Source organism: Dipteris shenzhenensis, chromosome 12, assembly GCF_047967505.1.
Source record: "Dipteris shenzhenensis isolate YYH24624 ecotype China chromosome 12, Dip_SZ_1.0, whole genome shotgun sequence".
NCBI classification, from domain to species: Eukaryota; Viridiplantae; Streptophyta; class Polypodiopsida; order Gleicheniales; family Dipteridaceae; genus Dipteris; species Dipteris shenzhenensis.
In genome coordinates this window covers 4,956,509-5,060,224 of record NC_141607.1, presented here as the reverse complement: position 1 = coordinate 5,060,224, position 103,716 = coordinate 4,956,509, and the positions used below count along the sequence as shown (strand labels likewise).

General features: G+C 43.0%; 2 protein-coding genes and 1 pseudogene across 5 annotated transcripts; 1 reads left to right on the top strand and 2 right to left on the bottom strand.

The window, feature by feature from the left end:
- The first annotated feature begins 20,786 nt into the window (after window positions 1–20,786).
- On the top strand, window positions 20,787–46,794 carry KEG (protein kinase KEG). 3 transcript variants are annotated; one of them, XM_087383121.1, is made up of 16 exons: window positions 20,787–22,315; window positions 22,841–23,215; window positions 23,431–23,661; window positions 23,916–24,038; window positions 24,148–24,484; window positions 24,596–24,753; window positions 24,864–25,021; window positions 31,082–31,203; window positions 32,206–32,340; window positions 42,727–42,851; window positions 42,979–43,083; window positions 43,285–43,518; window positions 43,610–43,943; window positions 44,136–44,324; window positions 44,586–44,891; window positions 45,045–46,794. In XM_087383121.1, the coding sequence occupies exons 1-16, from the start codon at window positions 21,603–21,605 to the stop codon at window positions 46,281–46,283; spliced, it is 4,884 nt and encodes a 1,627-aa protein (XP_087239247.1). In that variant the 5' UTR covers window positions 20,787–21,602; the 3' UTR covers window positions 46,284–46,794. The 3 variants fall into 3 exon arrangements, with proteins under 3 accessions (XP_087239247.1, XP_087239248.1, XP_087239246.1); XM_087383122.1 differs by having other exon boundaries at window positions 23,913–24,038; window positions 31,085–31,203; XM_087383120.1 differs by having other exon boundaries at window positions 23,913–24,038.
- A 19,988-nt stretch (window positions 46,795–66,782) lies between these two features.
- LOC147895722 (dimethylallyl, adenosine tRNA methylthiotransferase) lies at window positions 66,783–74,328 on the bottom strand. Of its 2 annotated transcripts, XM_087382574.1 has the most exons (7): window positions 73,970–74,328; window positions 73,724–73,812; window positions 73,477–73,621; window positions 68,889–68,996; window positions 68,584–68,676; window positions 67,925–68,187; window positions 66,783–67,127 (listed from the first exon to the last, which is right to left on the bottom strand). In XM_087382574.1, the coding sequence occupies exons 1-7, from the start codon at window positions 74,160–74,162 to the stop codon at window positions 67,017–67,019; spliced, it is 1,002 nt and encodes a 333-aa protein (XP_087238700.1). In that variant the 5' UTR covers window positions 74,163–74,328; the 3' UTR covers window positions 66,783–67,016. The 2 variants fall into 2 exon arrangements, with proteins under 2 accessions (XP_087238700.1, XP_087238702.1); XM_087382576.1 differs by lacking the exon at window positions 68,889–68,996.
- Window positions 74,329–98,783: 24,455 nt separating this feature from the next.
- On the bottom strand, window positions 98,784–100,515 carry LOC147895721 (cytochrome P450 736A117 pseudogene; annotated as a pseudogene).
- Between the last annotated feature and the right edge of the window lie 3,201 nt (window positions 100,516–103,716).

The following is a 103,716-nucleotide window of genomic DNA, read 5'->3' as shown; positions in this document are numbered from 1 at the left end:
AGTCGATTACATTCCCCAAACTTACTTCCAATGCATGGAAGAAATCATCTGAAAGATCGGAGGAGAATCTTTCCCACAAAAGGCCAGGAGACATTGGCTCACAAAAACCCAAAAGTGTGACAAAGAGGTGTCTCAATTGTACACTATTCTGATAAAACACTGCATCTTGCATACACACAAACCATTCATCATCACTTTCCAACAAACCTCTGGCCACGCATGCTGCCTTGAAAGTCAAAAAAACTTGCCCATCAAAAGTGCATAGCTCATCGAAAGACTTGCAACCCTTGCAAACGTTAAGCAACATACGCATGAAGTAGAGCTCTCAAGCAGACAGGGAAATATTATATATTCGACCAATGGTATTGCCCTGCTTTCTTCTAGTCCACTTTTTACCACCTTTGTTCTAGACTAACTCGCTTGGAAAGTCACCATAGAGAATTATTTGAGTCATTGTGTAATTGATTATAAATGAACCATTCTATGAGAGTAGTCTTTCTATTTTGGTCTCTATCCACTATGTTCTGCACATCATCACCATCCCGAAATATAATGTTATTCATTATCGGAAGATGAACCTGCAACCTTTGGACATCTGGTTTTTTATCGTGCATAGCATACTCATAAATCTACTAGCACGCTTCTGATGCTGACACATACCATGCATCTAAGTAGCTACTAATTTCATCAATGCCACCATCGATTAGGTTGTGCATTTGTCCTTGTCCTTCCACACAATTTATATGCATCCTAATGGTTGCTCTATCATGGCCCTTGTATACGTATGTATACAAATACTTGACTACAGTAATTGTTGAGCAAATTTTAACATTAATATGTGCCTTGTATTTCATGGAGAGGAAAGGATTAAAAGGCACAATCCAACGATTATCTATTGTAGCCCCTTTCAACTGAATCTTTCTACCATCATCTCGATGCATATAAATAGGATAACCATCATTGCCCACCACAGTTGATTGAGAGAACACACGTGGGTAACAACGACTACATTTGCCATCAATCATGCAAGCAACAAAGGCATTGAGTGCACCACAGTGTCCATGAACATTACACTGCCTAACAATCTCATGCAGCTTAGGAAAAATTGTACTATCGGGTAGCTCTGCACATACCAATTGATCATAGTGACCAATATCCACAGGTTTGAAGGCACCTTCCAAAATCAAGAGTATATGCGAGTGTGGCAAGCCTCTCTTTTGAAATTCAATCACCCAGCTACTTTTCCAAACAAATCATGCTTTGTAATTGACTGTATTATATCCTTGTGCTTTTGATAAAACATACGGGTTGTCAAATCTGGCCAATCTTGTGCAGTTTGTCCTGGCAGTAATCCTTTAGATATTTCAGGCCGGATGCAATGACCCATTGGATGAAGAAACTTTACAAGAGGTTTAAAATATATTTAATCTACAAGAGGTTTGAAAATTTTTGACTTTTTTTTTACGGGGGGGGGGGGCAAAAAAGAAGTTTATATATTATTTACATAATCCGATACAATCGCTTGAATCAAAAAGAGATTCACTGTAACAACCGAAGTGGTTTGCAGAAAAAAGTAGACATTTGGCACTCAAGCCTCTTCTTCCTTCACCCTATGGTTCAGTCTCTCAGTGGGACTCTTGCTAGAGGTGTCCTTTGTAGGATCCATGCGACCTGGTCCATGAGCAGTAACAATATCTGAAATGTCATGATCCATATGACTTGGTCCGTGTACAGTAAGAAGTGGCATTCTTTTTTTGGCAAGGGAGCTCTAAAAAATGGTCTAGCAGTAGGGGGGAACCAATAGCAAATGTCGAAGGAGGGGTACCAACAGCAGCACCAGAGGGTGGAGGGGAGACAATAGCATGGGTCAAAGGAGAGGTACCAACGGCATGACTAGAGGGACCTCTGGATGTTGTACTATTAATAAGAATTCCCTTTGCAAAGACGTGTCTATCAGCTTCAACAAGAAGCGTTACCACAATGGTGTGAGAGTCCTCGGTGCAATTGCGTGCATGGAGCTCAATTTCCATGTTCAACTGGGTGTGTGCCTTGTTGTAGAGCTCTATGGCTTTGTGCAAGTGCTTTTGTTCCTATCCCACCAATCAACAAACAAAATGTCAATAGAGATAATCATATTGTTAAACTAAAAGCCATTTCTAGCAAATCCATATGAACCCGATAGCCTGTGCCCTTATCAAGTGCCACACATCCTTCTTGGTCTTGGCGGGCTCCCCTAAAAGAATAGCCTTCCAATTTAATGGTTCCCCCGTAGCCATATGAACAAGTTTCCAGACTTTCCTTGCATGGGGACATGCCATAGAGAGATGAAAAACATCTTCTCGAACCCCTAGGCAATGTTTGTAGCACTCGTCACCCTTCCCAATTCTTAAACTTTTGCTATTTGTCCAGACGACCATGTGCATCCAGAGTAGAGTTGAAACTTTCTATGGTGTGTTTTTGTCCCAAATAGCCTCAAATATATTCTTCCAAGCGGCAACACTGTCCCCAAACCTCCACCTTTTGTTTAGTTCCTTATAAACTTTGTCAATAGTGGAAGTTGGCATGGGTATGGGGAAAAAGTGGGAACTACCTACCCAACTAAATTCCTTCGTGTAAACCAGCTGAGAGCCACCCTTCCATTGAGTTTCACCTTGCCATAGTGCAATTCTGTTCATGACTAATGTCTGCTGGTTGTTAGTGAGAGAGAACTCTCTCTGTATTTCCTACTAACACTTCCATTTGAGATTTGCTCAATCCCACAATTGACCCCAGCATTGCAAGCCCTTTTTAAATAACATGCTGGCTCTCACCAAATCCTCATCACATTGACCTATCCTTGAAGATCACCGAAACCCAAATGGAAGCACCCTTTCCTAAAAAGACAGTGAAGCTCTTGATTTTCTCAAAAGCCAACAATAGAGACCTCTATAAGGGGCTCCCTTTTGTGCTACAGGGTTCTGAGGAGCAGAGGGTGGAAAGAAGGGGAAAGTTTTTCCATTTAGGGGCTCTGAGAGGCTAAATGTGAATAATATTTCTAAGCAACAACAAGGACCAATCTTTTGAAGGATTAAGAACAACCTTTACAATCCAAGAGGCAGCCAGTTAATGAGCAGCTTGCTCAATGTTAACTATCCCTAGGCCTCATTCATCAATGCCACTTTGTTGTCGAAGGTGCTCCAGTCTGTGAGCCTTGCTTAAAGCCTTCTATTGTAGATTTGGCCACCTTGGTCATTCTTGTTTGAGTGGCCTTTTGCATTAGAATTTCCATACACCCAATCTTAGAAAGATCAGTGTCAAAGAAATTTGAAATGGTCCTTAACTTCAAAATTGTCTAAAATTATCATAACCCATCCCAGTCTAAAATCACTAGGTTGGGGTGACATGGACTCCGAATTGGAATCGGCCTTGAACACTTCTTCATCACCAAATTTATGCTCTATGAAGTTGGCAAAGCCATCTTCTCATTCTCATTGCCCTTGTTGTTTCATTCAGACATCAGTCCAAAAACACTATCATCGATTTTGGGTTTCCATTTTTTGATGCACCTTGCCCATTCTTATGTGGCTTCCTTGATCTCCAAACTTGATTAGAGCCCTTGAACCCATAGGATTGCCAGTGTTAAGGTTTAAATGGCTTGAAAATCATGCAAGCTTAAAACTAGTTGATTATGCTTGAGCCAAATTTTGGAATGGTAAATGCAAAACTATTGTTCATAGTTGATTGGAAGCAAACACAATCTTCTCTATGACTAATGTAGAAAGAAGCTGGTATACATTCATCTTCAAGATCACTCAATATAACAATGCATCATCAATAATTAAATATGTGAATAGTAGAAAATAGTATTCATTCATTCATCAAAGTCGGGATTTAGAAAGACTGACTATTCACAACATGCACATTGAATTACAAGAGACAATGATGACCTCCAAATGGTTTGGATCTCAAAATCATACAAGTGAGAATACAAATGGTGCACCTCTTGATAGGTGAGTCTTCATATCCCATCGGATATATTTTGAGACTTAATTACATTTTGTGGCTATAATATGGACTAAGTAAATGCCTAGTCATCAACTATAATCTTATTCAAAGCACAGAATATGTGCTAGCATGAGCAACACATTGAATGTGCCTAAGCCCACTATAATGTGCTTCATAGCTTTAATGTATTTAAAAGTATTGAGAAGCACACTGGTTGTGTTACAAAGAATTTGTGCTCAACATGTTCTTCACTTGCTTTTAGCTACTCATAGTATAAAGAGACCCAGAGGCAAAATCCAAAAGTAAGCCATCTGAACAAGAGATTATACAAATGAATTTAAAGAGGCGTAGATCTATCATGCTAGATCAATTTTGTACGTGGTCTCAAAATTATGGAAATTTTAATTTAAACCACACTTAAAGGAAAGGGAGCCAAAGAGTTTTTGAAACCAAACAAGAACAATAATAGGAAAATCTAGTAGTCCTTCAAGTAGAACCAGAGGATCAATTTTGTACGTGGTCTCAAAATTATGGAAATTTTAATTTAAACCACACTTAAAGGAAAGGGAGCCAAAGAGTTTTTGAAACCAAACAAGAACAATAATAGTAAAATCCAGTAGTTCTTCAAGTAGAACCAGAGGACATGGACTTGTATGCAAGGTTCCAACATTGAAGGTACACTACAACAAGCAAGAGTTACCGGGTACCTTACTGGATGTAGGATCAGTGGTGAACATCTTGCCTCAATTCATGTATGACATGATGGGTTTATGGAGTTAGACCCAACACCATTCCAGCTCAAGATGGCATCATCCAAAACTAGTAGATCATGATATAAGGCCTGACCTTTCGAGTGAAATTCATAGTCCTTGCAATGGAAGAAGGGGAATGCCATTCCCAATGCTATTGGGAAGACCTAGTTTAAGACAAACAAAGCTTAGTATGATTGGGAAGTGTCAAAAATCACAGTTCAGAGTGGGAAAGAGAAGCCGAAGTTGGATATGATTTTGAAAGTGGTTTTGAGAAGGAAAATCCTCTGCTCATTGCATAGTGCGTGAATATGTTGTCTGAGCTAGATGATGACAAGGAGCAAGAGTTTTGGATTCCAACCCTTCTATAGTGCCTCTCTAGAGGTAATGTCACCCAAATATATTCGGTCAAAATTATCGATGATTTTAGGGTGCATCACATGGTGGGTGTTAATTTAATTATAATTTTGATATTCACCATTTTGTAGTAGATTGTATGTCTCATATTCCTAACGAAGAGCCAGCAACAACCGGCATTAATGATGATCTTTCTGATGCACCATTATCCCTCATTGATTTAACACCCAAAGCATGCAACACCATACCAATTGATTGCCAGACAGGTTATATTGGATGGGAAAAGATGGTATCATGTGTTGCTCTATCCGGGAGGATGTATTCCTAGATGTGTTAGAGGAATCATACTTTGGGATAGACTTATTGAGCTTGAAAACTCAACGAAACTAGGCTAAGGAGAGCCTATGGCATGAAGGTGGAAAACATATGGTGCAAGTGATGGTTTGACCATAACTTAAAGAATAAAGACTTTAACAAAGGAGACCTTGCACTATTACATAGTGTAAGAAACATTAAGCAAAATTTATAGTATTGTGGTATGGGTCCCTATTAGGTAGTAGAGATTGCTCCACAACGGTCATGTTGAATTGCAACATTAGATAGGGTTGAAATGGATTGATATATTAATGGTAGCAAGCCTAAATGCTACTACGAACCCCTGACCCAACAAACCCTTCAAGCTATCCATAAGGAAAAGGAACAAAAGGAGTGTGCGCTCCTAATAAAATGAGCTCAAGAGGAAGCTAAGGCAAGGAATGCCAAGCTTTGCCACAAAGTCCCCATGACCATCTATAAACCTACATTGGAAGGTGACAACATCCTTTATAAAGTTGCTTATGCAGCTACTATAAGGCTACAATCCATTAATGACCACAACACATGTGTTAATGGATCCAAGTGCTAGTTACACTTTCTTATGCAAGAGGTATGGGAGCATCTTTCTCAGTACCTCTTACACCTAATCCTGCAACCATTAGAAGTATCAGTAGTCAGACTATGTAGGTTTTGGTGTATGTTAGTTGGAAAGTATCAGTGAGTAACCATGTGGCTAATAACAAATTCTTCATCATGCTTTCCGGCACAAGTGAGGAGCAATTCATCTTGGGCAAGGCATGGTGTTGGAGCATCGATTGCCAAATTGGCTGGCAAGAGAAGATGGGTATTTTGACAAGCGGCGGTAGCCGCACATCATAGTATCTCTTTGCCCAAAGTCTAAGAGTGGGAAATTGACTCCAACAGTCGAAGCAATTTCCTTGCCATCCACTCCCACTAATCCAATAAACTTGACTATGCCTCCTCTTCATAAGCCTAACACCAATGGAACTGGCCATGAATGAAACAAGTATGGATGAACAAGGGCATGCTACAAGGTCTGCACATGGTGAATGAAGCATAACCCCTGTTTATTCCATGAGAGTCACCTAGAATTTAGTTTTTGTCCACGCATGGTGAATTAAGCACCACCACTTTTATTCCATGAGAGTCACCCAAAGTGTAGTTTCATCCTCAAGGTACTCACTCTAAGAATTAAGCACAAACTAAGAAACCATGGCAGTCAGACTGGGTTCCAAAGGCGTTATTATGCACGAAGGATACTACGAGGGCAACCCCCAAATTTGGGCTCCAAACCTTTGCCCATGCACTGTACCATTGACCCCCATCTACCTCGATAAATTTCATGTATCTATCCGACCATAGTGGTAGAAATAGAGGCCTACAAGTGAAAAGGGAACAACTAGCCCATTACTAGAGGCACTAATAGTAGACCCACAAAAACCTACTCTTAAAAATGGAGTAGCACCACAAGAAGATGCTGCAAGGTCTGCCTCAACTTGCCATCACTGGCCCCACAAGGTTCCTCTCTCTTGGTCCCAAAATAGACTACTGCACGAGCAACCTCAAAGACATGGCTCCAAAGTGACACTACACCTAATTTGACAATAGATATAAAGAACTTGCTCCCTAAAATAGAGCAAAAACACAAGAACCTACTAAGTTGGACATGTCAATATATCTCGATGTCATATTGTTTCTGCTAGAGAAGAATGCCACACCAACTAAGTCCTTCATCAATAATTTGATGGCACCTCTTCCCATAATTCATGACCATCGCTAACATGCGGCATTACAATAATCTGATCATTTTTTGCATTTTGATCTAAGGGATTCTTAGGCACCCCATATGCAATCCTCACTTTGTCAATCTAGGTGAGTCAAAAAGGTTAGGTGTATCCCATTGAATGCATGCATCAAGTCCCCCATATTGTCTATTTTCCATCACCTTGTATGTCAAGCCCTAGTCACATTACATCTTGCTACATATTGGGTGATAGTGCAAGTTCAAGTCAAGGATCCCCTATGTCAGTCCTTGCATTCTGTATCTACAAGAAAATCCTCCAAAAATGCACAAATCGGTCATAGGTCCAAACTCAAACCCAGAAATATTCATTTACTGAGTCATACAGGAATGGGACAAGTCCATAAAACTTAGGTGATGGAAGAGAGATTCCTCCTTGGAGAAGCACAAAAACATGTACATAAAAGGCCAAAGCATGTACACATTATTCAAAATCTACAAAAGACCATGTTCAATAAAACGCTAAATTAAGGCCTAATTCAGAGTGCTGCTAGATTAGGGGCTAAGTCAGTGCCCACAATATTAGACCACATTTCAGCACCATTAGGTTACACTCTATTTTAGCACACACATTGATACCTAATTCAATGACATTGGTTTACGTAACTAAGCGCACTGAATTGATGTTTAACCTAGTACACTCAATTGCCAAATGTCTATATAAACATGGATGTGGCAACTCCCACATTGAATTAGTAGTTTTAACCAAACTCTATTAAAAATTTTCCAAGACTTTGGCTAGATTCTAGACTCAGTTTCTAGCCTCCCAAATTTCCAAAAATCCTCTCCAATACTCCTCAAATGTCCTTGAATTCTTTTGATTCCATCAACACCCTATTCAAAGAACTCTACTCTATGGATGAGGACTTGTACTTTAGGATCAAAATGGGTCTCTCTGAATCCAATCCCACATCCCATCCCAATATATATGTTACCCCGTCAATACACATCTCATACTCCATCAATGATCCTTCTCAGTTAGATGGATGCAAACAAGTTCCAACAGCAATCGAAACAATGGTAGTGAAACCACATCAACCATAGCAGTAGCAATATGCTCAACAATCAACTACCCAACCTCTCAAGAAGAGAAAGATGGAGGCCCCTATCACCCCTCCACTATATACTGAACACTCCATCCAATGGACCAACCACCCTCCCTTGGGGCAATAGTGGGTCAATTCCTTGGGGGAAGAGGCAATGCAATCAAAGTTTTGGTACAAAGACAACAAAGACTTTAAGCTGGTTTACCACAGTATGGCTTGCTATAGAGCCCTTTAGGATCTAGAAATGCAATCCCACTTGGAATCCATGGGTCTATAGATGGTAGCTGAGAAACTCCCTTGCTACCTGGATATGAAGGTGATGGCACAGCTCGTTGACAATTACAACGTCACTAGAATAACAATTGATAAGGGCCAACAAATCTACTTGCACTTCAACATAGATGCCATATGGTAGGCCTTCACTCTCCTTGTCCTTCATGAACCCTTCTAGAAGTACCGAGGGTTTGAATTAAAGCTATAGCACATCGTGGATTTCTCTGTCCATAAGCAAAAAGGATGAATTCACTTTTGTTAAGCCTACTTGGGTGCACTAATTCCTCACGAGTAGAGCTGGTGGATCATCATAACAGCTTGCTTCTTAATCTTCTACAATCCTCTGCAATACTCCTCAAATTAGGTGGATTACTTCTTCCCTGAACTACAAGTAGCTTATACCCATCATTGCCAAAACATTGACAGCCCAATTCTTTTTATGCGAGTACTTTATCATATGGAAAAATAGCCATTGCCTGCTGATAATTATGGGTTTGTAAGCAAATTTTCCAACAAGACTTCCCTCCAATGAAGTTTTGTTGAGCGCAAGATGTAGCCACCTCCTCAGGGTGCCGATGGCCATGGCAAGTTAAGCCAATTTATGGCCCAACAAATTCTAAAAGAAAAAACCAAAGCTACAATAGCAGCTACCGTATGGGCCACAATCATGGAAGCGCACAATAAGGGAGATTCTGTGTAGTCTGGCAATAACTAACATGTTGGGGGATCTTGAAGGGATGTCGTTGGAGCCTCCTACTCAATGCTACTCATTGTGGGAGCAATGAGGCCATGCACCATCCATAACTGTCACGCAAATGGCTCTCGGAGTTGATGCAATGTGGATCCTCATAAGAAGAAGGGGAAAGGGAGAGGGGAGATGCAAGGGGGTAAGGGAGAAGAAGAGGGAGTGGGAGTGGGAGTGAGAGTGGGAAGCAAGAGGCAAGAGATGGGAAGGAGGATGAGAGGCATTCACGAAGGCAAGAGCAAGAAGAACATAAACAACATTCTTGAAAGAAGAAAGAGCTTGTATTCCTTAAACTTGCATACAACAACTAAAGACTAAAGTTTGACTTTTGGCCTTTTATACAAGCCACCTTTTGAAGGGAGGGCCAACCCTATGCTCTGCCTCCTCTTCCAACCATTCTACATTCCTCTTGGGTGCTACAGCTCCAAGGCATCTTCTAACAAAACTTATAATTGAATTGTGCCAAACCAGTAATGGGCAACCGATACAAAGAGGAGGTTGATCGGCTCCCGGTAGCATCCTCACAATTAGTCACTCATTCTTTACACCCACGCATAGTAGAAGACACCCTATACCCATGCATAGTAAAAGACACCCTACACCACATTCACCGCCGCCTTCATCCAATATCACATTGACCTCACTAACCCACTTCAACCATACCATATCCTCACCCTCCTCCAATGCCATTTAGCATACACTCACCCCATAATAGCCATGGGCTTCTTTAGTGGAAATATCTTTCTCAACAAGATTCAGACATTGCCCTATTCCCTCTACACCCAATCATTTTGAATTTAAGAGTGTGGTGCCGAGTCCTATAAGAATCATCCATTTTTCATACTGATGAAGATAGCTTGGAACTAACTGAGCTAGTGGATACAACTTGCCCTCTTCTCTAGAGATCCACTTCTCATGCCATTGGAAAATCTTCTATCCTAAGACAAAGTATATGACTTTCCACCCAAGGGATGATAAAAAACAAGAGCATCTAGCCACATCTAATCTCAACAACTAACATCAAGCCATTCATTCCTTTCACACATTTGATGATATCACAAGCTTGAGCCAGTGGAAAGGCAAGGTACAAAGTCTAATATTCGCATGACTATTATAATGGAGTTTAAATCTCTCATTGCATTCATCAATGGAGCTTCAAGCAATGGTGAGTATCACACCCATGAGAAACCAAAGGCAGATACAAAGTACCCAATATTCCCAAAGTCCCAGATACAAATACGGATGTTGGTTTGCAGCCTACATGGCATCTTCCTTTTTTTAAGCAACCAGCCTTTTGGAATCTTTATTGCTATGCGAGTCGCAACCACAGAGTCCACTCTAGTTACATTCCAATGCAACGTAGGTGGAAATGGAATGTCTTCAGGGAGTTGCAAGCACGTGACCCAATGTACTATACATTTTTCCTTGTTTTGATTTCTCGAAGGTCACTATCACCCTCAGACTTGTCTATCAACTCAAAAAAATCCAACACCACCTATGCGGAGGTCCCCAGCTCCACTGTGGTTGCCTCGGTTCACTTCTTTTCGCCCATAATAATTTTGCTATGGGACATCCCCAAACTCATCTTCCACTTTGAATTGGTGTTTGGCCACAATAAAGCCCCAACATTCAAACAAATCATTCGCATGTACCTCCACAAAGGTGACGTTTGTGGACGGTTCATTGCTTCCCACCAATAGTAGCTCAGAATGGAGCACTCTAGTGGCATTCCTTCAAGATGCCCATGAAAGATGAGTCACCACCGAGGACTACACACACCATGTTGGATGTTGTTTTAGGCATGAAGTGTATAGCTTTTTGGATGATTTCAGTAGTTATAATCGAATTCAAATGACCGAGGAAGATAAGGAGAAGACAACCTTCATGAATGAATTGGGAGTTTTTGCAAGCAACATAATAACATTCAATCACACTATCTATCTTGGCAAGGAATCTCTCTACAAACAACTTTATCATAGTCGTTCACAATCATAAGCTTTTGGAGTGGAATACTATTGGGAAACACCATTTCCAAGGAAGGCATGGTGACTTGTCCAAAAAAAGGTAGAAGTTATTCAGAGCACTAAGGCGCCTAAAAATATAAAGGAGTTGATAAGGTTCGTTGGTTAGATCAAGTGGCATAATAGATATTTAAGATATTTATCTTATGTCTATCAACCACTTACTATATTAACAAAAAAGGATGCTCATTCCAATTGGGAGGAAAAGTAAAAATGAGTGTTCGACTCGCTAAAAAGGATGCTCGTTGTAGCACCCATCTTGCTACTACTGGACTGGATCTTGGTATTTCATGTCTATGTGAAAGCTTCTAACATTGCAATTGAAGCAGTGTTGACGTAGACAAGGATGAAGGGCTAGTTTCATCCAATTTATTATGCCATCCGGACGCTTTTGCCGATAGAAAAGATTTAATCGGTCATAAAATGAGAGTGTCTAGGCATGATATATTCCATCCAAGAATTTCAACATCAATTTATATTAATGGCATTCAGAATCAACTCAAGACGCATCAATGCCCTAATCATGTTTTGACACGTGATTGATCCAAAAGAGCGAGTGCTCCAAGTGCATGTGGCATCAAGAGCATATCCACATCTATCTGGCTGGGGGCATGGTCACCCAAAAATCTGTTGGGCAATAAAATAGTTTTTCATGTGGATGACCAGGCTCTAATTTACCTCAGCCCATGGGGAGACTAGTGTGTTGGATGCTTTTGTTTCAATAATTTGAATACAAGGCAATCCATATGTTGGAGAAGTAGCACTTGGTTGCAAATTACCTCATTAGATTGGAGTCTCGTGAGATTCTGATGGGTAGCATTCTCGATGATATACCAAATCCAACTTTTTTTTTAATTGAGCCCATCCAAGGAGCTGATTAGTACAGTCAGCTCCAATCAGCTACTACAGTCTGCATCCAACGTAAACATCCTGCCCTTCTTCTTTCCTTTTGCTATCAAGCGACCATTATTTTTCATATCCTCAACAAAGCATCATATGACAACAGACCAAAGAAAAATATTCATAGTAAAAAGCAAACCATTTATGGTAATGGCAAGCATTCTACATAGGCACAATAATGATTAGGTAATTCGACGGTGTGTGCTGGATCATAAACAACATGCAATTTTCCAAGAAGCACATCGAGGAATTTTAAAAGGACATTTTTTATAGAAATTACAAGCAAAAAAAAATTCCAAGCAGGCGTGTGGTGCTCAACAGCAATTAAGGTTGCCCATGAGTTTGCCAAGCAATTGTGGTACTATTAGTGGGATGGACACCCGATCAAAATCTGGTACTTTCATTAGAACCATTCCAAAAATGGGGACTTGATTTTGTTGGCTTGTTTAAACTAGCACTCTAGTACACTGGATATAAATACATCCTAGTGGCTATAGACAACAACAACAACAAGTATTTCTATCGTTTAGTTTGCAGCATACAAAGTATAGCTGCAATTTCTCAAAAATCTACAACCCAATGCAAAAATCTAAATGAGTAGCTATGAAGCTCAATAAAAAAATTGCTACTTATCCATGGGTGAAAGTTAGAAGAAAATTACGTGCTCATCAAAACTCTCATATATCAAAGAAAAGCACATGTAGACATTAGTTGTGCTTTGAAGCACCACAAAATCAATCATCATATGTGATGGATAAAATATTATACGTGTTGGAAGGCCTTATGTGCTCTCTAGCATAGTTTAGTAGAACATCCAGTGTGCTTTGGAGCACCAAAAATTAATCATAAGTGATTGATAAAACATTATATGTGCTACAAGGCACATGACTGTGTGCTTTATAACACATTTCAATATAGACATCCAGTTTGCCTTGAAGCACCACAAATCAATCATAAGTTATGGATAAAACATTATATGTGTTATAAGGAACATCATCCAGGGTGCCTTGAAGCACCACAAATCAATCATAATTGATGGATGAAATCTCTCTCTCTCTCTCTCTCTCTCTCTCTCTCTCTCTCTCTCTCTCTCTCTCTCTTTCTCTCTCTCTCTCTGATCCCTCTTTAAATGGCCGACCCAACTAGTGTAGGTTCTAGCAACCTCAACGAAGTGTGGATATATTTGAACTCCCTCTCGCCAGAGCCAATAATATGATATGCAAATGGCAGAGCCGTTATGCTAAGTGAGGATGACCTCATGATAGGTAAGGGCATTCGTGTGATGGCCATCACACATGTAAATGGCCGCATGCAAACTATGCAAGTGGAAGCCATGCAATCGAGTGGATTGGGGCAGTTGTACATGCTAAACACGGAGTTGTCACATGATTGTGTGCTAGAGAGAGGAAAGAGAGCACCTGCCCACGCTCCACCCACAATAAATATCACCTAAAGCCCAACCAATTTGAGGCAGAGACCATGCGAGTTGGACCCATCATTCCGAGTGCGAGGGAAGGTAGCCATTGCACAGGCTACACCCACAATAGATCTCATGACTAGCCCAAGAAGCTCCGAGCTCGAGGCCGAGTTCAAGCCATGTTGAACAACCATTAGGAGGCCATGGCACGGTACTGATCGATGATGACAATGATATAGTAGCCGCAATGGAGAGTCCTCAAGCAGTCATTAGCATGACATCATACATCATGTCTTCTCGGGTTGAATTGTGCAACAGTTGATGAAGCTCGTGGAATAAATATCACTAAGGATGAGATTAACTCCTTAGAGACAGGAGGATTTGTTCTACACAAGGCACCGATAGAGTGTCATTCAAATGCATCTGCACAAAGATATCAACCGGGAGTCTTGGAAGCTGCAACTACAAGGATCAATTCCGCCCTTGCTCTAGAAGCAACAGTAAAGGACCACACAGTATTGCAAGCGTTGAAACATGAAGTTTTTAAGATAGAACTGAAAACTCTAGAGTGATGGGGGAAAGTTATAATTTTGACGTTGCCAAGAACCTAGCATGTAGTTGTCGAGATTTCATGGATCGAGTGACGGAGGGGAAGGCATTCCTTGCATGCAAGCATTTGTATTTTGTGTACCTTCGTGTGTTTCGGATGGATGCCAATGCAAACATGTTCATTCAACAAACCATGCTTTCAGATGACAATTTGCAAGTCATTTTTGGCACAATAGGAGAACATTTCCCAGAGTCCCAAATATGTAGCAAAACTATTTATTTACTTTTTTCCTTGGAACATAATTCCAGGCACAATAAAATTGTGTGATTAGCATGGACTTGAATGCATTGCTTGTTTTACTTTCATAGAAGTATTGCTATTCTTAATGGTTTCTTTTTCTCACATGAAACTGAAGCACAAACCCTAAACCATCGTTATTAGTTGGCCAATGATTGCAAAACCCATCATGCAAAAATAGAATACAAGGCTTTTGAGTTTACAAACCACATGCTGTCATGTACAATTGCTAAAGAAGAGAGAGAGAGAGAGAGAGAGAGAGAGGGGGGGGGGGGGAGCTATATACGCGTGCACACACACACACACACACATGCGTGCATAGAGAGAGAGAGAGAGAGAGAGAGAGAGAGAGAGAGAGAGAGAGAGAAGAGAGAGAGAGAGAGAGAGAGAGAGAGAGAGAGAGAGAGAGAGAGAGTAGTTTCAATGTGGTAGGAACAATCCCAAGATGCCTCAAAGGCATATCCCATGATCCAAGTGTTGAACCCAGATGGAATCAACCTTGAATAGTTGAGAGAGATGTCACAAAGAGAGAGAGAGAGAGAGAGAGAGAGAGAGAGAGAGAGAGCATTTAAAGGATATAAAGGGGTGGATAAAAGGAGTACCAATTTGGAACAAGTTAAGCTTGTATCAACCTACTTTGCATCAGATGTAGGACCCTAAAAGTCGATTATATTCTTTGGCTAGTATCAAATGTAGGAATGTAACTAAAGCTTTTAGGGACTCAATCTTTGGCAATACAAAGTGAATGCGCTACCAAGGAAATCCAAACATATGTGATTTCATGTGGAAGAGAATTCGAGGGCAAGGTGACCCTTCATTACCACCCCCTTGTGCCCTCCCTTTTCTATTCTCATCTTGTAAGAATGGCAAATGCTTATAGAAGTGAGCCGTAGATTGCAAGGCATTGTAGAGCTTAGAGCCTCAAAATGGGTATATGGTAATTATGCCAACGCAAAGGCCTCACCACGAAGAAAGCACATGACCCACACTAGGGCTTAATTGACCGCATTCAATGCACACATGAATAGCTAATTATGGAGGGAGAACTAGCCATCATCAACAATCCAAGGAAGCTTATGCAAAGGTTCTCGGCAAGAGAGTGACATTATTTCTCACTTAAGTTGACCTGGGTGCATTTTTCCTATAGTTTTAAATTCATTAAGATCACATAAGTTTCTCCTCTTCCTTACACTATTATACTTCTCTATATAGAATTTGCTAGCCATTGGCCTTAAATTCTTCAAGGATGTAGTGTTGTGAATGAAGTCGAGTCCCAACGCTAAACATAAAGTTATAGATATAATATTCTCTCTCTCTCTCTCTCTCTCTCTCGGTTAGTTCAATGATAACCATCTAAAAGAGCATATCAGAAGAGGATACATCAAATACAAAAATAGAAAAATGAAAACAAATCATGCCAATCCCCTCATCAACCTCAACTCCATTTCATGCAAATTACGGATAAGTATTTTTTACCTTAATCACATGCTAATTGTGGATGTCTTTTTTCCAACACCTATTATTACACAAAACTTTAATGACATGAAATAAGTTAATCTTTCTTGGGGTTCTATCAATGATTCCTAATTGAGGTTAATATATTCAACAAAAAATTTAAATGACACTACAACATCACATAGTGTGTCGTAGCCATCACTGCAAGGGAGAGTATGATATGAGGATGAGCCCACACACACACACGTCCACTTTTTCCATTTGATTGTGCATGCCACTATGTTATCATCCAAGAAAGATTATATCTATGCTCTATCTATGTACAAATTATTTCCCACTCTTGATATAACAAGCCTATGACTTGGGTCAAAAACATATTAAGCGTTGGATTAAAATGAAACTACCTTAAAAGAGAGCAATTGTCACATAATGGTACTATGAGCATGTCAAACTAACAATAATTTTTTGCATTGGTTGGTTATAATTTTTGTATAGTATTCATGTGTTCAAATCATTGGTTTGCGTTCAGTTACAAGCTCATCCCTACTTATCAGGCATGATGGATTTTGCTTGTCAGCATTGCTTTTAAATACTTCTCCGGCATTGACAAAATCTACTTCTGTAAATAGCACGCCTTTTGTGACTAGTGATGCAATTTTGAACTAATATTACAAGTTATTTGCTGACAATAACTTTTGTGAGTTTCGAAGAAGGATGCCACATTCTATCACTCTACTATGATGTTTGTATTCATTAATCTATAAATTTGTGGCACCAATAAATTCCAAGTTTGTATGATTTGGAAGAAGGAATAGTATGGTTGTGCAATGATTGGGTAGAATAGACTACCACACTCTAAATTGACATTTTACTCCTTAACAAAGGGACGTGTTGTTTTCTCCCTTTTGTTAGCACTGCTATAGCGACTCTTTGTAATTTTTTTTAAAATAATTAGTTTCAAATTGCCATTTATGGAGAAAATTTGCCTTTCAATAGCCTAACGCCCCCTTTAAAACATCGTTTGCTTTCTCTTTTACATGCAAAAGGTTTGTGCTTTACCACTATACTAGGAGGTAGTGTCCACGTGCACTTGTGCAGATATCAAAGTAAAGAGTGTGTGTGTGTGTGTGTGTGTGAGAGAGAGAGAGAGAGAGAGAGAGAGAGAGAGAGAGAGAGAATGTTTTGGGTGGCCTAGCCATCTTTCCATATAACCTCTAAACTATATACAATGAATTAGGAACATTCTCATTTCCACCTTGAAAAACAATATTTTCTCTATTTTTAAAAATTTTCAAAACTTTAGGTAGTTTAGTTATATCTTACAAAGTGCTTATGAATGAAGAGCTCTCTTTAGATTGAGAGAGTAAGTGGGTGAGATGGAGGAAGACGTGGACTCATGCACACGAGGCCTTGAGAAAGTGAGAATGTCCTTATGTGTGCTCCAAGAAGATTCAGGCTGAGAAAACATGTTGGAGGAGCCGATGACGTTGGATTGTGCGAGATAACCTTTGCAGCGTATAATGTACTTCAAGGAGCAGTTCCTAGTTGCTTCGAATATGGAAAAGTAACTTGGAGAGATTCTCATAAGACTTGTAGACTGTACCTTAGCACCATAAGGAAGCTTCCGTAGACTTCAAGTAGCCATGTGTGTGCATGTTTGAGTTTGTGTAAGAGAGAGCGAGAGGAGGAGAACAAGAAGCACAAGTAGCAGCTATTGCTTTTTGACGTCAAATATGTTTTGAGTTTTGAGACAGACAATGCGTGTCCGTTGTTTTTGTGAGAGAGAACGAAAGGAGGAGAAAAAGAAGCACGAGTAGCAGCAGATGTTGGTTTTTACGTCAGATAACCAAGGCCAAGGGGCCAGGAAGGAAGAGAGAGAGAGAGAGAGAGAGAGAGAGAGAGAGAGGACGGAGAGAGCGAGGCGAGGAGAAATGAGGGGAGAGCGAGCGAGCGAGCGAACTGTGATATCGCACAGTGCACTACTGCCGCCTGGCGTTGAGTGGAGACAACACCCAACGAACGTGTACAGCGAAGGGTGGGCAATGTGTGCCCATAGTGCTGTCTGAGGAGGATATAGATGGGACGCTATTCCTTTCCTGCACGATGGTATAGATAAATTGGTTTGAGTATGCTCAAGGTCAACATGTCTGCAGGCTGCAAAATGTAGAAAAAGGGCTGGGAGAAGCAGTCAGTGCAACGGGGGAATGGCGGTGTATAAAGAAATTGGGGAAATGGGCAATGGGTGTTGAAGCAAATCGCATGGACGGAGGAGCATTGATGAGGCGAGAAGCGTGGTGGTGAGCGGAATGCAAAGGTGAGCGTAAAAGAAAAGATGGGCGATGCTTTGTGTTGGTGTTTGTTTGTTGAGAGATGGAGTGAACAGGAAAAGGGCATGTGTGAGTTAGGTGGAGTGAGGTCGCCGGCCAAGCTGCACGTGCAGAGGGTCCATGGGAACGTGGGAAAAAGCGACGATTTCGTTGGCGAATCTTCTATAATTTGACAGTTTTCTGGGCAGCGCAGAGACCCTCAAATTTGGCTAGAATTCGCTGAGCATTTCAAGCTTATATAGATTGGAATTTCAGGCATCCAGATTTGCAGCTTTGCTGTGAAAAATCTGTTGTTTTCCCATCTATTCAAAATCAAGCAGGACGACATGCCGTTGCTTTATCCTACCTTATTGATCGATCACAAATCAAAAACATGCAGGACGACAGTAATTGCTCGCTCCAGTAGACAGTGGAAGGTACGGGTGTGATGATGCGATTTTGAGGGGTGACCCCAACGCACAGTTAACCCAACTTATGCACTGGTCTTATATTGTTTGCATTCATCGTTGAAAGGTTCTCTTGTTGAGAAGCAAAACTCGGGGCCCAATGTTTTCGGTCAATCCCTTTTGGCTTGGCTCCACACTCTCCTTTAAAAGCACGCAGCTAGTTATTGAAACTTGTTAGAGCAAAACTGAATACTCATATAAGGAATGTAAATCCAAAGCTCTTCAAAACCAACCCCTAATATACTCGGCATGTTTGTTGGAAAAAAAAATTAAAAATCCAAATTTCTTGCACTTTCCCATGAATGCCTTAGAGGAAATTCCCACGACGATCAAACTAGACGCAAGAGATTTTACAAGCTTCAAATTCGGCATATACAAGAGAACATCACACTTATTTCTTCATATTTGCGCGATGTCAACGCAAAACTAAGGGTGATAATGGAAATCGGGAGCAACAAAGGCAAATGGGAAGGCCCTCTTAGCCCTTGAAGTTGTGATACATTGCTCTCTCTCTCTCTCTCTCTCTCTCTCCACGTGTCACCTTCACAAAAGCTCAACAAAAGAAATTTGAAGAAGTGGCGCAATTGAAGTGAAGGTTCTAGGGAAACCTAGGAATCTAGCTCCCTCATTGGCATCTATGGCTTCCCTCCCCATCGCAATCTTCGTCTTCGCTTAGCCTCGCCTGAATCCCTCCTATGGAATCCTCCTCGCAACTTGGATTGGGCATTTGCTCATGGAACCCAATAGAGAAGGTCATAAAGACGTAGGAACTAGAGCGACAGCGGCAACAACTGCTAGGTTTGCTGTCCCTCGCAGGCCTTGTATCGGTGGCCCTAAGGATGCCTTAGGTGAATGCCTTCCATCTTGCTTGGCATCTACATTAGACCTAATAATGGTCAATCACTCCCCCTTCTGTAGATTTGCTAAAATTTTGCCTTTTTGTTGAGGTTTCAGGAACACTTGAATCCTAGGACAACAGGAGCAAGAGCGTGCCGTACCAACATGTGGGCCCCCTACTAGTGATTTTTTCCTTACCCATCCTGTCCTTGACCCTTCGAACACCATCTTGCTCACATATGATTTTACAAACAATGGTAGCACGCACACCATCCTTACCCACCCTATTTAAATGCATCGTATGCTCATTTATTTGGTAGAGGATTGTTACTTCATGTGGTTGTAACTAGGATCTGTTTTGCATAGTTTGATGTTGTTGAAATCATGAGGACTATGCTCTCTTTCTAAAAATCATGGAATGGTTTTACTCCTTTGGTGACACTCTATGGGCTCTTGGCTTGGCCTTATGTCATCACCTCTGTAAACCATATGGGTCATGACCTAAGACCATTGTGAGTCATCACCTCGACCTTACAGAGGTAAGCGCATTAGGAATGGCTTGTTTCACCCTTCATGTTGAGCCTCATTTAGCTATCCCCATAGTTTTAGCCTTGCAAATAGGAGCTCTTGTTTTTTTAAAAATTTTTAAAAGCCTTGCAAATGGGAACTCTTGTTAACATCACCAAAACCACATAGTAACAATTGTGACGATAGCATGCCCACTTATTTTGATGTCTTGCCATGGATGATGTATGTATGGGAATTTAAACCTTTTTTCACTAAACAACAAAACATCCACCATAGCTATCTCCAAACACCCCTAGCCCTCTCTCTCTCTCTCTCGCTCTTCTTTTTAAGCATACTCCTAGGGCAAGCTAGCCTTAGTCCACTTGCCTTGCAAGTATTTCTCTCTTACTTTTTAAAGCAAACACAAGCGTACTAGGCTAGAGGCACCCAAGTAGTTGTGTGTGTATAAATTCTGCATGGACGAGTCACCACATTGAGCAGGGACATGGAGTTTGCTCCATGCACATTGAGTGAGGAAGAGAGAGAGTGTGAGTGAGTGGGGGGAGAAATTGGTGAAGGGCAAGGAAGGTACTGTCCAATCCGCCATAGCCAGAGCAGGGCCACGTAGCCTGTTGTGCGAGTGCGTGAATGAGAGGAGCAATGGTGTTTCTCTTTTGGCAAAGCATAGTTACGGTGGAGTGTATGCCCAAATCCCCAACAATCAAGAACCATCTGTGACACACTCACACAGACACAGAGAGAGAGAGAGAGAGAGAGAGCTGTGTTGTGTGTGTGCGCGTGCTGCCCTGGCTTGTGTGCATCATCCTCGTCATCATCTTCTTCATCTTCTTCTTCTTTCTTGTTGCTGTTGCTGCTGCTGCTGCTGCTATACTTAACACACACACGCACACACACACAGGGACCCAGACCCTCGTTTCTCCCCTTCCCTTCTCCTGCCCTACTTGCCCATTTCTTTGTTGCTTTCCAACTTCCTCTTCAGTCTCCACCCGTCCCTCTCGGATTCCTCTGCCACCCTGCATCTCCCCCATTCACCCTTTCCTTCTTTATCCTCCTCCTCCTCCTCCTCCTCCTCCAAAATCCTAGCTCCTCTTCGAATGACTGAACGCCTCCCACCTTCTATTCCTGCCCTTCTTCCCCCTCCACAGCTATTCTCCCCTTGCCCTCCGCCCATTTCTACTCCCTGCCCCACTGTCTTCCTTCCAGCCCTCTTCTTTGACCCTGTCCAACTGCCATTCCTCTCGTTCAACGCCGTGCTGTTTCTCTGATGGACTTCTTGCAGAATCCGGCCCTGCCGCGATGCCAACTCTCTGAATTGGACCTTTCCAGGAAATCTACGGAATTCTGCCATCCGTCGGAGCGGTATTCGCTCGGACGGGAACGCTGCCCATGCCAGAGATGCGTGCCATGGCGATCAGCTCGCAACAGTAAATTGTAGCATCGGAACCTCGCGTAGATTTGGCCGTTTATCGTGTACCAGCTTTCTTGCCCCCCCTTCTTCCTGGGATCCGTCGAGTTTCGATTTATTCGAGCAAAATGAAGCTCCCGGCGTGCTCGATTTGTCAGACGACATATACTGAGGAGGACAGGGTGCCAATGATGTTGCAGTGCGGGCATACTTTCTGCAAAGATTGTCTTACTCACATGTTTGCAGTAAGCACAGATCATACACTACTATGTCCTCGATGTAGACAGCCATCAAAGGTTGGCAATAGCGTGGAGACGCTTAGGAAAAACTTTGCAATGTTATCGTTGATCAATCATGCGCCCTCTGACTGCACAGCCGATGACGAATCCGACGAAGATGACGAGCTGACGGACTGCGCTTCGAACTTCTTCTCTGATCGATCGAGAAGTAATACCCCGCAAGCTAGCCCCATGTGGCTTCCCACATGCGGTGGGATTTATCCTGGTCTGGGTTCTCATTCGATACGTCTATTGCACCTCCTGGGAAAGGGACCCCGACCAGGACAAGAATTGTGGTCAGGATTACTTATAGGACCAGGTGGTTGCAAACATAAGGTGGCCATCAAAAGCCTTCAGGTTCCTGATGGCATGGATTTAGATTGGGTTCAAAGCCGGCTTGAAAGCTTGCGCCGTGCTGCCATGTGGTGCCAGAACGTGTGTACTTTTTATGGGGCCTGTGAGCAAGACGGCAAATTATGCATTGTCATGGACAAATATTTTGGCTCTGTACAGGAAAAAATGCAAAAGAACGAAGGGAGGCTTACTTTAGAGCAAGTCTTGAGGTAAGGACTTGTAATCTAGCAAGTTAGTTTAGCATGGTAGGGCTCCTGTCCTGGGTTCTTTCGCATGACGTCATCCCTTTCTCTTTTTTCATGTTACCTTCATTGATTTTTTCAAGACCTGTAAAACTTGCAAAGAATGTTGCGATTGCTATTTTGCTCCGTCAAGCTGATGCTATGTTCTAGCGCAAGCTTGTAAACAGCTTCGTTACGGATTTCTGGTGTTTGTTACAGATGAAATTGTCACGTAGTAGGGTTGATTTTCTTGCCTCTTTTGTTGCTCTTGTTAAGATTCCGATTGGTAAGGGGCATTGCCCCCACCCCCAAAACGAATGTCATGCAGCTCTCTCTCGCGTTCTATGAATGGGATTGATTGCATTTTGTGGTTGGCTAAAGTGTCTTTTGCTTTTCATAACAAATGCTAGCTTCTCTGTAGACTTTATGTTTTTGTGTTAATATTGTTTTACATGTCATGGAAGAGGCTGAGTAAGTTATTCTCCTTGTCTCATGAACAATTTCCCAAACCAGGTATGGTGCTGACATTGCTCGTGGGATGGCTGAGCTTCATGCGGCAGGAGTGGTCTGTATGAATTTAAAGCCAACAAATCTGCTTTTGGATGCAAAGGGACGAGCTGTTGTGTCAGACTATGGTCTACCTGAGATTTTAAAAAAGCCTAATTGTAGGAAAGCTCGCTCCTCTGGAAATGATGATGGGGCATCCCGATTACACTCCTGTGTAGAGTGTACGATGCTGAACCCTCACTATACAGCCCCTGAAGCATGGGAGCCAATGCGGAAGTCAGCTTTAAACCTTTTCTGGGATGATCGTGTTGGAATCTCTCCGGAGTCGGATGTATGGAGTTTCGGCTGTGTCATGGTAGAGATGTGTACTGGAGCCGTGCCGTAAGTTCTTTCCATAGATGCCGTCTCTTTTTATATCATTTCTGGGAAAGGATTGCAAGGTGGGTTTTGGCTGTAATGGGATATATGTGTACAGGAGCTGTGCCATAATTTCATTCCAAAGATGCCCATCTTTTCTGTGATTTCTCAGGGGAAAAGATTGCAAGTGGTTTCTATGGTCTCTCGCATGCTCATTGTGCTTTTTTTTAAAAACTCAGGTGGGCAGGCTCAAGTGCTGATGAAACATATAAAGCTGTAGTGAAAGCTCGGCGTCAGCCACCACAGTATGCTGGGGTTGTAGGGGTGGGGATGCCAAGAGAGTTGTGGAAGATGATTGGGGAGTGCTTGCAGTTCAAGCCATCCAAAAGACCAACTTTTTCAGCAATGCTGTCTGTATTTCTACGCCATTTGCAGGAAATGCCATGGAGTCCTCCTCAAAGCCCTGAAGCGTAAGGATTTTTGTAGGACCTTGTAACTGAGGGTGAAACAGCTTCATTTTGACATGAGTTTCTTTACCTTGTGTGCTATTTCGGAACTTGTGTGTACCACTCAAGGCTGGTTAAGATGAAATGAAGAACTGAGTTGTTTAGAGGGTGGCAAATGTGTATCCTCAATAAGTATACTTGCATCATAAGTATCTTTTTCGACTCTTTCACCCTTTGCAAGCCCTCCTGCATGCTCATGTTTTGTATGGTAACAGCAGCTTTTCTAAGGACTCTGACAGCAGTGGGCTGAAACCTTCACCCTCCTCTGTGCTTGAGTTTATCGAAGACATGCAGACGTCACTGCACCAGTTGGTGTCTGAGGGGGATGCTGAAGGAGTCAGGTGAGGTGCATAAGTTATATTTTGCACTGGCAAAATAGTTGTGACGGGGGTTGTTTTGAAGTTTCTGGTAACTGATTCATATTTATGGTTCTTCCTCCAATGCTTCCAGGAACTTGCTTGCCAGAGCTGCAGTTGGAAAGGCAGGATGCCCCCTTGGCACACTTCTTGATAGCCGTAATGAAGGTGGTCAGACAGCCCTTCACATGGCTGTAATGAGAGGCTATTCAGAGATAGTGGAGGCGATTCTAGAATATCCAGGAGTTGATGTTGAAGCGCTTGACAAAGATGGAGACCCACCCATATTGTTTGCATTGGCATGTGGGACTACTGATTGTGTAAAGGCCCTTATAAAGAAAGGAGCGGATGTTAACGTTCGGCTTAAGGAGGGACTTGGCCCATCCATAGCCCATATGTGTGCCAGCTATGGTGAACCTGAGTGCATGCAGGTTAGAGAATTTTGAAGGTTTTACGTATTGAAGGTTGAGGCTTGGGTTTTTGGGAGGAATGTGTAGTTTTAAGCCTCACTCTTGTGACTTTCTGAACTCCTCAAACGATAGGTACTTCTTTTGGCTGGCGCTGATGTTAATGCTGTGGATAGTGAGGGCAAAACTATTCTGCACAGAGCTATTGAGAGGAAGCATACAGCTTGTGCGATTGTAATATTAGAGAATGGAGGCTGCAGATCGATGGCTGTTCTTGACAGTGATGATATGACGTAAGAGCAAGTTTGTCTGTGCATGGTATTATGTTTTCAATGAGTCGTTTGGTGATGAAATGTATATAATTGTACACATTTGACACGTGGCATTGCGTGTTTTGCTTCAGACCCTTACATCTCTGCATCACCACGAAAAATGTAGCTGTTGTAAGGAAGTGGGTCGAATTGGCTACGCTGGAGGAGCTGAAGGCTGCTTTAGAAATTCCTAGCTGTACAGGAACTGCCCTCTGCATGGCAGCGGCTTTGAAAAAAGCACATGAGTCTGGTAAACGATCTTATTGTTTTGTTCAGATCTGTGCTTTTTTTTTTGGGGAAGTCCTAAATAGGCTTTTTCGTATCCCTTCTAATTGAGGGAAATGCTCCTTTCCGTCTATAAAGCTCCTCCGATTTTTCTTGGGATAAGACGTGTTATATCCTGGACCTCGATGGTCTGAGGTCTTGATGACTATTTTCCTGATGGTAACTATTAAGGTTGTAATGATTGTTTGTCTAAATACTGCAGTAGTGCATTCAAATGCTTATGACATTTATATTAGAGCAAATTAGACTTCTATTCATAGCCAGAGTAAAAGAAATGGAGTACATAGAAGCCACATAACGTAGTACATGGACACCACTTAGGTACTGTAGCAGGAAAATTCTTCCCTCTGTGTGTCTGTGTGTGTGTGAGACCTTTCTTCTTCTTCTTCTTCCATTTCTCCTTCCCTTTCGGTGTTGTAGTTTCTGTCGTTTGGTTGTGTTTACTCAAGAAATTCCGGAATACTTCAAAACCTATGGCAGCTTATGCTTGGGCACAATGAAAAGATAAGTGCTGCTTCACTCTAAGCTTTGTTTCATGTCTCTTCTATACCCTCTTCTTCCTTTTTCCTATTTTCTTTCTCCTCCCCCCCTCCCTCATATTGTTGTTTTTTTCATTTTATAACAAATCTGATTTGCAAGATTGGATATTCTCATCCTATGAATGTATATATCAGGTGGCTCTGCTTAGTTGTTGAATGACATAGCCTAGTTATAGCATTTGAAAAATTCGTGTGTGTGCAAGAACTTTGGTAAAGCTTGCTGTTTCTTTTAACCTTCTGTGACGGTGCAAATGTTCTAAACTTCACAAGCATAAATGCACTTTGAAGGATCCAATTATGAGAGTTGTGGGCCCAGGTAGCAGACATAGGGGCCTTTATACATTCGCTGGCAAAGTGATGAGGAGAGAATATGCATGTTCAACATTAAAAGCTCACCACAGGTCTTTGGTATAACAGACTAGCTCACATTAACCTACCTTAAGAGTGCTCAATATGATGGATGCCTTAGATCTGGTGAAGCAATGCTTTTCTTTTTGTGAGGGTCATGTCGATGGGAAGATGGCATGGGTTGCCTTTTCAAAAGAATGAGCAAAATAGAGCACACGCCTCTCTTAAGCTTGTGTGTGGGCCATGAACCTGCAAACGTTTACTGGAAGAATTGAGTCCTCACTTTCATAGGATACTTTTCCAAGAATGTTTGGGCATTTATTTTAAGGAAAAAAAGCAAATAAGGCATCAAGCAACACTACACTATTTCTATGGCGTGGCAAAGAGGGGGATCATGTATCTTATTGAGAGATGGAAATGCCAAAATCAAAGTAGTATGTACAACTGCTTATGCTCTTAGCAGGATCCTGCAAAAGTAGTGAAGAACTGGACATCCCATAAAGCTTGCACAAAGAGGAGGCCGAATATAATAGTCCCTTTTTAAACTTGCCAGAAGAGTTTAGAAAGAAGCTAGATAGCAAGCCAGACTAATGCATCTTTATTGTGTATGGTGAGTATACAGGAATAATCTTAGGCAGGGATTGTCCTCAAGCGAGAGAGATTCCGTTATGAAATAACAAGCTAAACAATCAATAGGTCAACCTGAACCACATAGGGGAGAGCTAGCAGTCTCACCTCCAGGCTCCTAGTCTTTGGCTTGTATGTTGAGACACCCTTGAGTTTGGAGGTGAAGATCATCCTACAGCCAGGCCAACTTGGCTGTGAGGACCTATGTCCTTATACTGCAGGCAGTCAGTTGGGAGGGCCTTGCGTAGAGGTTATTCTACCATACCGCAGTGCCGGCATTGAGGTTGTGATGCAAAAGGGAGATGTGTTACCCAAGGCAAATCACCAACTCAGGTCTGCATTGTATCCATTGGCCAAGATATCCCAACACATTGCTCCTGGTTAATGTCCTAATTATTAAAAAATGTAGAGAGATGTTGCTTAAGGGAGATCCACCCTGAGATCACAAGACATTTAACGTTGTATTGTGCTATAATTACTTGCAAGAGGATGATCCAGATCTCTCAGATGTATAGCAAAAACAGAAAGATATACATGTATATAAATCTCAAGCCAACCTATGTACCAACACCTCTGGACACAATCTCTGGAGTATGGCACCAAAACAGGTTCTGTTTTGCTGCACAAGGAAACTCATCCTCTGTGCCACACGCCTCTTGTTAGAAATCACCCAACAGAGGGTACGCACAGCGGTAGGCTGATAGGATTGCCCAGGAGCTCACACAGTGTGGTGTGGGGTGTGGAATCACAAACTTCTTAAACTTATGTGCATAGCATAGGTGTGCAGACTTATCAATAGACAATGAACCAGCCAAATAGAGAAACCACCAAAATAATGTATTTCTGTCCAAAGCTATGGACACAATACAAAAGAGAGAGATCCAGAGTCCCACCAATGGTGTGGTTCTCTGATCTTACCACAAGGTCCTTCTCCTATTTGCCGGTTATCTCTCTAGACTCGAGCCCGCGTGCTCCACCTCGAGCGTAAGTAGACTTTCCGTCTAGATCTCAGCTTCTTGCTGCCCTAGAAGACAGCCAAAAATCCAAGCCCTCTGAGCTCAGTCTGCAGCTCTTCTTGTTCTCCACTACCTCCTGAATGTAGGCCTTAGGGAGTGTATGCTGCTGCTCGTGCTGCTCCCAAGTGTGGTGGCTGCTGGATGATGAAATGAGGCCTGGGGCCTCTCCCTTTATAGCCCCCAAGGGCTGCTGAATAGAACCGACCAGTCTGGCCGACCAGACTGGTCTGTAAAATCTGACTAGGTTGGCTGGTCCAACCAGCCCTATAAAAGGGTTTTGCCAGGCCCTTTTTGGGCTGTTGCTTCTGCCATTGTAGGAGTCTCATGCAGGCCTTTTTGCCTGCCCTCTGCCCCTGCCTTTCGCAGCCCTCTGCAGGCTCTCTCTGGCCTGCCATGCTGCGCCATATCCAGGGCCTGCTGTGGGTTGCTTTCCTGCCCACGAACCCCACCACCTGGCTTGCCACACAGGCGCCTATCTTCTGTGAATACCCTGCCATCTGGTGATGCTCCAAATATGCTTCTGCCAGGCCTGATCCAAGCTGAGCAGCCATAGCCGACTTTCCGTCCATAAGCTCCATTTGTTGCAGCCCTCCCATGGCTCCTCCAGGTACCTCTTTTTTCTTCATTCTTTGATTTCTGCCCACATGGCAGACATTACCTTGACCATGTGTCAGTCTCTCAAGACCCAGGTTCACCCCCCCATGCTCTCCTCATATGGGGGCTTACAGATGGGGAGGTGACCTTTCCAACACCTCTGTGCTAGGCTACAGTAGCTGCTCAAGGCTGAGCACTCCTGCAAAGCTCTGCTCCTGAGTTCACTGCTGACAGACCTTTCTGCGCATCTTCTTATGCTCTCCTACAACCTGCAGGTATGCACCTAGGTGTGCTGTGGACTGCTGGGACTACTGCTCCTGTAAGAACTGCTTCAGTGTGATGAACTGTCCCCACAATGGGGCTATTTATAGGGCTGTATGTCCTCAGGACCGGCCGACTTGCCAGGCTGTGGATCCCTACAGACCAGCCATGTCAACCTTCCTCTTGCAGCCTTCATCAAAGTGTTGAGGCGTCTTGCAATAGAAGCACTTCTTTTTTGCTTTCTCTCTTCTTGTTGTTGTGACCATCAGGAGCGTCCCTGTCTTCATTCTTGGCATCCTTCTTTTTCTGTGGCTTCCATTTGCCATCGTTGCTATGAGAGCCTTCTCGCCGTACAACTTTATTTGAGCTTTTTCAGGAAGCAACAATGGACCTAGCTACTCGAAGGTAACATCCCTATGTAGCAGGTTTCCCACGAAATCCTTTAATTTAGATCTAAAGACCCCAACTATGTGCCGAAGTCAAGTGACCAAATTATCGTTCCTATCCATCACCTGATGCACAGTCTCTCTAGCATGCTTCCTTTTCACTTATTTGAAAAATAGAAGCACTAGTCAACCTCCAATTAGATAGAGGCATGACCTTTATTAGTTTGCCAGCAACAAAATTCATAGAGAAACTCCCATTTGTTTTTAGGGATTTTTAAATGTTGTAGGATTGTTTGATGCACCTCTGCTTTTGTTTACTTGGCATGCTTTATGCCTGAGGACATAACGTTTATAAATATTTTAATGAAGTAATAGCCACTAAAACAACAAACTTGGCGGGATAAAGGTATGTTTTAAAGGTATGCTTGGGCACTGATGACGACATGAGTGTTGCTTTGCTTGCTAAGTATGTATCCCTTTTGTTTTTGAAAAAAAATTGTTTCCTCATTTTTCGCTTTCTCTTTTATTTTCTTTGTAGAATTTTTGGACTTTAGAACAACAAAAATTCTAAATTTGTATGATTGGATACATTCTAGTCTCACAAACGTGCTTCACTTGCTCTTGGAGTGGTCTCCTATACACAAGGATATCATCCACAAAGACTACTAGAGATTTCCCCAGTTCTGGGTAAAATAGATTATTACTCATTTGCTGTATTGGAGCATTAGTCCAAAGTGCATGACTAAAGATTCATAATACCCATTGTAGTTTTAGAGGGCATCTTAAGTACATTCAGTTGAATCGATCCTTTGACTCAAGTTTGATGATAATTCAAGATTACATTTATTGCGGTGAAATTCTTTGCCAAATGATTGACAAAATCATTTACCCTTCGAAGGGGATACTTGTTTCTTAATAGTTAATTTGTTAGCATTGCCCTGCAGGCAGTGCTCTTCTCACACTTTTGAAAAAAAGTGTCCCTCCATGGGGCCTCCAGTTATCTAAGCCACGTTTCCCCACTTTCTATTTTGAGTGATGTCTCTCTTTCTTTCCTCCCCCCCCCCCCCCCCCTCTCTCTCTCTCTCTCTCTCTCTCTCTCTCTCTCTCTCTCTCTCTTCCCAAATCAACTCGTCCCTCTAAGGGTGGTGCTCAGGAGTATTTGTACTCGCTTGTTTAAGCCCTTGTAATGAACACATAGTTTAACATGCCCTTTTATTTCTATTTTAGTCAGTATAATTGGTGCTCCCATGCAGGCTTGCATGTTCCTTAGGTTTTGTTTGGAAATATCATAGCCTAGCACAATTTGTAGGTTTGTCTAAGCGTTGAGTGACTACTAGAACTGTCGTGATTCAAAAGGGTTCGGAATAGCTTGTCACAGTGATGTATGCATTTCACCTGCTCGACCATGAGCAAATAAATCTCGGTTGCCGGCCCTTCTTCATAAGCTTGAGGGGTAAAAACTTATAATAGTAGGGCTTGGTGCTATTGCAGAAGATACAGACTAGTCTGGGGACAGAGTTATGGTTGGTCTGGGGACAGAGTTATGGTTGGCCGGTTCTAGGTGAAATAGGTTGCAGATGCAGAGAAAGAAGGAATGAAGGCTTGCATAGGCAAGAGAGAGCTCATGGAAAGCAGAGGGAGGACTGCATGGTTTCTATATAAGGTCCTTCCTGACGCACTTTAGGCACCCACCCTTGGTCTAGTGCACAAGCACGTAGTAGGATTCAGAGATTCACTTGGGAAATTTTGGCTCAATTTTGAGATCGCTAGCTTAAGTTATAATCCCTAGAAGTTTGTCGGCCCTGAAGGTTGGATTCCTTGATGTGGATTGGGACCACTGGGGTTTAGTTCTGTTCAAGATTAATCATCTTTATGATAATGCCACTAACTGTTGGAGATGCTGCACTTGACATTATTTTTCCAGTGCAGTTCTATTTTTCTAAAATTTTAAGAAGGCAATATTTGTGTCAATATCAAGAGAGGATTAATATTAAATGACATGCTGTTTGGACACGTTTCAGAATTCATCCTGTGAAACCTTTGCTGTAGGCAGGAGGCCCAGAGGAGGTCCTGCTTTTCTTTTAGATTTCTCGTGATTTAGGTTGTTTCAGACTGATTTGTGAATTGATTGTAAATTGTAATCATCAAAGCTGCACCTTTCATAACTATTATTTTTTCCCGGTGTTGAAGCTCTGGCATGTAAATTCAGCTGTGGCTGCTAACTTGGTTTTTGTTTGTCATCTTGAAAATGTAGAAGCCAGGGAGCTGGTCAAGCTTTTGTTGTCAGCAGGGGCAGATGGTTGTGCAAAGGATTGCCTGAGAGGATATACTGCGTTACATACTGCAGCTATTGCAAATGATGTTGAGATGATGAAGGTATATCATGATGCCCCTATATGCTTATCTCGCTTTTATTGTCGGTTTCTTGGCAAATTTTAACTTTACTTTCTCAAGATTGTCTCTCCTCTGTGCTGTTGAAAGTCTCTCCTTTTGTGGGAGTATTTGGTTGAGCCCCAAGGCCCTTCCATGGCGCTAGTCCTAAAGTTTCTACCTGTATCTCTTTAGCTCTGGAGTCTGATGATTGGATGGTCTTTTCAAAGTTGCTGGGTTCACATCGAGAACCCTGTCAGTTTGTTCCTGATCTTGCCTTTTCATCTTCCTCGGAATTTTCTGCTCCCAAGTTCAATATTTAATATTGCATGCTTTTTAAAAGCCACTCTTTGCACGGTTTTTGAACTTTTTTCTTTAGGGATTCATCAAGCTCCTAATGTTATTACTTATTTATTTCCTATGTGGTTAATGGCATTCAATTTTCAAATAGTGGGGTATGCTCCTCGATTGAGTTGGTTTGATGTTTGTATGATTGGATTGACGATTGTAAGAGGTGAAGGAGTTCTAGAGCAAACAGTGTAAAGATAAGTGATGTAGCCTATCCCAAGTACTTTGAGTGACATTGTCATTCTCAAAACAAGGTTTTAATAATATCTGTACAGCCCTCCCCGCCCGCCGGGGCAAAATCAGACATCAGCCTTGGGTGTGGATGCCTGCTTTAGTGGCACCACCCTTAACTTTTATTGTATCTTGTTTTTCTTCAGTTTCATGCACCCTTTGGTCATCTGAAGACGTAAATAAACTTTGCTTCTTTCCCTCTCTCTCTATCTACAAATAAACACGCATGCACATATTTATATACACACGTTCATGCACACGTGCAAGCATGTATGCCCGCCTGCCTACCTGCGTGCTGTTTTAGCTTTCAAGTAGCAAGTCTGTTGAGTGATACCATACTGGTGTTGGATACCTGTGCTTTCATAATATGATTTTTAATTCTTGTGGATGATTTCCAGATCTCAGTTTCTGTAGCCTTCGTTATTACAGATAATATTGGATGCGGGAGTTGATGCTGATGCTAGAGATATACGAAATGCCACCCCACTGCATGTGGCACTTGCACGAGGCTCAAATTCTTGTGTGGGCATTCTTTTGAGAAAGGGAGCTGATTGTAACTTACAGGTATACATTTATAACATTTATGGGAATAGGCTCAGTAGATGCTGAATTCTCTTCAATTGGCTGTTTCCAATTCCATTGTGGTCGTTTGTAAGTTTTGGATGAACAGATTTAAGAGAACCAAGTTAAGCATGCTGCTTCCCAAAATTGAAATTGTGAAACCTTGCTGTTGTTTTGTATATCTTGATGGGTCTATTGTGTTGATGGAACAGAAAGAGTGTGACATTGTTGCTTTCCAATATTGAGGTTGTAATGATGGGCGGAACTTGGGTTTGTTTGGTATATATGTGGTGGTCAGTTGTTTTGATGGAACAGAAGAGTTTGACTGCCAGTGTAGAAAGATGCGGAGCCTAGAATTGAGTCAATTGTGGCTGCATGTTTCTGGTTGACAGTTTTTTTAATATATGAGTGTCTGCTAGGCGAAGCTAGATAAGGCTTTGTATACATGGCAATGACAGGCATATCATGAGAAGATGTGTCACAGAACCATAATTAGGGGAAATGGAAACGGGAAACGTAACCATTTCGGGGTTTCTGGGAGGGCTGAAACGGGGAAACGCGACGTCATCAAGGGGGTTTTAGATGGAAGGTGGGCTGAAGCTGCCTGCAGGAGAGAAAGGACTCCCAGGGATTGGATTGGGCTAGAAAACCCTCAAAATCCAAGAGTGTGAGGTCGAACGGGTGGAGGGAGTGAAAGATTTCAAGTGGAGGCTAAAACGAAAACGTAGACACAGAAAAAACTGCCCGGCGGAAATCACAAAATAGAGGGAGGGGATTGTTACTTGAAACAACCCGTTTCAGGCTTCCGAAACGCGTTTCAGCGAGCCGTTTCAGGGGTCTTACACAATGCACAGAACCAGGTGCTTGAACAGAGCATGGGATTTTGATCAAGAGAGTATGCACTATTTTGTATGCTGGACTGCATGGCTGGAAAGCTGACCCTGAATGAACGCAGCAAGGCAGGGCTGCATGTAATGAGTGTGAAAGGGGGGAAGGGAAGGAAGCACGTGCTGTCAGCCCTGCCAGCCCTTAAGCCAGGCTGACCAAGCTGACCTGTGTTTTGAGTTAGTAGCTCACCTGGCTGACGAACCTAGTTGATTAGTTGGCTGACCAGTGAGGAAAACCTGATTGGACGTGTTGCTGAGCCTGGCTGCCCCTAAGAACGCCTCTGGACAAGGATGGTCCATGCTTACTTTAAGAAACCCTTCTCCCTCTCCCTGTATAACACAGCTGTTTTCTAGAGGCTACTGCTGTGGGTGAGTCCATGCTATGCCAAACGGGCCACCAATGGAAGAAAGGATATTGTCTTGATGTCATCTAGAGTGAAATCGTGGTACCAGGGAGAGTATGGAAGTTTGCGAGCAGGAGGAAGGGCCTGGGAAGAGCAGAAATGAGTAGAAGAGACGGAGAAATGGCATGCAGAAGGAAGAGGAGGGAGGAGGAAGGGTTGGCAAGGAGAAGCTAGGACAAGAAGGGCTGACGTGAGGGAAGGTAGTGCAGGGAAGAGCAGGTCAGGTTGCAAGCAGCAGGGAGATCGTGTTTAGTCCTTATGTACCTGTCTTTACTTTCTGCTTGTCACAAAGAGTGTAGAGTCTGGCCTCCTGTGGCTTTCTCCCCAGGTTTTAGTCTCTTCTACAAGAGTTGAGACCTAGTCCAGTTCAGGGTGATTGTGCATCAGGTACATGGCGGAGTTGGTGTTTGTGTATCTGCCGTCGCTTCTTTGAAGCTCTTGCAGACCTTTCCCAGTATATTTGTGTAGATATGCATCCAATAGGGTGAGACTCGGAGCCTTGATAGCTAGATAGATAGATAGAAAGATAGATAGATAGACAGATATGGTAGGATAGATAGATAGGACTTTGATCTTAGATTTGACATTCTCTTTAAACAAGCCATTTGCCATTAGCTAGATAGATAGATACGTAGGCCATCATTTACATCAGTTTAAGATTGAGAGTCTTTGAGCTTAGATTTGAATTAAGCAGGCCATTTGCCATCTTTCTTGGCTTCCCTTACTTTATCATGTTTCTTGGGTTTTGGTTTGAGCTTGTTTGGAGCTCTCCTAATATCCCAAATCTCAGTGTCCTTTGGGTTGTGAGTTTTTTGCAGGATCTCTATCTTTGCGGCCTGTTTATGCAACTCATTTGAGCATGCAACCCATTTTGATACACCTTGCATATATCGTCATAATTCCATTCAACATTTGGTATGTTGTCTATGAGGCTATTGAACTCCTTTTCGGTGTCCCCCTCTTCATTATACCATCCATTCGGAGTCTTCCAAGTCTTATAAATATAGCATTTGGATCTTGCTTTAGGTTCCATAATCTCCTCATGAAGATCTGCTTTGTTGATTTGAACGTCCACAGGAGTTGGTAAAAGGAAAGGTAAGCAGCTATCTAAGATAGCAGCTCGAGTGACATCAGAAATGCAATGGACTGGTTGCTATGTTCCAAGAGCAGTGCCAAAAAATGGATAGTTGTACGAGTTAGCCCTAAACAAGCTAGGACAGTCATCTAATCATGAGGCATTAGCAGCCATTGGATAGACAAATGGCAGCCTATGCATGGCTTATAGTATATCTGTATATGAAATAAAGGATGTGGCATTCAACAAGTGCATCTATAGGCCCACGTCACAGATCCAAATGACATAGCTGAAACTCCTTAAGCTATCCTACCTATCCAAACAAAGAATCTCTCTCTCTCTCGTTTGCATCGCTGGCATCCAAACCCATTGCCCGTTCTTTTGCTCTAGGCAAAATCCCACGACACTTGAACTATATACGATTCAAGGTCTCTCTCCCTCTCCTCCCTGACCCTTGCTGCTCCTCTCCCTCTCCTCAGCCGTACGACCATACGGCCCTCCCTAGCGCTCCCCTCTCCCTCCCGTACCTCCTCTCAGCCTTGCCGCCCTCTCCTCTCAGCCTCGCTCCCTCTCCTCTCAGCCCCGCTTCCTTACCTCTCAGCCCTGCTGCCCTCCCCTTTGCCGGACGGCTGTACGGCCCCTCTCTACCTACCCCCTCGCTCAGCCCCCCCGCTCACCCCCTCGCACCCCTCCTCTCACCCCTCCACTCAGCCCTTGCAGCCCCTCGCTCAACCCCCCGCTCAGCCCCTCGCTCACCCCTCCCGCAACCTCCTCCCGCTACCTCTGCTACCCCCCCGCTACCCCCTCCTACTACCTCTGCTACCCCCTCCCGCTAACTCTGCTACCCCCTCCGCTACCCGCCGCTAACCCCCTCTGCTACCCTTGCTACCCCCCCCCCGCTACCCCCGCGCTACCCCCTCCGCTACCCTGCGCTTCCCCTCTCTACCCCCTTGCTACCCCCTCCGCTAACCACCTCCGCTACCCTCGCTACCCCCCCGCTCCTCGTTTTTTTTTTTTTTTGGGGCCCAAAAAAAAACCCCCCCGCTCTCAACTCCGACTTTAAAAAAAAAAGAAAAAAAAAGAGAAGCAGCTTCGACCTCCTGCACTCCCTTCTTTGCCCATTGTTGTTTCCCCCATAATGAAGGGAAGAGGGGGATGAGGACAGGAGACTAGGCGGGAGACCCTTCGATCCAAATCTGCATACACGTGGAGATGGGGAAGGGGAATGGTGACAAGGCGAAAACACAAAAGCAACTCAGTCTAGAGGACTTTAACAAATGCAGCAACCGGAGCGGTTTGACAGTGGACAGCATTGCGGCCCAGAAGAAAGGGGCCCACCCAAAGCCCATGTTGCTCACCACATCCTCGACCTCTATGGTTACCACCACTATTTCACCACCATCATCCGCCTCATCATCTACGCCACCTCTCTCCTCCCCCTCTCCTGCATCATCATCACGAGTCTCCTCTCCAGTAGCCTCACCACTGGCCCCACTAGCCACGGCTCCACAATACTTTTCCCTCGTATCACCTCCACCTCTCAGTCAGCCACCCTTCATCACCTCGTCCGGCCTCGCTACTCCTACATATCACTCTCCCGCCCAGATCATGCTGCCCCCACCCTCATTACAACCTTAGCAGCCCACCTTCATTCCAACTCCTCTTGAGATCCAGTTCCCACTTGGACTAGGACATCTTTGGCCCCCGCCAGATGCTTGGGACTCCCTTTTGGCTGAGATACACAGCATCCGGGCCCGTCAGGCAGAGCAGGCCCACATTATACAGGAGCAGGGCACCCTTTTATAGGGACTCAGACACGACATCACATAGCTTCGAGAGGAGCTCGGGACCCTTAGAGCAGCGCCTAGAGGGATCCCAATCACAGAGATGGAGGCACAGATAGCCACGATACAGTCGGCTATAGCAAAGACGACTAGATGAGTGGACGTGGTGAAACGGGAGCCCGCAAAGGCAACCGTTTCAGTCGCCATACAGGAGTAGCATCAGAGGGCTTCGAAGGCCCTCAACATCCGGGTACGATGGATCACGCGAGACAGCACCAGCACCACTACGATGTCCATGGAGGAGGCGATCACCTTTGTGACCACCACCATGGGAGTCCCCGACCATGGCATAGAGGGAGCATTGCGTGTTGGGAGAGATCCCAACCGAGAGCAGCCCCTAGTCATTCGCTTCAGAGATTCACATGCTCGACTAGCGACACTCCGACGTCAAGCCTCTCTATGAGAGCATCCCACCCTGTCGAGGATTTGACACCACTACAGATTGAGGAGGGACGAGTTCTTCTGCATCAGCGAGATATTGCCCGCAAGGAGGGGAAATGGGCTGTGGCCCGAGATGGTAGGTTGCTGACCAACACCGGGCTTCCACCCGTACCTCCTAGGGGGACGGGGCCTATGAGACTCAAGTTTTCGAGACCCTAGATTGCACCATTTGGAACTGTAATGGTACCTTATGGTCAGACCCAGGGAACTTCTCAGAGTCTTATACAAGTCTTTTACACAGAGACACACCAGAGCCCAAAGCGTCCACTACCGATAGTCAGTGGCTACACATGGGAGTCAGCCTTCAGGGATGAGACGAGGGATATAGGAGGAGTCGTAGGATCAAGCGGGGTCGCAGTATTGTACAGGTCTTCCCTCATTGGAGCCATCTCCATTGAGAGGAAGGACGCACACTCCCGATTCATGTGGATCCGGATCCGACACACAGACACCCGTGACCTTTTCATAGCAATATGCTACTTCCCACCAGACATATCCCACTTCGCCAGAGTGGCACGAGAGGAGGGTGAGACATCACCATATGCACCCTTACATCAAGATATCCTAGACCTTTCAGCTCGTGGGGAAGTTCTCCTTATTGGGGACTTCAACGCCAGGACGAGCACGCGCGAGGCACCACTCTTGGACTTTCGAGACGACTCTCTCATGCTACCAGACATGGACCTAGATGGAGCAGGTATGACTAGGACCTCATCGGACCGATATGGGCATGTTACACCATATGGACACACGCTCCTTGATCTGGGCAGGATGCATGATCTCATCATCTACAACGGGCTGGACCTATGGCCCTCCTCGGGTGGTTTTACTTGCTTTCCACCGGGGGGGGAGGGGGGGCACTAGTGTAGTAGATTACATCATGGGATCCCCTACCTTCACTTCATGTATCACCGACTTCACTGTAGCACCACTCCCTCCAAGAGCTGATCACACATACCTATTCTTCACTATTGTCCTCACACACCCCACATAGGAAGCACGACACCTACCACGACATACACTTTGATCACAGCCTCTCACCGGCCTACTCTGGACGCCTAAACAGACTCCTAACCTACATCGATCACATACCACTCATAGAGGACCGTGCTGCCTTGATTAGTCGCACACTCCACGAGGCTGTCCTCCAAATCTTTCCCCACATCACACGGTCCACTAGACCACCACCTCTTGGTTCTGTACCCTGCAACAATTGGTACGATGCGGAGTGTAAGGCTTATCGCCGACAGCTCCGATTTGAAACCAGATGTCACCTCCCGAACACACCAAACATGGTACGCAAGTATCGACGTCTCGTACGTCGGAAGAAGCAGGCATTTCTTCGTCAAAATGAGGAGTTACTGCACATCTTGTACAGCAGTAACTCTAAGGATTTTTGGCGGAGATTCCTTGAGCGTAGGTTCCCATCACCCCTCATCGACACGAGAGTCTGGCACACGTATGCACACCATCTTTATGATGTCCCACACCAGCCCACTCCAGATCTCATACACACACCTCGCCCCACCACTTGCACGATCACCAGAGGGGGAGTCAAGGACGCGACATTAAAACTGCATAATGGTTGAGCGAAGGATCACGAGGGGCTATGCAGTGAGTTTATCGCATATGGGATCGACATGTTAGCCTCGATCCTAGCAAAGCTATTCAATGACGCTGTTTGCCTTGGCTCCCCCGCACCTGGACACTCAACACCATCACCCCCATCCACAAGGCAGGGGATCCCATGGACCCGAGTAACTACAGGACTATCATGATTGGACACAAGATCTATGCAGCTGTATTGGATGCATCGGTCAGCCTGTTCGCAGAGATGAGAGGGCTCAGAGTAGACGGTCAAGCTGGTCTCAGGCGAGACCATGGGACTATGGATCACATACTTACACTCAGGAGTGTCATTGAGGAGGCCAGATCACGGAAGGAGAGGGTATATTGTTGCTTTGTGGATTTTCGCAAAGCCTTTGACACAATATCTCGAGCTCGTCTCATCACACGCCTACAGACACTGGGATTTGATCAAGAGATCATTTGGGCAGTCATGGCACTGTATGAGAGTCTCAGGCCGAGTTCGGACAGGCGTAGGTTGGACAGATGAGATCCTGAGTACCATAGGGGTCAAACAGGGTTGTCCCTTATCACCGACCCTGTTTGGCCTCTACATCGATGAGCTTGAGACTTTCATGGGGGCGTTCGGAGGGACCGGTTGCTCACTTGCCGGGATCATCATCAGGATTCTTCTTTATGCAGAGGACATGGCACTCTTGTCGTCCACACCCGAGGGGCTCCAGTGACAGCTGGATGCACTGCAGGCTTTTGGTTTATCCCATGATTTGGAGGTCAACCTTGGCAAGACTAAGGTCATGATCTTTAACACCTCTCGAGCAAACATGCAACGGAAGCAGGTTACTTTTACTTTCGGTGGGTCACCAATTGAGATCGTATCCTCATACACTTAAGGGTCATCTTCTTCGGCTCGATCTTCACGATGAGACCAGCGATGCAGGGCAGACTGAGAAGGGGATATGCCTCACTGGCTCGGCTAGAGAGACAATGCTTTCACTCCCACTTCCAGGACTCTCGGACCAAGGCTCTTCTCTTCGACTCCTTTATCTGACTAGCTGGTATGTATGGCAGCCCTTGTTGGGGGCTTGACATGTTAGAGATAGAGTGGACACGGATGGAGCGCCTGCAGATCCTCATGCTCTCACGGATGATCCGGGGGAAACCGTCTGTACCACATCACATCATTCAGGCCGAGTTTGGTGCTTCTCCACTCCAGCTAGATGCAACCTTTCAGACCATCACATATCTACATCGGGTTAGATCATATGGGGACTGCACATCAAGGAGACAGAGGTTGCCATGGTTGGCTCTCGATTCCTCCATGAGGTTGCCAGCAGAGAGAGATGAGCGATGACGGACTCACAGATGGTTTGTGAGACTAGGGTTCCACATCGATAGGATACCTCCTTTTCAGTACAGTTTAGATGCCCCTTACTCCCATCCACCATCCCGATTGGGCCACACACCAACCAGGTCATTCGAGAGGATCTCCTACAGCTATACACCTTAGGACTTGGTTGGAGCCGAGGGAGCTGCAGTGAAGCTGAGTTTCTACAGAGATTACTATCTTCATATTTCGGAGGAGGCATTCATCACACCACCGGGGTACACTGAGCTTCATATGCCTCACTCACTACGGATTTCCATCGGACAGTTTCAGGTATCATCACATCGCCTCCGCATAGAGAGCGGCAGAGCAGAGGGGATTCCTAGGGAGCATCGCTTATGCATATTGTGCAACTGTCAGGAGGTTGAGTCGGAGGAGCATTTTATTTTCAGGTGCCCAGTGTACTACGAGATCCGAGGTCGCTACCACTGCCTCTTCAGAGATGGCTCCGGGCTCCTTTCCAGATTCTTCACCTACCCAGATCAGAGATGCCTCGTGGCCTTCATTCACGAGTGGGTCCGACACAGAGAGTACTTACTCAGGCGACGAGGCTTGGCCACATCATTAGACACCTCTCAGAGTAGGATCACAGAGGTCTTTCCATCGAGTGACATTGATCGTCCAGTCTCTAGCCGCAGATGTGACAGAGACCTCGACCCGACGACCATAGCATGACACACGAGACATCAAGGGGGGACACAGATCACTCTGGGGGACCTCCCGTCATTGTTTAGACCTGGGATACATCCCATGGGAGGCATGGTGGCTTTGGTCTTGTGTCGAGCCTTGTCCAGGAGATCGAGACGCACGGCACACCTTGACGGGCGCCAGCGTCCCATCACCGGCTATGCACTAGCTAGGGCGACATGACATACGGAGGATTCCGCTTTGCTCCAGTCCTTTTCTTTTCTTTTCATTGTTACATCCAGATGTATTTGATTATGCATGATTAGACTTAGGGTTCAGCACGGGTGATGATGCTCGTTTCAGTAGCTCCACCCTTACTGTGATTTGTCTCAAGTTTTCTTTCAGTCTCATAGACCCATCGGACTTCCGAAGACTCTAATAAAATTTCTTCTCTTTCTCAACCCCTTAGATTGAGTGGGCCTTAAAGGACATAACTATTGTGGCTCCTATTGAGATACAACCTAAAGTGGTTCTCAATCAAGAATCAAGATTCTTATTTAAACACAGACTGAGAACCAAGATTCTTATGCAAAATACATAAGCTGAGAGGTACCACGGTATGGATCTCAGAGGAGCTCACCCCAATTTAGCTCAAGGTGAAATCCACAGAACTGAACAAAGTGAAGGACGCTCGCAAAGAAGGAAAATGTGCTGTCTACAGAGATGGAAAAGCACTTATCAAAGACTTTCAATCCAAGCCCAAGGACTCCAGTGGTATATGCACTTCCAAGAGACTCTCAGTATATAACTGATGTTGGAGTTTATCCTTTTTGGTGTGTGTGCTTTGTCTCATAGTCCCATGAGGGCTTCTGAAGACATTAATCTCTGTGTGTGTGTGCGCGCATGCGTGTGTGCATGTGTGTGTGTCTGTGTGCCAGTCAGTCAGACCGACCTCTGCTAAGACCCATCTGCTCAAGCCTCAAGCGTCACCCATACAGGCTAGTCATTGCTCAACCTATGTGTGATCCCACTGCTCATCAGACCCATCTGTTCAGGTTAACACTCAAGCCTGTTGTCAATCAAGCTCGTCTGCCCAACCATCATCACTTAAACCACTGCTCAATCTAGTTCTGCCCAGGCTTGTCATCCATCAAGCCTTCAATCTAGTAATATAGCAGGCAAAGGAGAAGAGAGAGGGTCCTCTCCCTTGACTAAGCCTAAGCTGGGCTGAGCCCCTACCCAACTCAGGGGTTAGTTTCCAGCAAATGGGTAACCTGAGCAGAGCATATCAGAGACAATAGAGGTTCTACAAGTGAATGTTCATACTCATTCATGCTCCTACACCAGTCCATTTGAAAAAAAATACAAGAGACTATGTGGCAGGCATAGGAGCATTTCAGCACCACAAGTGCAGATCTTTCAGTTGCAACAGGAGATTAAAGAGCTCAAGCTTTGATTTGCAGCTATGGGAAGCGCTGCTAAGCAAGACGTCGTATAAAGGATACTAGAAGAATGTAATAAATATAATCCTGCACCAGCTTTCAAGAAATAAACAACAATTGGACAGAATAAATAAAGAAGAGACGACAATGAAAGTCCTCCTATGCCCATGCCCATGACCCCCCAAACACTCCTCCCCCTCCCCCCGCCCCCCCTCCAATTCTTACACATCACACATGCACAAAGAGTGTGATTGTATCCTCTGTGTGTAGTGTGCGCTATTGAGTAGGTTGAAGTTTCGTATTTAATCATGAATGTAGGCACACCTATTATAACTACATATGTAGAAAGCAATGATGAATTACCACTGAAAATAGATCACTTTCTTTGAAGTGAGTACAGCCCCAAAATGAGATGTTTGTGTGAACACTAGTATGAAATTCAGTTTAAAGCAATGAGGGTCAGTGTATGCATACGTCGGAATAAGAAACGTGCATACTATAAATGTACCTTGATTTGCCATTTGCCTTATTCAAGCAATGCACAAGCACAACTGCAGATAAAATTGCATGGGAGTTACGGTTTCATGAATAAGCAACTGCTTTTTACCGTTTTTTGCTTTGTCAACTTGAGAATATGTTCTAGGTTTTCAGCAGTTTTGGACTCAAACAGATGATATTTAATCTCTTACATTCTTTAGGATGATGAGGGCTGCAACGCTTTCCATATAGCTTCCAGCTTGGCGAAGGTGGTAAGGGAAAATCTGGACTGGATAACCACTATGTTAGGGCAGGCAGGTGCTAATACAGAAGCAAGGACACACAGGCAAGAATGAACAAATTTTATAGTGTAGATTCTACCCATTAGCACTAATGAAGGTGGTGCAGTTGATGTTTGTGAGTCTATCAATTCCATTTTGGCTGCTCATTCCTTATCTTTACCTTATCCACAGTGGAAAGACATTGAAGGATTTTTTGGAAATGCTACCTCGGGAGTGGATATCAGAAGATTTATTGGAAGCGCTGGCTAATCGAGGGATTCAATTGACTCCGATTATGTATGTACTATTGCAGACATTGGTTTAGTTTAATAAGATGAAAATATAAACACATCTTGTCATGATTATGGACATATTGGGACGTTTGATATGTTCTTTCACAGTTTAACATCCCAGTGTTAATCATAAAAAATATTAGCAAATGTTAGTGTCGTTATTTTCTCTATTTTTACCTGTATTCAGATTGAGTTAGTTTTGCAGGTATGAACCTGGTGACTGGGTTAAATTCAGGAGGACCGTCAAGGTTCCTAAGTATAGCTGGCAAGGAGCAAATCCTAAGAGTGTGGGATTTGTGCAAAATGTTCCTGATAAAGACCACCTAATTGTGTCCTTTTGCTCAGGAGAGGCCCGGGTTGTGACAGAAGAGGTGATCAAAGTCATTCCTCTTGATAGAGGGCAGCATGTACGATTGAAGGCTGATATCAAAGAGCCAAAGTGAGATTCTAAATCAATGGTTTTTGTAGTCCTAGGAAGATGGGTATAGTTGGTTTTTTCGTTACTGGCTTAACGAATATTGACTTTGCAGGTATGGTTGGCGTGGACAGTGTAGAGAGAGTATTGGGACGGTCTTATGTGTAGATGATGATGGGCTTCTGCGGGTAGGTTTTCCTGGGGCATCACGGGGATGGAAAGCTGATCCTGCTGAAATGGAGCGAGTGGAGGAATTCCAAGTTGGGGACTGGGTTAGATTTCGGCCATCACTGACGACGGCAAAGCATGGGCTTGGCTCTGTTACACCTGGCAGTATTGGAGTTGTGTACAGCATAAGGCCAGACAACAGCTTGCTTCTGGATATGAACCACATTCAAGGCCCATGGCAATGTGAACCTGAGGAAGTTGAGCGAGTAGAGCCTTTTAAGGTTTGTGCTGGATTTCAGTTTGATTTCTACTTTGCTCCTAACGATAAATAAACAAATTCTTCAAAATATACTGGACCTGTTTAACTACTAACTGTGCTAAGCTGAGCAGTTTCTTTTATAACTATCTGGAGTCTAAAGGTTTTGCAAACTAGATTTATTCTCACTAAGCATACATCTTTTTGAATGGCTTAGGTTGGAGACCGTGTGTGTGTTAAAAGATCAGTTGCAGAGCCAAGGTATGCTTGGGGTGGAGAGACACATCATAGTGTGGGAACAGTCAGTGAGGTCAGCAGCAACGGATTACTTATGATTGATATTTTATGTGGTCACAAGTCTTGGAAAGCTGACCCAGCTGACATTGAAAAAGTGGAGGATTTCAAGGTCTTTCCCTTAATTCCTCTAGCTTCTCCAAATCTTAGCAATTACCTTGACTATAATCTATATCATGTTTTTATTGGCTTGTATAAGCTGGTACATACGTATGTTGTAATGTATTGAAGTTAATTGCTTTCTAAGACAGATTGATGAAACTGTGTGATGTGAGTGCCCGAAGTATTTGTTCGTATACAGTTTCCATGGAATCCAATTACTTAGATTCTTGCAGTATTCCTTCTGGTACTAAAGCAACATTTGTGTGTATAGGTTGGTGATTGGGTGCGTGTTAAGGCATCTGTGTCTTCTCCGAAGTATGGATGGGAAGATGTCACAAGGAATAGTGTTGGTGTGGTTCACAGTTTGGAGGAGGATGGTGACATGGGAGTGGGACTTTGTTTTCGAAGCAGACTATTCTCTTGCTCTCTGACAGATATGGAAAAAGTAATTCCTTTTGAAGTGGGCCAGGAAATTCATATCAAAGCGTCTATTCTAGAACCTCGCTTAGGCTGGTGTGGAGAGACATCAGCTACGACTGGGAAGATTTCAAGGATAAATATGGATGGTACTCTCAATGTACGTGTGTACTTTAGTCACTGGAAGTATCAATAAATAAAGGCAGAATAAACAATAGTAGAGGCTCAGCAGTGATGTGCAGGTCATAATGTGTGCTGTTGTGTATGGCAGCCTGTGTCTGATTTATGTTTTTGGGTTGTTTTAATGTTGCAGGTAAGAGTTGCTGGCAAATCAATCTTATGGAAAGTTGCTCCTGGGGATGCTGAGCGTCTTTCGGGTTTTGAAGTAGGTGATTGGGTACGTCTAAAACCGCACATAGGAATAAAACCCAGTTATGATTGGCATGGTACAGGAAAAGACAGCTTTGCAGTTGTTCACAGTGTTTCAGAGACAGGTTACCTGGAGCTTGCAAGCTGCTTCAGAAAAGGACGATGGATGACGCACTATACGGAAGTAGAGAAGGTAGTGAGTTTCAAAGTCGGTCAACATGTACGCTTTCGACCTGGTCTGAAAGAACCACGCTGGGGTTGGAGAGGTTGCACTTCTGCAGCAAAGGGTGTTATTATTGGGGTCCATGCGGATGGGGAAGTCAGAGTGGCATTTCCAGGGCTGGCTGCTCCATGGAGAGGGGATCCTGCTGATTTACTTAAAGAAGAAATGTTTGAAGTAGGAGATTGGGTGAAGGTGAAGGAAGATTTGGTAGAGCCGAAACATGGCTGGAAGTCTTTAAGGCCAGGAAGTATTGGAGTCGTACAGGGATTAGCATATGAGACTGATGTTGAAGAAAGAGCAGTCCTTGTTGGCTTCTGCGGAGAGCAAGAACGGTGGCTTGGACTACCTGATGAGCTTGAGAGAGTGGAACCCTTCAGAATAGGTGAACAAGTGTGTGTAAAAGATGGTGTGAAGCAGCCACGGTTTGGCTGGTGTGGGAATAGTCATGAGAGTGTTGGAACTATTATTTCCATAGATGCTGATGGGAGGCTCAGGACTTACGCATGTGCGGGATCTCAAAGGCACTGGATACTTGATCCCGCTGATGTGGAAATTGTGGAGGAGAAACCCACCTGCATTGGAGACTGGGTCAGGGTAAAGTGCACAGTCTCAACCCCTGCCCATCAGTGGGGGGAGGTGACACACAAAAGTATTGGTGTTGTGCATAAAATTGATGATAATGGAGACCTGTGGGTTGCTTTTTGCTTCCTTGAGAAATTGTGGGTTTGCAAGCCTGCAGAAATGGAGAGAGTGAAAGCCTTCAAGATTGGTGACAGAGTAAGGGTGAAGCGATCTGTACATGCGCCTAGATGGGGATGGGACATTGTAACACATACAAGTAGGGGACTTATCACTGGAATCGATGCTAATGGAAAATTAAGGATACAATTTGCATGGCAAGAGGGGAGAAGGTGGATGGGAGATCCTGCAGACGTAGAACTTGATCCAGATGCAATCTAATGAGTATTTGTCTGTTTTCCTAACTAGAGGAAGGATTGGGTATCTGGTAGGCCTGTGATTCTTCTGCTTCTTCAGTTTAGGTTTGAGAGAGGAATCACATTCCTACCAGGTCCTTCATCTACTTAAGAAAGCAGAAAAGGATGTCGATTGCAGAAAGTGTTACCTTATGTTATATTACCGTCCCCCAGGCAGGCAGTTTCACCCACTTTGTGGATTTGCTAACACATTTTGTCTCATGTATAAAGTGCCCTTCATATCATATAATATTCCATAGAGTTTTTAGAAAGAGGCTAACTACTGTTGTACTGAGGTGAGTGCTTCCATATTTGCTAGCTTATGATTGAGTCAATCATCTGCGTAGGTCAGGGAAAGCACCCCCTGAGACTAGGGCTTACTTCCATATGTTCGACACAGTTCTTTGCAATTTAATTCTTTTTATTATTTTCAAAAGCCTGTCGTTTGTTACGAGGTGCAGACGAGTTTACGTTGGTGTCCTGTAATTATTTTCTTTGTTATACAAGGTGGGTTGTAATTGGGTATGTTTGAGTATGAACATCCTTATTTTGATTTGTTCCAAGTAATCATTATAATCCTTACAAGAGTGATGTACAGACCGCTTATTTTTCTGGTGGCTGTGCTATTTTGTTTGGTGTAACCCATGAGAATGGAAACACGAGTGCAGCACTTGCAAGGCTAGTTTTCCCACTTTATGATTTTGAGGTTTGCAGGACCAATGAAGAGATCACAAATATACATGAAACAAGTGCGTACAAGTACTCCTGAGCACTGCCTTAAGTTCTGCCAGATGCAAGCGATTGTCAAGATGAATGGATGATGCAACCGCTTGCAAATGCAAAGAAATTTTCAAACTCTGTGTGTGTGTGTGTGAGAGAGAGAGAGAGAGAGAGAGAGAGAGAGAGAGAGAGAGAACCAAAATAGAAGGGGGCCACTTGGCAACAAACTGTGTGGGACACTTTTTAACAAAACTGTATGTAAAGCGCTGCCTGGAAGGAAGTGCTAACAAAGCCACCTGGTACTGCAGAGTAGAGAACCTGGTTAAGTATTTATGGGTTAACTATAATGCATGTGCTAGATGTCCATGAATGAAGGCAGAGATTGAAATTGATCTTCTGGAGTGACAACCTGAATAGTCGAATTAAGAGCTCACTTATGACTGTAGGCATTGATGAACTTGAATTGTTATTGGTTCAATTTAAGGGCGCTGGAGGCTAATGTCCGTTCAATTTTTAAGCTGGGTTGTGGGCATGCGCTCTTGACAAAAAGAAAGAACTGGTAAATGTTTATATGCCTTTCAAAAAATGTTTTTGAGTGAACCTTTGTAGGGATTTACTTGAGGATGCTCTCCTGTGAAGTGTACTGTTCGAACGCCAGCAGTTGGTAGACAGCAACTGGCCACTGACCACTTCCAATATGTGTACATTTTATCTGTATAAAGTTTCACCTCGCAATGTATTCCAAACAACGGTACACACATGATCATTCACTCACATTTAAGACTGGAGACTTGTATTTCATATTGAAAACTGGAGGATTTTATATGGATGTAAAAATGGCTATAGCGTAGTGATGAGTTGGGGGTGTAAGTTAGCCTTCGGTAATTTTTTGATGGAAAAGTGGGTCGAGAGCTTGTTGAGAGGGAGTGCTTTATTGGATGTTGATCTTCATTCTAGGAAATTTCCACGTGTATTCTTGCTCTTTTTCAAAATTTTGTTGGAAAAGCTTTTCAAAAAATTTGGACAAAAATTACAGCCAACCTTCCATAAAAAGTTTGGTTGACTTTATACGTTTTCATCCAGTCTTAGGCTTTCCAACGAAAGTCCTACGCCTGTAGGATCCATGGCCTTGTGATTCTATTGTGGCTGCTGTTTCTCTCCCTTTCCCTCTCCTGTCTCGCTGCCTTCTGTTGCCTCTTCACCATCCAAAGCTCCCTCGTCGTCCCCTCATCCCACCAGCTCCTTGTCTTGCCACTACCCTCATACCAGCCCAGATTTCTCATCCCTATTGCTCCCTTCAACCACACTGGCTTTACCACCATCCCATCCTCATCGATTGTAGGTGTCCTATCTCCAGAGCAGCCCACCACCTCGATTGTGAAGAGATTGTTTAGGATCCTTGCCCCGAGCAAAACATGCAGACTGGTTAGGGCCTTTGGTATGTTGAAGGTAAGGTTTAGCACTATTTTTTGGACACTCGATCCTTGTTTCAACTATTCTAGGTGTGACAGCATGGATGATATTTTGATTTACAGCCATGACCTACCGAATCCCCTTGTGAAGTTCTCTCTCCCCTTAATAAGACTCGGTGGCACACATTTGGTCCAAGTGTGCCTTTTCTTCGTTTGCATGGATACAAATAGTATTTTTAGTTGTACGAGCCTCGTCTTGTGTTGCCGCTCCACCCCAATGCAAGAGTGTTTTCAAGAACTCGTTGAAGTCGCCTTGCAAGTTCAACAATACAGTGGCAAGCAATCTTGAGCCTACAGGTTGTGAAGATTTGCTCGAGTTGCATGACAACATCTATTGTTGCTTTAGGGAAAAGACCATATTAAAGAGGTTTTTAGTGTCAGTTGATGGTCCAGCAGTCGAGAGAGTAGACGATTTTGGCAATTCCTCGTGAACTTTTACATCTTCACGAAGTTTCACATCCAGATGGAGAGGATTCAAGCGTTGCACAAGGCATTTTACCAAGTAATGGAGGTCACAACGTCATTCTGTTTGTCAACATATGTGACTATAAGAGCAGTAGTAGGAGAAATTTGAAACAACTCTTGTATTTTAGACTCCAATTCTTGGATGGATATAGAAAGCTAGTGTACCGTATTGATTTGTGAATAGAAGGAAAGTGGTGCAGTTTAGTAGCCTAAGCATTCTACTTATGCAAATTTTGAAGCTTTCTTGAGACATTAGAATTGTACGCTTGATGGGCTAAGTTGCTCTTTTGGCTGGTCTTTGTTTCAAAGCCATGAAGCTTGTTTTGAGAGTTCATCTAGCTAGGCCTTTTGATCAGATACTTCATGCCGAGGAGTACTCTTGTGCTAGATGCTACAACCATCTTGATCTTGACTTCCCAGGCGCTCCGAAGTTAGAAGCCGAGGTTATGCGAGTACAATGGGCAACTCTTGTGGATTGTGCCATTTGGAGAGAGAGAGAGAGAGAGAGAGAGAGAGAGAGAGAGAGAGAGTCATTGTTGTTGGGGTTGTATCCCTCGAAGGACACTTCCAGAGTATTTTGGTTCATACAATTGCTTTGTTTGGGTGCTTTCCTTGAATTTGCTACAATGTGTTTAGATATAATGAGTCTAAAGTTGAGAGCACTGAGAAATCTCTCTCTCTCCAATTTATATCTTGTTGTTGCAAGTACGAGTGACTTCAAAGGTGTCAATCATTTAACATCGCAAGCTTCTCATCTTTCCATCATTTCATGTGTTGGTTCTCAATTGATCCCTGTGATCAATTAGGGCCTTATTTGTTTTATAAACTACCAAGTTGAGAAGTTCAAGAAGATCTTGTAAGATGAAACTGTGAATTGTATATGGCTCTACACATGATAGTATATGTGAGGCAGTGTATGTCTTCCTCTGACTTTGTATTTTTGCCTATGCTTTCTTTGTCCACAAATATTGATATTGATGTAGATACAGATATTGATATAGATAAAGATATTGATATTGATATTGGAACTGATACTAATGCTGTTACTGATACTTTCTTTGCCTATTGGCATGCTACCATACAATCTTGGTATTATACGCTTGGAAAAACTCGAACAATAATTTGATTGTGAGCATAGAAAGGTGTTACAAATGACAAAGTATTGAAATATGGTATTGAAAGACAAATACTATTACGAATATTGTTACAGATACTCAAAATTGTATGATCTGAATTTCTCATCTTCTTTGCCCACTGGCATACTATTATACACCCCTTGTCTTATATACGTAGAAATACTTAAATAATGTTTTCTTCAAAAAACATAAAGCATTATTACAAACAATAAGTGCTAGCACACCTAAGGCTTAGTAGACTAACCACATCACTGTATATATAGCTTATTGATTACCGCCATAAGTCCAAACTTTAAATCCGATAGATTTTGCATATGTCCCAATGAGCTAGGAGGCAGTGCGCTCAAGCATTTGTGCTCTCTTTGTTAGAAGTCAACAGATGCTGCCACATGGTAGCCAAGGAGCGCCAAGTACGAGGGGTCCCACTCCCCCCCCCACAAAGGTGCTTTTATGTCCCTCTATGCAAGTCCAATGCAAAGGATACATTGGTCTCTAATGAGATCAAATATTCCTAGAGTCCTCTTTGGAGAGGTGGAAATTGAATTTGAGAAGGAGGTGGCAATTGGAAAAAAGTGCAAGTTTATGTTTAAGAGAATGTTATATGTCTAGGAATGCAACCACCATACCATCACTTGGATGCAGCTGATTTTAGAAGCATACATGGAGATCAAGTCAAGGCACATAAGAGTTATGTGCACGGTGATAGACCCATGGCACATCTCTAAAATTTGATTATTGGAGGGCGTGTAGAGAATTAACTCAAAGTCCCTTTGTTTATTATGAGGTGGATATGTATTTAAAAACATAAAATTCTTATGGTGTTGTATGCTAATGTGTTCGAGAATATGCCAATTGAATGAGCATGCGATTATTAAGCCAAGTCTACGAGAGACACTAGTTAATACAAATAACATCTGTGAGTGTGATGCAAATGTGTTCATGAGTACTTTGAGTACAACCCACTACCAGGTCAGAAAAAAATTGAGACCAAAGGACTCTTAAATTAAAAAGTAGTGGTATCCATTGAGTAGGGGAATTCTTACTGAGCTTGTGTTTCAGGTAAGTTGAGTCATGTGCTAATACTTTGTGTTAGTCTTTAACTATGCTCTTTTACTTGAACTTCTCAAAAAGATTTTTACTCTTCATGCTTTTGTTTTGCTAGGTTGAATACATTGCCGATCTCATGTAGGTCCTTAAACCTACTGCTAAGAAGGTGCCAGAGGAGATGAGAAAGGATGCACATCGAACCAAGATTCACAAAAAGTATGCTGATAAAATTATTTATCAAATATGCTATGCCAACTTCTTGGTGCTTGTTTCAAACCATAGATACTTTTGTTTAGTCTGCATACTTGATTGGATTTTCTATTCACGTCTATTTTTAGGGGCTTCTTTCATTGTTCATTGTTTTACATAACATACTTAAATTTGTCTTTATAATGGACTTTAAGGTTCTCAACATTCTTGATCCCAAAAATGGGGACATTTGGAAATCCAACGTTTTTTCTTTGTGCTATGATGGGCATTCCTAGCCACGCATGCCTCCACAATCAACCAAAAGAGCTAGCTAGGATGATTGAGGAGGGTCTCACCACATGGTATATCCAAGTATATTAGACTACCACTTTTGCTTATGGGTATTCTATCCCCCAAATGCCATGTGTCATCCGTGGATATCATGGGCCTTTAGCCCCCTTTTTATTTCAATATCTACACATACTTTCTTTAGGCACCACGATGGGGTTGGACCACACTGAGGCTTCTAAGGCCTATTTCCAACACCCCCCCATGGTCCAAACCACGAGTAAGTAAGTATCCAGACGCCTCAAATTTGACCCCCCTACACAAGGTCATCCCATCACACATGGAATGCAAGGGCCCTTCAAAATCTAGCCATTCACAAGCCAGCAACACACGCTGACTGCACAGGCTATTACCCATGTGTCAATCACCTTGAAAACTGCGCAAGATGCAGATTAGACTCCATCGACATCAAAGGTAGGGGGTTTCGTATTTGATGATACTGTTGAAGACAACTGGGCATTCTAGAATTGTGAACATGTTGTTAGAATTGCTTTGGTTTAGCAATTGTCTTAGATGGTTGGGTTCGATTGGTTGAACTGGTCATGTTTTAGGTGTTTATGATATAATTGTTCAGCTTCTTTTCTTTCTATTGTTTGTCTTTACTCCCCATTTTGGTCGAGAGGGGGGTCTGTTAGAATTGGTTGTATTACTCCCTCATAGGGAGGTCTAAGGTTAGCACTTTACATGATGATTGGCGGTTCTCTGTTTGACGAGGCTGCGTGTGATTGGGCCATACAAGTGGGCGACTATTGATTGGCTAGCTTATGCATGAAGGCGGTGTAGCACTTGGTGGTTTCAGGCAATGGCTTCTCGTGACTTCTACAAGATGCTGGGGAGCGAAGGAGGTCAATCTTTTTTTCCATCACGGACCTCATGAGAGTTGTGTGCAAGTCAATTCACTTGATTGGTGTCATGCAGAGTAGCTACTAATAAGTTGAGTCTGTAGAGTTCTTAGTCGAGTCAGTTTATTGTTGTACTAGCAAAAAGCCCCGTAGGATGAGTCGTTGTCCAAGTCGTGGTGTTCTCAATCATTAGTCATTTGTGAAGGAATACATACAAGACTCACGTTTCTTAGTCCCTTAACGGACAATACTAAAGAGCATGGTCCATTGTCCCTTAAAACTCACGTACTTTAGTTTCATTGATTTCATTTTCGCTTGCATATCCTCCATTTTTTGTGGAAGATATTTAGTTCGTCAAATACACGTGTTAGTTGTCTTTTCCAATAGGTTGGTGTTTTTTGCTCTATCAACCTATTCTCTTGCAAGAGGGCATTTGGATCTATGCATTCTATTGCATATGCTTGATCATGTCTTTGGATTCTTTGACACTCATTTGGCATGTTTTGATTGCACCAAACAAATCTTCATTCTTATTTCTAATTATGTATTTTCTTTGTTGATTGCAAGGGATTGTTCCTTTTTCGAGTCCACTGGCCAATTAAATTTGTAATTGTCTATTAAATTTTGCATCCTACGAAAAATATTAAGATTGCATAATCTGAGAGAGTTTTACTCATCTTAGTGGGCTTGTCCCTTTTTCAGGGACTCCACTAGCCCAATTAAATTTGTAATTGTCTGTCCATCTACAAAGATGCACAAAATGCAAAAGATGCAGAGACAATTACAAAGATGCATTGTGTTTGCACATCTTTGTAATTGTTTGTGCATCTTTTACACTTTGTGCATCTTTGTAGATGGACATGCAACTACAAATTTCATTGGGCTAGTGGAGTCCTTGAAAAAGGGACAAGCCCAACAAGATGAGAACATCCTTCATGGAAGAGGCAATCAAGGAAGAAAATACAATGATGCACGTAGAAATGCAAAATATGTATATACAAATACAAATTTAATTGGGTTAGTGAATTCCTTGAAAAAGGGACAAGGCCAACAAGATGAGAAAATCCTCTTGGAAAGGAAGAAACTAAGTATTAAGAAATAAAAACAGAGAGCATTTTGGTGCAATCAAAACTTGCCAGTGTCAAAGAATGCATATACATGATTAAGTATTATGCCGCAAGATGGATACATCCAAATGTCCTCTTCTTGCAAGAGAAGGTGTTGGTAGGGAAAGATCCAAATGTGAGGTAGAGTTATACAACACAATAGAAAACACCAACATGTTGGATAAGACAATTGACACGCACAATCATTGAAGTACTACTCAATGCCCTCCAAACAGAAATAGAGGATATGCAAAGAAGATGCTCATGCAATGGGGGTCAGGCTTAGATCATTCTTCGCTAGTGGGGCACATGGCACTACATTCAAGGTAAGGATAAAATGTGTGTCGAGATTGCATGCACTGTTGTACTTCATAAGGCAACCATTTCCATGGAGGGGATTAGAAGGCCCTTTACACCTTACTTTAATGGTGGGACATTAGATTGCTTTTAAAGGAACTTCTTGTATCATTTATACAAGTGGCTCGCTTTGGAACTTTTGGATCCCTCACTACCATCTTTGTACTCAGCTTCCTTGAATGTGTATACACTTGTTTTATAGAGCTAGCCTTTTTTATAGTGAATGTACTAGGGGTTCCAAGAGTTGTGCCCATAATACTACATTAGAGGAGTATTGGCAACACATTATAATGAGTGACCCTATAATATTCCCAAACTTGAGTGAACTAAAACATACATAAAAATTTTATAGGTGCAACCTCTAAACAAATTGGTGGACCAAGCCACTAGAGTTTAGACTCTTTAGACTTTTGCACAATATGATGACGTCTCATCAATGATAACTCTAGAGACTATTAAACTTCTCTTATCTAGATCATCCAATCTATATCCTTAAGAATCTTTTATATTATGTGAAAATGCATTGGATTGGTTTCACATCAAGCTTATTTTGTAGTTCATTTCAAGTATTTGTATATGCTAGAAAGCCAAATGCTCTCAAATGATCAATAGAGGGATTAAGTCCATTCAGTGCCTCTTTTGGCGTACTATTTTGTAGGATTGTACCAATTTCGTTGAATCTAGACAATGATATGCTTTCCAAAACCACAAAAACAAACACACTACCTTGCTCCAAGTTGTGTGAGTTATAGCTCCTAGAATTTCCTACATTTGATAGTTCGTTTTATTTGCTTGGAGCTATGAAGTCAATTTGTTTTAATAGTTTAAGTAGTTTGAAATATCTTGAAATATAAGTTATGGCATAACCTTTTTGACTTAAGTAGAGGCATAGTATTTCTTTTATCAAAATTTGAAAGATAGAGTAAAGATTTTTGTCTTTTTATGAATGTGGTTGATTTATTATTCTTGATTTTTGAATGTATATTTGTATAGAGATAGAAGAGATTCGTTGAGGGGTACCAGAATTTTGTATTTTTAATCAATCTCTATCTTTATTGGGAGCTGTGGATCCAAATTATTTACACCGTAGATTTAAAAAACTAGTTAAAATCAATTATTTTTACTTTGGCCTTTGTCTTATAAGAGGGAGGGATGGCATTAGGGCTACCCCATTGGTTGTCATCTATATCACTCAAGGATGAAAAGACATGGGTCATGCATCAAATTCAATAAAAGCTAGAATGTTGGAAGCTTTCAAACCTAGCCTTTGGATGTTTGTCTCCCAATAGTTCAATTTTCATCATTGTGTAGTTACAGTTTTATTTGTTGCCCTTTGCATGTCACAAAATGGCTTTGGATGCTTGTATTTCAAGCTATGGAATGTCTTTGGAAAAACCCAAATGATAAGAGAGTACTCATACTTGTAAAATTTGAGATCGTATGCTCTCCAGAACTGCATGGGGGACCCAACTTCTTGAATATGCACCATCACTTGATAGTAAGAAAAGAGACCATGCTCTTTATTTTAACTAGCAAAGCAACCATGGACAAAAAGGTTGGCTACCATGTCCGCTAGAGTACATATGGATGCCTTTGAAAACTAGGTATCTTATTGTAGATTGCGAACAAATCTTGCAATATTTGTGTTGGTAGGGGTAATCTCCACATGTTAGCAACAACATGGCTTTGGAAAGTGTGTATTGGATCATAACGCCGTTGCAATTTTGGGACCCAAAAAATCATATTTTGTTGTCTGCAAAGGAGGCAAATGTGTGGAGGATGTGATTAAGCCTTGATGGTACTCTTATGTCTTTTATTACAGCTAATTGAAGGTATGCTTTGGATTGCACTCATGGCCAATCGGCATAAGTGGAGACTTTTTTTTTTTTGCGCAAAAAGTAGTGCTAGTTATATTACTTGAAAGCGAGAGTACAAGAGGGCCTAGAGGCCAGCGGGTTGCAATCACAAAATGGATACAGCCCGAGGAGCCAAAATGCTAATTACAAGCCTCTCAGGGCATAATCATCGGAGAGTGGACAAACAACCATGGTGGGGGGGCGTAATGCCACTGAAGACTCTGAGTAGAGTGCTGGAAGAACAACTCCCGGTGGTCCCAGTCTTGAAGGAAGCGCCGTCTCTTTTCCTTCCCTGCCCAGGACTCCCCCTGAATCTGATCCCACTGACCCTTGAGCGTGTGAATGATCGTGCTCCAAATGTCTGCTAGGGTCTGGGTAGCAGAAGAAGCTTGATCTCCTACGGTCTGCGCGCATCTGGAAGTCCAAATATGCCAGCCTGCAATGCTCCCTATGATCTCCCAAACTGGGTGCCGAGTCATCACTCCTGCATCTGTCTCTGTTAGATGCCAAGGGAAGCTGTCCATGTATGCCCAAGTGGCCTGCGTGATGAAGACGACGGGATCCTGTCTAGAGAACTCATAAGCCAAGTGATGTCCCATCTCAGTGCTGCACCAATAAACGGCTCCCCAAGTGATCGGTCCTAGCTCGGGTGCAGCCCTCGCTAAGATCCCCATGACTCCCTTCCAAACTGTCTGCGCATGCGAGCAGCTCCAAAGGCAGTGCTTTAGGGACTCCTCTTGAAAACACATTTGGCAGTGCCCCTCCTGCCCCATCTGCCTCAGCCAGCTGCCAACTGGTAGCCCCTTGTGTGCCACCATCCAAAGGAAGTAAGAGATCTTCCTCGGCCGCCAGCTAGCCCAAAGAGTCTTCCAGAAAGTGCGAAGAAAGACCAGAGATATCCCCTGGGCATACCAACTATGTGCCTGAGTGGGTAGCCCGTGCTGGAGAGCCCCAAGAGCATGCCTACTCGTACGCGCACTGTAAGAGAAGAAGGGGGTAGGGTTCTTTGAGGTCTCCAATGGTGGCCAGCGCCACTCCCCTGGGTCCCACTCCACCTCTGTCAAGGAACGGCCCTCCCATATCCAGAGTCTCTAGTCTTGGTCCTGCATAATCAGGGGTTCTATATGCCACGTTTTCCCTTGCAGCCCTACAATGCGAAGGCGCTACCAGGGAAGCTGGGGGTCGATCATGGCCTCTCTGCTCTGTAGGCGGCTATCATCAGCGACGGAGAAGAAGTGGATCAAGGAGTCCGAGAACAGGCCTGCAACCACCAAAGGAATGCCCCGTGGAGTGAACTGTCCTAGCCACCTCTCATCTCTTGGGAAGAGCTATCCGGTGACCATGGGAATCATCCAACCTCCAAGAATGGTAGCATCGATCCTTGCTCACTGAGCCTGGATCCCATTTTCCGTACCTACTATTGCTGCCAGCTCGCCTGGGCTCAGCTGGCTGTAGACGTCCCTCCAAACCCAGAGCGAGCGCGCGGGCCCACGCGCCCAGAGCGCCCAAGGGATATGGGATCTCTCTCCAAGCTGGTGACCTGTATCATCTATCACCTAGCTGCTCCAGATCAGGAGCTGTCTGTCTATCTCCTCTCGGCAGCTAGGGGGAACCTGGGCGAGGCTATGTCGCCACTTCCTCTAGACCGAGACGAGGCTACGGAGGAAGGGGGAATGGGGTTAAGTCAATGGGGCAGAAGTGAAGATCCACCGGATAGATGGCTGCCAAACACCCCCTCTCTGGGGGGTACACGCGTTGAGACCATGCTGAAGCAAGAGCTTCCACGTCTGCCCTCCTGGGGTCAGACCGCAGATGACTAACTTGCCAAGTAGTGCCTAGGATGTCGATACAGGATCCCTCAATATTCAAGCCCACCCAAAGCGCACGTCCTGGGATCAGAGTGCCAAAACCACACACATGCTGAACTAGAGAAGCGTCGATGGAGGTACAGACACCCCCGCTTCTCCCCTGCTCGCCAATCGAAGGTTCCCAGTAGGTGTGGGATCGTCCTGTGAGGACCTTCCCACAAATATTGGTCTGAGACACTGAAAGCTTGTGTTCCTGTAGTAGGAGCACATCTACCCTTCCCACCAAGGCTGGCTGAAGCTCCTGTCTGAGCACCATCTTCCTGGGGCCGCGGGTTCCTGATGAGTGGAACCCATTGACGTTCCAAGAGATAATGCATATACTCATGAGGAGGGAAGGTGGGCCACAAACAGCTGTCTGCTTGCGGTCGATGTCAAGGTGGTCGGAGGATGTCCAGTGAGGCTCTCTCTAACCAGCTCGACGCCTCTACGAGGGAAATACTGTAGAATCCCGCTACCTCTGAGGTCCTCCACGGGCGGAGCCCATCTGCGTAGACCCACTCTAGAGGTGGCCGAATAATGACCAAGAGTCAGAAACATTGGTCTGTGCTGGCATCGGGGCTGCAGGTGGCTCAGGCGGAGGGGGGGGTTCCCTCTGGATCATGCTCGAGGAAGAGAGTGGAGCGGAAACCACCGGTGCTGGGGGGGATCCTGGAGGGGGTGGGGGTCGGGGGACCGAGGAGGAGGGGGGAGGGGAAGGAGGGCAGGGTGAAGAATGAGGGGGAGGCTAGCTGATCTTCTCCTTTCCCTTCTCCTTCCCCTTACCGGGCTGCTGATGAGTAGTGACCACAGGGGGGGGCTCTTGCTGTAGATGGGAAGGCTTTTTTAGTCCTGCTTTGTTTCCCTTCCGTTTTCTTTTGACCTCCGTCCAGCCTTCCCCTTCGGGAGGGGGTGTCACTGACTGGTGGGGGGGATCCTGAGTTGCCTGAATGGGGGTCTTCTGAGGTTCTGTACTCGTGGAGCCAGGGCAGGAGCGTGCTTGGTGCCCGAAGCCATGGCATCTCAGACACTGATTTGGGCAACCAGTGTCCAGAATGTGCTGCATCACCACACTTGTGTCCGTCTCGATCTTGAACTCCGAGGGGATGCTCTGTAGATCGAGGAATGCCACTTTGACATGTGGCACCCCTTGGGCTACCGTCGCATCAACGTAGGTGTCCTGCATAGGCCGGCCAAAGTGCGCCCCCAGGTCCTTGATGATCGGGCGAAGCTCGGTTGCAAGACCTGGGAAGATGAGGGTGACCGGATGGCGAGGAATGCGAAAGCGGGCATCGAAGTCCGCTATACTGAAACCCCTATACCATGGGACCATGAGGATGATCTTTCCACCCACAGAAGTAGGGGATCGCTTGACCATATCGCTCGCAGCTTGTGCTCAGGAGAGCTTGAGCCAGAAGATGCCACGTCCCATGAGTGCAACCTCCTCAATGTGGCTGTCCTCAAGGTAGAGGGTGGACTACAACCAGTCCCTGATGTCTGCTCGTGAAGGGGAGTAGCCAATGACTCTCCCATAAATGGATGTTTGGGAGAAGTCCGTGGCGGCCTGCTTCACCAAGGAGACCTGGTGCTCTGTCAGTGTTACAAGATAGGCTGATGGAGGGGGGGGTCCGTCTGGGCCACCGGTTTTGGGCTCGTGGCCGCCATACCGCACTGACTAACTGCGAACGCTCCAAAGTCGGGGGAAGGAGAAGGAAACGAAAGAGGCGAGGATGGGGGATTGGTACGGAGGCGGGGGAGGGAAGAGGGAGGGATGAAGAGGTACGGGGAAGCGGGGGGGGAGAGAGGTGGTGACGAAGGGGGGGGTGGCGGAGGAAGGAGGAGGAGAAGAAGGGGGGGGGCACTGCAGTGCAGGGAGGGTGAGAGGAAGGGGGAAAGGGGAGGTGTGGCAGCACCGCACGAGAGGGGTGGAGAGGAGAGGCGAGGAAGGGGGGGGAGAGGGGGGGCAGCGTTGCACCACAGGGGGGGGGGGGGGGCAGGAGGGGGCAGGGGAGGTGGTAGCGCAACGCGAGGGGGGGGAGGTGGGTGGGGGAGCTGAGTGTGGAGAGGGGAGGAGCAGAGCGGGGAAGCGGGGGTGAGCGAAGCATGGAGAGGGGAGGAGCGGAGAGGATAGGGAGGAGCGGAGCAGGGGGGGAGTGACGGGCGGAGAGGGGAGGAGCAGAGCGGGGAAGCGGGGGTGAGCGAAGCATGGAGAGGGGAGGAGCGGAGTGACGGGTGGAGGGGGAGGAGAGGGGGGCGAAGGGCTACACGGGAGGCAACGGTGAGGGAGGAGGTGGAGGGGAGGGCCGCGCAGCACGAGGGGGGGTAGACGGGAGCGAGGGAGGGGAGGAGTTCATAGGAGCTTCGAAGTTGTGGATCTTTAAGTGGAGACATTTGCTTTAGCTTGTCTTATTTGCTCCCATTCTTGAGCGTCAAATCGTTTGCATGATTGTAAGCTTGCTAGAAAAGAGAATGGTGAGTTGGTATTTCCAACGAGGAGACTCATAACAACAAAGGCATATCAAATATTGATTCCTCAACCATGGATATAATAGCATGATAGCCAGAATTGGGGTCACAACAACAAAGGCATATCAAATATTGATGACTCCACCATGGACACAATAGCATGATAGCTAGCTTTGGGGTCTCAATAAACATTTGAATTGGATAAGGTGTCTATGGCTTTGGGGTCTCCCTTTGAAGCAAAATTTTCCATGTGGCAATGTCTACTAGGAGTTCCTCTTGTGGCAATTTGTCATTGCTAGAATGAGATTGTGAGCTGCTCGAGGCAACCGTTGGTGGATGACTATGTCAATTAATCGAGAGGAGGTGGCACTGAATCATCATTAAGCTACTGGAGGGTGGTGGTAACAGAGCTATTGGAGAAATTCTCGGTGTGCAATCATGAGAGGGAGCAAGCTATGTTTTTCAACCTTTGCTATTTTCCATCAACAGCTTGACAATGGCAAGGAAGACTTGGAGCGTGCACCTCAAGCATGAGAAAGGCCATGGTGCTCGGCAAGTAATCAAGATTCAAGAAAGAGGTCATGAAAGAGACACCAGAAATGAAATGGTCAACTATCTTAACAAAACAAATGCACCAAATGACATGTATTCCATCTCAATAATCCACTCCATGCCTCTTCAGAAATACCACCATCAAAACTCTTACTAAGTGATCTATTGATCACATGCACTGCAGTCTTCATTGCCTCAGCCCAAAAACCACCACGAAGACTTGCATTGGAAAGCATACATTGCAACCTTTCGTGAATGGTGCAGTTCATCTGTTTTGCAACTGGATTTTGCTCTGGAGTACGAGGGGACATGAACTCCCTCTTGATCCCACGTGTATCGTAGAAATGCTTAAAGTCATGAGAGAGATACTCTCCACCATTGTCAGTTTGTAGGCAGTTAAGCGTTCTATCTGATTTATTTTCAACCAAAGCCAACCATTTTTGAAATACTTGGAACACACACACACATCTATTAACATGTACAGCAGACCTCACGGGTCTATGAGACAAAGTACAAACACCAATAGGTGACCTACAACATTTGGATAACTAGAGAATCAAGGGATGCACAAATCTCTGCTTCTCCCAAGTTATCATAAGGCATAACTACATTCTAATATTGTCATAGGATGGACTTTATAACATGAATTTAAGAGTGGGTCTTTGGGTTTGGATTCAAAGTCAAGAATTTGTGCTCGCCTATCTCAATAAACTGCCCATTTCCCTACTTGACGTGCAACCTTGAGTTCATTGTTCCTTTGAATGAGTTGGATCACAAATACACACACACACACACACATATATATATAGAGAGAGAGAGAGAAAGAAAGTTTATTAAAGTTTGCTAAAGACCGATGGTCTATGAGATTGAAAGAAAACCTGATACAATGAGCAAAAGGGTGGAGCTACTAAGCAAGCCTTCTAATGCATGCTAGAGAAAATTGTGTAGATATAGTCAATGGTATCATCATACATGTCACAATAGTGATTATATATCCATTCCTAGCAACATCATCTCCATAGGAGACGTAATCTAATCCAATACAATACGAGATAGTGCATAAGGGAAGGTAAGGGTACACTCGATGAGACGAACTAGGCAATGTAGGCAAACCTGTGATATATCATTGCCTGCTATCTGGATGAGTAGTCGGTTGTGTCCTCCTAGCAACTACCCGACTCCTGATGAGCGCCACAGTAACCTTGTCGGTTGTACCCCAGGTTTGAAAATAGAAGAAATGTCAATGAGAGAGAGAGAGAGAGAGAGAGAGAGAGAGAGAAGTTTTTGCAAATTTTCAACGGCAAAAAAAAAAGAGCTTCCTCAAAGAAGTTGTGCAAGGAGTAAGGGTTCTCTTCCCCTTAATAGGAAGAGTAGACTATACCATCGAATTGTGGTCGCTCTGGCGCTCTAACGGATGAAGGAAGGATTGAAGCCCCTCAACCAACTTGCAGTCGACTCAGAACTCCATGACATGATGGAGGTGTCCCAAACAAGATTCATATGCAGTCACCTACGTTGACAAGACTCGACAAGGGGAATGCAAAGGCTCTATAGGCCACATATCCATGCTGTGTCTAACTTGAACAAGCTAAAGGTTTTCAAGGCGAAGGCTAATATACTACTAGAGTACATTTTCTAGGAGTACAATAGGTTACATGCTTGTGGATTCCTTCTATTGTTTATGAGAAGGATCCTGAATGAAGACGGACTCCAAGGTAGTTCTCTAATGCTTTTAAAGGCAAATGCCATCTAAGGGACTATCACTTTATTGGTAAGGGATTCCTTCAGGATTTGAACGCAGAGAGATTGGCGTTTGAATGCAGAGAGAGATTGGCTATTGTCATGTTCAATAGGATTCAAGGAAAATTTGGTTTATTCTATCCTCTGGAGTGCCACATTCTTCATTGATGAAGTCTTGCACCATGAGTGTCGGGTTTGGATTCGCTTTCCAAACATTTCAGAGTTGTTGCTTGACAGTATTGAAACCATTGCAAGCACGCTTGGATGTGTGTTGTATGTCACTCTAATCCAAACGAAAAGGTCCTCTCCTCGTGCTTGCATCCTTTGAGTCAGAAGGCAAGAGCCACCCACCCAACTTAATCTCACAAAGCCAAATGGTTGAGAACTAGTTGTAGTTGTTTGGTTTGCATTTTCCCAGATGCATGCTACCAATGCCATCAATCATGACACTTTGCTTGCAACTTCCCTCTTCGTTCGAATGATGCGACCCAATAGGCTTGCTTGCAGGGACCTCATAGTGACAATATTGGAGAGAATGATGTGACCCAATAGGCTTGCTTGCAGGCACCTCATATTGACAATATTGGAGAGAAGCTAGAAAGTCACCCATCGGCAGGGATGGTAAAGTCTGCAATTGGAGCTTCTCCTACGACTATTGGGCTTCAAGAAGATTGTGAGTTGTGGGCTCAATGTTGGTACTCATGCAGCTGATGATGAAGTGATCCATCAGAAAAAGTATGTCCCTTTCCAAGATGGTACGATTGCGAGACAGGTAAGGATGGCCAGAAGTTGGGATCATTGGACCCTCACATGATCCAACGGACCTCAAGAATTGTTTCTGTCCCATCACTGGAATCTTTGTTTGCTAACGTGGCAACCATCTCACATCCAAAATTTTGCCACGTGGTTGCTGAACGAGCTAATAAATCATCACTGGAGCTTTCAAAGGTAGTGCACATAAGAAGGTAACATTCACGAATATATGTGCGCCATTACTTGATTATATGGAGGATGAGGATGCCCCCTCGAATATCTCGTAATGAAGAATATGAGCTGGAACGTTAAGAGGTGTATGCTTGGTTTGTACAGCATCTCAAACCTGATTTATGCGCTCTGGGAAGGTTTCTTAGGGGTTCATAGGGGTGGCTATCTTGGTTATTTCTTGGAGCCCGGAATTTAGTATTGACGAATTGCTATATTATGAGTGCCCCATATGCATCGATTTCCTGAATCTGCCATCTATGCTTGGAGATTCGGAACCCCAGATTCTCCCCGGCTTGGATATGCCTTTTTGACCAACAAATGGCCAAGGCTCTCCTTCTTTTGACTTTGAAGTCACAGCCTCATTCCCGCACTCTTGTGCCTAGGGAGCATCTAGGCCCTCCACCTTATCCTGCATGCAAACGGACGGGCTAAAAGGAAAGTTCATCCTTTCAACAGTATGACTTTGTTTTTAGACAATATATACATGATGGACTTCTCAACATGATATTGGCAATTGATCATACCATCACTCTTTCAGAGTTCATATTACTCAATCTAGACTTGCAAAAGGCGCATGATAGAGTTAGCTGGCAATTCATATTGAAAATAATGGCCAAACTCAGATTTGCTTCGGGCGTCGGGATTCAGCACAGCAGTTCATTTTGAAAGTAATGGCCAAACTCAAGATCTCAAGTGTGATTTGAGATCGAGTGGCTTGAAAAAGATAGGGTAAATCTGCTCTGTGCTAAGTCTTGCATATGAATAGATGAAATCCAACTGTCAAATGCTTCTCTAGGGGAAGCCATGAGTATGGGAGATTGCTTGGGAAGACAAAAAAGAAGGATGTGGGAGACTGGGAACACAAAAAGGAAGGCTGAGGGAAGTTGGACAATGAATAGTTAATTTCAAAATGATATTTAGGAATGCTCTTTATATAAAGGGTCCATTGCCCTACAAATAAAAACAATAAAAATTATCCTCCCCCCACTCCCACCCCCCATCTCCATCTCTCACTCTCACTCTCACTCTCACTCTCACTCTCACTCTCACTCTCACTCTCACTCTCACTCTCACTCTCACGGATTCTTTTAAATGTCTAGGGCTCTATTTTGTAATGCCACAGCTATTGTCTCTCTGAATGGGTACTATTATGATAAGAGTACGATCTTGCATCAGGGCTGTCCACTTGCTCCACTTCTCTTTGCTATCATCACAGATTCACTTTTGCAACAGATTGACTATCATGTCAATAGGGGGACTTTAGCAAGACTACTGCTGCCCAATAGTTCTTGGTTCTCAGGCTCAGTTTTTTGCCGATGACAACTCAAATATATTGGTGGCTGAGCAGGACAATATTGACAAATTTATCTCTATCTTGGTTGATTTTGATACTGTTTTGGACTCTAGAATAAACACTTCTAAATCAACTTTCTTGTATTTGGATTGGGATCAGACGCCTCCATGGTTGGCACAATACAGCTTTAAGGAGATCAGGGAGGGAGAATTTCCCAATATTTAGGATGCCCATTGGGGTTGAGAGTTTCAATGAAAGAAAGATTCGATTGGTGTATGCAAAAAGTGAAGGTGAAATTTTACAAATGGAGGGATAAAAAGATTTCCCTTGTTGGACTATTCATTGTTCTCAAACATATATTGGCACCAATCATGGTATTAAACTCCGCTGTGTTCTGTTTTTCACAGGCAACATTTGTAGAAATAGAATGCGTAATGGTTTGGTGAGACCAATGGCATGCCTTCTGGTGGAGTTTTGCAACACCATCGAAGGATTTTGGATGGCTTGTGTTGGAGCAATTCAAGGCACAATGTGATAAGCTGTGTTCTAGGTGGCTCTTTAGACTACACTCAACTACAGCCATGAGCGAAATTGGCCAAGTGGTGGATTGAACAGATGGGGGTTCTTGGATATGCTCAAGCTAGTCTTGGCTGGCAAGAAATTTAGTTGTCTGATTTCAAGCTCAAGATATCACAATCAGAGATTCTCAATCAGCTTGTGATAGTTTGGAGGAGAGTTTAAGTAATTCACAATGGACAGGCACAACCAGATTGATAGGAGACCAATCTCTTGGCATGAATATTTGGATTAATACGTGGGCATTTGTGAATAATGCGCCCGGTTCATATTAGCATGAGACTATCCAAGTAGCTACATGCATAAGGTTTGACTACTTGGGCTTCCATATGGAAGCTGTGAGCTCACCAATTTTTCTCAGTCATGAAGTTGGCGACACTGTTCGATCTGACAGTGAGGGAATTAGCTTTTCTAGACGCGACTCAAGTGGCCATCTAGTTAAATTAAGCAATGGGCAATGCACTTGCGCGGATGGGTCACACTTGAGGATAAAGATCTCACGTGAATGAGTCCGATGGGTTTATACATGGAAGAGGGTAAATATCCCGCAACTTGTTCAAATCGCTTGAAGAGATCATGCTCAATTCAACTCTGGTCAATTATGGAGCTCTTGCATCAAAAGGGTATGGTCCCTCACAGGCTTAATATGTTGTTATGGCTACTTGTCACATGCAAGCCACCAACAAAAGATAGGATCATAAAGTGGAAAAATATTTGCCCTTTCTGCGCAATCGGCAAAACCAAGCTTAAAAGCCATTTCCATCTAATGTGGGTGTGTATTGTTGTTCGCTCTGTCTGGCAAACATTAAAAAGATGGATAGCAGGTATACATATTCTCGTCCCACTTCAGAGGAAGGATATTATTCTGGGTGATTGAAGTCATTTGAATGATGCCAAAGCTCCAAGTTGCCACTTGATAAGAGCAATGTCTCTCCAACACATTTGGAAGGCCAGGAACCAAATAAGGGCCAGCTACCTTCGAATCTAACTCTTAAGATTCAACTTGACATTCTTGATACTTAAGTTAGTTGATCAGTATGTATCCAGTACACAGTAGTAGCACTGCAAGGTGCTTTTAAGTTCTTGAAGCTGTTTGTTGGGGAAGGGGGGCGCAAATTTCATAAAGAGGTTATTTAGATTAAATGAATTTGAAGGGTGACAATTTTTAGAAAGGTTTATAGAGTAGTACTAGCTTGGAGAAGACCACCAACCCAAGCTCCTCTAAGAAAAGTCTTGACTAGAGATAGTTATGTTCAATCATAGAAGACAAAAAAGAAGTCTAAAAGGACTGAAAGTAAGAAAAGCATCCCTCAACACTTGGCAACCTAACCTTTTAAACCCAAAATCTATGGTTAAATCATCTAGCACTTTGCCATACCAAAGCATCCTAAAATTGTCAAGAAAAATGGCAATGCCCTATGAACTTACCAGAAACTTTCGATATATAGATGCACCTATAACCCTAACTCCAAAGAGGCATTGAAGAACATATGATGTAAGCCACAGTTACATCCATCTTATGGCTCTTTACTGAATTAGAGGTGGAAAGGTAGGCATTTTGCCAACCTTGTCACAAAATACATTGGAGACTTGCGTTGGCATTTTTATAACACCAATGCAGCATGCATATGAACCCTGAAGATATCATCAGTGGTGGCCAAATCTTTTGAGCCTAATGTATATGCACACAAGCACGGTTACTGCAAATACTTTCCAAGTTGTCACTCAAGAGCTGATTACTCCAGATACCCATGGAACTACAACAGGTGCTGTGGGATGACTCTTTCTGTACTCAGGGTCATACTTTCCCTTGAAATTCAACTTAGGCTGAGTATCCTGCCACATAAAAGAGAATCAAGTTATGCAAACCTCTAACAAATTAAAGAGAAGACACTACCAAAACAAGGAGACAAGGACATGAGCATGCCCATTCGAGCATTGATTCACCTTGACAACGAAAATGGCAACAGTCAGCTTATGTATTGTGAGAGTATGTGCTTTGTATACAGCTGTAAACCTTTTATACAACCCTTTTGTCCATTTTTTGAGTTAGCCTAGAGTGAACCCCCGTATGGTGCGTGTTGTAGTAGCACTTCACCTTGCATAATTGTATTAGCACTTTATATTGCATAATCTGCTCTCCTCTCACCGATGCCAAAGTCCATCAACTTCAGGCTATGCTTTAGGTCTGAGCTTTTCCTTTAATGCACTTTGATTGGAAGGGGAATATGGCTTCAATGTGATGTTGCACCTCGGCATATTTTCACAGTTCAGTCTTTTGAGTGATTATTCTCGCTTTAACAGCTTACATAGGCCCATGAGCTGCATTTATCTACAAATATCTCTGTAACCTACCTCAGAACTACTACTGTCACAAAGAGGAGCAAATCGAATTGTGATAATTCCCAATGCACTGTGAAATTGCCGCTGTAGGCCAAAAAACAATAATGTCCAACAAAGAGAATATTCCTTCAAGATGGTCAGAGGAAACAGTAAAACCACCCTCCAAGTCTCATATGCAACATTGATCTACGCTCTGCTGGCATGAATTCTGATCGATTCAGTTTAAAAGACATGGACAGTTGGAATTCAAGATTAAAGATCAGTAAAAGTATGAGAAGTGCAAGTTATACCTGCTTCAGCCAGCATTCTTGATGCTTATGCTCATATATGTCAGGAGAGTAACAACCCCCTTCCTGTGGACAGTAAACCCAAATATTGCATTTCGATTGATCTGGTTTGGCAGCTCGTGCCTGGTCAAGACATGCCTGGCAGCAATCTGCTGCACTTTCCACATGGAAGGTGAGACCCCATCGTACAGCCAACCCAGTATAATCTGTGTGTGGTTCACCACGGCACTCGGGAGGCAATGCCCTGCCAGGAATAATCCCATCCTCTACAAAAGACATAGCATCAAAAAGAAAACAGGGAGTGATTTGACTATCATTCTCAAATTGACTAAAATCTATGCTCGGAACCTTTGGTTCTTAAAATTGCACAGTACAACATCAATGTAACGACAGTGTAAGATGTCCAACATGCAAGCAAATTCACAATCACCAGAAGCCAATTCTTTCATGCAATAATTAGCAGCCTCATTCCAACACAAGGTCTCTAGAGTCTAGACTTGTATGCAAAAAAACCCTACAAATGCATCTACTTCCAAATTCAATCTCAATCCTTCGACAAAAATACATTCACCGCTGCAACGTGAGAGAAAACATCAACAGTTAAACAGGGAGTAAGGATCGAGACATTTCACATTGACACAGTAAATATTATGCACCCCTACCACTCTCAAAATCAGATGGAATTTCCTGTGCCTGCTCAGTTGGAGGATCAGCTCCTATTTCTTCCAGCAAGGAGCTCCAACCCTCTTCCAAAACTGCAGAAACAGATCCAACATCCCCGAGATGACGACATATCAGCTGGAATTACCTTTCCATCATGGATATATCACAAGCATTTAGCAAGAACGAGGTATGCCCTAACTGCCCGTAATGCAAGCTATTGTTATAGGTTGCAAGCAAAATAAAACCTACTCATCTTTAGCCGTGTTCGCAATCATCATGTGTCGTGGCAAGTTGATAGCCATACCCGCAGCTTGAGCTTCTCGTTTTTCTTTAGAGGTATCTCCATCATCCTTTTTCCTTTCTTCTCGCACCTTGATTTCTTCAAGCTTCTTTTTCCGCCATTCTTCAAGAGCTGTTAGAATTATAAGCAATTGAATTTCAATCAAGAGTGCAACCTCATTGAAGAATCTTGACCTACTGTTGTCTAGAAACCATGATTCCAACACCACCAGGTTAGTTTTTGGTGTGCTGCAGCTAAACAAAACAAGGCCCGCTAAGGCCCTGCCTTTTGGAGTGACCATTAGAAGTCTAAGTGTAAAGAAGCTCCATAAATATTTCCAATAACTTGTAAAAGGGAAACGATGGGTGTAAATTGGAAAGAAAGGAAAAGAGAAAAAGCAAGTGAAGGTGAAGGAATATGGGGAATGGTTGATGAGTGAAAGAGAGGAGAGAAAAGAGGTGAAAGAGGTGTGTGGTGGATGGACCATTAAATAAAAGTGGGGACGTGCCTATTTTGGCAAGAGTCATATAAAGGTGGTGTCATACAAGAGACAAAGAGAGCTTCTTTCTTTGGAGAGAAATACCTAATAAAAGACAAAACCATTTAGGATCAAAAGACAAGAACGTTTAGGACCTCCACAAGCAAACAAAAACCTTTAACCCTAAACACATTTGAAACTCTTAAACTACTACTAACACACACTTTAAAGCTCATACTAACCACAATTTGCATGGTCAAATTGACCAAATGAACTAACTTCAAAACTATGGACCTAAAAACCAAAACATCCATTAGGACCCTTGCAGGGCCCAAAAATCCATGATCCCAACCATCCAAGCTACTTGTATCCTTTGCAATAGCTAAGAACAGATCGTGGAATATGATAGGTGTCTCATGCACCCCTGCAAGGTGCAATGCAACACACTAAGCTCATCATCAAGTGCACAATGTTCAGCATTAGTTCCAAAATCAGGATATTTTATCATATGCCGTTGCCCTGTTGTGAGCCCTAGTCCAAGGAAGTCAGGCATGAGCTACGTAGGTCTGTTCCCAAGGTTGGTAGGCAGGCCAAATGGCCAGCCTGTGCTGACCAAACAAGGCCGGACCCGTTGGGCTGACCAGGTTGGCTGGTTGGTTAGTCTGTCAACCAGCTGATCCCGTCGGCTGGTCTAGGCCCTATAGAAAGGGCCTCAGGCCCCCATTTTGGGCATTCAGCCATCCACTTCGGAACCCATCACTTACAGTTTGCTGCTCTATTCAGCCATCCAGTATATCTCAGCATCAGCATGGAGATCAGGGTGTCTCCTCCTCAGTAGTCATCTAGCATCAGCTACAGCGCACATGATAAGGATTCGTATCCATTTTGTATCTTGTTGCAGTCAGTCAGTTAGGCATTTTGCCAGCATTTGTAAATTATAACTAAGCATGTGTACAATAAAGATCTTGTGTATCCTTGGTGCTTGAGTTCTCTATTTGCATGTCTGCTATACGTGTGCACAGTGAGCTCTTCAGAAGGGTGTGTCCGTGCTCTCTCGAAGAGTGTTCTTTGTATTTCTCAATTCTCCAAGTATAAAGAAAATTCTCCCCTAGTTGGGGGAGGGGGCCCTCCGTGGGTACAGGGCCCCAATTGGTTGTTGACTCTACTCTTTCTCTACCCTCATCCCCTTTCTCTCTCTATGGTAAACAACGCTAATTCCTCGCTAAAGGTTTAAAGAAGGTCTTGCTGTGAATTACATGATTAAATTACCGTTGCATGTTACAAGCAGAGCGACCTGGGGCCCAGGTCAGCACCTAGGATTGACCATAAAAAGCCTGGACAGGTCAGCTGAAGGGGTGGATTAGCCCACCCTCTGGTGTCAGCCCAGATAAGAAGGGACTCCTCCATGTGGGGCTAATCTACAGTGCCTGGTCTGCCAGATAGTAGACCAAGTCGGCCTGTGAAGATGTTCAGCTTCCTATGTGAAGCATGAAAACACACATTGTTAAGAGAGATCAAAGTTAAACGCATATAATGTTAAGGTGGATGGACTTTCACCAATCGTGGGCAAATAGATGCTTGGCTTTCTGTGATGGAAAGCAACATCAAGACCAAGGCCCAACAGACAATACATGGCTAGGCATGACCTCATAGTAGTTAGTAAACTCTAACAGGGGCAGGACGGTGATTCCAAGGTATGTATCCCCTCTACACTGTCTGATAAATCCAGCAAATTTCCTTGAGCATGATATTTGTCCTGGTGTTCTCAGCTAGGAGAATGGAGGATGAAGACTTTTTGGGCAATTGAAGGGGGAGCCTTCAATGAAGAGATTTAAACACCTGCTACTTCATAGTTGTGCGGTTAGAGTCATGGGCTTCAAGAGGAGACTATGGCGCTAGCAGAGGCAATCGGGCCATTTCATGGAGGAACAATTGCAATACATTGGAGAGTTGTTGTAGACCGAGTCAAGGACTTAGTGTCAGAGACTGAGCCACATGTAGCGGAGAGTATGTGGTCCCTTGGAAGACTCCAAGGGTTTAATGCTGAGAGAGGCTCATTAGAAGCAGAATCGATCTAGTTCAGGGTTTCTAGAGGGGGCTATGTGGAGCAGCCACAAAGATCCCACTACAAAGGGGTGTGGGTGAATGACACGTGGATTGAAACATGCCCTCGCTGCATCGTATTTGGCAAGATCCAGACTATTCCTAGTTTATGAGGACAACAACTAGATGGTCGTCAATCTACTCAAGGACAACTTGATCACCGGTGGAGGACACTGGATGGCCTCACTGCAGAGCCTAGGCATCTCAAAGATTTTTGCAGGTTCGTGACTGAAGTTGGTATTGACACAATTGGTGGGTACTACGAATCTGGTTGAGTTGGAGATTGGGATGCCAGCTTGTCAGTTGTTTGAGAATGCGGTTTCTTCCTAAGTCAAGGGGGATCTAGATGGCTCAGCAAGACGCTTTGCAAGGTCGCTGCTTCTTCAAAAGGTTATAAAGTGATGTCGTACATTGGCTCAGATGGTTCATGGAAAAGATGAAGTGGTTTTCTAAGGACCTTGTATTCCATAGTGGTTCGAACCATATGGAGGTTTTGTGCCAGGGCTGCCACATGATCAGCAGCCATGACCCAGGCACACAGGCTGGGCAGCCCTAGAAAAGCAGCTGAAATGGCTGGCCTAGAGAGGCCTCTATAGGGCACCATGACGGTCCATGAGTCTTGGGATGGACCCAACCAAGGGCCACTACAGAAGCCTGAGGTTGAGAGTATTAAGGACTGGGTTGGGAACCTAGGGTCAGCCCTTATGGCCTGGATAGGTCAGCTGAAGGGGTGGGTTAGCCGACCGTCTATGATCGGCCCTAATTTGAGAGGACACCTCCTCATAGGTCAGTCTAGATTGGATGGCCGATACTAGACCAGGTCATGAAGCTTACATCACTTTTTCACTAATGGTGTACGCCCTATCTCCAGGTGCAGAATAATGACTGCTAATTGGAGATAGAGAGAGAGAGAGAGAGAGAGAGAGAGAGACTCTGTTACCATGCATAAGACACAGCATGGAACACATAACTGGAACACCACGGAAGGCTGAGAGTATTCTAACAACTATCTTTACTCTGGTTGGCCTTCGTAATCACAAATGAGACACTGAATACACCTTAAGCCTTCTCTTGATGGAGAGGGCATCTGATGGGGAGGCTGGATCTTCTAAATGTACAGACTAGGGTCTACAATATGCATGCACCATTAGGAAATACCATCACTAAGTAAACCCCTAATTCTTCAATGTGAACGTGGGTTCAAGGACTCTAGAGGCGCATCCTGGGCTCCTTTTATGGATGATAGGACAGCAATAGGTTCCCGTACCTTGAAGGATAGGCCACCTTGGCAGCTCAGCGGAATAACCAGACTCCCACAGGCCCGAACAACACTGCTTTCTACTCAAACGCATCTATCTTTGCAAGTTTTGATAGCAAATCTTTTTGGGGTCTCTAATGTAGGATATTTATTCTAGCTTAGTTCCAACTGATTTGGATGTAGCCAGCTTGAACAGGGTTATTAAAATATTGCAAATTTTCCCACTGATGTGGGATTTCTTTTAATTGAGCCTTCAATTAGGGCCACATGAATGAACTTCAGAGATCCGACATTGAAGTGACTTCCTCTAATGCTCGCAATGAAATTCTTCCTAGTAGTGAGCCTGTTCCATCCGAACACCTGACCGAATCATTGATTCGAACAACGTGGTGTTTATATCATTTCCGGGCAAACATGTATTATGAGGTCCGGTCCCAAACCTGCGGATAGCAGATTTATCGCAACTTGCACCAAGAAATACTACTTCTCTTGCAGAATTTTAAATGAATCCGCTCGAAAGTCCAGCGGGAAGCTAAGGATTACCCGCAAGCAACTAAGAATTAAACTTTCCCTACTTTGACGCTGATTCCACAAATGAAGCTCTCGACGGAAAACCAAACCTTACATCGTACGCTTGAAGAACACATGGTAACTTGACAAAACATGCGAACATCCTTGGCGGGGCAACATCCCATCTGCTAAAGAACACATGCTAACTTGACAAAACATGCGAGCATCCTATATAGTGCAACTGCTGAAGCGAAGGAAGGCACCTTGCTGTTGCTGTTGGCTTTCATTGCCTGCTGCTCTCAATTCCTTCAATCTCTCTGAAAGATCAGAAGCCATTTTCTCCTTCATCGCTTCAATTCGGTTGTACTTAAGAGCTCCTGCTACTGATTCCCGTTGAATTTCTTTCACCTGCCAATTGCAAGCCGACGAGACAATGTATATACTCTCGTCCTTAGAACGGAACCCGACAGCGGTTGAGAAACGACAAAGAAAGCTCCTCAAAGAACTTACTCTCTTGATGAGATCCACAGGTTCAGCAGCTTTCCACACTTCGACGGCTTCGCTTATGCGGCGCAGTTGCGCTTCCGTGTATCTCACAGCTGTAAAGTAAAATGTACATCGTTATCTTGAAGGTCAAAAAAATAGGTTTGCAAACCATGCAGCCCTCTCACTTGCGTGAGCTATTAGATCTGGGCTTCACTGAGGTTTCGGACATCAGTATTTGCTTTCCATGCGCATAAGGAGAGCAACGCAAACCTTTTAGAGGAAAGTGCAGGTTTTGCCGAACCATCCCAAGTGCAGGGGTTGCAGGAGAGAAGAAGTAGAGCGGGCTGAGGAGCAGTTGCAGCACATAGAGAGCGGCCAGGATGTTGCAAGTGCAGACAAGGGCCGTGGCAGCCTTGTAGGAGCAGCGAGCACGAGAAGACGAGTCGGAGATGGTCTGCGCCATGGGGAAGCTAAAGGGAGGCCATGGAGGAGGGAAAACAGCAACGAAAGCTGCGAGATGATCGTGAGGAGAAAAATGCAGCAATGGCTATGGCGATTGGAAGGTCGCAAGCTCAAATTCTTTGAGGAAGCATCAGTGGACTAGTTAGCTAATCACTCTTTTGTCTTCTTATCCCGCTTGGTAGGCGTCCTCCAAGAGTGGTTTGGGCATTGCGCTCCCGATCCCCTCTGGAGATTGGGGCCTCCTGTCTTGGCATGTGGTTGTGTGTGTGTGTGTGGTGTGTGTGAGTTGAGCATAGCTGTGGACCCTGTGCCCACCGATCCACGGTGGGTGCCCCTCAATAAGACCACTAGTGAGTGAGTGGGGGGTGGGGGTGTGGAAAAAAAGAAAAAAACTTGCAAAGCACCATCTACAAGCTCGTTTATTCATGCTCTCAAAGAGAGGTCCACCTTACTGGCGCCTTGTGATCGATCCAAGGTACACCGTACTTTTCTTACACCTATATCTCTACCAACATATGTGTGGGTTTTGTGGCAATGTGATGCCTACTCCAGAAGCTCTGATCACTTGAGGACTAGTTCTAGTATGGTATGGTATAGTGTGGTCTCAAGTGGTATAGTCTAGTTTTGGTAAAAACCCATAACCTTGAACCCTCTAGGCTAACTTACTCCAATGGGTACCCTCTACACATGCTGTGGTGAAGCTTCCCCTTCACAATTGTTCCTGCCACAATGCACTAGCAAATGACATCGTTTACTGAAGCAAAGATCCAATCATGATCTCCATGTCACATCCATGTCTCCAATTTCCCCCCTCGTGTGACCCAATAGTGACATGTCTCCCTCCCACAATAAAAATGTTTGTCAAGCGACAAGTATCCACTTTTCCACTCTTAACTAGCCCTTTGGCACTTAAAAGGGCTAAGCCCAATCTTGGTTTTACAAATATCACTGCTTAGCTACCAGTTTTCATAACAGAATAAATCTCCAACCACCTTCTTTTTCCTAGGAATTACTCAACTACTTATTCAACTTCTTCTCAGAGGTTGCCTCATCAAAGTCCTTTGGCCCACCACCACCCACCCTGCCTTCTTTTACATACTCAACGCTAGTAAACATTGTTTTAAGTAGACCTTTATTTTCTTTGCTCTTCCTTCTTGGTCCTCCCTTTTTGAAAGTTGACACAAAGTAGTGTTGTCTAGCTAATATATTCACACGAAACATTTCTTGGTTAAATTGAGTATCATAAGGTAAGACTTTGCTTCATATGTCAAAAGAGGCTTGCCTTGATGAGTTAACGTAAACAAAAGAGGAAATACTAAGCCCAAGAGTGGTGGGATTCAAGAATTATTCAAGTATACATAACAAAGCCCAAAGAGTTCTTTACACAACTCAACTGGGGACAGAGAAGACAAAAAACAAAGCAAACTGATTAAATAAACTTACACAGAGTCAATCTAAAGCTATTGAGATAATAGAAAATGTTACAAACCTATAATGCTAAAATGAGAAACCAAACAACTAGAGAACACTACTATAACAAATGAGGAAAGTGACATTTTTAAAATCTTGTTTTGTGGCTTTCATTGCTTTGAGTGGGATTCTACTGCTCTCAATTTTTTTTGGGGTAGAAAATACATTTTATAAATATTGAGAATAAAATATTTTACAATGAAGCTCATAGTAGCCTCAAACTCTCACGAGGGAAACAGACATTTTTAAAATCTTGTTTGAATTGCTTTGTGGCTTTCATTACTTTGAGTGGGATTCTACTGCTCTTTGACTTTGACTCTAGTGCTCCTATTTTATCTTTGCCACATCCCCCAAAAGAATAGCCTTCTAGTTTATAGGCTTCCCTAACTGAATTTGTATAATTTAATATATTCTCCTAGCATGCGGAGGGCATGTGGATAGGCAACAAGCAAGTGAAAGAAATCCTCTTTGTGCCCTGGGCATCTTTTACACATTCCATCCCCTTTGCCTATTCTCTCTACCTTGCAGTTTGTCTAAATGTCTTTATGTAGGATCAGCCACAATAAAGTAGACACTTTCTCTGGTATAGTTTAAGCCACACCTTTGAAAATCTAATTTTCTAGTGAGTTTCTAGCATTGTTTACCGCTTGCAATTTTCCATCTACCATTCAAGACCCTAGACACATCCTCTATGTTTACCATTCAAGACCTTAGGCACATCCTCAATTTCTAGCATTGTTAACTACGTGCAATTTCCATCTACCATTCAAGACCCTAGACACATCCTCAATGTCAAACTTAGAAGTAGGAATAGGGAAGAAATGAGAAGACACATCCTCAATGTCAAACTTGGAAGTAGGGATAGGGAAGAAATGAGAAGAACTTAGCTAGTTGAATTCTTTTTTGAAGAAAACGAAAGTACCCCTTCCCATTGTGTGCTACGAGCTCAAAGACTAATTTTCTCATCACTAGTGGCTAGTCCTAGTTAATGAGTCGAAACTCCCTCATGATTTGAAGCCAGAACTTCCACGTAAGGTCCTCTTTTTTTTTACTTTAATTGTATATGAGATCAAGAGATAAAGCACTTCCCCTTCAAGAGGTAGCATCCTATTTTTGCCAAAGGTGTAGGATGAGTTTGGAAATTTTACCCCTAGCTCTTCCACCAAAAATATTTTTGGTATCCTTCCAATTCTTTTGACATCTCCTTTGCCAAATTAGTGCCTCACACTAAACATCTATATAAGACCGTTGATTGGACTAAGGTATAAGAATTAATTTTGTTTCATACTCCAATTCCATAAGTTTGACATTTTGCATTCATTTTGTAGACCAAATAAGAATAGACCTTCAAGTATCTTTTTTCTATAGAAAGATTCCATTTATAATTATATTAAAAGTCAAGACTCAATACTTGTAGGATTTCACCACCTCTAGTTTGTTTCCATCATAAAAAAGAGAAGCAAATACGTCATTATTTCCAATGAGCATAACCTTGGTTTCATCAATGTTGAAATTTATACCTATATATTTGCTAAAAGTTGAAAGCACATTTAGGTGCTTTTGGAGTGGAGCTACATTTTTAGCAAAAAGAACAACACCATTTGCAAAAATCAACAAAAGGAACACATACCTAACAATCTAATGCCACCTCCTCCCTTTTGCATTATTCGTTATTTGAATTCATCAATGAAGAGCCCAAATAATGTTTGGGGATGAAGGGAAGCCTTGTTTCACTCCTATGTCAGTGACAAAAGATGCTTTAGGATTCCCACGAGAATTGTTGATGGGGTGGACTAGCTTTGCCAAAACTTTTTCATATAACCTGGCTATATATAGCATTCCTTAATTCTTATAAGAGGACCTTTACCTTGTCCATCCTTTCCTACATTTTTGGTTTAGGTACCCACAAAGCAATAATAGACTAATTTATCTTTGCCCTTATCTCCAAATTCTCTTCCTTCTATGTAGTCCTTATTCTTCCAATTGGAGTATCTAGAGAAGTCTTCAGTCTATGGGACTGCAAAACCCAGAGAGAGATGATGATGATGATAACATATTAAGAGGACAATGATATATGACATATGTGACCTAGCAAGGACATTACATAGTCTCCTCTAAGGGATCTAGAAGGGGGTCCAACCCTTATTCATATTTTCATGATTTCTTGCCTGTGCTCAAATCAAAGACATAAAAAGGTATTTATGGATACAAGGATTTCTATGGATTATTACTCCATTCTTTAATGGTGGCTTGATCCATGACATGTTTATGTGTTTGCTTGCAACAATGGAAGCTATAGATGGCAAATCAAAAATTGGTACCCAAGAGAGGAGTCTCTTCATGATTGGGAACACCCAGTGATGACAAAAAAGTGGATGTACTTGTTTGTAGATCATTCCTTGCCTATCGTTGTTGTGATCACTAGTGCATTGAAGGCAGTGAATGCTAGAAGGTATATACATATAGATTTGAATGCATGTAACTATATGCTCGACTTCATTGGGAAGAAACCCAGAGCTTCCATCTCCGCATTTTGTTGTCGACTAGTGGAGGGAAGGATGTGAGATTAGTGAAGTCAAGACTGAAGTATTCGCTGTTGAAAGAAGGTTGAAGAGGCGCAACCACTGTCACATTGTGCATGCAAAATGAGGGATTCTCTATGAGTGTCGTATGTGGCAAAGTGAGAGTTGAGTGAGACAAAAAAGTGGGAGGAAGGGAGCCATACTCGGGTCTGAGAGCAAGGAGAGGGAGCCTACATTGCAAAGGATGCAGGTCACCATCATCGTCTCCATCATCGTCCTCCATTCTCTGGGTTGTGATTTTTTTTGCATCTCCTATTTGAGTACAAAAAAATACGCAACAAGAAATGAGTGCATGTGAGAATAATTGATTGGGGAAGGTCATTGCATTGGGTAGAGAGTCATGAAGCACAAGATCCCATTTGTGCTCCATGTGCAAGATTTCCTTGGTTTGCTCCTGAACTTTATCACAAGGAAGACACAGCCCTAAGAACAAAGGGTGGGTGGTCACCTCACTATTATGTTGTGGGTTAGTTATTTGGAGAACTGGCCGAATTTATGATGTTGATCAGTATGGTCAAAATACTGCCAAGAATGACATTGCAATGAGACTCTTGCTTGATTGTAAAAATAACCTTATGCATGATGACCCCAAGGCACGTGCCTCCATGGACAAAATTTTGAATAACTCCATGCACACAAGGTCAATGAAGAAGAGGCTTTACAACCCATAGAAGAGATGAAATTTTTAATATGCTCAGGATTTAGAAGTCAAACCCTTTGGCTTTCACACAATTTTACTTCAATATACTTTCGCAATGTAACTCCACAATTTTGCAAATGTTAAGTTCTACATGCTCTTTTTGTATATACATGTTCTTTTCATTGCAATTGTCAAGACATGACAAAGTGTTAACAACGCTAAACTGTAGTTACAAGATCTTTGCAAACGCTTTAGCCCTTAGAATACAAAGTAAGACAAAAGAGTGGATACTTCCTGAACAAAAGGGTTTCATAAAAGAGCACCATCTCCTTGAAGCCATTATAAACATCCTTGAAGTTATTATAAACATCTCCTTGAAGCCATTATATACATTTGGGAAGGATGTGAGTATGCCAAGGAAACCAGACAAGATATATGCTTTCTTAAAGTTGATTTTGATAAGGCATATGATAGGCTGGAATGGGATTTTTAAATTCAATCCTTGCAAGACGAGGGGATTGGTCCATCTTTTGTTTCAAGTGTAAAACTCCTTCTCACCAATGCTTCAGCTAAAGTAAATGTCAATGGGGAGATGAGTGAACCTTTCTTCTTGAAAAGATCAATCAGACAAGGATGTCCTATAGCCCCTCTACTATTTGCTATAGCAGCAGTAGACGCTCTTGGTTGGTTCCTCAGAAATCGAATTCAGGAAGGTAATCTCTAGGGGATTTGAGCTCATGAATGGTAAATAGTTAGCTTGTCAGCAATTTGCAGAATGCACAACGATTACCCCAAGGAATAATGAGCAGCTTGTCAGATGTGTTATGGATTGCCTTGATGTTTTTTGTAAAGCTTCAAGATCCATGATTAATCACTCAAAAATAGGCTATGACACTTTAAGTGGCAAGGACCAATTGATGCTGCATGATTTGGGATGTCTCAAAATCAAAAAGGGCACAGTTTTCAGATTGTTGGGGATCCCCATGGGCTTTGAGATAACAATGAAACAAAGGTGGGAGTGGTTTTTAGATAGATTTCAAAAAAAATTAGACAAGTGGAGGAGTTTTCAGACAAATTTGGTAGGGAGGAGATTAGTGCTAAACCACTACATTTACCCTATTTCTATTTTTTATCTTTCTTGCAAGTCTCCATTTAAAGCTGGAGTAGATAGATTTATCAGAATGTGTAGATCCTTTTTGTGCGGTGGTAGCAACAAAATATCAAAGGTAAGATGGAACTTCTGTATTAAACCTAGGGAAGAAGGGGAATTAGGAGTTACAGATATTTCAGCTATAGCCAAATAGCTCTCTGCTACATGGGTAATCAAAGCCCTTAGAAACTTAGGATGTGATTGGGCTCAGATTTTGCTAAGAAATATGAAACACATCAGACCTTGTAGGGCTCCAAAGTGGAAGAATTACCATCTAAGCTTAGCCATCTTTAATCCTAGACCTTGCAAAATCAAAGGGAGCTCACTGTGGAAATCCATTTGGGGTGCTTTTGAGGATACAAAAGCTTTTCTATAGTTTTCTGGAAAAGGTACCTTCATGGTCATTGATTCAGTTTGAGCTTCAACAAATTTTAGGAACTCTCTATTGACTGATGAGAAATTTAATATGGCATCTTCTTTGTTTAGGAAGGGATTGCAATCTTGGGGTTAGCTATGGAACATAGACCTTGTTAGATGGAAGACATGGCAAGAAATTAGAAGGGAATTTTCTCTCTCCAATAAAAACTAGGGCCTTATCATGAGTAGATTGGAGCTATGGAAGGGAGATGTTAGCTAGAAGGGTGGCTCTATCCTAAATATACATAAAGAGTTTAGTTATGTAGGTTGCTCTTCTATCCTTGCCATACCAACTCCAATTGTTGATATGGATGACCTTTTCAAAACCCTTAATGCTAGATGGAATCTGAAGGATAGTATAGATGCTTGGTATGCCAAGTATGACAAATTATGGGTTAAACAGGTTCTAAAGAAGATGTCTTGCCTTGCTTGGCTTATCCTTCACAAAGCAGTATGGACAATACTAGAGGACTTAGAATAGGGAAGGGAGATGAGAAGTGTAAAAGATGCCTTGGCCCTATGGAGGATATCTTTCATCTCTTTGTAGCTTGTCCTCATGACAGAAGAGTTTGGAAATTCATACAGATAGAGTGTGGAGAACAAATTAATTGGAAAGCTATTTTGCTAGGAGATACATGCAAAACCAGGCATGAGCCTTAGTTCCAAATAAGTGCACATGCTCTATAGTTCATATGGATCTCTAGAAATAATTTTCAATTCAATCATAAAGATTTACGTACTGATGCCTTGTTTGCCTCATGGTGGAACAAGAAAAAAGGAGACTTGACTTTCACATAAGTGCCTACAACTTGGAACTGTGGGGGTTAAAGGTCCCTGTGCCTTCACCCCAATTATGTACAATACTCAAACACATATATAAATGAATAAAAAAGAAGATTAGGGTGGTTCTGCACCCACCAAAACTTGTGTGGCTCTCTCTCTCTCTCTCTCTCCTTCTTCTGTTCTTGCTTCCGTTGAGAGCACTCTCAACTGGTATCAGAGCCAGGTTGATCTAGCTGAGCGTGCGTGAATGCTTTGAAGCTCAGTAGCTCTGTGGGAGGAAGGAGAAGCTTTGTGGGAAGCTTTGTGGGTGACTTTACTTGCATTCGAGTGTGCAGAGACCTTGGAGGAACCTTTGGAAAAGTCACTTTGGCTTTGCGAAGTGGTTTTGAGAGCCTATTAAGTGGTTTGAAACAAAAAGTCGTTTTTTGAGCTTTTCCCTGTTCCGTTCGATGACAGAGACTCCGTATTGACTTGTAGAGGCAACTATTGCTTGCTTTTGGTGTCCACATTACTTCAGGAGCCTAGAAACACCTTCATTCCTGAATCTGGGATCATTTCATTGGATTTCTGAGTCATTGTGTCAGTTCCTGCGTTTTTTGCCCGGGTGTTGGAACTCAAGTTTGGAGCAACCATTTGCAGATCTGTCAGTTCCAGTGGACTCAGGAGGTCCTAAAACTTCTATGTTGCTCATCATTCGCACTCCAGTGGAGTTTACAAACAGCTCTGTTTCCAAAAACGTTTTTCAGTCCGTGTGTTGGACCCAGTGATTGAGACCACGGTTTCTAAAACCGTCTGTTCCATTGCGTTCCAGACGCCCAAAAACCCCTACCTATCAGTTCTTGCACGATTCGGTGGAGGATTTTCAGAGTTATAGATCTCTGTGTATTCGATTTCGTCTCTCTGTTATGCATTTTTCATTCTAAGGTTTTGAAACCTTAGATTTATGCCACATGGCAGTGGATAAGTGTTGACTCCCATTTCTCACTCATCGGTTGGGATTTTGGAGTTTTGGCAGAAGAGAGATATTTGCAGATTCTCTTGCTGAGTCCAATTATGCGATGGCGCCCATGTTTTGAGGCATCTCAGGTTCTATTTTCAGTAGCGCTCATTACCGTGGGACTATGATTTCTTGAGCATACCTTATGCAGATCACTCTGGTTGCAGTTTGAGCAGTGTGCGCTCATTCGTGGTATGCATTGGGTTGCAGTGGATGATTTATAGGCCATTTGGATGCATTGCGATCCTTGTTGGATGCGCTGATAGGCCCAAATTGCCTTGTGGGATGCTATTTTTGATGGACGCTTTGCACATGGATGCTATTTTATGCTGAGGGACAGCTTTGACACATTGCTGGTGATGCACTGATAGTGTTATGCTCTCTTGGATGAGATATTATTGATGCATATGCCAGTGGACGGTGTTTATGCTTGAGTCATTTGGCACTTATTGGCATTTTCTTTTGGGCCAGATTTGCTCATATGGAGTAGTAAATGAGCAGACTACGGAAGATTTGTGGAAGAAACTGTGTGCCACTTATGAGAAGGAACTGCCTCTAATAAAGTTTACCTCATGAAGAGGTTGTTTGAGCTGCAGATGAAGGAAGGGGTCTCCATTGCTTCTCACTTGAATGAATTCAATATTATTTTCAGCCAGCTTCAGGCTCAAAAGATGAATTTTGATGCGGAGACTAGGGCAATATTTCTCTTATGTTCATTGCCATCCTCATGGGATACCTTCCGTACAGCTGTCGGTAACAATGCACCTGGTGGAGTACTGAAATTTGATGATGTTGTCGGTAGCTTGTTGGCCGAGGAGATTAGACGGAAGTCTATGGATGGCAACAAGCAGGATGCAGCCTTAAATGTGCAAAGGGGTAGATCACAGTTCAGGGGGAAGTCCCAAGAAAGAGGGAAGTCTCGTAGCAAATCCAGGGCACGAAACATTGAGTGTTACCACTGTGGCAAGAAGGGCCGTATAAAAAAGGATTGCTACAAGCTGAAAAGAGAGCAAAAGGATAAGAAAAAGAATGCAAATTGGGGTGCAAATCAAAAGGAAGAGAGTCCAAGGGAGGACAAAGGAAAAGTGAAGATCGAGGAGATCAATGCAGTCACACGTGATAGTGACAATGATGTTCTCTTCATGTCTAGTTTATCTGCAGAGTTGCTTACCACTTCAGATGATGCATATTCCCAAGATTGGATTTTGGATTCTGGTGCTTCATTCCATGTTACTCCCCATAGGGAATGGTTCTCCACTTATGACAGTGGAAAGACAGGTTGTGTGCATCTTGGAAATAACTATGCATGTGACATAGTGGGAGCAGGTGACATAAAGTTTTCTTTTGCAAATGGGTCTGCATTTGTTTTGAAACATGTGAGACATGTGCCTAAGCTGACCAAGAGTCTTATTTCAGTGGGTCAGCTAGATGATGCTGGCTTTCACACCACTTTTGGCTTTCAGAGTTGGAAAATTCAGAAGGGCTCTATGCTTTTGGCCAGGGGTGCCAAGTGTGGGACTTTGTATCCCTTACATGTATCAGGGGTATTTGATCACGTTGTTGCAATAACCGAGCAGCCAAGCACTTCTTTGTGGCATTGCAGGTTGGGGCACATGAGCCAAAATGGAATGAAACTCTTATGCCGTTTGGGTTATGTACCGCATTTGAGTTTCTCTGATTTTGAATTTTGTGAGCACTGTCTCTATGGGAAGCAGACTAAATCAGCCCATAAAAGAAGGGGAAAGAAAGAGTTTGAAATGCTTGATTTGGTGCATTCAGACGTATGTGGTCCCATGCCTACACGGTCATTAGGCGGGGCTGAATACTATGTGACATTCATTGATGATGCAACTAGGAAAGTGTGGGCTTATACTATAGCTCAGAAGAGTGATGTGTTCCAGGTATTTCAGAAATGGCTGGCCTTGGTTGAGAATCAGTCAGGTAGAACGCTTAGGACTGACAATGGTGGAGAGTATCTCTCTCATGACTTTCAGCATTTCTGTGATACTCGTGGGATTAAGAGGGAGCTTACATCCCCTCGTACTCCAGAGCAAAATCCAGTTGCAGAAAAGATGAACCGTACCATTCAAGAAAGGTTGCAATGCATGCTTTCCAATGCAAGTCTTTCTGGTGATTTTTGGGCTGAGGCAATGAAGACTGCAGTGCATGTGATCAATAGATCACCTAGTAAGAGTTTGGATGGTGGTATTCCTGAAGAGGCATGGAGTGGCAAGAAGCCCTCTTACTCTTATTTGTGCATATTTGGGTGTGAGGCATATGCACATGTGCCAAAAGAGCTTCGAAAGAAGCTAGATCCTAAGTCTAGGAAATGCATCTTTCTAGGTTATGGTGAAAGTGGAGAGATGGGCTATCATCTCTGGGATCCAGAAGCAAAGAAGATCATACGCAGCCATGATGTAGTCTTCAATGAGAAGAAGATGCATAAGTCACCCATGAGGGATGTGGAAATGAGGAGAATCACTTTCCAAGATGTGAATCCACCTGCATTTGTTGATAGACAGCAAGCTGTCCATGCACCAAATGTGCAAGAAATGGTACCACCAAGTACTCCCACAAATATACAATCAAGGGTAGATGATGGATCATCTATTGGTGGAAATGATGAGCCAAATGTGGCTGATATGCAGGTGGGACAGCAAGTTGAAATGCCATTGAGAAGATCATCTAGAGTGTCTAGACCGCCTGATAGGTTTGTTCCAGGGGTAGACTATGTGATGCTTACTGATTGCGGGGAGCCTTCTTGCTACAAAGAGGCTATGATGCGTGAGGATCAACGCAAGTGGGAGTATGCTATGCAATCAGAGATGAGTTCACTTATGAAGAATAAGACCTGGGACTTGGTTTCTTTACCACATGGAAAGAAAGCATTGCCATGTAAATGGGTCTACAAATTGAAGGTCACAGGTGATGATGTGCCTAGGTACAAGGCCCGATTGGTTGCTAAAGGGTTCAAGCAAGAGAAGGGTGTGGACTTTGATGAGATATTCTCTCCGGTTGTGAAGATGACCACACTTAGATGCATGCTTAGACTAGTGGCAGTAGAGGATATGGAGCTTATGCAAATGGATGTCAAGACAGCTTTCTTGCATGGGGATTTGCATGAGGAAATTTACATGGTGCAGCCGGAAGGCTTTGAAGAAAAGGGCAAAGAGCATTTAGTTTGCAAGCTGAAGAAGAGTCTCTATGGTCTTAAGCAAGCGCCTAGAGAATGGTATCAGAAGTTTGATGCTTTCATTCGGTCCCAAGGTTTTAGAAGGAGTGAAATTGATCACTGCGTCTACACTAAAAGGGCTAAGGATAATAGCCTGATAATCTTGGCACTATATGTGGATGATATGCTATTGGCTAGCAAGAACACTTATGAGCTAGATGCATTAAAGGCCAAGTTGCATGAGGCCTTTGATATGAAGGATTTGGGACTTGCAGGTCATATTCTTGGTATGTGCATCACGCGTGATCGGAGTAGGAAACTCCTTTGGCTTTCACAAAAAGAATATGTTACAAAAGTATTACAGCGTTTCAATATGGAGGGGGGGAAGGCAGTGAGTACTCCATTGCCTCCATATGTGAAACTGAGTCATACAGATAGTCCCAAATCAGATGAGGAGAGGGCCATGATGGCCAAGGTTCCTTATGCATCAGCGGTTGGGAGTCTTATGTATGCTATGATAGCTACTAGACCAGACATTGCATTTGCAGTGGGAGTTGTTAGCCGATATATGGCTAATCCAGGAAAGAGGCATTGGGAGGCAGTTAAGTGCATCATGAGGTACATGAAGGGTACCAAGGAGATGTGCATTTGCTTTGGTAGAGGAGACATACGTGTACTTGGGTACACAGATTCAGACTATGCAGGGCATGTGGATAGTAGGAGATCCACTTCTGGTTATGTGTTCACCTTTGCAGGTGGTGCAGTGTCATGGATGTCTCGCACACAAAAGTGCATTGCTTTGTCTACCACAGAGGCTGAGTATGTTGCAGCCACAGAGGGTTGCAAGGAGGCTATATGGCTTGATCGGCTAGTGGGAGATTTGGGGATTCATACAGGTGTACCGACATTGCATAGTGATTCCATGAGTGCTATTCAGCAAGCACGGAATCCGGTCTTTCATGCAAAGACCAAACACATTGAGGTCAAGTACCATTTCATCAGGGAGGTACTTGAGGACAAGCGCATAGAGCTTGTCAAGGTTCATACAGATGATAACCCTGCAGATATGCTGACGAAGAGTCTACCTAGTCAGCGGTTTGAGTATTGTCGTGTATTGATGGGCATTGGATAGTATGCCCACTGGTTGTTCTCCCTTAAAGGCACATTGTCCTTTAAGTGGGAGGTTGTGGGGGTTAAAGGTCACTGTGCCTTCACCCCAGTTATGTACAATACTCAAACACATATATAAATGAATGAAAAAGAAGATCAGGGTGGTTCTACACCCACCAAAACTTGTGTGGCTCTCTATCTCTCTCTCTCTCCTTCTTCTGTTTTTGCTTCCGTTGAGAGCACTCTCAAGAACACACAAGGTTGAATGCTAACATTGCTGTTGCTATTTTATTTCTGATGTGAACACACCAAGCTCCCTCACTTTCTATAGAGAAGACCTACCACAGTGATCCCAACCCTACTAATGCTTGACCCTCCACTCAGATGCCATTGCCCAAAGATTTGATGATGCTGCTCTCTCCTCTCACATTCATGCTATTGAAGAGATGTCTATTGACCCTGCCCAGGGTGTTCCTACTGCTGTTGTGCTGATCTTGCTGTTACTTTTTTCAATTCATAAGAAAGACTATTACACATATCCAACACTTAAAGGACAATAGCACCTATGCATCCCTGTTTCATGAGTCTTCTAGCTATAGTCACACTAGGCTCATTGTGTCTCCTATTTATTTCTATTCCAACCACATGGATGGTTTAGGACGATTACATTAAATTGTGATTGATGTGAACCAGCAGGGAACCAGGTCAGTTTTACATATTGCTATTTAGACCACTAGGTTGCCAGCCCATTTTTTGTAATAATAATATTTTCGAATAGAGCATGCAATCTCCAAGTCAAGTTCAATCTAGCCAAGTGTTTGAACCTGCATAGCTATGTTTTTCCTTTTTTTGATATGAATTTATTTTCTTACAAAAAAAGGGTTAAAATTATACAATTAAACTATTATAAAAGAATAAATTTGACCACCAAGCTAGTTTAGTACAATCACATGAGCTCCAAGACATCCTATAACTTATTTTAATGACATTTACTAACCTAAGTTGTGTCAAGCATATATATGATGTGCTTGTTAAATTGTTTGCATCCCGTCAATTTTTATATAGATGTCCTTCTTAGTTGGAGAAATTCTCATGTTGTTGTCTAGTTGTTGTGCCAGAATAATGTCACTCTAGCAATGACTTCCTCACTTAGGCTATCTCTCCTATTCTTACATTTTGTTGATGCCCAAAGATGGGATTGAGATGCATTTCTTCCACTTTTTTGCCAATCATTGGAGCCAATCATTGAGATGTTTTGTTTCTTCCTTGTTGCCAATCATTGGAGCCGCATTGGTCTTCTGTGTGCCCAAGCCATTTCTCCCTTATTTCAGGGGACACTATTAGAGTTGATGTCACCCCTTTGTAGCTATTTGATCTAAGATGTGCACCCCTTTCACTTTGCATATGCTATCTCTCAAGCTAGAGAGTAAAGTCTCATGGGCATGCATCTCTAGAGGTGTGGGTAGAGTTGTCACTCTATGATTTTTTTGGTGTAGGATAAATCTTTTTTAGACTCGATATTGGTAGTCATCAGAATGGCTTGATGTTAGAGGACTCAAATGCTCCCACCAATTGCGAGACCATAGCTCGTGTTGTTCACTCTGATGACAATGTTCAAATGTGTGCATTCTAAAATTTTGCCTATTGTTGATATTCTTGCTTTGCATTGTTTCTTCCTTTTTGCAAACATGTCTGGGTGGTTGCAAGCTAAGGGTGTCCACCTTTTGTTCACTGCCCGAACTTCCTAGAGGCAAAAAACAGCCCATTTTGCTCACAAAATGGGTAATCTCACATAGTTCCGTAAGAATTTACTATTTGAAGTCTTCTAACATAACATCACACATATCTTTGTCCTATCTTTGTGCACACAATGATATGTTCCGATAAAAAATCAAAGGTATATAACTCCTACTCTCATGCGGTTTTCCACAGGTCATAGGCATGTGTCCTCTTTTTTAACATGAAAATCATTCGGTTATCACCATTTGATTTCAAATCAGTAAGATATTAGGGGTTTAATATGAGATTGTCTGTATTTAATAATTGCGAAAAATACACATTTTATGGGAAACCAAGCCTTTAGAGGCTTAACTCAAATTAATTTTGACATTTGATTTGATAGGAGGTTAGAGGACACATAAGGGTATGTGGAATAAGCATTAAATATAAAATCTAACGGTCAGATATTGTGGGATTTACTTTTGATATTTACTTTAAATTCTTTGAGGATTGATAAAGAAAATTCAAAATTACTTTAGTAATTTCTAAACACATCCAAGTAGTAATTTTTAAACACATCCAAGTATGTCCAAAATCACAAGGCGGTTAGTCCATGTGGAGAAGCTATGGAAAATTTTTTGGCAATTTTTGAGTAAGGGAAGGGTTGATTTTGGCCTCTTGACCTGAAATCTCCTTCATATAGGGACAAAGGGCCACCCTAGCGAGGTAATCAATCAAGTGAGCGATGTCAATTGAGTGAGAAAAAGCGAGTGAAGCATAAATGGTTGGGCTACTAACACATAATCTCATTGTATGTACGTACTCATCATTAATTAAGATTTATTATGCTTCCTCAACATTGAATATGATTATAACATAATATTGCAAGTCCACATTAGTAATAGTGTGTTCTACATTCTCATGAGATGAGCTTAAATAGAAATGGTTTGGCTATCAACAATAGGTACTATATAGTTGGAGTGCATCAATGGAGAGAAACATAACCTCACTATATATATTACTCATCCTTAATAAAGTTTTATGGTATCACCACAATTTTGAAGATGATTATAACATAAGGTTGCAACTCTACATTATTGATAGTGTTATTTATTCTCATGAGATGAACTTGCATAGAAATGCTTTGGCTACCAACAAGTAGTATATAGTTGAAGTACATCATTCAATAAAACATTCAACATTGAACATGATGATAACATGCTATTGAAAGTCTACCTTGGTAAAAATGTTCTATATGCTTTCATTAGAAGAACTTGCATAGAAAATATTTGATTGTTTTTGTCCTAATGTATAGATAGAGTTCTAACATGCTTCCTATTATGGGCAGCCTTGCTTTAAATTTGGTGCAAGAAACTGGCAAAATTTCCATTAACTTCACATTTTGATGCATGAAATTTTACTAAATGCACTTCCTCTTTTTGGCCCAAAACGTGAGAATTTCAACATCCTGTATCTTTTGATTTACAAATCCAAATGGGGTCATGTTACATATCAAAATGAATGGCAAGGCATGATTTCGATGATTATCATGAACTTTTGCACCATTTAGTAAAATTTCATCCATAAAAAATGTGAATTTAATAAAAATTTAGCCAATTTGTTGCATCAAATCTAGAGGAAAGTTTTTACCTAATCGGGACCATGTGAATATGTTGTCTCTTTTGGCTTCTACTATTCATTTATATAAGAAAAGATTGATTTGTTTCGGATTTAATTCATTTTAAAGAAAGGAATGTACTTACTCTTTATATTTTGTTGGATTGGTGGATTCTAAAAGTGAGCCATTAGGAAGGGATGTTCTTGCAAACACCGAAACATGGGTTTTGTTCCAAGAGTGAATAGAGTTTCAAAAACCAAGCATTTGCATATGCATGTAATGTGGACTATTAGATTGAAGGAGTCCTAGGAAACTTTTGACTTGTATGGAAGATTTCATTGGTGATCTCACTTATGTTGATGGAGAGAGAGAACTTGATTATGGAGTATTACCAAAAATTGAACAAGGAAAACTGAGCGAAGATAGGGTGTGTCTTAACTAATGATGCCTTAGCAATGACATAGGTCGAAATCTCTCATGGAATTTTGAAGAACTTAGATATTTTTGCTGGTAAAATAGGGGATTTCTCAACCTATTATTTTTTTGTTTTGATTATTTTTTTGGGCTCACTCGTTTTGGTTCGCTCACTTTTCCTCACTCTCTTTTTGGTAATCCTCGCCTAGTGGCAACGTTTTGAGTGGAGCATCTTGCCCATGTGGAAGGCTGAGTCAGCATCTTGCCCATGTGGAAGGCTGAGTCACTTAACACCTCATCAAAACTACCACCTCAGCATGCCATGTCAGCCATGTTGACCTCGTTGACTTGCCACACCACCCCATTCCAGCTCCCAAATTCCTACCACATCACATTGCCATCTCATAGACATGGCACTAATGACACATCATCAAGTCGCTTGATGCCACATCAGCCTTGGCTTGCCACATCATTCTAGTATCTACCATCTTGCGGCCTCATATTTCCACATCATACTTCCACCTCATATTGCCACCTCATCCTTGCCTCATATTGCTGCCACCTCATAGAAGTGACACACCATGCATGAGACATCATCATCTGAAGGGGTGCCACATCATGAGAACATTTGCTGCCATGTTAGCCACAAGTTCCCACATCATCATCTCCATCTTCCATGCATGTGTGCCACATTAAGAGGGTGTGGCGCCACATCATCATGCATGCTCATGCATGCAAGGTTGGTTGATGTATCATGTCATGTGAAACATTGTATGGATGCATGCAAGATATGGCTTTAATATTGAATCCAAATTAGGATTAGATTATTCATAGGCATGTCTAGCACTTGGCATAATTAAATTAAATTCAAATAGCATTAGAATAGTCATATAGTGTATGTCATATGGCATGATTAAATTAAATTCAAATTAGCATTTTAGTATTCAGTCATATGAGATTAAATTGAATTCAAATTAACATTGGAATATTCATACAAGGTATAGTTATGTGGACAAATCAAATAGAATTAAACTTAGCATTATATTAAATCATATAGTATAGCTACATATGGATTGATTAATATCATCACCAATTATAAGAAGGATATCAAAATTTCAAATTAGCATTCGATTCCACTGTATATGAATTGGTTTAAAGAATCTAGAATTTAAGGGAACCACCCAATTCAATAAAATAAAAGAACTCTGAGAAATTAGAAGAACCACTCATTTTAGGAAAATCTAATCAAATCAAATCCAATCAATCCAATCCAATCAAATCTAGGGGAGGAGTGTCCAAGCTTCTTATAAGAGGTCACGTTGTTTATGGTCATTTCATCCATTCTCAAAGCCTTGGCCTCATTGCCTCCCCATCACCTTAACACCTCCTTCTAGCTTCATTGAGAATGAGTTCTCAAAGCCGTAGAGCCAATTGAGCCGAGAGGAATAGGAGACCCCTTGCCCATGCTGTGGAGGAGGAGTGGAAGAGAGAGGCTCATGAGTGGAAGAGAGCATACAGACCTAGAACCCGTGTTGCCAATCTTCCTGCAAATGACCCAGCCTCCCCTCTCCCCACCTCCACCTCCACCTCCATCTGTCCCCTCCCCCCACCTCCACATCCACCTCCTCCTGCTGTAGATGACCCAGCTCCCCATCGCCCACCTCTTCCTCCCCCTCCTCCCTCCCCCCCCCCCCCTCCTTCCATACCTCCTCCACATGTGCCATCTTTAGATGTTCCCCTTCCTCTTTCCTATAGTGGTGATAGATCGTGATGTGACTTTGGCAAAGTCATCTATTTGTTGTTTTGCCAATACTATTGTACAGTCATTCTTTCATGACCTTACACATGCTTTGCAATGGGATGCTCCATACATAGCATAAATAAAAATCCTAGCTTAATGCACAAAAAAAGAAAGAGAAAAGGGAAAAACTATGACACAGGCCGTGATGGGGGTGATGGTCGAAGATGGCAAACCGACAACATGAGACACATCTCCACTGCTAGAAGGTGATGCCTACAGAACAACATGAAATAAATCTAAAGTCTACCTTAATGAATATTGGAAATAAAAAAGTGGCAAATACCGTGACAGGAGAAGCGGATGCAGATGCTGTGCCGACAAGATGAAGCACATCAAAAGGGTGCTGATGAAGATGCCTGCATCACAATAACAAAACAAATAAGAACTATAAACTTTAATGTATAACTAGGAAAAAAGACAACAAATAAGATATATCTAGTACCATGCTAGTGGGATGCTCCGGTCATGATAGAGTCCTAAGCACCCCATGAATGGTCTTGAAAACTGATCTAATGCCCGGTGTCATGTGAGACATTACCTCGTGTAGAGAGGAGGATGGCACATACGTAGACTCTCCAAACCATATCCCACCAACATCACGTGCAATGGGTCCTCTACCTCGCTAGTCCTCCATCCTCCCCATACTAGCTCCATCACCATGCCACATGCTAGAATAATCAACATCACATCCCAATACAAAATTGCCGTACAATTGCATGCTAAAGTATAGTGTCATCTAATGATTATTACGTACCCTTCCATTGTTAGCAGTCAAATTTTGAGTGTGAATATTTGCTGCTACCAATGGATGGGAGCACCTGGATATCATCAAGGGTTTCCCGCTCAGTGGCCCATTGCCATGAGCATCCAGGAACATATCTAAAACTGCATCCCTAATCCCTAGCAAGCTCTTGACCTCCTTGTATGAAAGGCCCTTGGATATGCGATCCCCAATCCTCTATGTCACTCATGCGACTCAAGCATGGTCTCTAGACCCTCAACAAGGTGGTGGATAGGTGGGATGTCATGTGCCCTAGCATGGATACTTGACAGCTCCCTCTCGATGGATTATATGACCTCCAAAATAGCACGGGTCCATCCATGGCATAGGGGAGGAACAATGAAGAATAGAGGTGAGGGGTGTGGGAACTAAAACAAAAGAGGGAACAAGGGAGGGAGAAGGTGAAGGGTGTGGGGGTAAGAGGAAATGATAGGGGGGGAAGAAAAAGTGCTAGTATTGGTCACAAGGCAAGCAAGGTTATCAGGAAACGCCAAGGCTAAGGGGAAAGGGAAGAGGAAATGATTGGGGGGGGGGGCAAGGAAAAAGTGTTAGTAGGTGGACACAAGGCAAGCAAGGAAATGCTAAGGGGTAGAGATAGAGGCAAGCATGGGGGGTGGTGATGTAGGCAAGCATCAAATGGTAGAGGTGGTCATAAGGCAACCAAGCTAAGCACTTAATGTTGGATTTAAGAAAGGCATGAGGGATTCACATCAAATGGAATGAACTAGAAAATAGTGAGGCCCTCAAAAAGTGGCACCTTAAGTAAAGGATTGGGTATCACAAAGAAACCTTTGTTTATGGGATTAATACCTCCACGTGGATGTTGGCAGAAGGCAAGCCATCCTCTCATCATCATCACATAAAATTTGGATATATGCATGGTATAAGGACCTCGATCAAGGTATGTGGATTGTCACCTCATGCTGAGATGTGCCACCTCATGGTTTGAGGGATGCCATTGAAGCATGTAGGATGGCCATGCAAGTAAGTAGCTGCCATGTAAACATGCCACATAGATACCTCGATCAAGGTATTGGAATCCTCACATGGATACCTCGATCGAGGTATTCATTGTCACCTCAACACATGTTGTCCACCTCAACACGTGTTGTCCACCTCACCAAAAGCCATGAAAGCATGTGGGCCCCATGTATGAATGCCACATGGATACCATGATCGAGGTATTCCTTGCCACCTTAGCACTACCTTGTCCACCTCATAAGTCACATGTATGTCATTTATGCCATGTAGATACCTCAATCAAGATATTTGTGCCCACTAGGATGCCAACAAGGCATGTCATGTGCCACCTCAACACCTCCATGTGGATGCCAACAAGGCATGCCATGTGCCACCTCAACATCTCCATGTGGGTGCCAGCTAGATACCTCGTTCGAGGTATTTGCCACCTCAACAAGTTCTTTCCTTGCCACATAAGCCTCTCTAATGTGCCAAATCACTTGAGAATGCCATGTCATAACCTTGATCGAGGTTTTGGGGATGCCACCTAGGATACCGGAGCCTAAGCACCTTGCCACATGTCACCATGCTATTTATTGGCAATACCTCAATCGAGGTATTCCCACTGCTCGTCCCCCTAATTCCTTTGTATTTTGGTGTCCCCCTTGTGTCCCACTTTGCCCAGAGTGGCACAAAGGTGGACACTCTTAGCTTGCAACCACCCGTCTTTTATTGCCATTTTGATAATATGCCATTCTTTCACCCTACAATTTTTTCCTTGTGCCTTGATTAAGCTTTTCAACTATTCTATCTTGCAACTTCTTTTTGTTTCTCTTTGCATGCCATGACGAGATGCATCTTGCCACCACGATTAGCAAACCAATAGAATAAAGACCTTGGAACTGGCTTGTGAAGCAAGCAAAAAAAGATAGACTATGAGTCCAACTTACCTGAATAAATGAGGGAGATAATATGCAAACAAAAGTATGTGCTTGAAGGAGGCACACTCTACTGTAGCAAATTGTAGGGAGACATGAATTTTATGTATCATATTCAAGATTTGCTAGAGCAAGTGGTGTGAAAATTCAAAATCTTAGGCAAGAGATGTAAAATTTTAAATTCCATGGTTTCCCCCCTCCAATGATACACATCAAAAAATTGGAAATGCTGGTTTCCCCCCCCAAGGTAAGTATGATGTGGCTTAAAATGTTTAGAAACATAAATAAGCCCAAGGACATGCTAGCAAAAATGCAATGATGTTTGACGTCATTATGGGGCTTATAGTAAGAAAGTGCATAGAAAAATAAGCAATGCAAAATTATAAATAGTGTTGGATTTGTTCAAAGATCTTTGCACATGCATGAATTGAAGATTTTGTAATTCATCAATTCTATGGTTAATCGAGACACCAATATGGCCAGTCAATGCTTTTATAAACTATACACTAGTCACATAGGTATGGATTCCAATTCTTCAATCCTTTTATAGTTTTAAACAAATCAAGGAAACCACATGGAGCGTTCCCTCGAATGGATATGCATAATTTTAGCACAACATTGGAGGCCCCTGAAACCATAGTAAATTCTCTCAATTAGGTGTGTCCTTTGAATGAGTGAAAGTTCAAGAAGTGCACTTTTAACGGATTACATATCAATTTCATGTATGTGTAGAATAAATGCTTGATGCTTTCAAATCAATTGATGTATCCTATACTATTTAGGATATTGCTTCACATGCAATATAGCATTTGTAATGATTTAACGATCTCATTCAAAATGTTAAATTTACCATGTCATTTTTGTCTCATATTCAAAGTTGAATGTGCAATTTTCTTGGAGATCAATTTTGTCAAATTACATTGGCAATGCATATGTTATGGGTTAGGCAAGTTACCTATACAAAAATAAATGCCCTAGACTTCACAAAAGATGGGGATACCCAAGCTTTCATTGAGGTTGGAATTTTGAATTTAATGATTTGGTGAATTAGAAAATGGGTCCTTATGTTAAACCCACATGGTATGGGGATATATTTTTAGTGCACCCCTTATAGTCCATATTAACCTCCTCCTCTAGTTTTTATTCCACTTTTTTTTGTTTGACACTCTTTGCTCCTTCCCCCCATCTTTTCTTGTTTCACACTCTCCCTCCGTTGTGCATTCATCCTCTCCATAATGAAAATAAATAGAGGTCTTTGATTTTTTGAAAAAATGAAAAACTTTTGAATCAATGTCAAATTGAAAGGAATGATCATAGGTGTCTTCCCCTAACTTGTGCATGGTTTTATTAGTTTGTTCTTCAAAGAGAAGCTTTTTGAAATCGAAAATTTATAAAATTAATTTTCAATTCTCTTAGACAAAACCTCCAAAGTACGTAATGAAGATAAATTGAAGTATGTAATCGAGGTACACTTTGACTCTACCTAACAACAAGTCATGGTTTGAAATGCAAATTGACCAAGAGACTAGTATGCCACATTTTTTAGAGCTATTGTGTTCTCTTAGTAGTGGTCTCCAAACTTAGCTCTAAACCTTAAACATAGGGACAAAAGTCTATTGAGACAATTCCATCAATGTCTCCCACATCATTTAGCTGAACTACAAGTTGAATTCCATCAATGTCTCCCACATCATTTAGCTGAACTACAAGTTGAACCCATGTTCTCTGTTACCAATCTTACATCACGAACATTGAGTGCTTTGTTATGAGTCACCACCTAGCCTTGGGATGTGATTCCTTAGCTCTTTCTTTGTTGCTCAACTTAGAGCCCTTTATTTTTTTAGTCTCCATTTAAGAGACCCCTTTCTCTAGAACCATCTCACCTAGTTGAATGCTTGCCATTTTGGATCTTCCCTAGTGTCATGTGTCATTCTTAAGTCCCTTTCATTAGTGCCCTCTTATAGGCCTTTCACATGTACCCCTAATTGATTGCCTAAGTCTAGGGTTACCGTAGACTAGCCTTCTAACTCATTAATGAAAACACACTCATAGTATAAAAAGTCCTATTTTATGGCCTTCATGAACATTGGGTTCAACTATGCTATGACCCTGGTAACTTTATTTAGATAGTAGCATGGAAAACGGAGGATCACAACTATTTAAAAGCATTCATGCTACTAACTTTGTAATTTTAAAGCTCTTAGAGAACTTTGAAGTTCTTTTTTAAACGTGCTTCTTTATACCTTAAAAAAACTCTTGTACAATACTAGACAAACAAAAGATATGTAGCACTAGTTTTGAACATTATGAAGAGCTTATCATGAAACCCCTTATAGTCATATTTGATGTCTAGGCCCATTTTAGATAATAAAATTCCAACAATGGAATGTTCTCATAATTTTATTGCACGTTGTCTTGAGAATGTTATGTATAGTAAAAAGAGCATAATTTAAAGTGTACTATGCCATTTACTTTGTGAAACAACAAGGACTTGTAATAATGATAAGAAAGGAATGAAGATAAGAAAATGAACATTGGTGAGTAAAATTCCACTGAGAGGAAGAGATTAAAACTCTGGGGGGGATATTGGATCTTGGGTCAATGGGTGCCATTGGATGGTTTCTCAAATCAATGTGATATTTGTATTGCATAGTGACATTCTCTCTCTCTCTCTCACACACACACACACACACACACACACACACACACACACACACCCCCCCCCACACACACACACACGCATGCATGCACGCACAGGCTACATTCGCCTACATGCCCAAACATATGCCCTCACACACACACTCACACACATGCACACACATGCACACACACACACACACACACACACACACACACACACACAGACACTCACTCACACCCCTACCCACCCACCCGCTCTCGGAGGATGGCCAAATTTTTGTCCACACACACACACACACACACACACACACATACACACACATTCACCTATTATTACTCCTAACAAACATACTCACACACTAGCACCCTTCATGTTTTGCAAAACTAATACAGTGCCTTGTTTGATTGCAGCTCACCTAGGATACTTTGTATTGACAATGGTTTCTCTACAAATAGTGATGCAATGGGCAATGTTTCGAGTGACTCTTGAATCTATTGGCACCCTCTATTATGTGGAAGGATACATTTTATTGATGCTATGTGGTAGCAACCAAAATTCCCCCTTTTTCGCAATATATTGTTATTTACTTTTTTACCCTAAGCCATACCTTGATAATATTGCAAATAGCAATTTGAAACACGTAATTAGACATTTTTAAACTATTGATTCTTCAATTATCTTGTGTAGTTTCTATTAATTTCCCCCTTTTTTTATTTTAATGTGTATAAACTAATGCTAAACTTGTTTAGTTTTCTTAAATTTTACATTTGGATAAGGGAAGAAGTAATAGCATGCCTACTCTAGGAGGTTCCTTTATAGTTTTCGGTGGCACTATGCTTATTTAGGACTCTCCTATCCGCTACCTAGTTCCCACTAACTAAGCTACCTCCTATTCACTAGCTTCTGCGACTACTTCCTCTATGCTCTACGTCTACGCCCTCTCCTCCTAAGCTCTGCCCCTACTCTACCCCCCTCTAAACCTTACGACTACGAGTGTGCTCTTATCTACAAGCATGTCAACTACTCACGTGCTTTGCTTATGCTCTCTCTCTCTCTTTATTTCGTCGACCTCAGTCCTCCCTTGTTTTCTCTCTCCTCCGCACTAATTTGGGGCATCATGTACTAGCTTTGCTTTGATCACTTTGCCTTCATTGGTCCCCTGTTGCTCACTTGTGTTGTGTGGGTGCCTTAGTCTTTGGTACGCAGCCTTTGGTGTCTGCTTACTATCGCCTTTTAGGAACATAACCAATAGTTACATGCTAGATATACGCTTCTCGCATTTCGATTTTGTGCGTAAACAATGCCTGGGAACAACATGTAAGATGTCTTCAAATTGTGCATGCAATAAACCAGGAAATAGAACCCAAAACCAATGACTTTGCTGATGATGAAAGCCTAACCTTGTCACCTGCGCTCCCTTACCAGCAAGTTAACGTTGAGCAAGAGGGCGACGGGGCGTGGGGATAACAAGGAGGGGATGAACGAGATATGCACTGGCTCCGAGTGTTTCTTCCATTGGGATGGACGCAGAGGAGGCATGCTCCCAATCAAAGCTGTGCACTAGGTTCGCCATAGCAAGGCTGGCCATTGCGATGCCCATGTGCATGCCGGGGCAAGAGCGTCGCCCGCTGCCGAATGGCAAGAGTTCGTAGCTTTTCCCGGAAAGAACTACATCTTTGGCTTGACCATGGGGGGCAAGGAACCTCTCCGGCATGAACTCAGAAGGGTTTTCCCACTCGTCCGCATCTCTGCCAATAGCCCACGCATTCACCATGAGCCTGGTGTTGGGGGGTAGCCGATACCCTGCCACCTCTGTTGCTTGCTTTGCGAAGTGTGGAACGAGGAAGGGCGCTGGTGGATGCAGCCTCCATACCTCCTTCATCACCGCCTGCAGATATGGTAGCTTTGGGAAATCCGACTCTTTCACTTGCCTCTCATATCCCACGGCCGCATCCAGCTCCTCTTGGAGCTTCTTCATCTTCTCTGGAGCTTGGAGGATCTCCGCCATGGCCCATTCCACCGAAGAGCTCGTCGTGTCCGTGCCTCCAGACAGGAGTTCCTGCGAGGATTAAAAGAGAGCTGGTGATTCAGTCAACTTGCGCGTTGGAACGCAAATGAATGGTCTGCTAAGAGTTCAGACATAGGTGAGCCATCTAGAGGAGCCCGAGCGCATCGAAGGAAGACAGACGAATCGAACAGAGTTAGTTCGTATGACGGGAAATACGGAAATAAACGCAAACGATCGGTTTCAACTTTGATCCAGTGGAGAAAACGCAGAAACTTACAAACAGCATTGCCTTCACGGCACTCGTGTCGGATGCAGTCAGTTTTTTGTTGAAATCCAAGAGCGATGTGAGCATGTCCGTAGGCGTTGCTCCTCCATCCTTGATAGCGTGCAGGCGCTTGCTCACAATCTTCTCGAGGATTGCGTCCAGAGACTTGGCCGCAGCATCGATACGGTTTCGGTATCCGCCAGGGTCGAACCACTTGAGATAAGGAATGAGATCTCCTATCATGGGCTTAGCGAAAAGCTCACTCAGCTCTTGAAGCACCTTCACAAGCCCTGAGAGTTCTGCCCTTTCACTGAGTAAAGTCCGTGTTACGACGTTAGCAGCCCATGGGACTACCAAGCTCCTAATGTGCAAAGCTGTGCCAGACAGTTTCTCCGTCTCTAGAAGAAAGGAAGCAATCTCTTCGTCTCTGAGGCTCTTGTAGCCTCTTGTGCTCTTGACGGACAAGATCTCCTGCACGTACAGCTTGCGGATATCCCGCCACCTCTGATTGTATTCCATGTATACCGCAGCTTGATTTCCGTAGAGGACACGGTCGGCGATTTCCATCTGAGGTCTATTTGCAAACTCTTCGTCATGTCCAAGAAAGAACTGCTTCGCCATAGCAGCGGAAGAGATGACAACAGTCGGTGCGCTTCCCAGGCGGAGAAACATAATGGGTCCATACTTCTGGGCGAGCCTGTGAAGCGATTTATGAGGAGGTGCACGGAAGAGGTGCAGATGCCCGATGACGGGCAAACAGGGTGGGCTGGGTGGAAGGCGTCGTGGCGATGCATAAGTTATGTAGAGCCACGCCAACGTCGCAACGAAAGCAGGCAGGCAGAGTGCGATCACGTAGGATGCAGCAGGCGAGGTCCATAGCAGCGACATGGTTTTGTTCCGATCGACAATGGAGAGAGGGTTCAGCTAAGCAGAGCTGCAGACGTATCTGCAAGCCTATATTGAGCCGGTCAGCCGCAGGATCTAGCTCATTCTTGTAGCTCGCGTGGCTTTGACTTGTATCGTATGTCAAATCGACGCTAATTGGTAATTTGGTATGGATGATCTCTTCGGCTTGACTCTTTGATTTGATTGATTCATTCTTTTAAAATAACTTGAAAGAGGACATTCCCACCCCCTTCAGTTTGAGTTGGGAGCATCAATAGTCTTGGGATGCTCGCTTGGCTTTTGATTTGATTCATTTGATCATCTATGAGCATCAATAGTTGTGGGATGCCCGACTTGGCTTTTGATTTGATTCATTGATTCTTTTAAATTAACTTGAAAGAGGACGTTCCCACGTCCTTCCGTTTGAGTTGGCAGCATCAACAGTCGCGAGATGCTCGGCTTGACTTTTGATTTAATTCATTTGATCATCAATGAGCATCCATAGTCGCGGGATGCCCGAGTTGACTTTTGATTTGATTCATTGATTCTTTTAAATGAACTTGAAAGAGGACATTCCCATGCCCTTCCGTTTGAGTTGGGAGCATCAACAATCGCCAGATGCTCGGCTTGACTTTTAATTTGATTCATTGATTCTTTTAAATTAACTTGAACAAGTAACTTGACCCGTTTATGATGGGCTAGAGACCCGCTCCATAGGGTCTCAAGGTGGGATCTTAAAAGTTCTTCAATTTAAAGAATTTAAATTGGAAGTTTCGTAGACAGGCTAGAGACCCGCTCCGCAGGGTCTCAAGGTGGGATCTTAAAAATTTAAAGAATTTAAATTGCAAGTTTCAAGACCCCCTCGTTAAGGGGTGAAATTATTATTATTATATATATAGTACATATTTATGTATAGATGTATATAAAAAATAAATTATGTATATATATATATATATATGTTTAAATACATAAAAATGTAAATCTATATTTATGCCCTCTCTCTCTCTCTCTCTCTCCCCCTTTCAAGCGTGGATGATAAATCTCTATATTTATGCCCCCGCTCTCTCTCTCTCTCTCTTTCTCTCTCTCCCGGCTTGACTTTTGATTTGATTCATTTGATCATCGATGAGCATCAACAGTCGCGGGATGCCCAGCTTGACTTTTGATTTGATTCATTGATTTGATTCATTGATTTGATTCATTTGATCACGATGAGCATCAACAGTCGTGGGATGCCTAGCTTGACTTTTGATTTGATTCATTGATTCTTTTAAATTAACTTGAAAGAGGACGTTCCCACACGCTTCCGTTTGAGTTGGAAGTCGCGAGATGCCCGGCTTGACTTTTAATTTGATTCATTGATTCTTTTAACTTAGCTTGAAAGAGTAACCTGACCCGTCTACGAGGGGCTAGAGACCCGCTTCAGAGGGTCTCAAGGTGGGATCTTAAAAATTCTCCAATTTAAAGAATTTAAAATGCAAGTTTCGTGCATAAGCTAGAGACCCACTCCGTAGGGTCTCAAGGTGGGATCTTAAAAATTCTTCAAGTTAAAGAATTTAAATTACAAGTTTCAAGACCCCCTCATTAAGGGATGAAATTATTATTGTATATATATAGTACATATTTATGTATAGATGTAAACAACTAAATAAATCTATTCATATATATATTTATATATATGTTTAAATACATAAAAATATAAATCTATATTTATGCTCTCTCTCTCTCTCTCTCTCTCTCTCTCTCTCTTTCTCTCTCTCTCTCTCTCTCCCCCTTTCAAACGTGGATGATGAATCTCTATATTTATGCCCCCCCCCCTGCCCCTCTCTCTCTCTCTCTCTCTCTCTCTCTCTCTCTCTCTCTCTCTCTCTCTCTCTCCCGGCTCGACTTTTGATTTGATTCATTTGATCATTGATGAGTATCAATAGTCCCGAGATGCCTGGCTTGACTTTTGATTTGATTCATTGATTCCTTTAAATTAACTTAAAAGAGGACGTTCCCACACCCTTCCGTTTGAGTTGGGAGCCTCTATTTGCACGTTGTTGTTCTCCCTATGTCTCGAAGGGTCAAACCCTCTGCTTTTCTAGGTTCTGCAGCAGGCAGGTTTACTAGCGAAACCCTTTACAATTGACTGGGTCGGTTGACATACTTGTAGGAGAGGTGCTCCTTTGTTAGCTCTGCCCTGCAGTAGGCAGTACTCTCCTTACACTTTTGAAACACGAGTAATTTGACCCGTCTACAATGGACTGAAGACTCGCTCTGCTGGGTCTCAAACTTGCAGTCATAGATTGCCTTTAATAAAATTTAAGGTTTCATTTATAAATCTCTCACTTTGAGGAATTTTAAGCAAAGTTGTGAAAAACATATACTTGTAACATACAATACTCTCTCACACACACACTTTCATTAAACCAAACTTTTATGCACACAAAGACACACACACACACACACACACACACATACACACACACACACACACAACACTAAATATTGACATTTAAATAAATATCATATTCTCTCTCTCTCTCTCTCTCTCTCTCTCTCTCTCGCTCCCTCGCCTCCCGCCCCCCCTCTCTCTCTCTCTTGCTCGCTCGCTCGCATGCTCCCTCGCCTCCCCCCCCTCTCTCTCTCTCCCCATGTGTCAGTTGCATTTTTACTCCGCGTGTGCACACACACATACACACCCCATGTATATATATATTTTGTGTATGTATGTATTGTATAATATTATAATATATACGTATATTATATTGTACACACACTCTCTCTCATTTCTTATCTCTCTCTCTCTCTCTCTCTCTCTCTCTCTCTCTCTCTCTCTCTCTCTATTTCTTATCTCTTTTCTCTCCCTCCCTCTCCCTCCTCTCTCTCTCTCTCTCTCTCTATTTCTTATCTCTCTCTCTCTCTCTCTCTCTCTCTTATCTCCCTCTTTTCTCTCTCTATTAAATTGTATGCTCTCTCTCTCTCTCTCTCTCTCTCTCGCTCTCTCTCTCTCTTTGTTTGTCAGTTGCATTTATTTCGCATGCGCACGCACATGTGCATGTGTCCACACAGAAACACACACACACACACACACACACACACACACACACACACACACACACACACACATATTTCTATACATGTATGTGTATGTGTAAATAAATAAATGAATAAAAACATATTTTTGTGTATGTATATATTGTATAATATTAGAATATATAT

Excerpts from the sequence above, each read along its gene's own strand:
- KEG (XM_087383120.1), top strand. The coding sequence starts at position 21,603 with ATGAAGCTCCCGGCGTGCTCGATTTGTCAGACGACATATACTGAGGAG. Across the intron at positions 22,316-22,840 it reads ACTTTAGAGCAAGTCTTGAG|GTATGGTGCTGACATTGCTC; the intron begins GTAAGGACTTGT and ends TTCCCAAACCAG. Across the intron at positions 24,039-24,147 it reads GGGGATGCTGAAGGAGTCAG|GAACTTGCTTGCCAGAGCTG; the intron begins GTGAGGTGCATA and ends CAATGCTTCCAG.
- LOC147895722 (XM_087382574.1), bottom strand. The coding sequence starts at position 74,162 with ATGGCGCAGACCATCTCCGACTCGTCTTCTCGTGCTCGCTGCTCCTAC. Across the intron at positions 73,622-73,723 it reads CTGTGGATCTCATCAAGAGA|GTGAAAGAAATTCAACGGGA; the intron begins GTAAGTTCTTTG and ends TGCAATTGGCAG. Across the intron at positions 68,188-68,583 it reads TCCATCTGATTTTGAGAGTG|AGGATGGGATTATTCCTGGC; the intron begins GTAGGGGTGCAT and ends TGTCTTTTGTAG.